The 112,045-nt window shown below is 47.3% G+C and overlaps 3 protein-coding genes, 1 long non-coding RNA gene and 2 pseudogenes across 19 annotated transcripts; 4 read left to right on the forward strand and 2 right to left on the reverse strand.

Moving 5' to 3' along the window:
• The first annotated feature begins 1,825 nt into the window (after positions 1-1,825).
• Positions 1,826-2,985, forward strand: Id1 (inhibitor of DNA binding 1, HLH protein). 3 transcript variants are annotated; one of them, NM_001355113.1, is made up of 2 exons: positions 1,826-2,325; positions 2,547-2,985. In NM_001355113.1, exons 1-2 carry the CDS (start codon positions 1,916-1,918, stop codon positions 2,599-2,601), a joined length of 465 nt encoding a protein of 154 aa, NP_001342042.1. In that variant the 5' UTR covers positions 1,826-1,915; the 3' UTR covers positions 2,602-2,985. The 3 variants fall into 3 exon arrangements, with proteins under 3 accessions (NP_001342042.1, NP_034625.1, NP_001355947.1); NM_010495.3 differs by having other exon boundaries at positions 1,826-2,320; NM_001369018.1 differs by having other exon boundaries at positions 1,826-2,985.
• Positions 11,132-12,079, forward strand: Gm14162 (predicted gene 14162; annotated as a pseudogene).
• A 3,470-nt stretch (positions 12,080-15,549) lies between these two features.
• Positions 15,550-23,381, reverse strand: Gm32057. 2 transcript variants are annotated; one of them, XR_866864.2, is made up of 4 exons: positions 22,818-23,381; positions 22,462-22,509; positions 16,484-17,864; positions 15,550-15,572 (listed from the first exon to the last, which is right to left on the reverse strand). It is a non-coding gene; the product is annotated as a predicted gene, 32057 (long non-coding RNA). The 2 variants fall into 2 exon arrangements; XR_375135.3 differs by lacking the exon at positions 15,550-15,572 and having other exon boundaries at positions 16,104-16,685; positions 17,634-17,864.
• Cox4i2 (cytochrome c oxidase subunit 4I2) lies at positions 19,491-30,614 on the forward strand. Of its 2 annotated transcripts, none has more exons than XM_017319347.2 (5): positions 19,491-19,584; positions 20,730-20,814; positions 22,585-22,749; positions 26,213-26,344; positions 30,320-30,614. In XM_017319347.2, the coding sequence occupies exons 2-5, from the start codon at positions 20,730-20,732 to the stop codon at positions 30,454-30,456; spliced, it is 519 nt and encodes a 172-aa protein (XP_017174836.1). In that variant the 5' UTR covers positions 19,491-19,584; the 3' UTR covers positions 30,457-30,614. The 2 variants fall into 2 exon arrangements, with proteins under 2 accessions (XP_017174836.1, NP_444321.1); NM_053091.2 differs by lacking the exon at positions 19,491-19,584 and adding an exon at positions 19,748-19,799 and having other exon boundaries at positions 30,320-30,612.
• On the reverse strand, positions 24,307-99,378 carry Bcl2l1 (BCL2-like 1). 11 transcript variants are annotated; one of them, NM_001289739.1, is made up of 5 exons: positions 95,961-96,292; positions 95,002-95,677; positions 32,892-33,034; positions 31,230-31,338; positions 24,307-24,496 (listed from the first exon to the last, which is right to left on the reverse strand). In NM_001289739.1, coding segments are annotated over exons 2-4 (708 nt in total). In that variant the 5' UTR covers positions 95,566-95,677; positions 95,961-96,292; the 3' UTR covers positions 24,307-24,496; positions 31,230-31,337. The 11 variants fall into 11 exon arrangements, 9 of the variants coding, with proteins under 9 accessions (NP_001276668.1, NP_033873.3, NP_001276646.1 ...); NM_009743.5 differs by lacking the exons at positions 24,307-24,496; positions 31,230-31,338; positions 32,892-33,034; positions 95,961-96,292 and adding exons at positions 46,239-47,857; positions 97,178-97,303; NM_001289717.1 differs by lacking the exons at positions 24,307-24,496; positions 31,230-31,338; positions 32,892-33,034 and adding an exon at positions 46,239-47,857 and having other exon boundaries at positions 96,116-96,292.
• Positions 68,036-68,400, forward strand: Gm32211 (predicted gene, 32211; annotated as a pseudogene). The gene has a single exon (NR_166047.1). The product of NR_166047.1 is annotated as a predicted gene, 32211 (transcript).
• Positions 99,379-112,045: the final 12,667 nt, after the last annotated feature.

Raw genomic sequence — 112,045 nt, forward strand, 5'->3', positions numbered from 1 at the left:
TTCCAGGGCAACAGCTAAGGATCCTGGGAGGTCTTAAGGCACTTTTGTAAGTAAACTAAATAAGTCTGTCTTTAGTGCTGTAAAGAGAACTACAATAGAGAAGGCAAACCACACAGCTCTAACCCTAAGAGAGCAGCGAATGGTCGAATGGTCGTGGCTATTATAGAAACCAGGCAGAGAGCAAGGTAGAGCTCAGAGAAAGCATGAGAAACATCTACACGGAGACCCTTCTGTCTAGTTCAGATCTCAGACTCGGTTCTCTGAGACCTGAACTGTTCGCCCCCAGTTCAACAGACCTAGGTCCTGGTCCCGGGGACTTTACAGTTCATTTTCTAGAAACTGAGTCAGTTTCGGAGTCCAGAATAAAAGAGAACCAGCCTTACAATCTGTCTCAGTTCATGAACATGATGTGGCAGAGCACACCTGTAATCTCAGCGAAGGAATCCAACTCAGCTGGGGAGGGGCCTCGGCCCTGACGGGTTTGGGGTGGCAGGGTGTGAGAAAACCTCCCAAACCGCCCGAGCTGTGGGGCTGGGTGGGGGAGACTCGGCAGGTGTGGGGCGGGGAGGTAAGTTGACCCTTGGTCAGCAACCGCACCCACGAGGAAAGCATTCCCAGGCTTCGCGCCCTAAGTCTGCAGGTGACGGGCTCAGGGGCGGGGGCTGGGTGGGGGGGAGCGGAGAATGCTCCAGCCCAGTTTGCCGTCTCCATGGCGACCGCCCGCGCGGCGCCAGCCTGACAGCCCGTCCGGGTTTTATGAATGGGTGACGTCACGGGCCTGGCGTCTAACGGTCTGAGCCGCTTGTTCAGACGCTGACACAGACCAGCCCGGGAAAGGAAAGGGAGGGGGTGATCTCCGCAGCTGCTGCGCCGTGGGAGGGAGAGCTTGCTCGGAGGCCTTCAAGAAGGAAAAAAATCTTGCAAAAGAGGAGAAAAAAATTAAAAAAAAAAATCACCAGCTGCTGCAGATTTGGAACCTTTCTGCAAGAGGCTGCAAATCCAGGGTAGAATTGGGTGCTGTAGTTCTACTCCACCGCGACCCTCTATCTAGTTCAGGTCTCAGATTCTGTCCTCCGCTTTAAAGAGGTTCCTAGTATCTCTCCCAGTGTAGTCGACCTAGTTCCTGGTCCTAGGGACTTTACAGTTCATTTCTCTAGAAATTTGAGTCAGGCACGGAATTCAGAGTAAAAGAGAGCCTGCTTTGAAATCTGTCTCAGAACATGATGTGGTAGAGCACGCCTGTATAATCGCAGCACCTGGGGTCAGAACATCTTAATTTTAAGGTCATTCTTCGCTACATAGCAAGTTCCGAGTCTAGCATGGGTTACATGAGACACTCTAAAAAAAAAAATCAGCAAACCCTCCGAAGTAAATAAATATAAAAATAAAATTCGGCTTTTAATAAGTAGAGATCACAGCCCAATCTTCCAACAGCATCTGGGAATCCTTGACTTGTCCTGAGTCACTGGCCAACCCAAAGCTAGCCACTTCCCCGTTCCTGTTTAATCTGCAAAATGGACCTGGAGAAGTGAGAAAGAGACCGTGAGAAGCTGATTCCTGGGGTCTTTTTGTTAACCGCAAAATTAGCTTAGTCTCTTTGCTTCCTTGAGGAAGAGCCCACTAGCTGCTCTACCTATGCCCTCCCACCCTTTCAGTTCTTGAGCCCCCATCACCTCTCCATCAGCCTAAGGGTGTACTAGTAGATCCAGAGGTGGGACCCAGAGGCGCTCAAAGCCACGCCTCTAGCAGCCTATTGGTTGCTTTTGAACGTTCTGAACCCGCCCTTGGTCTGCCCTTATAAAAGACTGGCTCCAGCGCTCTGCCCTCTCATTGTACAACCTTTCTTCAACTTCTTGTTCTCTTCCCACACTCTGTTCTCAGCCTCCTCCGCTCCCCTCCGCCTGTTCTCAGGATCATGAAGGTCGCCAGTGGCAGTGCCGCAGCCGCTGCAGGCCCTAGCTGTTCGCTGAAGGCGGGCAGGACAGCGGGCGAGGTGGTACTTGGTCTGTCGGAGCAAAGCGTGGCCATCTCGCGCTGCGCTGGGACGCGCCTGCCCGCCTTGCTGGACGAGCAGCAGGTGAACGTCCTGCTCTACGACATGAACGGCTGCTACTCACGCCTCAAGGAGCTGGTGCCCACCCTGCCCCAGAACCGCAAAGTGAGCAAGGTGGAGATCCTGCAGCATGTAATCGACTACATCAGGGACCTGCAGCTGGAGCTGAACTCGGAGTCTGAAGTCGGGACCACCGGAGGCCGGGGACTGCCTGTCCGCGCCCCGCTCAGCACCCTGAACGGCGAGATCAGTGCCTTGGCGGCCGAGGTGAGGTCCGAGGCAGAGTATTACATTATTCTTCAGTGGGAAACCGAGGCCACGGGAGGCGGGTGTCCCCCTTCCTTACTTTTCAGGCGCATAGCTATTTAGGGGCGACTAATAGGAAAAAGCTCGCATTTTCATCGTGCCTCCTGGAGTAGAGAAATGGGAACGCCTCTCCCCTCCTTGTCCTTTCCAGTGGGTCTCATCCCTTATCTCGCTCTGGTGTTCACAGGCGGCATGTGTTCCAGCCGACGATCGCATCTTGTGTCGCTGAGGCGGCGCACTGAGGGACCAGATGGACTCCAGCCCTTCAGGAGGCAAGAGGAAAAAAGTGCTCTCGGTTCCCCAGGGGATCTCTGGGAAAGACACTACCGCAGCCACCGGACTCTTGGCGGATCGGTCCAGTGGGTAGAGGGTTTGATCAACAGAGCCTCACCCTCTCCACCTTTCAGCCTCCAGAGACTTTGGGGAGGGGGTTAATCAACCCCGCGTGTTTCTGTTTTATTGAAAAAGCAGACATTTTTTTTTAAATGGTCACATTTCGTGCTTCTCGGATTTCTGAGGAAATATTTTGTATTGTATATTACAATGATCACTGGCTGAAAATATTGTTTTACAATAGTTCTATGGGGGTGAGTTTTTTGTTGTTATTAAACAAACACTTTAGATAACGTTGCTGTGACTTCTTGGATGGGGGAGGGGCGGGACAGGCATGACCTCTGGCCATTTTCACAGCTGGTGTTGAGAATCTGGGGGATTGGATGGCCACATCTGGGTTGTCATTCTTACCGACCTGAATGAGTGTTTCCGGTGTCTTTAATGTCTATTCTTTCCCTCATCTCTGGCCATTTCCCTGTTCCCTGGTGTCATAAAATCAAATCCTCTAGACCTCTAGTAGGGCTTTCTCTCAACGTGGTCCCTAGGCCATCTGGATCACCCAGGGAGGTTGTTAAAATGCAGATGGACCTGCTAAGTGTCCTGCTCTGGGCTGGGAAGTATTCAAGCCATTCAAGTTGGGAAAGCGGGTCACTGGACCATTCATTTCCTTACCAAGGACAGGGGTTTGTGTGTGAGACCTAGTGAAAAGGGCTTGCCTAAGGTCAGAGCTGGCCTGAAGCAGGACTTCTGTTGCCCCCTCTTCCCGGCTGAGCCACCTTTCTCTGGAGGCCAGCAGGCTGCCCTAGGTCTCCTGCCTTGTCCAAGTGGGTGATGAAATTGGCAGGGTTAGGCTGTACACAGCTGCAGGGCCACCTGCTCTGGGTCTGGACTCAGCCCCCTCACCCTGGCCTGGCTTTGCTGGCAGATCAACACAACACCCCCCTCCGCCCCAGGCTACTGTGTGGGCGAGTCATGTCCCCAACTCCTGAGAAGGAAAAAGGTTTTCCTTAGGTTTTGTCTACCTGGACAAGTGGCTTTGGGCTCTTACGGGAGTGCACAAATATCAGGGCTTGCCTGTGTGTGCCTTGAGTGACTTGTGATAGGAACCGGGGCATCTGTCCTGTGCAGGAACTTGGGTGGTGGATGTATGTAGCAAGGCACAGATGGGTTCTAAAGACTAGTGTGTGCCCTCCAGCCCTTGGGACTTTGCTTGGGTGCATTGTGCTCATACCTGCCCGGCTCTAGGTTGATGTTACGGGCTACTGAAGCACACTGGGCTCCTTTGTAGCTGTAGATTGCTTGGCATTCCTAGCCCACTGTGGGTCTAGGGCAGCAAACCATTTCTCAAAAAGTACAATTTCCACCTCCCTGGCCAATTGTGAGTTAGACCTTGAGGACACCATCCTTCAAGGATCCCTGCCAAGCTAATTCCCTTGGAGAAATGGAGTCCTGGAAAGGGCAAAGACCTTGTCCCCAAATAGTAAGAACTATTGATATAGTTTGACACTAAACAAAATAAACCAGTTGTACTAAAGGCATGTTCCAGCCAGCCTGGTCTGTGTAGCAAAATCCAGGCAATTTAGAGCTACATAGGGAGACCCTGTCTCACAATAGGAAATAACAAGACCCAAATAAACAACGTCTAGAACCAGGAGCCAGACTGCTCCTCTGCCTGGAGGACTTAAGGATTCCCACTGGGGCTAAAGGTAGGATCCTGAGCCCAGTTTTACCATGGAAGAAACAAACTGAACAAAAATAAAATCTGGAATTATTTATGGAGCACTTACGTTAGGTTTGACTAAGTTACGTTAACTTTAACACTAAGCCAGGTACATAAAGTGATCTCAAGCATTTGATGGACTTTACTTTAGTAGTAGTTTTATTTGTAGGTGATTAAACCCTTTGCTGTGTGTGCCCTCTCCACCTGGGCGGTTTTATAGTACTAACCTCACAGGATCGTCCAGAATAAATGAAACCCAGATCAGACTTTAGCACACAGCCTGGTACATAAGACAGTTAGGAATTATTAATCGGAGGCACACTGTGTGCCCACTTCCTCTCCGCATGTGTGAGTCTCCCTTTGCAAGCCCACCCACCGGGAGGTGGGCGTGTCCCCGCGTGCATCTCTACCCTCCAGAGCCTTCTAGCTCAGAAAGGGGCCGCTGAGCCCCTGGCCACTCCCCCCCCCCCCCCCCCATCCAGGCACACTCTGGCTTCCACGTTTCCCTCTCTTCCTCTTTGGCCCGGACCCAGCCCATCTGGAGGCCGGCTCCGCAGCGGCCTGGGAGCGTTTCCATCAGCTGGGCCCGAGGAATGCGGAGCTATTTAACCTGAGCATCCCCAGGTGTACGGAGGCGCCTGGCTGTCTGGGCCCGCCGACTTTGGCACGGCCGCGCTAGACAAACAGCGGCCGCCCCCGCCCTGCCCCTCCGCCCGCAGCTGCAGCCCGGCCTGGGAACGGGGCGGGCGTCGGCAGCTTGCATAAGAGGCACCAAGGAGGGAGGGGGCCAGAGGCCACCAATGTGTGCGCATATCCCCAATTGTGTGTGTGTGTGTGTGTGTGTGTACCCCAGACCAAGGGCCAGAGACCACCAATGTGTGTGTGTGTGTGTGTGTGTGTGTGTGTGTGTGTGTGTGTGTGTGTGTGTGTGTGTGTGTGTGTATGTGTTGTAGTATGAGAGAGAACCCTAAACCAAGGGACAGAGGCCACCAACGTGTGTGTATGCCTATGTGTGTGTGTGCAAAAGCCAAACCCTCCTCTTTTGGAAATCATTAACATCTCAGCCCCTCCCAGACAGACTTGGTGCTGCTAGGAGCAGGGCAAAGACTGAAGAGGAACCACAGGACAAGTTCCTTGGGCGCTGGACTCAGGGTCCTCCTTATCTTACTTAACAAACACACAGAGCTTAGTATTCGATCGGCCTTATCCTATCCTGGGTCTTAGACAAAAGGCCAAAAAGTGATTAGGCACTAACTACACTAAACTTTTAAAAGTATCAACTTATTTAACCCCTTAGTGGCCCAATGCAATCTTATGCTCATGTTGATTAAGCCTAGCATTTAGTACTGAGCCATTTCTCCAACCCCTTAAGCTCATTTTAATAGCAATAAGAGTGATTGGCTACCTTTTTTTTTTTTTTTAAAATAATAGGGAACCAAACCCTGAGCCTTGAACATGGAACACGCTCAACAAGTGCCTCACAGTCAGCCACATCCCGGGCTCTTGCCTTTTTTGAGACCACATCTCTCTGTGTAGCCTGCCCGTATGTAAACTGGCCTGAAACTACATCCTCTTCACAGAATTACAAACTGAGCAGAAGGGTCAGGAATTCAAGGTAATCCTGACCTACAAAGCAAATCTGAAGCCAGCCTGGACTACCTAACACCCTGTCTCAAACAAGAACAAGAACAAAATCTAACGAACCCAGAAAGGTAGCACAGCCCAGGCTTCCTCAGATCCAAGATGTCCCGGGTTAGGTTCTGTGTGACCTGATGTGAAGAGAACACATGTCTGATGTGGGGTCACCAAGCTCTGACATCTACATACATCATTATCCCTAATCCCCAGGGGCCACTGGTACTTCTCAGACCCATCCACGGCCGCTCCTGCCTGGGCCCTGAGTGGATGGGTCATCCAGGCAGGGCGCTGCAGTGCTGGCTGGAGGCAGGTGCTGCTGCATCTGCTCCCCACAAACATTGCATTTTACATTTTTATAGTCCTGGGGATTGAACCTAGGGCCTCACATATGCTAGTTAAATGGTCTGCTATTGAGTATTATTCTGACTCTGGCTATCCTCTCAAATGCATCCTCTCACTGACTTTTTCTTTCTTTCTTTTTTTTTTTTTTTTGCTTTTTTGAGACAGTGTTTCTCTGTGTAGCCCTGGCTGTCCTGGAACTCACTCTGTTGACCAGGCTGGCCTCGAACTCAGGAATCTGGCTGCTTCTGCCTCCCAAGTGCTGGGATTAAAGGTGTGCGCCACCACTGCCCAGCACTTGTTTGCTTTCATTCATTCATTCACTCATTCTTTTTTTTTCCTTTGGACAAAGTGCTCACTATGTAGCCCTGGCTGGTCCTGGAACTCACTATGCAGATCAAGCTAGCTTCAAACTTCCAGAGTACTAGGATCAAAGGCATGTGCTGTCACAGCTGGGTTTTTGTTTTGCTTTGTTTGTTTGTTTGTTTGTTTGTTTTTCCTTTTTCGAGACAGGTTTTACTCTGTAGCCCAGACTGGCCTTGGACTCCGGGTAATCCTTCTGCTACAATTGCTAGAATTATAAGTATGATCCAGCCATGGCACCCAGCGATAGCATTTACTCTTACTGAACACCACAACTGCCAACCAGGGAGGGTTGCCCAATGCCCAGGGTCACATAGCTGGGTTACCGAGTGGTAGGCAGATCTCAGATTCTGCCTGGCTGCCGTAGTGAAAGGAGGTGAGTCACAGGGCCAGGCAGGAGTTGGGTGAGGCTGGGGTGAGGACCAGGCGCTACTTTCCTGGAAAAGGAAGGGAAGAGGAAACCAGGACTAGGAGGAACCACAGGTGGGGGTTGGGGGGAGCAGGCCCGGCTCCCTTATCTCTCTGACCCCACCCTGGCTGGCTCTGCTTCCTGCCCCTAACTCTTGCAAAACCTTCTTCGTAGAGCTGCCCCCAAGAGAGGTGCCCCAGGCCCTTACAGGGTTGCATCAGGGCATTGTGCAAGGAGCGGTTAGGAGAGGATGAGAGATGGCTGTGGGCCAAGAGGGAAGCAGGAGAGCCGGCCCCAGTGCCACTTCTGATCGGAAGTCTGCTGCTTCTGTCTGGCTCTCAGGCATCCTGAGCTTTCTATCAACTGCTCTGAGGTTCCTGCAAAGTCAAATCGATATGCTCTGAGCTTCAGCCTAAGCTGCAGTTACTTCTCCCTGGAAATGGATAGGCGTTCCGACTGTCATTTATCCTGTAGTTAGAATCCCCGTTCCATGCACTAGGGACAGACTGCAGTAACACACATACATAACCACAGGTTCATTTACTTTGAAATTACCCAAGAAGCTTAAACTTCAAGGCCTACCCCCACCCCCACCCCTAGGGTTTCCTTGTTTAGCCCTGGCCATCCTGGAACTAACTCTGTTGACGACGCTGGTCTGGAACTAAGAGATTCATTGTCGCTGCCTCCCAAGTGCTGGGATTAAAGACATGTCCACCACCTGCAAGACTCCTCACTCTTGAGAGTTTGAAATTCACAGGTTTCTTTGTGCAGTTTGTAAAAATTTGTGTATTGTGTTCTTGTTAGAAGCTCCACAAAACCTAGGTTGTGCCTGTATATATGCAAGACAGAAGTATCATGCTTTTGTGTCTGTCGTGTTTGCGTTCCATTCTTGGGTTTGAGACCTGGGATCTCTAAGCCAAGAGGAGAATGGGGAAATTTTCTGAGAGGGGAACCAGTGGACCCTCCCTCCCCGATGGGGCCCTCACAGAACAACCCTGGGTTGTGTGGGATCTGGTTTTTCCTCTGTCCACTCGCGCCCCCTCTTGGAAGAACTGGAACTGCGCCCGCATGGGCGCGAAACCCTGCCTAGGTCCTGCAGTTAGAGACAGCCTGAACCCTGGTGGCTTCTAATGGGATGTGAGAGTATTAAACGCAAGTGTGTGTGTGTGTGTGTGTGTGTGTGTGTGTGTGTGTGTGTGTGTGTGTGTGTGTGTGTGTGTGTGTGTGTTCCTGTTTGGTTTATGAGTTATGTGTCCAGGTACTTAGTCAGATAACTGTATACCAGACTCCAGAAACTTCCACCCACAGCTTAGCTCTGATTAAGACCTTCCGTATCTGGGCTGAAGAGATGTCTTGGGTCAAGAACAGAGCAGGATCTGTTCTTGGCTGAGTTCAGTTTCCAGCACTTACAGTGAATGGTCTCCCTTAATCCAGTCCCAGGAACATCTGATGCTACTGGGTTCTGCAGACACCTGCATCCAGGAGTATACCCCCATAGACATAATTTGAAAACTAATAATAAAATGCATTTTAAAAAAACCTTAGAGCTGGGACAATATTTCCACAGGGATCTGTTTCCGTCTTTTTTACAGTTATGTCCTACTAGGATAACGCAGAGAAAATGTACCTTGGTGGGTTCGGGGCCAAGGTGTGCAACTAATAGTTGGCACAACAGATCTAATCCAAGAGGTTTATTGTTTATTGGGGGAGGGGGAGAGTGAAAGGCCTTCTGGGAGTGGGGACATGAGAGCAAGATAAAGAGAGACACACACATACACAGAGAGAGAGAGAGACAGAGACAGAGAGGGAGACAGAACATACAGAGCAACTTCAGATGGCCCTGGACCTTTTAAAGGGAGTGCACATGGCTCTGCAACTGTGGTGACATAAGCTGTGCTAGCAGCTGTGGAAATGCACCGCACCTGGCGACAATGGCGGTGGCTGATGATGTAAGCTGAGTCACTGAAAGGCAGTCTCTTGGAGCACGCCTGATTTACAATGGGTCCCATCTCCTAAAGTTTCCAGAACCTTCCAAAATAATACCACACCTGTGTGGGACACTTTCTATTCAAATCATAACACAGACCTTGTCTCATAACCAACCATGAAGGGCTATGGTCTATCTTGGGGGTGGAGCACGTGTTATACTTGTTCCAAGCCCTGGGTTTGAGTGAGGTCCAGCACAGGAACAAACCAAACAAAAAGCAAAGATAGAACCCACTGAGGGACCCCAGTTTTTGTCATTTGTTTTTTTTTTTTTTTTTTTTTTTTTGAGACTAGACCTCACCAAGTAGCCCTGGATAGCCTGGAACTTGCTGTGTAGACCTCCAGAGAAACACTTGCCTCTGCTTCCAGGGATTAAAGGTATGTGCCATCAGGCCTCACTCCAAAGTTTTGTTTCTGTTAGTTGGTATTAAGGCAGGGTCTCAATCTGCCTCAGGGAGACCAGGAATTCATACTATAGCCCAGGTGGTCTTGAACTCAAGATAATTCTCCTGCCTCAGCATCCTGAGGGCTGAGATTACAGCCATCATGTCTGGCTGTTCCCAGTTGGTTTGGAACCCTAAGTTTGGGGTTGTTCACATAGCTGGGGTGATCTCTCTTATTCACTTGTTCAGTGTGATTCTGTATCTAGACTGAAGATTCCTCCCTGAGCATCCTGTCTGCTGACTGGCACAAAGTCGCTTCTCAGTAAACATTTGTAACATAAAAGAAGGTAGATAAGCCGGGCATGGTGGCGCACACCTTTAATCCCAGCACTTGGGAGGCAGAGGCAGGCGGATTTCTGAGTTTGAGGCCAGCCTGGTCTACAAAGTGAGTTCCAGGACAGCCAGAGCTACACAGAGAAATCCTGTCTCGAAAAACCGAAAAAAAAAAAAAAAAAAAAAAGAAGGTAGATAAATAGATGCAAACCTACCATACTAGTGTCCGGCTCCTTATCCAACTAGTCCTGAAGAGACCCTGTCATTGAGGAGAGGGGAATGTAAGCTATGAACATCTAGAGTCCACAAGCCTAGACAAGGACACTGAGAATAGCTCTGGTTACAAAAGCCCAGAGCTGATAAGTCGGCCCTTACGAGCTCACCTGCATCTTCTACTTGTTCTGACCTGTAGACTTTGCACAAAAAAAACTTCAAACAATGTTTGCCAAATCCCCTTTATCTGAACTCACCTCCTCCGGGAAGCAGGTCGGGCTTGGGAACTCTCAAAGGATTCCCTGAGGCTATGGTTTGGATTTGAAGTGACCGTCCAAAAGCTACATGTATTCAGGGCTTGGTCTCTAGCTAATGACACTGCTGAAAGGTGACTGGACCATAGTGGCATCTCCCCAGCCTTTTATCTTTTGAGATAGGGTCTTACACATCCCAGCCTGGCTTCAGAATCCTGTCTTAAAATAGAAAGTTTAAAAAAAAAAAAAAAAAAAGGCCTGGGGGTGTGGCTCAGTGGAAGATCACTCACCTAGCACGTGCAAAGGAGACGTGTGTGTGTGTGTGTGTGTGTGTGTGTGTGTGTGTGTGTGTGTGTGTGTGATGGAACCGTGTACCTATAACTCCCATGCCAGGGAGGCAGAGACAGAGGACCCCTGCACTTTCTGGTCAGCCAAGCCCAGTAGGTTCAGTGACAGATCCTGTTTTGTAAAATAAGATGGCGAACAATAAGAGTAGTCAAAGACACATGCTGCGGACCTCTGGCACACACACACACACAAATACATATACATACACCTCACAACTTAAAGTAATAATATTTGGGGCTGGAGAGATGGCTCAGTGGTTAAGAACGTTTCCAGAGGCCCGCTGTTCAGTTACCAGCAAGGACTCGGGGCAGCTCACCAACTACTTATAACTCTGGCTCCAGGAGATCCCACACCCTCTATTGGCCTCTGCAGGCATCCACACACAAGTGGCAAACACTCAGATTGGCATCTACACACAAATAAAGATACATCTTTAAAAAATAATGATGGGGTGTCTGGCTCCCGCTCTCACAGACACTGCGGTACATTGAGCTCCATAGAGACAGTGCTGGGGCAATCGAGAGTCAGATAGACACTGGATGGGGCAAGCGAGAACCAGGGCACTGGGCAACTCTGTGCTTTGTAGAGGAAAATCAACTAAACATGGGCAAAGAAGATCCTACGAAGCTGAGAGGCAAAATGCCCTCATATGCATTCTTTGTGCAAACCTGCCGGGAGGAGCACAAGAAGCAGCACCCAGATGCTTCTGCTAACTTCTCAGAGCTCTCCAAGAAGTGCTCAGAGAGGTGGGAGACCATGTCTGCTAAAGAAAAGGGGAAATGTGAAGATATGGCAAAGGCTGACAAGGCTCATTATGAAAGAGAAATGAAAACCTACATTCCCCCCAAAGGGGAGACCAAAAAGAAGTTCAAGGACCCCAATGCACCCAAGAGGCCTCCTTTGGCCTTCTTGTTCTGTTCTGAGTACCACCCCAAAATCAAAGGCGAGCATCCTGGATTATCCATCGGTGATGTTCTAAAGAAGATAGGAGAGATGTGGAACCGCACTGCAGCCGATGACAAACAGCCCTACGAGAAGAAGGCTGCCGAGCGAAGAAGTATGAGAAGGATATTGCTGCCTACAAAGCTAAAGGAAAACCTGATGTGGAGGAAGGGGCCGAGGGGTCAAGGCTGAGAAGAGCAAGAAAAAGAAGGAAGATGAGAATGAAGAGGAGGAAAAGGAGAAAGAGGAAGATGATGAATAAGTTGGTTCTATCGCAGTTTTTATCTTGTCTATAAAGCACTTAACCCCCGCCCCCATATACAGCTCACTCCTTTTAAAGAAAAGTCAGGCTGTGTAAGATTTGTTTTTAAACTGTACAGTGTCTTTTTTTGTATTGTTAACACACTACCAATGTGTCTTTACATAGCCCTGTCTTGGTGGTATTTTCGATAGCCACTAACCTTGCCTGGTACAGTCTGGGGGTTGTAAATTGGCATGGAAATTTAAAGCAAATTCTTGTTGGTGCACAACACAAACTTGTTATATATGAGGATAGTAGTTTGGTTTTTGTTTTCTTTTTCTTTTTTTTTGTTTTGTTTTCATTTTCAATTGTCTCTGATGCAGCTTATATGAAGATAATTGTCGTTCTGTTCATGAATACCACTCTGCAACTGCAAACAACAAAATATGCGGCCGTTTTGTTGACATTCTGAATGCTTCTAAGTAAATACATTTTTTTTTTTATTAAAGAAAATAATGGTCCCTGTATTAGTAGTATATGCCTTTAACCATAGCAGAAACAGATGGACCTTTGTGAGTTCAAAGCCAGCCTAGTCTACATAGTGAGTTCTAGATCAACCAGAGCTCCATAGTGTGAGACCATGGTTTTTTTGTTTTGTTGTTTTGGTTTCGTTTTTTTGGTTTTTTTTTTTTTTTTTTTTTTTTTGGTTTTTCGAGACAGGGTTTCTCTGTATAGCCCTGGCTGTCCTGGAACTCACTCTGTAGACCAGGCTGGCCTCAAACTCAGAAATCTGCCTGCCTCTGCCTCCTGAGTGCTGGGATTAAAGGCATATGCCACCACTGCCCGGCGAGACCATGTCTTAAAAATTAACAATACTTTTATAGTAGGGCTGGATCAGTGACTCAGTGGTTAAGAGGAGCTGCTGCTCTTGCAGGGGACCTGGGATCAATTCCCAGAACCCATACAGCAGCAGTTCACAACAATCTGTTACTTCTGTTCCAGGAGATCCAATTCTGTCAGGCTTCCGAGGACACCAGAGATTCACGTCCCCAAAGAAACATATCCACAGATGCAGGGGAAAAAGAAACACTCATAGCCATAAAACTAAAAATAAGTAGTAGAGACAGGCAGATCTCTGTGAGTTCAAGGCCAGCCTGGTCTACCAAGTGAGTTCCAGGACAGCCAGGGCTACACAGAAAGACCCTGTCTTGAGCAACAAGAACAACAACAACAGCAGTAAGTCTCCCATGTTCTAAGAAACCCAGTAGAGAGCACCTTAGCCTTGGTCAGGGTAGGATGCATAGAGAAAGGTAAGACACCACTTCCTGCCTCTGACGTTTTTCCCCAGCAATGTGTGACTTTATTTGGATCATGGCAAAAACATTAGGGAATCTGTGAAATTAATTATTTTTAATATAAGTGTCACCAGTGAATTAATCTGGTGGCCGTATTTCTTTACCCTTGCTAGTCCCCAATAACCACACAGAGAAACCAAGATGTATTTCAAGCTGCCCATCAATATGCGGGCAGTAAAATTATTTTTATTAATCCCTAATCTGGTCTGGCGACCTCCCAGCCCCATCTCCATGATACTTGCTGTTTAATATTGTTTGGGCTTTCCTTAGGTGTTTTTTCTCATGGTGTCTTCTCAGACCCTTTCCTCCTGGCTCAGTCTGAAACTTCTTCCTTCTCTCTCTCCACACCACAGAAGTTTCTGCCCTATTCTCTCTTCTGCCCAACCATTGGGTGATCGGCATTTATTGACAACAAATGGAAAGAATAATAAATGGAAAGGACTGTTTACACAAACCTGAGACAGGACATTCTTGGTGTAAGCATTGCAATGCCGGGTCCAGATTGAAACAAGATATGAAGACCAAGAAGTCAGCATTTGAATAACATAAGGGTAAACGTTACACAGTGCATGAAAACATTATGCCTACAGGAATCCAAACAGGCAGCCACTTCCTATAGCACAACAGACTCTCTTCAAAGTAAAATGAAGGTGGCCTGGGTCATGACCAAGAGGCCTGAAGAACTGTCACAGATCAGAGAGGTGGAGGAGATGTGACATTAAACATAATGCTGGACCTTGAATTGAATCACATGAACAGGAAAATGACATGAATCAGAAAGCAGGTGAAATGCAAAGAACTTCTGTCCCTGAGTTAGTATAGAGTCACCGAAACTGACTTCTTAGCCAGGCTGGAGAGACGGCTCAGTAAGGACCCAAGTTCAAATCCCCAGCACTTATGTAAAAAGCCTAACTCAAGGGAGTAAGGCAGACAATGATAGAGCCGGACACCTAAGTCTTCTCTTCTGGCTTCCTGGTAGCCATGCACAGGCACGTGCGCACACCAGTGACTGTGTAAGGAAGAGCCCTTCGGGGTAGAGAGGTCAAAGTGGAAAGTAGGTTGATAGACAATCACCAATTTTGTGTGTTTGGTTTTTGAAGCAGGGTTTCTCCCTGAAACCCTGGTTGTCCTAGAACTAACCCTAGACCAGGCTGACCTTGAATTCACAGATCTGCCTGTCTGTTTCCCAACAGCTGGGATTAAAGGTGAGCCCCACCATGCCAGGCTACAATTACGACTCATAGGCCAGAAGGTCTCTAAAGAATGAAATTATAAAATAATTTGAAACTGAACTAATTACATAAAACAACATAAGCCGGGCAGTGGTGGCACATGCCTTTAATCCCAGCACTTGGGAGGCAGAGGTAGGCAGATTTCTGAGTTTGAGGCCAGTCTGGTCTACAGAGTGAGTTCCAGGACAGCCAGGGCTACACAGAGAAAAACTGTCTCGAAAAACAAAACAAAAATAAATAAATAGGGGCTGGAGAGATGGCTCAGTGGTTAAGAGCACTAACTGCTTTTCCAGAGGTTCTGAGTTCAAATCCCAGCAACCACATGGTGGCTCACAACCATCCGTAATGAGATCTGACGCCCTCTTCTGGTGTGTCTGAAGACAGCTACAGTGTATATGGATGCTCACAGTCATCTATTGGATGGAACACAGGGCCCCCAATGGAGGAGCTAGAGAAAGTACCCAAGTAACTAAAGGGGTCTGCAACCCTATAGGAGAAACAACAATATGAACTAACCAGTACCCCGCAGAGCTGTGTCTTCTAGTTGCATATGTAGCAGAGGATGGCCTAGTCGGCCATCAATGGGAGGAGAGGCCCTTGGTATTGCGAAGATCGTATGCCCCAGTACAGGGGAATGCCAGGGCCAGGAAGCAGGAGTGGGTGGGTTGGGGAGCAGGGTGGGGGGAGGGTATAGGGGGCTTTGGGGATAGCATTTGAAATGTAAATGAAGAAAACATCTAATAAAAAATGCCTTAAAAATAATAATAAATAAATCTTTGGGCCAGAGTGAGCGGGGCTGGAGTGACCAGAGGTTGTGAGTTCAACTCTCATCAATCACATGATGCCTCACAACCAAATAAAATAAATAAATAAATAAATCTTTACACACACATATGTCCCAAGTCAATAATACAGACGTCTATTCATGAAACTAACAAAGAGAAACAAAAGCAAAGTAAGTGAACACAAAGACATAAGGAAGTCTGAAGCTGTGCCAGGAGCCGGCTGCGGGCAAGTTTAGAGTTTACTGCTCTCTGTAAGGACTCTCAGCACCCACACCATCAGCTCTCAGCCACTTGTAACTCCAGAGGATCTGATGGCTTCCTTCTGGCTTCCTTGGGTACCTGCACTCATACATAAAATTACATACATGATTAAAAATAAACACAACTTTTATTTTTAAAAAGAGAAAGAGTAGGGGGCTGGAGAGGTGGGTCAGCGGTTAAGAGCACTGACTGCTCTTCCAGAGGTCCTGAATTCAATTCCCAGCAACCACATGGTGGCTCACAACCATCTGTAATGAGATCTGATGCCCTCTTCTGATGTCTCTGAAGACAGTGACAGTGTACTCATATAAATAAAATAAATCTAAAAAAATAAAAAGAAATTAAATGAAACCAAAAGATTAAAAAAACAAAACAAGAGCCGGGCGTGGTGGCGCACGCCTTTAATCCCAGCACTTGGGAGGCAGAGGCAGGTAGATTTCTGAGTTCGAGGCCAGCCTGGTCTACAAAGTGAGTTCCAGGACAGCCAGGGTTATACAGAGAAACCCTGTCTCGAAAAACCAAAAAGAAAAAACAAAACAAAACAAAACAAAACAAGAGCCTCTCTATGCAACTCTGTGTGGTCTGGAACTCACAGAAATCCACCTGCTTCTGCCTCCCCAGTGCTGAGATTAAAGGCGTGCTTCACCATGTCAGCCTTAGCTGCCTTTCTATACACGTCCCCAATACTGAGCTTTAGTGCCCACAGAAAAATGACAAACCCGCCCCTTCTTCACAGGTGCTGGCAAAAGCGCAGGGCCGGTAAGGAGTACTCCCTACTCTGGTGCCCAACGGGGATTCTATTTTGTTTTTGAAGTCTCAGGTAGCCCAAGATGGCCTCAAACTTGCTACGTGGCTGAGCATGGCCTTTAACTCCTCATCTTCCTGTCTGCACTCCCAAGTCCCCACATCACAGGAGGGCATCATGAGGGCCAGTCTCACACAGGATCTCAGGGGCAGACTCACTCCCTGGCCCGGGACCCCAGAGTGACCTGAGGTGCAGAGAGTCTGTCACAGGTCCAGGACCCACAGAGGATGTACTTCAGTGACCCTTCATGCAGTGAGCCACCATATGTGCCATGCCCGTTGAAGGGGTCCTGTGTTGACTTTCTTCCTCAGCCCTGGGCAGAGCTTCCAAACAGATGTTCCTCATCATAGCCTCACTACATCACAAGCCTGGAGTTCCCACGGAGGCTGGTGGGAAAGGACAGGGAAGAGCAGAGGGTCACGGTCCACAGAAGCCTTCCCCAGGGAGACCCTGTGAGAGATGAGAAACTGAGGCCCAGAAAGTGGCATTGCTTGCCCAAGAGCCCACACAGAAGGTACTCTTCCCAACACAGATACCTGCCCTCCCTCCCCCCACCTCCATGTTGAAGGCATGCTGGGTGCGGTGGCAAGACCCTAGGTTAAATCACTGGTGGGGGAGGGGCAGGGGCACAGAGCACTGTGGGGAGTGATGCTGGGCCGTAAGGTGTGCTTCTTCAGGCTGTATGATTGAGGGTCTTCCTCTGTCCTCTGCTCCTGAGGGCTACTCCACAGCGCACCTTGTCAGTCTCCAAGGGGGAAACTGTTCGTTGCTATCTCTCAAATACAGAATTACTTTGGTTGGAAGGAAAGGACAGCTCCTGGGGTGACCACTAGAAACAGGCAGGGCCTGTCACTTGGCAGAGGGCTGCTGGAATCCCACAATGACATGTTTGCCTTCTCCAGGTCCTGCTACCCAGGGCCAGAACAGAGGTGATTTGCATCTTGCCTGTAAGTTCTTTCTAGTATCTTTCCTTATGCGTTTGCCCTTGGATCTTTCCCCTTCCTTTTAGTAAGCTGGGCTGGACGGGCTAACTGGAACCCTGATGGGTGGGTTGGGAGTGGGCATATACCATGGACACAAAACCAGGAAACAGTGATGCCAGTTCACAGTGGAACCACAGCCCCCACATACCAGTCTATTGACCATCCTGGCCTCCTTCCTCCACTTCCACAGCCTCAGGTCTTTGGCTGCCTCTTGCTCCTTGCTTTTTTTTTTTTTTTTTTTTTTTTTTTTGGTACTGGAGATTGAACCCAGGTCTTGGATATGCCGACCAAGCACTTGCCACTAGCCACTTGCCCCAGTCCTCTCTCTAGAATACGATTCAGGGTCCTTACCTGTGCTCATCCCTCCCTCTCCCTCATGTAGCCTGCCTCTTGTATCCTGCCCTGTCCACTGCAGCCTCTCCTTTGCTCTGGAAAACGCTCAGGTCTTCCTGTCTCTGGGCTCCAGCAGGTCTTTCCCTCTGCCTGGAGCTGGATGTGGACCTGTATGAGCAGGACGTATGTCTGGCTTGTCACTGTAGCCTGGGGACGAATGCAGCTGCTCTGGGTCGGTCTCAATACATTCTGAAGAAGAGAGAGAGCAAGAGAGAGGGGAAGAGGAGGAGGAGGAGGAAGAGGAGGAAGAGAAGAAAAGAGAAAAAGAAAAAGTTTTGTTTTGTTTTGAGTGCTGGGATCAAACCTGCTAGGCATCTGAGCTATACCGACCAGCTGCCATTTTTTTTTTTTTTTTTTTTTTGTTATTTTTGGAGACAGGGTTTCTCTGTATAGCCTTGGCTGTCCTGAAACTCACTCTGTAGACCAGGCTGGCCTCGAACTCAGAAATCTGCCTGCCTCTGCCCCGCAAGTGCTGGGATTAAAGGAGTATGCCACCACCGCCCCAGCCCAGCTGCCATCTCTTAACTGGTTTTGTTTTTATTTGTTTTTTAAGCAAGATCTTTTTATGTAGCCCTTGCTGGCCTGGTAATCAATATGTAGTCCAGGCTGGCCTTGAACTCAATGTGATCCTTCTGCCTCAGCCTCCTGAGTGCTGGAATTATAAGCACGTGTCTCCACACCTAACTCCACTGCCCAACTTTTAAGAGAGGTCTGACTTTGTAGCCTAAGTTGGTTTTGAACTCATCATGAGATTAGGGCACTTGCTGAACAACTTGGGCAAGTTTGATGCTGGACCCATGATTCCTGAAATCCTTCCTTTGAACTCCACCGGCTTACTACTGCACATACATGCCCACACTCACACACATGTGGGGATGCACACTCACACATTATAGAGATGCACACTCACACACATGTGGGGATGTCACTCACATACACACACACACACACACTGTGGGGAGGCACACACACACTGTGGGGAGGCACACTCATACATGTACATAATAATTGATTTTATTTATTTATCTTTTTTTGAGGCACGGTCCCCCTACATAGCCCTGGCTGTCCTGGATCTCACTATGTAGACCAGGCCGGCCTTGAACTCATAGAGACCCACTTGCCTCTGCTTCCCAAGGGCGCTTCACTGGCCCAGTATCAATACATAATTCCTTCTTTCTCCGTTTTTATTTTTGAGGTGATGTCTCACTATGTAGCCTTGGTTGGCCTGAAACTAGCTATGTAGACCAGGCTGGCCTCCAACTCATAGAGGCCTGTCTCTGCCTCCAGAGTGCTAGGTCAGTAGGTGACTATTTATTGTACCTGAGGTTTCTCTGGTAACGAAGTATCACCGCCTATGAAGTGAGATACATGAGGTAGGAACCAACCTTTGGTCTCTCACAGGGGAGTGAAAACTGGAGCTCAGAGACATTAGGCCACTTGTTGAGAGTCACAGCTCAGATGAGAAATCCCGGGGGTGGCTTTATCTCTCCTTAGAGACAGCGTCCTACAGCAAAGCCAACTTTGTGATCCTCCTGCCTCTACCTCTGGAATCCTGGGACCGCTGGTGGCCTGAGGCAGAAGGAGGCTTTCCCCTCTCCCCTTACTGCACCCCTCTTAGGGTGGAGGGCCCAGGAGAGCCCACAGTGGTACACAAAGGCTGCCTGGGGCGGAAGGCTGGATGACTGATGGGCTCTGGCGTCACACCTGTAATCTCAGCGCCCTGAAAGTGGCGGCAAGAGGTAGCTCAGGGCCAGTCTCTGCTATATAGTAAGTTGCAGGCCATCCTGGACTCCAGAAAACCCTGACTAACCAAACCAGACAGCATTCCTGGTGGGATGGCAAGGAGAAAGGTGTGGCAGGGTTCTCCTGTTCTTCTGTCGGCTGGGGGTCTGCTGAGGTCCCTACTCTGGTGAGGACCCAGCGGGAAACCGCAGTCCTTTCTCTTTTCCTGTGCCTCTGGGGACATGGCTCTGCAAAAGCGACCGAGGCGAGGCGGGATGTTCCCACGTGGGGGTGGCGGTCGGAGGCGGGGCGTGTTCTGGTCCCCCTCTCCGGGTCTGCGGTTCCCTGCCAGTCACTCAGCAGGGCAGCTCTGGATAGTTCCGCCGCCTCCAGCTTGCAATTGTGAGTCCCACCTGAGGGGAAGGGTCGCGGGGATGGGATGTTCGTGGCGGCCACCACACAGCCCTCTTTTGCTGAGGTTTCCCCCACTGACTATCCTTGTCCCGGGCATCACACCGGGCCCCAAAAGTGAGGTCTCTTTTCAGAGGATGGGCTGGTCCTTTTCCTAGAAGTGCTGCCTCTCCTACCCGCTGACCCAGTTTGGTCCTTAGCCTCTAAAGCCCCTGGGATACCAGACTCTGCATGTCCCGCGTCCCGAGTCCGGAGTGATGGTAGGGCACAGCCTGCCCCCTCCTCCTGCAGCGGAGCAGGCAGAGCGCACGTAGGCAGTCAATTAAGGAGACCTTGGAGCCAGAGCTTCTGCTTAGAGGTCTGGGCTAACAGCCCTGTGGGAAGGAGGCTCAGGACTTTTCTCTGGGGAAGACAATTAGTGGAGCTTCCCAACTCTGATGGGAGCACATCACATCAGAGCACAGGGCTCCCTGTCCTAAACTGTTCACATCTTACCCAGTAGCTTGACCTCTTCCCACTTTCCAAATGATGAATGGAGAACCCAAGAGGGCCCCAAAGATCTAGGTCAGCGGTTCCCAACCTGGGAGGGGAGTTGGGGGGCGTTGAACTACTTTTACAGGGGTCTCCTAAGACCGTTGGCATATCAGGTATTTACATTAGGATTCATAACAGTAGCAAAACTTATAGTTATGAAGTAGCAACAAAAATAATATTACAGTTGGGGAGGGTCACCACAACATGAGAAACTGTATTAAGGAGTCGCCGCAGCATTGAGAACTACTGGTCTAGAGCCTCCATCAATTCCCATGGTGGTATTAGACAAAGCTGGAATGGTCACCTGATCAGCAAATCAGAATCTGACTCTGAGGAGCAGCCAGAGAGCAACGTGGTGCTGAACAAGATGTGTCTCTCATCCTGCAGATGTTTTCCAGAGCTGCCCGGAGTCTGGTAATGAGGACAGGACTCAGAACTAGAGGGACAGGGACACACAGCCCAGGAGATGCTGGTAAGTCTCAGATTCTGGTGCCCAGCATAGATCCAGAGCTCTGACAGGGAGGCCTGTTAACGAGCTTATATAACTTCCTTTGATCCTGTCCCTGGGTCCTGGACCAAGTTTCTCGGGCAAATGGAGTCACTGAGGAAGGAGGGGGCAGACTCTTCATTCCAGGTCTTGTTAGAGTGTGGCTTACCTTACCTCTAAGGCCTTTGCATCCCAAGCGGGAGGGTGCTGCAGAATGGGGACCCTGAATTCTCCTTTCCAGACCTTGGTGTCAGGACTGGTCAGAAGAAAGAGGTCTAAAGCAGGAGAGATTTCAGCCAGATAGCAGGAGGAATGTCCTGAGGCTCAGGAGAATAATGTCAAAGATTCCATTTGTTGATCCATTACAACCCCGGTACATGGAAGACTGAAGCAGGAGGATTACTGTGAGTTAGAGACCAGCCTGGACTACAAAGGGAGACTGTCTCAAAAAAAAAAAAAATAGGAGAGAGAGAGAGAGAGAGAGAGAGAGAGAGAGAGAGAGGAGACGCAGAACTAAGACTGCTCTGATAGAGTTCTCCTGCTTCTAGTGTCAACAAACAGGGGAGTCTCAAGCAAGACCCTCCACTTCCTAACCCTGCTCAGGGAAACCCAGTGGTCTGCAAGAAGCTGAGGCCCAGTTACCAAGGAAAGACTCTAGAAGAGGCTGGGAAGAAAACTGTCCTCTCTGGAGGGATGATCACCAAATACTGCAATGTGCCAAGCCTTTGGTGCTTAAAAAATTATTATTGCTTCTGTGCACCACCATGTATGGGGGTCATTAAAATGTATCATTGTATGCATGCAGGATATATGGGGTCCTGCTACACCATGCTTGGAGAGGAGGTCAGAGGACAACCTTGTGGAATCTCTTCTTCCACGTTTGCATAGACTCTAGGGATTGAACTCAGGTGTCAAGCCACTGCAGCTGTCTTTACCCTGCGTCACTTAAAGGTCCCTTCCTTTTTTTTTTTTGTTCTATTTCATTTGGGGGATGGGTGGCAAGGAGAAACGCTATCATGTACCAGGCTGATCTAGAAATTGCTATGTAGCTAAGGACAACCTTGAACTTCTAATCCTCCTGCCTCTGCCTCTCAAGTCCTCCCAAGTGATGAGATGACAGTCATGGTCTACCATGCTCAGGGGTACTGGAGATCAAACCCAGACCTTCTCACTCCCCCAGGCTTCCTGTACACTAGGCAAACACTCTACTGACCGAGCTATACTCTTGGCCCTTCTTCCCCCAGAGGAACTTTGGATGGATTATCTGGGAGCCTCCACTGAGGTGTGGGACAATCTATCACCCGTTCCTTCTAGATGAGGCTGCTCAGATACAACTGTGCACAGTGACTTGCATGTTAAGTGGCAGTGCGAACCCAGCTGTCTCTAATGAAGCACCATTAGGCACGTGTAAAGACACACACAGGATACTTTATAGTTTGCATGGCAGTTTCGAATGGATCTCAGTTCCCTCTTTCAGCCCTTCCTCACCCCTAGCCTCTGCCTTACTAGACTTCCCCTCAGGCTTACATTGTCTTCCCAAAGAACACAGGGTTTGCAGCGTGCATCCATGAAATGGAGATGACCACATCACCTGGCTCAGAGTGACGTGTGGCCAATGAGCCAACAACTCACCTGAAAGCCGTCAGCTGGCACACGGTGAACACGGAATGTACTGCCTGCCTGTAATTAAAATCATGATTAAAGGAGGGTGACTCTGGGGCAGCCTGGACACAGCTCCCTCCCTTGTAATTGCAGCTGGCAGCCAGAGGAGGATGACCCCCTACGTTGACTGCTACGCCCAGCGCTCCTATCCCATGCCGGATGAGCCCTTCTGCACAGAGCTCAGCGAGGAGCAGCGGGCCCTGAAGGAGAAAGAGAAGGGCAGCTGGACCCAGCTGAGCCAAGCAGAGAAGGTGGCCTGTAAGTGTTGGGCTAGGTGGGCTGGCTAGAGAAAGGGGAAGGAAGGGAGGGGGTGAAGTTTGACTCACCCTTTCATTCACTGAACTTCCACGTCTGAAGGGAGTGACATGGGGGACACGAGGAGAGTCACCTGGACTGACCTCATGGTATGAGACAGAATGTGTGGCTAAGGTTGGATGTATCCCTGGGAATGCAGATCCAAAAGACAGATGGGGTCTCCAGGAGGTCTTCCTGAGGAATCCAAGTGACATGGAGAAAGGTGTCACAGCAGGTGACAGGTGTGGAGGGTCCTTATGACACTAAGTGGGGCACAGAGAGGCAGCTGAGGTAGACAGGGAGCAAGGAGGTAGGAAGACTATGTGGCCCTGGGCTATCTGGAGCCTATTTGCCTCATTCCACAGTTGGGGTGGCAGACATCTTTTATTTCAGGAGGTATCAATGGACAGAAGCTGGCTTGCTCGCTCACTCACTCACTGGGTGTCTTACTGGGCATCTACCACAAATGCAGATCCTGGCAATATGGTTGGGGACAAGCCAGGCTGAATCCTTGCCATGTAAACACATGCCCAGAGCTCTGTCTGGCTCCTTTTCCTTCCTTCCACGTTCCCCACCACTCACCCACCTCCCTCCCCTTCTTTTTGCTCCCCCTCTCCCCAACCTCCCTCTTCCTTCCTCTCCACCCTCCTTCCCTCTCTGCCCCTCACTCCTCTTCCTCCTTCCTTCTCCCTCATTCCCTTCCTTCTCTCAATTCTACCCTTCTCCCCTCTATATCAGAAAGGGAGTGCCCTCTTTTCTTCTAGTTATTTATTTGTTTTTATTTTATATATATGAGTACACTGTCACTGTCTTCAGACACACCAGAAGGGGGCATCAGATCCCATTACAGATGGTTGTGAGCTACCATGGGGTTGTTGGGAATTAAACTGAGGACCTCTGGAAGAATAGTCAGTGCTCTTAACCATCTCTCCAGCTTCCCCCCTCTTTCCTTCTTTACCCAAATGTCACCACACTAAGTATGTCCCTGTACCCACCATTAATTAAGTGGTCAGCAGCTGGTCGGACAACCCTAGAAAACCGAGGCTCAGGAAGATAAAGTCACTGGCTTGGCCACACAGCTTAGACTAGACATTGGTCAGGACTTGTTTCCACACAGAAGGTTCTGGGCCTATACCACAGCCATACCACACACTCTGGGAAGGTTGGTGAACTATGGGATGGCACCAATGCCCTCAACAAACAGCAACTGAGACTGGACCTCTTGCCCCGCCCCTGCCTTCCCCCACCCCCGCTCTCACCTTCACCCCACCTCCTCCCTTCTTTCTGCTGCTCTGGGTTGAGAGTCACTGTGGCAGCCAAACTGCCCAGCCCATGACAGTTCAGCCCAGGAAAGTGTGCCAGCTCACATTTTTCCTTCACACAGTCGTTTCAGAGCTATTTAAAGTACAGAGGAACATTGTTCACTTGGGGCCGACACCCTTAAAGAACTGTAAGGAGGAAAGGAAAGAGGGGTGACCAGGGATGAAGAGAGGCAGGGAAGGAAGGAAGGAAGGGGGGAAAGAAGGAATGAGGGAAGGAAGGGTCAGCGTCCTTCCTGAAGTCCTCCTGAGATAAGGTCCTTGGCACACAGACACTTTTTGTCCCCTCTGTTGATTTTCTGCTCTGTCTCTTGGTCTGAGTTGAAGCACCACGCTGCGTCAAGGGCCACCATAGGCCTGGTCCACGCATCTCCCGATAGCCATGTTAGAGCCTAAGGAGTGATCTGAATGTGACTACATTTTGATAATTACCCAAAAGGTATACAACTTAAGCAAAAATAAAGTTTTTAAGTTGGCATGATGATATATATATATATATATATATATGTATGTATGTATATATATATATATATATACACTTGTAATCCCAGCCCTGGGGGTGGCTGAGGCAGGAGGATTATAGATTCAAGGACAGCCTGGGCTGTGTAGTGAGATTCTTTCTCAAAATAAACCAATGCTTTATAGTTTTAAAGTCATAACGATATAAAACAGGGCCTCTTGTGTGCAGCCAGCAGTCTGGGTGCCGGGAACATTAGTGAGCAGAGCCCTTTTTCTTCCAAAGGTCTGGGAGGGCGAGCTCTACAAAGCAGATAAAACCCTCAGCAAGGGGAGTCAAGGCAGGAAAGTCCTGATAAAAATGTGTCACATCGAAACTTGGTTTTGTACTCCTGTGTTAGAAATCCACCTTCACTCTTCAGTTAAAATGAACTCAGCCAGGCAGTTGTGGTGCATGCCTCTGGTCCCAGCACTTTGGAGGCAGAGACAGGTAGATAGATAGATCTCTGAGTTCGAGGCCAGCCTGGTCTATGGACTGAGTTTCAGGACAGCCTGAACTACACAGAGAAACTCTGTCTCACAAAACCAAAACCAAAACCAAACCAAAAGAATGGACCCAAATCTGTCTTCCCTGTGGCTGGCCAGATCCTGTGGGATCTGCCTTCTCCTGAGGCTCACTACCCCTCAGCCACACCGCCCGCCCTTGGCCCTTCCCTAACTGTAGAAGTCCTGAGACGTTTAGGTTGGTTTTTTGTAACAAAGGCTTTCATAATATATCTTGGCTGGTCTGGAATCTAATATGTAGCCCCAGCTGACATTGAACTCACTGAGATCCGCCTGCCTCCGCCTGGCCAGTACCAGAACTAAAGGCATGTGCCACCATCCATGCTGACTTTGTTTAATTTCAACTTGACTTTCTCTGTACCTAAACTTGGGTTCCAAGATCTCTTAGAGACTTTCTCAGTCTCCCTAATGGAGGCTGCTTTTCCACCCCACCCCTAACACATTTGCTGAGACATTTGGTGTCTCCCCTCTTAAGTTCCACGAGGGTGGGAATTTTTGTTCACCTTGGTCACTGCTGTGCACAGGGTTGCCAGGTTTTGGGTACAGAATGTGTTTAATAAGGAACTGATGGATGAGCTGCCTACAGGGTGCGACATCCAAGAAGCAGAGAGGCAGGGATGAGACTCTAGCTCAAAACAAGCAAAATATACAAGCAAACAAGAATGGGCTGGGGTACTGGGGAGACGGCTCGGTCAATAAAGTGCTGCCATGCAAGCGTGAGCACATGGACAAATAAACAAATAGGGATGGCAAGCACTGGCTACAATCTCCTAGCTGTGGAGAGGCCAAGACAGGAGAATCTCTCTGGTCAGCTAATCTAGGCCAATCAGCGAGCTTCAGGTTTAGTAAGAGACTGTCTCAAAATACACAGTAGAGAAGGATTAAGGAAGACGAAGACGAGGGATGATCTCCACCCTTCATGTTCCTGCACATACACACCCATGAGCACACACTTGCACACACAGAGGCTGAGTGACCAGCTTATGGTGCAGGAAGGGACAGCCAAGGGTCTCAGGGGCCAATAGCTGGCTCTAGGGTGCTTGGTATGGTTATCCATGAGTCCCCTTCCACACACTGCCTGCCTCCAGTGTACCGGCTCCAGTTCCATGAAACCTTCGCAGAGATGAACCATCGCTCCAACGAATGGAAGACAGTGATGGGCTGCGTCTTCTTCTTCATTGGATTCACGGCTCTGGTGATTTGGTGGCAGCGAGTCTATGGTGAGTGGGCGGGTCATATGGCTGTAGGCCATCTGTGCCCTTTGTGTTTATAGCCACAGGCTGAGCTCTCCTGGGGACCATATTTAGGACTCATCTGAAGGGTTCTGAAAAGTCTCCACAGAGGGAGGGTGAAGAACAGAACATGGCCATCTAGTGGGGGATGTAGGGAGATTAGCTCTTCTAGGCATTAGTTTTCTCATCTGCAAAATGGGACTAGTAACAGCCAGCTTTCTGTGCTCTCCTGAGGATTTAACAAGAGGGCTATCGGTCCAAGTGGGTGCATGAACATGAATGTGGTGGGTTGTTTGTTTGTTTTTTGTTTTTTTTTTTTTGTTTTTTGTTTTGTTTTGTTTTTACGAGACAGGGTTTCTCTGTGTAGTCCTGGCTGTCCTGGAACTCACTCTGTAGACCAGGCTGACCTCGAACTCAGGAATCTGCCTGCCTCTGCCTCCCGAGTGCTGGGATTAAAGGCGTGCACCACCATGCCCGGCTTCCTTCTTTTTTTTTTTTTTTGAAAGCAGGTTTACTCTGCAGCCCAGGCTGACCTCAGACTTGGGAGTCTGCTTTCTGGGAGCCAGGGGTTAGGGAGGCAGGAGCACTACCACTGGGTTTATTCCTCTCTCACAGGAAAAGGCCAATGAGACAATCCAGGCAGGAGGGCAGCTCTGCAGACCCTCTGCCCCATCACACTTAACCAGAAGGGAAGCTTGCCTTTGATGTATAAGATGGTGTTTCCATGACCAGCCTCTTTTGTTCATGTCCTATTGGCTACAGATGATCACATGTCCTTGCTTACCTACAAGGAAAGCTGGAAATATGGGAAATGTCCCTTTTCTGGGAATCCACCCCCCTCAATGCAAGGTCTTGCTGGGTGGTGGTGGTGGTGGTGGTGGTGCACACCTTTAATGCCTGCACTCAGGAGGCAGATCTCTGAATTGGAGGCCAGCCTGGTTTACAGAGTGAGTTCTAGGACAGCCAGGGCTACACAGAGAAACCCTGTCTCAAAAAGCCAGCCAACCAACCAACCAACCAACCAACCAAATAAGGTCTTATTTTTTTACCCCAATGTCTTAGTGTTCTGTTGCGGTGAAGAGACACCATGACCATGGCAACTCTAATAAAGGAAAGCATTTAAAGTGAGGCTTGTCTACAGTTTCAGAGGTTCAGTCCATTGTCATGGTGGCATGCAGGCAGACACGGTGCTGGAGAAGTAGCTGAGGGTTCTATATCCAGATCAGCATGCAGCAGGAAGGGAGGGTGACATTGGGCCTATTTTGGGCTTCTGAAAGCCCACCCTCAGTGGCACACCTCCTCCAACAAGGCCACAGCACTTAATGCTTTTCAAATAGTGGCACTCCCTAATAACTAAATACTCATATGCATGAGCCTATGGGGCCACTCTTGTTCAAAGCCCCACACCCTGGCTGGTGTGAAGCCCAGTGAGTAGCCTTGGTTGGCCACAGAGCCTCAGCAATCGCCATTCTGCTGTAAAATTTCAAGTGCTGAGAACACCAAGAGTCATCACGGATTGATTTTGTTTGTTTGTTTTCAGAGGTGGGTCATTTCTTTCTTTCTTCTAAAATTTTATTTAGTATGGAGGTCAGGGGACAGCTTTTGAGTGTCAGAGTCAGGCCTGGTGGCAAGCACATTCACCCGTTAAGCCATTTTGCCAGTCCTTTGGGTATTTACTTGTTTTAAGCAGGGTCTCATTTTGTACTCCTGGCTGCCTTGGAACTCTTTCTGTAGACCAGGATGACCTTGCATTGACAGAGACCTGCCTGCCTCTGCCTCTGCCTCTGCCTCCCAAATGCTGGGGGGTAGCCTGCTGTGACTTCTGTCAAGGCTTGATGGGAGTTCCTGTCTTGCAAAGACATGAGATGGAGAAGTCTTTGGGAATGGTCTAGCTCAGGGTTTGCTGTTGCTGGGACCCTTCTTCTCCATTGCTGGATAGAGAGGATCAGTGACAAGGCTGGGAGGTGGTCCAGGCAGTAAAGAACTTGCCGTGTAAGCATGAGGACCCGAGTTCGTATCCCATCCCAGCGTCGACAGGAAAAGCTGAGATGCCAGCCAGAGGGAGGGCTCAGCAGTTAAGAACGCTGGCTACTCTTCTAGAGGACCTGAGTTCATTCTTGGAACCAACATGAAAGTTCACAACAGTCTGTAAGTCCAGTTCCAGGGGATATAACATCTTCTTCTAGTCTCTGCTGTCACCATACACACATGGTGAACAGATATACATTCAAGCAGAACACCAATACAATAATAATAATAATAATAATAATAATATTGTGGGGCTGGCGAGATGGCTCAGTGGTTAAGAGCGCTGACTGCTCTTCCGAGGGTCCCGAGTTCAAATCCCAGCAACCACATGGTGGCTCACAACCATCTGTAACGAAATCTGATGCCCTCTTTCTTCTGGAGTATTTGAGGACAGCTACAGTATACTTACATATAATGAATAAATAAATTAAAAAATAATATTGCGCATAATATAAATTCAAAATATAAATTATATAAATGTATAAGTATTATAGTTATTGTTATTATTATTTTTGAAGCTGGGCTGTGGTGGAGCACGTCTGTAATTCCAGCACTGGGAAGGTAGAGGCAGTAGGATCCCTGCAGCCAGCCTAGTGGAGCAGTGAGCCCCAGGGGCAGTGAGGAACTCTGTCTGGTGGGACTAGAGAGGGAGCTCAGTGGGTAAAGGAAGGTGTGTGCCACCACGCCTACAACTTGAGCTCAGTTTCCAAGAGCCACGTGCTGGAAGGAGAGAACTACCTCTTTTTTTTTTTTTTTTTTTTTTTTTCTTCTTCAAGACAGGGTTTCTCTGTATAGCCCTGGCTGTCCTGGAACTCACTTGGTAGACCAGGCTGGCCCAGCCTCCCGAGTGCTGGGATTAAAGGCGTGCGCCACCACACAGGCTGAGAACTACCTCTTCTGACCCCCACATATGCAGCACAGCTCACACGGGCTCTTAAGTATCAGGGATAGCGTCTAGGCTAGAAGGGTCACCCTGGGGAGCAGTGTATAGAGATTGGGATCTCTAGCCCCTGGGCCTTCTCTAGTCCATAGATAAGGGTCTCTCAAGTCCCTCTCTGAGGGTCTAGCCTTTGGGTTAAATGCTATTCTCCCCTGGTGTTTATCATTGCTATGTCATCCAGGCTGTCAGCTGGCTGCCAGCTCTCTGTCCTGCCTCAGCTTTCTAAGCCCTTGGATGACAGGCCTGCACCTCTGCCTGGCTCCCCAGTTTGTAAAGGGAACAGTGTTAACATACCTACTACTCCCATGATCTCCCGAAGCTGCAGGACACAGAAGGAGAGGGAACGCCATTGTCCTTCCCATCTAGTGGGAAGCCACAGCCAGGGCTTCCTCTCTGTGCAGCCAGAGACATGCTAAGTCCCTCACAAGTTCTCACACTCTGTCCCCATAGCCCTCCAGACAGAGCCTACTCCTGCTGCTGAGGAAGGTGAGGCTCAGAGAGGTGAAGTCATTTGTTCAAGGCTACACGGTGCAGAAGTGGTGGGGTTGGGAGTGACCCAGGTAGTTCTCAAATCAGCCACTGGTCACAGAGACAAGTGAGGAAATAGACTCCCTGTGGGGAAGGAGCTGCAGGAGGACTACAGCAAAGCTGGGAGCAAAACCCGGACCTGGACCGTTCTTCTCAAGAGACTCTGGAGAGCCTGTTGATACACACCATTAATCCCAGCACTGGGGCCACAGCCGCAAGTGGATCTCTGAGTTCAAAGCCACCCAAGTCTACAGAGTGAGTTTCAGGACAGCCAGAGCCACATAGGAAAACCATGTTTCAAAAAGAGAGACAGAGACAGACAGAGGCAGAGGGGTGGGGGAGAGCCTAGAGGTACAAGAGCACGCTTGGTACAGGGGACCCTGACAGTGTGCCTGGAGACCAGGCTCAGAGTCCCAGCGGCCACGGAGACCCGGGCTGTCACTGTCTCACCCTTGCCCTCCCTGCAGTGTTCCCTAAGAAGGTTGTCACCCTGACGGAAGAACGGAAAGCCCAACAGCTCCAGCGCCTCCTGGACATGAAGAGCAACCCCATACAGGGCCTGGCTGCCCACTGGGATTATGAAAAGAAGGAGTGGAAAAAGTGACCAACGTCCCACGTCTGCCGCCAGCCCCTGCAAACTGCTTCTGCAGCCCAGGAGACAATCATCCCCTCCCCTCCCCTCCCCTCCCTCCTCCTCCTGAGTCCTGTCTCCACTCCCTTCTCCAATAAAAGCAGCCTGCTTTGTTCTGCTTGCAAACTCCCCTTTGGACTATCTGTTATCTAAATTTAACCATTGAGATGGGGGGGGGGGGCGCGGAGGCAGGAACAAATCATGAAGGGTCTCCTGGAGAAGTGGGTTGGGGCTGGGCATTAGGCAGGATGGGGGGAAAGACAGGACGGAGAAGAGAAGGCATTCAAGGGAGGCAGTTCAAAGGCAAAAGCACTCTTATTCAGTCAATTAACAAATCTTTCTTGAGCACCCATGCATACCTAATAGTAAGATCCCAGGCTCGGGGGATGCTGCAGTATATATGACCAAGTCCTTGGCTTCACAGAGGAGACCTTTCTTCTGTGGAGGCCAATAGAGTGAATAATAAATAATGGAGAGAAATATTGTGTTGTGGGAGACAAGTGCCACAAAGCAGGCTAAGAGGAGTCTGGGAAGCAGGTGAAGAGTCTCTTAAGGGAAGTGGCTCTTCTGAAGAGGGCAGAGTGGAATCAGGGAGGAAGCCTTGAATGGAGGGTGGAGGGTGGGTAGCTTGTGGAACCTCTCTTAAGTGTGTGTGAGATCCGGAGTTTCATCTCTGGCATTACACACACACACACACACACACACACACACACACACACACACACGAAAAGGAAAAAGAAGCTTGCCTGTGATTCCAGCACTCACGATGAAGATCAGGCAGGCATGTCTCTGAGTTTGAGTCCAGTTTGCTCTACAGAGTGAGTTACAGGACAGCCAGGGCTACACAGAGAAACCCTGTCTCGAAAAACCAAAAAAAAAAAAAAAAAAAAAAAAAAAAAAAAAAAAAAAGAAGCCTTGAGGTGGGATCTGATTTGAAGGAGACCACAATGACTGAAAAAGGTTCTGATCAGAGGGAGAAGTGAGAGGTATGTTGTAAAATAGCTGAGGAGCTGGGTACACAGAGCCCCACTAGATTGTGTTCCAAGCAGGATGGGGTAGCGTCGGTGTTTGGGTCGTCCAAGGAAAGGATGCTAAGAAGGAATTAGTCATATGAGATTTGAGGGCAATGATTGTGCGGGATGGAGCTGGAGGGAATGATAGTCCCTTAGTCTGACACCTGGGGTGGGTGGAGACCCAGAGCACTGGAGGTGGGGCATCCTTAAACCCAGGGTCTCTACACAGTGGTTTAAATAGGCTGATTGGGCAGGGAATGCGGCTACTGAGCATGTACAAGACCCTGGGTTCAACTTCTAGTATTCCCCCCAAAAGAAACAAAACAAAACAAAGAAACAAAAAACAACCGGGGTCTGATTAATACAGAAAAGATCACGCTTACACAGGAAGGTAACAAGTAGACACAAAGGGAACTTTAAAAGTTCCCTAGAAGAAGCAGTGCTCTCTTCTGTGCTGGGGGATGGTTTCTTAGGAGAATGGATGTGGAGAAGTTGCGTGGGTGCTCGGCCACAGCTGTTCTTAGTTACTGGGCTGCAGGACAACCGCAGCTGCAGGGACTGAGGCCGGTGGCCGATGGAACGAGGGCATCTGTTGATGTGAGGTTCAACGTGGGGGAGCCTCTACCCCGGGAGAACTGCAGGGGGCCTCGAGGGCGCTGACAACTACTCAGCTCTGCGGCTGGGATGGTGATCTAGACTAGATGGACACACACAGGCAAGGAACTTTCTGCCCACCGTGCTCTCGCCGGCGCCCTCTACCGGCAAAACTCGGCATCATCTCCTGAGTGCAGGTCCGACGTTGAACTACAGGAGGCCCACCAGGATGAGGAAAATAGCCCGTTTCTCTCTCTCCCCTCCCCCTCTCCTCTCCCCCTTCGTCTCCCTTTCCCTCTCTCTCCCTCTCCCTCCCTCTCTCTCCTTCTCTGCCCCTCCCTCCCTATCAATCTATTTTATCTATTTTGGCAGGGTCTTTCTATTTATCTAAGCTGGCCTCAAACTCTTGAACCTCCTACCTCAGTCTTCTGAGCGTGGGTGTGCACTTGCATCTGAGAGGCAGCAGAGTGCTAGCTGGTCTCTGGCATTGATAGGCAATCCTGGAGAGATCAGTGGGAGCCCTGGAGAACACAGTGCCCAGCAGAAGAGCTCTGCTTTGGCCAAAATCGACCCACTCCCGGCAACCCGGGTGTTTGTTTGTTTTTCTTCTTCATTTTCTTCCTTGTCTTGCTTTGTCTTACCATGTAACCTTGGCTAGTCAGTAGCCTGTCAAGTAGACCAGGCTGGCCTTGAACACGTAGAAGCCTCCTGCCTTGGCTTCCTAAGTGCTAAAGGCATTTGCCACCTTGTCAATCCCAAACAGGATCATAGGAGCTCTAGCCTGGCTAGTCTTGAACTTACTATAATAGCTGAGGAGGGCCTTGAACTTCCGATCCTTCTGTTTCCACCTCCCAAAGGCTGGGATCACAAACGTGCTCCGCCACTCCTGGCACTTGAACAAGCCTTCTGAAGACAGATCTGAGGGGTGTACCTCCACTCACACCCTGAAATGTCAGAGGAAGGATTTAGGGAAACAGTAACAGCAACGATATTCATTCAACCAATAAATCTGCATACCAACCATGTCCCAGGCTCTGGGGCACAGCCAATGAGATAGCCGACTAGGATAGTTAACTCTGGTATTGTGAATCTGAAAGTCTGGCCTAGGAAAAGGAACGTTAACCAGATGGCCAGTCTAGTAAACCAGCGTACAGAGGGGTACCAATAAAGAAGCCAAGTGGTATTTGGATGGCCAATCAGGGGCTTAGTCCAGAGGGCTTCCCTGAGGAAGTGTTGTCCATTATGACGGATGACCAGATGTAAGCTCAGTCAAAGAGGCTAGGTAGAGAGAGGCAGGGTAAAGGCCCCCTGGTGGTGAGGTCTATTATATGTTTGGGACATAGAGGCAGCCAGTAGGAACAGAAGAGACAGAACAAGAAAGGCGGGAGCAGACAGTCCTCTGAGACCTACAGGTGCTGCTGCTTTTACTGAGGAGGCGTGTTTGTAGGAAAGCATTCGAGGAGCGATCCGAGGAGGTGTCAGGACTAGAGCACAGCGGCTCTCTGGTCCCACAGTCCCCTTTATCACTCGCTGCCTTTGGGCCCTCAGTGTGGGAGGAGAGAGGATGGGTAAACTGGTCCCACCCTCCAGAACTGCCAGCTTATCAAGTAGGACCCACAGGTGGGAGTAATGAGGTAGAAATTCTAAATGGGCCTGGCGGTGGTGGCACATGCCTTTAATCCCAGCACTTGGGAGGCAGAGGCAGGAGGATTTCTGAGTTCGAGGCCAGCCTGGTCTACAGAGTGAGTTCCAGGACAGCCAGGGCTATACAGAGAAACCCTGTCTTGAAAAACCAAAAAGAAATAAGAAAAGAAAGAAAGAAATTCTAAATGGGGTTGGAGAGATGGCTCAGTGCACTGACTACTCAGAGCACTGATTGCTCTTCCTGAGGTCCTGAGTTCAATTCCCAGGAACCACATGGTGACTCACAACGATCTGTAATGGGATCCATCTGGTGTGTCTGAAGAGAGCAATGTGTACTCATATACATAAAATACATAAATAAATCTTTTTTTTAAGAGAAAAGAAATTCTAGAAATAATTCTATCACAGCTGGCATGGTGGTGCCCAACTGTGATCTGAGCATTTGGGAGGCTGAGGCAGGAGGGTTGCAAGTTCCTAAGTCAACCTGGGCTTCATGGTGAGCCCCCATCTCAAGTAAACAAAGAAGGAAGAAAGAGAAAGAAAACAAGCTGGCTTGATGATTGGTATATTTCAGCCCAGATTTGACTCTGCTTCTCCGGCAGCTGTTTAGACATAGCTGAACAGGTTAAATGTGCAGGCAGGAAAACTTGTTTGTTCAGTGAATTACGAGGGAGTGATGTTACAGGACAGAAGAGAAAATTGTCAAATGTGGTTCAGGGGGAAACTGCGAGCTGTACTGCAGTCTCTTCGACAGCAGCACGGGCGTGGCTCTGTGGTGGATCCTGGATTAGAACTTCACCGCCACCATCCGAGAGAGAGAGAGAGAGAGAGAGAGAGAGAGAGAGAGAGAGAGAGAGAGAGAGAGAGAGAGAGACTATGCCACAGACAATTAACATCATCTAGCTCTTGTCTCCACTGTCTCCACTCTTGCTTGTGGATGCCGAGGCTCTCTGAGGCCATAGTTATGGGTCACTGTTTTGCTTTTCAGGGGCAGCCATGATAATCTACAGGCTAGGTTTAAACAATGGAAGTGTGTATTTTCACTGTTCTCGAGGCCAGAAGCTGGGGATCATGGAATCTGTAAGACTCATCTCTCCAGGCCCATCTCCAGGCTTGCACATGGTCGTGCTTGTTGTTCCGTGTGCTTAAGCTACTCTGGTGTCCCTGTGAATCCGGGTCTCCAGTTCTCACAGCAACAGCAGGCAGATGGGCTAGATGGGACAGGAGCGCTTGGGGCTTCCCTCTGTCATTCCATTTGAACTTAGGGTTCAGAGTAGCCTTGGAGTTACCATCCTCCTGCCTCAGCCATCAAGCATGTGCCAGCCGCCGCACTCAGTTATTTAGGTGCCTAGGAATCGTTCTTTCTTTTCTTATGATTTTACATATGTGCATGTTTACATGTCTGTTACATACGAGTAACATGCAGAGGCCTGAGGAGGGTATTAGGTCTACTGGAGCTGGAGTTACAGATGCTCAAAGCCTCTTGATGGAGGTGCTGGGAACCAAACTCTGGTCTCTGTCAGAGCAGCGGTGCCATCTCTCTCACCTAAGGAGCCGGTTTGTGGTTTTGCTGGTTTGTCTTTTGTCGTTGTTGTGACAGGACTCGTGGAGGCTAACCTGGAACCTGGATGACCTTGAACTTGTGACCCTCCAAGGGCTGGAGTTAACAGGTCAATCCTGTCTCATCAGCACGGGTGTGATGTGTGTGTGAGAGGCAAGCACTCCACCAGACAGCCACACCTACCTTTCCTTATCTACAAAAGCAGCCGCTTTCTGAGGCGCTGAGGGTGAGGAGTTGGAGATGTGGATTTGAGGACTATGATTGAACCCATAGCTGGGCTCAGGTTTATTCCATGTGGGCACCCTAGTCATAAAAGAGGAATGAGTAGGGACACTACTCAGAGCTTTGTGGAAACACTGTAAAACTTTGTTCCCTTTTTGTTTTTTGTTTTTAAGTAGTCACATATGACATGCCCCTTATGGCAGCCCTTGTTTGTCAGCAGGTAGAATATACATGTATAGGCTATCCACTGCAGATTCTTTTTTTCTTTTTTTTCAAAACATTTTTAAAAATGTTTTTAAATTTATTTTATGTATGAGTACTCTATCTGTATGTCACTTGCATGCCAGAAGATCCCATTACAGATGGTTGTGAGCTCCATGTGGTTGCTGGGAGTTGAACTCAGGACTTTTGGAAGAGCAGCCAGTGCTCTTAACCATGGAGTCATCTCTCTAGCCTGCTTGTTTTTTTTTTGTTTGTTTGTTTGTGTTTTTCGAGACAGGGTTTTTCTGAGTAGACCTGGCTGTCCTAGAACTCTCTCTGTACTCCAGGCTGGCCTCAAACTCAGAAATCCACCTGCCTCTGCCTCCCAAGTGCTGGGATTAAATTGTTTTTTTGGTTGTTTTTTTAAATTTATTTTTATGTACATTGGTGTTTTGACTGCATGAATTTCTATGTGAGGTTATTGGATCCTCTGGATCAGGAGTTACAGATGACTGCGAGCTGCCATGTGGGTACTGGGAATTGAACCTGGGTCCTCTGGAAGAGCAGCCAGTGCTCTTAACTGCTGAGCTATCTCTCCAGCCCTTCATCTCTCCGGCCCCCTTTTGGGTTTTCAAGACAGGGTTTCTCTGTGTGTAGATCTGGTTGTCCTGGAACTTGTTCTTTAGACTAGGCTGGCCTTGAACTCACAGAGACCCACCTGCCTCTTCCTCCCAAGTGCTGGGTTTAAAGGCAAATACACACACAGTAGGATCTGTGGCATGAAAACAGTAGACATAAGGCAAGGTTCACTCATGAGTACGGCAGGTAAAGCTACTCAATGCTTCTTTTTGTATTATTTATTTACTTATTTTTATGTACTGCTGAAGATGGATCAGGGCCTTGTATATGTCGTATATGTTACACACACACACACACACACACACACACACACACACACACACGAAGCTGGCAAACCTGTTTTACTGGGAGCAGAAGGGATTCTATTCACAGAGGTACCCTCCATGGAGGTAGCAGGACACTTTGGCTTGACTTCTGAGATTACACAAAAATGGGATAATTGTCCAACAAAGCCTGATGTAATTTCTAAAGATGTTGTTGTTCTTGTGATCAAGAATTCTGGCCTTGGGGATGGAGAGATGGCTCAGCAGTTAAGAGCATTGGCTGCTTTTCTAGAAAAGCTGGGTTCAATTCTAAGCACCTATGTTGCAGCTCACAACCATCTGTAACTCCGGTCCCAGGAGCTCTGATGCCCGCTTCAGGCCTCTGCAGGTACCAGGGACACACATAGTGTACAGAGACATTCAGGAAGTATACCCATATATACAAAATAGTAATAAAAATAAAAGAATTGTGGCCTTTTTCTTGTTGGACTAACAGGTGGTGACTTAACTCAGGAACTGTCCAGCCCCTCCGATGGATGGCTACAGTTAGGAATCTGAGGTTCTGCTCTGAGCCTTGTGATAAGGCGGAGGAACTAACTGTAGCCGCCTAGATGCCAAGAAAGCCCAAGGTTACCAAGAGCAGGCTAGAAGACCTGCCCTCGCTCCAGTGAGCACAGCAGCAGGTCAAGTTAACCTTGCATTACAGTCTTGGGGAAAACATTTTCTTAAATGACCAATTGTGTCCACATCAGAGCTGGGCAGAGTCCGACTCTCTGGGCAGACAGCAAAGGAGACCGACACAGTGGTTCAGCCTTTGTCTCCACCTCATGTGTCCTCAGCTCTCTACATCAAGTGCACGGTTAGCCACATGCGGTGGCACACGCTTTTAATTGCAACACTCAGGATGCAGAGTTTGAGGCCAGCCTGGACTACACAGCAAGTTCTATGCCAGACAGAGCTACACAGTGAGACCCTACGTCAAAACAAAACAGAGTAACCCGCTCACCTCCTCAGCCAAGAAGCACAAAAGAAGGAATAGGAGCCCAGATGCAACCCAGATGCAACTCAGGTGGTAGAGTTCCTTCCTGTCCAGCATGCATGAAGCTGTGGGTTAGGTCCAAAGGACTTTTTTTTTTTGGGGGGGTGTCTTTTGAGACAGGGTTATCCTTTGTAACAGAGGCTATCCTGGACTTACTTTATGTACCAGGCTGGCTTCAAACTCATAGAGATCCTCTTGACTCTGCCTCCCAAGTTCTGGGATTAAAGATGTGCATCACCACACCCAGTGATCTTAAATCTACACTCTTTCAATCACAGCACTTAGGGGGCTGAGGCAAGAGAAACCAGAAGTTCAAGGTCATCTTTAGAAGTACAAAGGAAGTTGGAGGCTACTTGAGACTCTCTCAGCAAGACAAAACAAATAAAATCAACAACAGAGGGGAGCTGAGGAATTCCATAATCCCCCTTGAGGCCACACCCCAAAGATCTAGGGACATCTGATAAATCCTGCCTCATTGTCTTAGTCAGGGTTTCTATTCCTGCACAAACGTCATGACCAAGAAGCAAGTTGGGGAGGAAAAGGTTTATTCAGCTTACACTTCCCACATTGCTGTTCATCACTGAAGGAAGTCAGGACTGGAACTCAAGCAGGTCAGGAAGCAGGAGCTGATGCAGAGGCCATGGAGGGATGTCCTTTACTGGCTTGCCTCCCCTGGCTTGCTCAGCTTGCTCTCTTATAGAACCAAGACTACCAGCCCAGAGATGGTCCCACCCACAAGGGGCCTTTCCCCCTTGATCACTAATTGAGAAAATGCCTTACAGTTGGATCTCATGGAGGCATTTCTTCAACTGAAGCTCCTTTCTCTTACCACTTAGCCTGCTTTGGGGAGATACACATTAAGGTAGAGATAGGTTACCCTGACAATTCTGATGTAGTGGTAACTTGCCAGGAGAATTCTTGAGCATTTTATAAGCATTACATGGGATACCACCACCATGGTGGGTGTGACCCTGGTGTAACCACTTTGGTTGTCACTGTCCTGGGGATGAACCCAGGGCCTTGCACATGCTAGAAAGAACTCTATCGAGTTCTATCTCCACCTCCACAAATTTGTAAACCTCTTGCTTCATTCTCCCAAGTGCTGGGGTTACAGAATATACTACCATGCCAGATGCCCCACCCCCTACTTATCAGGTAAAGAAAGCCTGGCACTTAGAGTGACTTACTTACCCCAGGCCGTCTGTTGCAGTCTTGCTCCCAAATACTATACTGTTCTCTGTCCTTGGGCTTAGCTGCTCTGCTCCACCTATGAGGTGAGCATAGCCGGAGGTGGGAAACCCATCTCTTATGGCCATGCCTTCAGTGGTTAGCTGTGCAGCGTGGCCATCAGTGAAGACCACTATCAGTGAGGACCACTCGTTCTTTATAGTTTGTCTTGAGGTGGCCTGGCACAAAGTCTAGGGTAAAAGTGACCTCTGCCTAGGCCACAGAGATGACTCAGTGGTTAAGAGCACTGACTGTTCTTACAGAGGACTCAGGTTCAAACCCCAATGCCCATATACTTCACAATCATCTCTAATTCCAGTCCCAGGGGATCTCACACCCTCTTCTGGTCCCTTCAGCCACTGCACACAGCCCAGCACTGGGGAGGCAGAGGCAGGTGGATTTCTGAGTTTGAGGCCAGCCTGGTCTACAGAGTTCCAGGCTAGCCAGAGGCTGCACAGAGAAACCCTGTAAAACTCTCATGTGTGTTTGTAAGGTGTATTTATTTCTGTGTGGACTTGTGCTGAGGCCAGAAGAGGACATTATGGTGGGTAATTATTCAATTAACCATGTTCATGTTAGTACTAGAGATTTAACCTCGGTTCCTCATGCATGCACAGCAAACGTCCCAACCCACCACCAGAGTCTTTTCCCCAGATCTCCACTACCTAGTTATTTCTTAATAATATTTTATTATATCTATGTATTTCTGTATGCATGCATGTGTGCGAGTGTGCAAATGCCATAGACCCACAGTGCAGAGGTCAGAGGACAGTGTTGCACAAGTGTGTTCTCTCCCTCCACTGAACTCAGATCCTTAGCATGGCAGCGCGCTTCCTCACTCCATGAGCCATCTTGTTACTCCTCCCCACTGTTATTTGCATCTGATGCTAGATATTATTGCAATGCAGCTGTAAGCGCTTTTGGGGATGGGGCTGTTTGCTTTTGTATTTGTTCAACGTGAGCCTGACCTGGGACTTCCTGAGGAGGGTCACTTCTTTCTGAGCTGCAAGTGCAAAAACCCTGCAATTGACAGGCTGCTGTTAAGTTTATATTACTATTTATTTCCAGCAAACACTATTCTTTCTTTATATCTACATTCTTTTTGTTTTGTTTTGTTTTTTCTTTTTTGTTTTTTTTTTGGTTTTTGTTTTTGTTTTTGTTTTGAGACAGGGTTTCTCTGTATAGCTCTGGTTGTCCTGGAACTCACTTTGTAGACCAGGCTGGCCTCGTTCTTATTTTCTGAGTATTTTAAGAATGGTGTTTTCAACTGGGTGGTTGGTGGCATCACACACCTTTCAGCTTTAATCCTGGCACTCAGGAGGCAGAGGCAGGTGGAGCTTTGAGTTAGAGGGTAGCCTCGTCTATAAAGCAAGTTCTAGGACATCCAGGGCTACACCCTGTCTCAAAAGAGGCATTTTCAATTTGTAAGATCATCTGGCTAAAATTTTATAATATGACTCTTTAAATTCCTTAAGAATTCACAAGGACCTTTATGTTGAAATTACTCATATGTAAGCTTACTGGAATGAGATGGCTTAGATGCTGAGAATAAATACTTTATGTGCTCAGCTCTCAAACATCAATGTGTGGATACTAAGTGAAAAAAATCAAAGAGCACATAATTTAGTTCACATACCTTCATTTCTTTCTTTTTGTGGAGGCATTGAGCATACATAGGGTGGTAATGGTGCACACCTTTAATTCCAGCACTTGGGAGGTAGAGGCAGGCAGGCCTCTGTGAGTTCAAGGCCAGCCTGGTCTACATAGTGAGTTCCAGGCTACCATAGTGGGCCCCTGTCTGGAAAACAATGCAGTGGAGTTATGCCTTACATCCCAGCCATTTTTCTGTTCCTTTTGTGGTGGACAAGAACGGCCCCCACGGGCTCATCTGTATGAAGGCTTGCTCCCCAGTTGATGAACTATTTGGGAAAGATTAGGAGGCGTGGCCTTGTCGGAGGTGGTGTGTCACTGGAGGTGAGCTCTGAGTTTCGAAAGCATATGCAAAGTCCAGTGTCTGTCCCTCTGCCTGCCACCTGGGAATCAGGATATCTGGAAAGTTCTCAGTTACTGCTCCAGCACCATGCCTGTCTGCTCCCCAATATGAGATAATGGACTAACCCTCTAAAACCGTAAGCAAGCTCCCAATAAAATGCTTTTGGGGGGGGGAGGGGACAGTAGAGTTGGCTTAGTGGTTAAGAGACCTTGTTCTCTCAAAGGACCCAGGTTTTGAGTCCCAGCACCCACGTGGAGGCTTACCACTTCCTCTGGCATCAGACATGCATGTGGTATGTGGTGCACATATGTGCATGCAAGCAAAACACTTATACGCACAAAATAAATTTTAAAGAAGTTGGGGTTTTTGTTGTTTGTTTGTTTAAATAAGAGTTGCCTTGGTCATGGTGTCTCTTCACAGCAATAGAACGTTACTGAAGATGCCTTTCCCTGCTCTCATGTAGCAAGCTGGCCTAGACCTCAATATGTAGGGGAGGATGACCCTCAACTTCTGGTCCTCCTGCCTTTAGCTCCTGAGTACCGGGATCATAGGCAGACACTCACCGCTAACAGTGTGGCACCAGGATTTGAAATCAGATGTTTGTACTTGCTAGGCAAGCATTACCCACTGGTTATACTTCCAGTCCCAGCCCTCATTTCTTTTTTCTTCATATGAAGGGAAAGTTCTTGTTTTTCACCTCATGACACAGCTGTGATGATAGAGACAGAAAAGTCCAAAGCAAAATGTTTTATAATTAGAAAAAAAATTATTCTTTTTCAAGGGTGTGTGTACCATAACATGTAACACTCAGAGGCCTACTGGCTTAGACCTCGGGTTCCCCTCCTTCCACCATATGTGGTCCTGGGGAGTGGCCTCAGGTTGCCAGCCATGGCAACAAGCATCTTCCAGCCTTGGCAACGAGCATCTTTATTCGCAGAACCATTTTGCTGGCCTGCATACTGAAGCTGATCACCAGCTGCTGGGTTTACATGGCTTGCTAATTTTGAAAATCTGTTTGAGTAGTTGGCCACAGCAGCTCACACTTTTAATCCCAGCACTCAGGACACTGAGACAAGAGGGTTGCCACAAGTTAGAGGCTAGCCTGAATGACACAGTGAATTCCAGAGCAACCTAGGTTTAGAGGGAAGGTATGGCTAAGCATCACCTAGCACAGTCCAGGTGCTGGGCTGGGTTATGAGGACAGCAGAAAATGAAGAATCTAGTTAAGTAGAGAAACAGTACATAGGCTTTTGGTCCCAGCTCTGTGTGGTGGTGCAGGAATGCTGTGGGCGTACTGTACTACTGATTCCATGGGAGCTGTGGGAACAGATGCTCGTGGAGGAGTACCATCCTTCATGGGTTCTCATCCAGTCAAAGCAGGGAGGAGGGAAAGAGGGAGGACTCTAGCACAGAGCTGCAGGCACAGCTACCAAGAGACATTCAGGTAGCTAGCCATTCTGATCAGAATAAGCCCCCAAATCAGGGACCTGGGGCTTGGGGAACCATGAGAGAGATGTGGGTTTGCTCTTTGTATGTGTGCTTCACTGTTTCTCAAATGCCATTGAAAAGTCAATTTGGAGCTGGGTGTGGCAGCTCGTAACTGTAATGCCAGCACTGGGGAGGTGCAGGTAGGAGGTGATTCTTGCTTCTACAGGACATGCTGGGATATAAGAGACACTGTCTTAGAGTGTGAGTGTTCTGCTTGTATATATTTATGTGCACCATGTATGTGCCTGGTGCCCTCAAAGGCCAGAAGGAGGTGTCAGATCCCCTGGAACTGTAGTTATAAGCAGTTATTCACATGTGAATAGGGCACAATTTAACAGAGAGCAACTTTGGGTTTATACTGCAATTACTTCATTGAGGACATCGGGTATTAAATATTACAGTTAATGGCTAGGAGGTAGCTCTCAGTTGATAGAATGTCAGCCTAGCACACGTAAGGCTCTGGACTTGATCTTTAGCATCACCCCCTCCCCCTCAACTCCCAAAAGCCTTTTATTTTGAAACAGGATCTTACTATGTAGCTCTAGCTGGCTTTACATACCTTTAATTAATCCTAGTACTCAAGAGGCAGAGGCAAAGCCAATCACTGTGATTTTCTGGTCAGCCTGGTCCAGGCGAGCCAGGGATACATGGTGAGACAGGCTCAAAACCAAAAACCATTATTGTGTTTTGTTTGGTTCTTGTTGATATTGTTTTTAAGACAGAATCTCACTGGTCTCACACTTGCTACATAGCCAAGTCCACCTTGAATTTCCAACCCCCTTGGTCTCTGCTTCCTGAGTGCTGGGATTATAGGTCTGTGCCACTACCCCCAGTTTGCGTAGTGCTGAGGACTGAATGTGAAGGGCTTTGTACATACCACATGCATATCTGATACCCATGAAGACCAGAAGAGGGTGTTGGATCCCCTGGGGATGAATTATAGATGGATGTGACCTGCCATGTAGGTAGTGGGAATCGAACCCATGTCCTGAGCCATCTCTCCAGCCCCTAAATCTTTTTAAGAAGTTCCAACTACAGAACCAACACAAGTTGTCTCTGCCTCCTTTTAAAGGGGAGCCCAGGGTCCTTCAGCCAGTTCCTCCAATAGTGTGATGGCATGTCTACCATTGGGATTTGATCTGGGTAAAAGTTTTGTGAAAGCCAAATGAGGTGGCTCACATGTATAAATCTCAGTACTTGCAAGACAGAGGCAACAGGGAATTCCAGGCCAGCTAAGGAGACAGAGCCAGACAATATCTCAACCTCCCAAATTGTGGACACCCCCCCAAAACTTTTGTGGAATATTATATAGCTTTAAAAAGGGGTGGTGGTGGTGGTGATGGAGAGATGGCTCAGCAGTTAAGAGCACTGACTGCTTTTCCAAAGGTCCTGAGTTCAAATCCCAGCAACCACATGGTGGCTCACAACCACCCGTAATGAGATCTGACGCCCTTTTCTGGAGAACTTACATATAATAAATAAATAAATCTTAAAAAAAAAAAAAAAAGATGAGTCGGGCACTGGTGGTGCACACCTTTATCCCAGCACTTGGGAGGCAGGGGCAGGTGGATTTCTGAGTTCGAGGCCAGCCTGGTCTACAGAGTGAGTTCCAGGACAGCCAGGGCTACACAGAGAAACCCTGTCTCAAAAAACCAAAAAAAAAAAAAAACCAAAAACCAAAAACCCAAAGAGGATGAAGTATGTTCTGATTTGCTTTGGAGTTGCCAGTGAGTGCATTGGCATTTACATGTGGCTATTGCGTCTTTGACTAGTTATACAGAAGAAGACAGAAGGCTACTTATGCTCACCATTTGTAGCATTTGCTTGTAATCCCGGCACTTGGGGAAGAGAATCTGTTCAAGGATAACCTGGGCTACATAGTGAGGTCCTAGCTCAGGAATAAGGTAGACAAAAAATGCCCCCCAAAAGGCTGTAGGATCAAAGCATGTTTTACGCATGTATACTTGTCTATCTGAAAGATGCTCTGGAAGCACATGGAGAGTCTGGAGAGGGTCCTTGAGTGGCTAAGGTAGGGAGCGGTGACTGGGGAGTCGGGGAGGGAGCAGCCACCACAGGTGCTGCTGTGAGAGGGAGAGGTGAGTGGGCGGCAGGAGGCTTCCCTGGGAGAATGCTGAGAGGCCCAGGAGAGTCGGGTAGCTTCATACCCCAGTGATGGGAGATGCAGAAGTCCTTTAGTGATCAGAGCGGGGTGGGAGGACACTGGGCAAAGCTGTCCTGCCTGAGTTACAAGTCTCTGGCACTGAGCAAAAGCCCTATGGGTTGGGGTGGCTTTCAGGTCCCATTATGAAGTCACTGGAGGCAGTTAAGCCTGCTCAGAAAACAAACCATCTAATGGGGGGGGGGAGGGGCAGCTTCTACCTCCAGCCATAGCAACATCAAACTTGAAAGTAGCACTTCCTTGAAAGTAGCCTTGGAGGATTGGCTGCCTGATGCTGAGGTCATCCCATTCAATTGTGACCAAATAGTGTGAGGGACCCTACCATATGCCCATTTCTCCAAGAGGAATGCTGTCATTCAGGAGCGGTAGGCAGTGTCATAAGGCCTATGGTGTCCCAGAGCACACACCCCTAAGTTCAGAGTAATAATAGCCAATGGCCTCTTACTGGTCTCTGGGGTTTTCCACAGCTCCCTTCTAGAAGGTTCTCATAGCATCTAGAGAGATTTAGGAGCTCATATGTTTCCTGACCAGGGCCAAGTTCATATCCCCCACCAAGAGCCAATCTGGCTTCTAAACACAAGGCTGCTCAGAGCCAGACATGGTAGTTTTCTCGTTCAGTCCAAAGAAAGACCTGACTCTTAGTTAACTCTTCCTCATTGCTCAAACCTCAGATTTCCTGGAAGCCTCTTGAGTTGTGGGGACTCTGAACAGTGCTTGTCTTCTAGACAGATTTCACTATGTAGTCCAAAACGGCCTGGAACTCTATGCAGACCAGACTGGCCTTAAACTCAGAGATCCAGCTGCCTCCACCCCCCCCCCCCCACAGTGCTGGGATCAAAGGTGTGCTTCCCACACAGAGCCCCCTGCTTGCTTTTTATTCATGATTCTTCACTAACTCCAAAAGGTCACTACCTCTTTTACTTATTTTGAGACAGGGTTTCTCTGTGTAACTCTGGCTGTCTTGGAACTCACTATGTAGATTAGGTTGTCCTCAAGTTCACAGCAATCCATCTACTTCTGCCTCCCAAGTGCTGGGGATTAAAGAAGTGTGCCTCTATGCCTGGCTTATGTCTGAATAGATATGTACATGTGTGAGGGCACATATGCTTGCATACAGGCAGAGTTCAGAGAGGGTATCACATCCCTTGGTACTGGAATTCCATGTATTTGGGGAATCCTCAGCTTATTAATCTAAATTCTGGTCCTCAGGTCTGTGCAGCAAACATTCAACCTCTGAGCCACTGCTCCAGCCCTAAGCGTCATCTTTTCTCTAGAACCATCTCTAATTCATGTGAAACTCTTGAGACCTATCTTAATAACGTTACCTCAGATTTGGTCAGTTTACCCTCAAGTCTGTCATCACGTCTTGCCAGAAGATACTGGATTTCTCATGAAAGCCCTAAGCCAACCAGCACCACAGACTACACCTATCTTCTCCGCTAGTCTTAAAATGGTAGACCTATGCTACAACAGGACTCAGGAAACTCTTGTCCAACAACTGTGACTGTTGGGCTCACCAGAATGTCAGCTCTTAGCATGTTCAATTAACACCACTTCTCCCAGTAGTGTACAGAAATGTGGAGACCAGAAAGAAGTCTGGGGCTGAAGGAACTTGGTGAGCCACCCCATCCCAGGCAGCAGAGCCAGAGCCCAGCAGTTTCCCCCTTACTCATGCGGCGCAGAGCCAAGGCTGTGGTTCACAGAGTCACAGACACCATTTATTACTGAACTGCACTTTCACCTTCACACAAACTATTTCAAAGAGCTGGAACAAGTGTAGGGTGAGGGGAGAGGAGGGACAGGTGCCCCTCAGAAGCCAGAACCCCTGGTGGGCTTCCCCAGGCAAGGGCAGGGAGGGAGCATCAGGCTGTCAGTCTCTGGGCACCAGCTCTCCACGGGCACGCGCACAGCAAGCCAGCAGCTCCTCACACATAAATACAGACACGCTTAACAAAAATAGTATATCATCTTCACAAGGAATAAAAACTAGTCTCGAATATGTACAGCAGAGAGCCCGGGGTGGCCAGAGCTGAGCTGGGACCCACAGGGATGAGACAGGCCAAGGGTGGACAGAGGAGAGAGAGGCCTGAAGGGCTCCTAGCCAGGCCATTCTGACCTTGGCAGCCCTGCTGCCCAGGCTAGGTGGGGCAGAGCACAAAGACAGGCCCTTGCCGTCCCCCTCGCCTGGGCTCCAGGCTCTTCTTCCTGCCCTTCCTGCCTGAGGTAGGGAAGCCCCTGGGGTTCCCACAGCTGCTCTGTATAGCTTCCCCTCACTTCTGGGCTGAGGCCAGAGTCCCTTGACCCTGTGGCCAACACCCAAGGCAAAGATGCCACAGGCCAATCTTGCAGGAAGTGAGGCAGCTGAAGTCATTAACAGCTCTGGGGCACCTATCTTGGGCCCATTGGTCCCTCAGTCATGGTCATGGGAGCCAGGGGAGGGGTGGACAAGGATCTTGGGGGGTGCTAAGCTGCAAGAGCCACCCTAGCTCTAGCAAGGTGGACTTTCAGCAGCTAAGCCCCTCCCCCTGGGTGGGGCTAGACTCTAGCCAGAGGCCTCAGGAGAACATTCAGACCACAAGTGGGGGTTTTGGCCAGGCCACAGGTGGGGAGGAGGTTCTGGTCCTTGTCTCATTATCCCAAGCAGCCTGAATTTCTAATTAGTCAAAAGGGCTAAAAGCACCTCACTCAATGGCTCTTGGGGGGTGGAGATGGGGAGGAGGGAGACCCAGAGACACAGCGGGATGGGAAATGATCACGTCTGAGGCCACACACATCAAAACCAAGGCAAGCTAGTCTCCTTCAGGGGAAGAGCTCCCTGCTGGAAAAGCATTCCCGAGAGGCTCAGGGGTAATTAGGGTCCCACCAACAAGACAGGCTCTCCTCCCTCACACACCCCTCTCTGCTCCTGCCAGCCTCCAAGGAGCTGGTTTAGGGGAAAACCTTGTGAGTTTTGAGGCCAAGAGAACTGAGATGTGGGGGGAAGGTGGCTTTCACAGAAGTGTGGTAGATCCTAGAAAGCTAATTGCAGGGGACTCCGTCTAGGCCCAACCCTGTGATAGGGCAAGGGGCGTGAGTTGCATGTAGTGGTTCTCCTGGTAGCAATGGTGGCTGAAGAGAGAGTTGTGGTGGGGGCAGGGTGGGAGGTGAGAGGTGAGTGGACGGTCAGTGTCTGGTCACTTCCGACTGAAGAGTGAGCCCAGCAGAACCACACCAGCCACAGTCATGCCCGTCAGGAACCAGCGGTTGAAGCGCTCCTGGCCTTTCCGGCTCTCGGCTGCTGCATTGTTCCCGTAGAGATCCACAAAAGTGTCCTATAGGGACAGAGAAGGAAAGATAGATACTGTGTGAATCTTTGAGCAAAATGGGCAGAATGGGGCATCTCTATGTCACAGCACTAGTGCCCACCATGGTTAGAGAAAAGGTTAAAGGCTGACCTTCTGAAGCCCAGCTGGGGAAGACCAACCCGGCTTACTGCTGAGAACACAGGTGCAGAGTGTGTTATGCCTTAAAAAGCAACAGACAGCTTGGAGCGAACACCAGCAGGGACTACTAGGAGACAGGGGCATGCAGGAGGTGGCACACAGGATGTCATCACATAGCACTAGAGGCTGAGTGGACACCAAGACGACTGTCAGGTGTCCATTACTAGACTACAGGGAGGTGAGGTTCTCAGAGCAGTTTCACTGGGGCACTCAGTTAGTGGTTTTGGGATGTTCAGACAGGAGATTCTTCCCCCCTGTAAAGAGGGCCTCAGCCAGAGCTGGCTAGTAGGTGGGGGAAACATAGCAGAACATTTAACGTGGACATAGAGAGGCCATTCCTGTCCCCACCCCAGGGCTGTCAGTCTTGAACCAAGGAGGAATGCTCTCTGCCACGAAGCTTAGTCATCAGAAGAGTACATGACTCAGTGGGACAGCCAGCACGTGGACACGATAGCCTTGAGGCCAGCAAGCCTCTTTCTCAGGCAGCTGGGACTTTTGAGAAGCAAGAAAACTTGGTACTTGGCCCCTAGAAATAAGTGTTCACCATATGTCTGTGGAATTAAATGTTGACGTTAGAGCCCATGCTATTGCTTCTATGGAGGTCTGTCAGTCTCCATCTGGTCTCAGTTGGCTAGGTGGAGGCTCCCTGATAAGATTTCCATCTCCAGGGGCTCTGGGACTCACCTCCCAGTGTGCTCATTCAGGATGCAGCCTGGTCCATTTCTTATCTTCTGATATCCCACCCCACCACCATGCACTGCAGAGAAAACTGCTTAAAAACACTGACCAGGTCACTGTCGACTAGCCAGGTTACTGCACACTGAACACAGTCCCCACTCTAGCGGCTTCCTCAGTACTGAGTGGGGCATCTTTGCATCCTGGTACCTAGCAGTAGGATGGCACAAGCTCTGAGCAGACTGACTCAAAAAGATCAGTATTTATGATGCTTTTGAAGAAGCAGCAGTGAGCCATGAGCCCTTATGGCAAGCTCCTCCTCATCCACTTAGAGAACCAGAAGCAGCAAGCAGATGGTAAGTCCTTTCTGCTCACAACGCATCCGACTCTCCAAACTCTTCGTCCTCCCAAGGTGTCCTCACACCAGAGCTGTCTGCCTCCCTCCCCATAGCTGTAGACCAGTGAGTCTCTCTTGTAAAAGTAACTTTTATTGGCCTGTTGTAATTGTTTTCTGGGAGGCTTACTGCCTCCGTCTGTTAACCTAAGCCTTGTCCTGGAAGATTCTAGTCTCCATACCATGAAATCTAGGCCTATAATGTTTTCAACCTCTGAGATTTGCTGCCGAATAAGCTCACCCTTTCTTGTTCTTCCTGAACTCTGGCTGGCTGGTTCAACTCAGCTGTTCTGGCTCAGATTCCTCTCCCAGCTGACTGATTCAATCTGGCTTCTCTCTTGGCCTCTGAATTGCTCTACCTGGCCTCAAACTAACTCTAGCAGCCTCGTCCCTCTCAACTCTACTGTCCTGCTCTGCAGGAACTCTCTTTTCCTGTACTGTCTCTCCCTTAGTAGCTTCCCTTCCCTTTCACCTTGTGAGAGTTAGGCATATCTTATTCTGTCAAATCTTTACCTGATTTGTCACTGTGTCTGCCACTCAACTAGACATCACTTTCAAACACGGGTGCTTCCTTCTACAAACTAATTTTCCTTTCGCTGTTTGGTATTAAAGGTGTGAAATAAGGGTGTGTCTGTACTCCAGTGAGAGGGATTAAAGGTGTGTGCCAAGGGCTGAGCCACACTAACTAGAAAAAGGTTCAAATATCCTAACACTCTCTGCCCCCTACGCTGGCTATATGGTGTGTTTGTGACCACACTGTCTAGAGCATCCACACTTGTGCCCACCCCAACCTTGCTATAGGTCTTTTTCTCAGCATACTATCTTCTTTTCTTTCTCCTCTCCTCTTCCACTCCTTTTCCAGAGACAGGACCCAGAATTCTCAATCCTCCTGCCTCAGCACTAAGGTTACAGGTAGCCACACCCAACTCCTCAGCACTTCTCATGACCACAGCATACATTATATTTTGCTACAATTTGCCTCCTGTACTAGATATGTCTAGTTGAGAGCTGAGATCCTGTCTTGTACTTAGAAAAGGGTCTGGCAGAGAAAGCTCACTACACACAAATGGTAAGTTAGGCTGGTGCTAACATTCAACCCCTCCTGGTTTTGCCATCTCTCTTTGCTGCATCATATTCTCTAGGTTTGTTAAGTACACTCTGATCTTCACAACAAAGTGGCCTGGTGACATATTTTTGAGTTCATCCCTGGGAAGTTGAGCAACACATGACTGCATACGAGGAAAACAAATACACTGCACGTCTGCTAAGCCCCAGGTATTGCTCCATCTTCCCGTAGGGCCCTCAGAGGTAGGTGAGAGTCTCATTTCCCAACCGAGGTAAGACGTCTGGTGCTTAAGGCTTGGAACACATTAACTAACAGGTAGTAGAACGGCGCCAGTCTGCAGGGATGGCCTGCCTTCACAGGACAGGGCTGCTGTGTCCTACACAATACGTGGCATGTGTGAGGCCCTGAGGTCCATCTTTAGTAAATCAGAGTGCCCACTGTTCCAGTTTCCATCTGTTGGAAATGAGAGACCTTTCACAGTACCATAGGGTTTTAAGGCAAAGGCAGCAGAGCCAAGCCCTGGGCAGAAAGCAGTGGCTGGCTGTGCCTTTCTGTTTCGTCCATCCTGGTCAGTCCCTATTCGCCTTGTCAAACAAGAAAACTTATAAAGACTGAGGATGTAGCACAGTTGGTAGAGTGTCTGGCTATCCCGCATGACGCCTTAGGTTCCTGATACCCTACATATAATTGGTATGGTGGTGCATGCCTATAACTCCAGCATGAGGGAGATGGAGGCAAGAAGTTCAGAAGTTCAGGGTCATCCTCAGGTCCATGCAGGAGTTTGAGGCCAGCCAGTTAAGTAGGCCCAGGTAAAGCAACAAAAAGAATGAATAGAGTCCTGGGCTGTGGGAAGAAAAGAGGCCACAGCTAAAGAAAGAAGACTTGGTTATCTCAAGGGGCCACAAGGAATCAGGGACACTGGGGTGGTTGCCAAAACACAGAGCCTGGCTCCCGCCCTGGAACTTTCCTGAAGTAGAGGGCTGACAGCCACAGGAAATTTTCGGCTCTGGGGCTGGGCTGGAGTAAACAGGCCTTGTCCCCACGAAGGCACAAAGCGTTCACTGTCCAGGAACAGTCATTCCAGGGAGGAGGGGACACAAAGAACAAGGCACCGACCATTCCTGTCTCTGTTCCTAAGCTGCATTCTTGGCCAGGGTGCTCTTGCTCAGAGTTCTTTCTCCTGACGGCAGTAGGGCTTTCAAGGGCGTGGATCCTGGTAGTGGCTTTTGCAGAGAACGGAGCAGAATGGGGCGTGCTGTTCCCGGGGCGGGGGCTGGAGAAGCTGTGGTGTGGGTATATTTAGCCCAGGTTCACACGACATACTTGGAAACAAACAGCCATTTTCTCAGCGGGCGGCTGCTCTGGGTAAATAAACAGGACTGTTGCGCTCTTAGGTCTGGAAAAGCAAAGATAAGCCTCCACTGCTCCTCAGGGCTCCCACTGATTTTACTACCAAGTGGACAGGGGACTGAAGTCATAAATACTCCCAGGAACCCCAGGCCCAAGGTCCGATGGACTCAGCATGGGCTAAAGTGAAGAGAGAGAAATCCCGTGGCGTTGCCTGCTGCCTGTGTATGGAGTACAGTGTGGCTGGGGACACAATGTTAATGACCTACCCAATAGTCATAGACTCCCACCAAGCACAACAAATTCACAAGGCCAACCCACAGCAGGTTTGGAGTAGAGCCCAGGCTCAGTCAGACTCCAGTTTTCCTAACCTTCACTCCAGAAGAAGTCCAGTCTAGGACCCATCTAAAGGTCTTTCCCTCCAACATTACAGGGTTTCCAGTTGTCATGGCCATATACACTGAGGGGCCTGACAGTCTAGTCTCCACTCCCTCTTCAAAACTAACTAACTTTCTCCTCCCTCTCTCCTTCCTTCCTCCCCCCTCTCTTTCTCTCTCTCTCCTCTCTGTCTTTCTCTTTCTCTCTCTCTCTCTCTCTCTCTCTCTCTCTCTCTCTCTCTCTCTCTCTCTCTGATTTTTTTCCAGTCAGGGTTTCTCTGTATAGTCCTGGCTATCCTGGAACTCACTTTGTAGACCAAGCTGTCCTCAAACTCAGAAATCCACCTGCCTCTGCCTCCCAAGTGCTGGGATTAAAGGCGTGCGCCATCACGCCCGGCTTCTTTTTTTCTTTTTTTTTTTTTTTTAATTTCCAAGATTTATTTACGTATTTATTTTATGTATGTGAGTACACTGTCACTGTCTTCAGATACACCAAGAGAGGGCATCAGATCCCATTACAGATGGTTGTGAGGCACCCTGTGGTTGCTGGGAATTGAACTCAGGACCCCTGGAAGAGTAGTCAGTACTTTTAACTGCTGAGTTATCTTTCCAGACCCAAGAGATTCTTGAGGGAAGGTTTGAAAGACAAGGGAAAGTGGTGGAGTGGAGGCTGGCGAGGGACTTGGTGGTTGAGAGCACCGACTGCCCTTCCAGAGGACCTGGCTTTAGCCTTTTTAGCAGCCATACAGTGCCGTATAGCCATATATAAGGTGACTCTAGTTCCAGAGGATCTGATGTGCTCTCTGGTCTCTGCTGGTACTACATACGTGTGGTACACAAACATAATTCAAGCAAAACACCCATACAAATGAAGTAATATAAAAAAGTAAGAAAAAGGAAAAGAGAGTATCACAAAAAACAGTAAGGTCATTTCATAGACCATGGGGCTTAGAAGCAAGAGTGAGTAGGAGTACCTGCTATGGGTAGAGTCATCAGGAAAGTTGAGGAGGCCCCGATGATGGACCAGTGCCAGCCAGGGGAGGGGTAAAATGCCTTAGGTGCAAAAGAGCATGCTCCCAGGGTCTTGGATGTTACTCAGTGACAGAGCACTTGCTTGGCATACTTAAATGTCTTCAATTTTATGGGTAGCACTAAGGAAAAAAAAAATCAGGTTCCACCAGAAATTCTAAAGGCACAAAGATCTTGGCAGGATAGAAAAGGGAAGCTCCTATCTTTGTGCTGGTCTCCCCTATCAGTCTTGGGACAGAATGCAAGCAGGACCAAGCCTAAGCCAGACCTTGAAACCTAGCTCACCTAATCAGGTGTAGACTGACTTTTAGACAGATTTCTGCCCAAAGGCAGCTAACTGAATGACTCAACTTCCCTCCTCAACTAACTACGACACCAAAGACGTCATGGTGACATGATGTCTGGGAGGGCAGGGGCTCACCAGAGGCTGCGTATAGTCCCAACCTGAATGCAGCTCTCTTCCCTTTTCTCTCTCACCTGTATTCACGCTTCCTTCTTCCCAAGTGTGATTATGAGCAAAGTTACTCATCTCTCTGGTTTCTAGTGTCGTCGTTTGTTAAGAAGTAAGAATAAAGCCCTATGTGACAGCTGGCTGCAGTACTCAGGACTGAACCCAGAGCCTGACGCACGCTACACAAGTGCTATCCACAGACCCGCACATCCTCAGTACTCTGTTTATTTTCTGTTTAAGAGACGGGGTCTGACTGTTGCCCAGGTTGGCCTTGAACTTTACCTGCAGCAAAGGCTACCCAGAAGCTTGAGATGCTTCTGCCTCAGCCTTCCAAATGGCTGGAATTACAGACCTGTGTCACCGGTTCTGGCCCTTTATCGTGTATGTGCCAGTCTGAGCACTTTACCTCTGGTAGCCCATATTCCCCAACCATCTATGCTCCCATTCACTTGAAAGATGATTCTTTGTCCTGTCTCCCCCATTGCTTCTTACCTGTTATCTCTAGAGCCTGGCACTGCATTTGGAATGCGGCAGGTCTTATAAAGGACCCTACTGTAGATAAATGAATGAAAGCTTCTTTTAATGTTCAGGGCATTTTTAATAACCCTTGCAAATGTGAATGTGGAAGCTCTAGGTCACTCAAGATCCTTATATAAGTGGTGATGGGTTTGGGGTTTTTATTCATTCTGATGTCCTCTTGTGAGGTGCTGATCCGCCCTTTCTATAGGTCAGCTCATCAGCTGTCCCCACATACTGCCACTGAGTACCACTGTTGCCCACTTGAGGCCTACATATCTGAAGCAACAATTAGGCTGGGCTCTTCTCAATTTCCAAACAATAGACCTTCTGCTGCCCTGATAATGAGCCATGCTCGTGTACCTCTTCGAAGGAAAGAGGTAAGTAAGCTGTGGCTCAGAGACCTTGCCAAAGTGGGTAGGGTAGTTTAAGCCCAAAGTGTCAGGCAACAAAACCCAAATTCTAGGCCATGGTCAGGGTCCGGGTCCTTCAAAGAGAGTATGGTGGTCTAAAGCTATCAGCCAAATGAAAGAGTCCCATCCAGTCAGTTGAGAGGAGCCCCAGGGAGAGGACATGACGAGAACCAGGGAAAGTGAAACCTCATCCTTCAGTGAGGAACAAGCAAGCCCCTGTGCCAGACAGTGCTTCCTTCCTCCTGGGTGACTCTGGAAAGCCACTAGGCCTGTGCCCACTGCTTCCTTCCTGATCAGTTATTTCAGGAAAGATGTGGGTGGAGAAGAGGAAGGGGCTCCTCAAAGTGACACCTCGCAAGAAACGGTGGCAGTGTGCCTGTCCCTGGCCTTGGCACGGTCTCGTGTGGATAGATTGTGAGTCACTTGCAGAGTCACCTGCTCCTAGCCTCAGTTTCTCCCAGCTGAGTAGACAAATGAGACCTAGTTAGAAGATCCCTGGGAGGCAGTGGGGGAAGGGGTGGCACACAGAGTCCTTATCTCTCTCCACAGGAGTGCAGGCAGCAGCTCAGAAGGAGTGAGGCTTGTGGCTGGAATCCACTTCCCCTGGCACTCCCAGGGGAGCTGTTGACTTGTGTGATGTGAGGGAAATAATCTCTCCTCTACCCCGAGGAACAGAGACCTGGATGCGGGTGCTCTAGACAGGCACATCAGTGGGGTGGGAGCAGAGGCAGCCAGGGGCAATGTTGCCATTAGGGGTTGCAAATGCTCAGTGAAACAAGGTGATCTTTTGATGGCTTCCTGGCTGAGGGTCTATGTGGCTGAGGCTATGTGAGCTTCAGGGAATCTTTGGGGACATTTTCACATCTTCCTCTAACTCTATTGGTCATCTGTCAACCTCTTTTCTCCTTCCCCTTCCCCCACCATTAGTTCTAAGAAGAGGAGCCTGACAGATGTGCTCATTTCTCAGAACAGGAAGCGGCTGTGCAGGGAGGAGATAACACCTCGCTGGGGAATGGAGAAGCATCCGGCAGAGCAAGGGAGGCCTTCCATCTGGCCAGCTTTGAAACAGGCTACTCAGCTGGGCACCAGGAGAGCATCACAAGCATTCTCTGGGGCAGACCTGCTCAATAGAGTTTGCAACCACCTACTCCCAGAGGGCAGGTGACATGACAACCAGTATGCACTAGACCAGTGTCTTGAGTTTAAGAAATCACCTAGGCCTCACAACAGCCACGAGGAGTGCAAGGCATGCTGTAATCCCAGCATCAACCCTGAGTCAGGGCTGCCATGAGTCTGAGGACAGCATGGTTTATATAGTGAGCTCCAGGCCAGCCAGTACTACATATGACATTCTCAACAACGAAACCAAACAAAATCCTGAAGAGTAAATGCTGTTCTTACTCTTCATGTCACAGACAACACAGGACTAAAGAAGCATGATGTCCCCAAGGTCATGTTACACATCTCAGGTGATGGTGAATCCTCGTAGCCTGGTTTTAGAGCTCAGCAAATCATTGCTCTGGGCAGTGCAGCATGCTTTGTGAGGCCTCTTTTCTCAACTCAGTCCTCTCATCTCAAACATGGTGACTTTCTAACCAATCTCAAGTAGATGATAACAGTGTTCTAGTCTCCTCGTGTTCCAGGCCAGAAGGACACTCAGACTCGAGAGTGACCTGTGTGTGACTATGTGTGCACACATGCAGTTGTCTGCTAAGGAAGGAAAAGGGCACTGGCTCTCTGGATCTTGAGTTACAGGCGGCTGTGAGCAGCCTGATCTAGGTGCTAAGAACAGAACACTGGTCCTCTGAGCCATCCATCACTCCACCCTTAGAATTAATTAACATTTCTATCCACCTTTGCATGAGGTCCTCCAACATTACCATCTCTCTGATGGAGTAAGAGATAGACTGCCATGATCACACAGAGTTTGTCCCATGTATATGATCTACATCAGCAGGAGGTTACAGTCATTCCATGGCAGTCTCTTCTTTCTGTGTAGAACACTGTACATTTGGCTGGAAAACCATTCTTTTAGGGAGCGAGCACTTCTACTTATCCAAAGATCTGGATCTGTTCTCATCTTTGCTGTTCCAGCTGCCAAGGAAGGTAGCTATGGACAGAAGCAGCTCTGCCAGGCTTCCTTAGCCTAGGCTAGTTTCCTGTCTGAGTGTTTCTTCACATGTGAACTGGAGGTCCTTCCTGGATAAGAATAAGGCTGACTTACTTTCCACCAAGCTAGGCTGTCAGAGCAGAGTACCCACGTAGCCAGCAGGTTTGGCAAGAAGACTAAGATGTTTAATTCTGAACATCTTATCTATGAATGGGATAAAAAAAAATGACCTCAATTCAGATTACTACAAGGATTCACCACCACATATGCAAATCATGACACACAGTCAACTCTGAGGAAATGTTAGGAACAACTAGTGTTAGATTCATTATTAGCCAAGGCACAGTTTGAGTCTCCCATGACGAATGTGTGTGTGTGTGTGTGTCCTTATTCTCAACCAGGGCCAGGCTGCTTCTCTCCTCACCTGTCATATTTTCTTCCTCAGGTTCTTTGGCATTACTGGTCTTTCAGCCCAGCTTTCTCCTACTCTTAGGCTCATAGGGACCATCTTCAAGGAAGCCATCTGCTTACTTTTTCCATTTAACCATAACTTCTGGTCTCTGGGCCTAGGCTGGTGCCCAAAAGAATAGAGGCCAGGAGAATTGGTTCCCTCTTCATTCTCATCTATCTTGGCAATACCACAAGAAGGCCTTGCAATATCAAGCAACTAGGCAGGAACCTGGTACTCTCCAGACACCAGGTCCTCAGAGGCTCACGCAGAAGGCTGGGAAGCATATGGGAAAGTACTAGAAAAGGCATCTTCTCTGAGTACACACCATCAGCCCTAGAACTTGGGAGGCAGAAGCAGGAGATCCTTGAGCTAGAGGCCAGCCCAGTCTATATACTGAGTTCCAGGCCAGCCAATATGTATAGTAAGACCCCTGTCTCAAAACAAGCAAGAAAGCACACAAGCACACAGATCCACAACGACACTTTGGGGGCCAGTGAGATGGCTTTGCAGGTAAAGGTGTTGTTGCCCATATCTGATAACTTGAGTTTGAACCCCAGAACCTACACAATGGGAGAGAGCCAACTTCCATAAATATGCTGTAGCACCTGTGCCCCACCAGATAAACACATGCAATAATAATATTAATAAATGGCATCTTCTGCACTGTGTTGGAACAAATGGGGTCCACAGCAGCCTCTCCTGCCTCCTTCCCCTCAGTCATACTCAGCCTCTCTCAATGCTGGGCAGGATGGGTTTTTCTTCTCAGCTCCATTGCTAGTTAGTTAGCTTGAGATAAGTCCACTCCCCTGTCTGGTGTTTCCCTACCTATAAAGTGAAGGAGGGGCTAGAGAGATGGCTCAGCTCCCAGCACCCACATGTTGGTTCACAGCAATCCATAACTCCAAATCCAGTGTCCTCCTCTGACCGCCAAGGGTACCATACACATACATAGAGAATGCACAGACCTATATGCATGGAAGACACTCGTACATTTAAAACAAACAAACAAACAAACAAACCTCAAACAAACAAGTGAAAGAGACCCCATCACAGGGATTCTGAAAGGAAGGGCTACTGGGAAGAGGAAGAAAGGAACTCATGTGGATCCTTTTAGGGGCACTCAAAAGGTTAAGTACCCCATGTGAGAAGGTAGAGACCCAACATTCCAGGAGGATGTGTTGCTGCAAAAGGGCCTGTCCCTCCTCTAGCTAAAAGCCCAATGGCTCTGGCTCCCCATCCTGGGGAATTAAGGAGAAGAGGACAGTGGTTCATCTATGAGCCAGGGCAAGCTTCCAAGTGGTCAGACTTTCTCAAGCACTATAGCCTCAACCTCTTCACCCTAGCACTGCCTCCAACTAGTCCGGACAAGTCCTGGGTATTTTCAGCCACCTTTATCTGATTAGAAATGTTTGGAATTCCACTGGCTGAAGGCAAGCAATCTGGAGGATTATGCAATGGGTACAAATCTCCAGAATGCCCTTCCCTCTGCTCTTCCCCCTCTGCTACGCATGAATGCACCCCACCCTCCAAATATCTGAAACCTTAGAGGTCTTTGTGGGCCACATCCACAACCCAGGCTCCTCAGCCCTTCACCGTGCAGAGCTACAGGCTGCAGACACTCAGGGGAGTGCCACCCAAAGGTGTGCTATCCAAGCAACTGATAATACACATCATTACCACGAAGTCTAGAACAGCTAACTATCTGCTCAGGTATATGGACTCCTCAGAAATCTCAGTGTCATAATGTGTGGCTCAATAGATAGACACTGAAATCCAGGTACTTGCCCAACGACCACCAGCTATAAGTCAAAGCCTGGTCTTAGGCCTCCTGACTCCTGGGGCAAAGACTGCTAAGCCTGATGTTCTAGGGTACAGGAACAGCTGCACCCATTCCACAGGCATGGCAGCAGAATCAAATGGCCCACAGTATATGCCCAATAAATATTTTGATTCCAGCTAAAGATGCGTGGCACTTCCCACAGTCTGTTAGTTTTAGCTTTATTTATAACAGCTAGGACCCATCCCAGGAAAGTCTTGTGATATAAACCAGGTTGGAGTTGAACTCATTTTGTAAGCAGGCCTTGAACTCCAATGATTCTATTCCCTCTGCCTCAAGTGCTCAGTGAACAAGCACGCAGTAAGTTCTTCCTTTTGCTGCCCTTTTCCACACCCGATGCTCTTAGGCTTGGAAGTTGGAGATGATTTTGAGGAAGAGATACCATATGCCCTCTGGTTCCCTCCACGTCTCAAGAGACAGTAAAGGAAGGATATATTGAGTGTTGTGTTTCAACCTGCCTACTCACCACCCATCCGCCATCTGTACAGGCCCTCCCTCTTTGTAAGCTAGGCTGCCTGGAGTTAGGAGCAGGAAGGTTCAGACAAGTGGTCCTGTTTATCTCTGGGCTTTCTTTTATCCAATCTGTACTGTATCAGGTGGTGAGCACTGATGAGCTGGGGACAAAGCAGTGGGCTAGTCAACGTTCTCTGGGCCTGAGCCCTGAGCATCCTCTGCCTAGGTCTAACAGATCTCCACAGGGAAGATGTTGAACCAAGATTGTGCATGGGCTTTAAGATAACTAGAGGTGGGGCTGGAGAGATGGCTCAGTGGTTAAGAGCACTGACTGTTCTTCCAGAGGTCCTGAGTTCAAGTCCCAGCAACCACATGGTTGACTAACAACCATCTGTAATGGGGTCCAATGCTATCTTCTGGTGTGTATCTGAAGACAGCTACAGTATACTCATATAAATAAATAAATAAATAAATAATCACTAGCAGAGCCAGTTGTGGTGGCACATGAATTTAATCCTAGTACCTAGGCAGAGGTAAGTGGATTTCTGTGAGTTCAAGGCCAAGCATTGCCCCCAGAATGCAGCTAAAGAAAGAAGTGGTCTTGGGGAAGGTGTGGCTAGGCGAGTAACAGAGCCAGAAAAGCTATCCCAGTGCCAGGCACAGAGTTGGCAGTTCTATAGAGAACAAAGACCAGAGTGTGCCAGGCTTGAGGGGCCTAGTGAAGCAGCATCGTGGGGGACGGGCACGCACAAACGTGTAGGTGAGGTCCATGGAGATCAGACAGCTGAGAGCAGAAATGAAAACAGGCTGGGTCCCAAAGGGCAGCAGCTTCAGCTCTGTAAACACCAGCCAAGCGGAGGAAGGTTCAGGTGCAGGTCTGGGGACCCAGCTGAGCTCAGCAGGAGAATGGGACCTCCCCAGTCTCCTCCATCAATGATGATGACACTAAGCTGAACAGAAGCCACAGACACGCCTGGGCAGAGCCATCTTCTCAGGCCCCACATTCCAGATGGTCTTTTCTGAGGACCCTCTGCTTGATCCAGCCAGCTCCACCCACAAGCTCTTGAAGATCCTATCCCTTCCCTACCCGATGGGTCTCTGAGAACATGGCTGCAGGTGCAGGGCAAAGCCAGAATTGCTGTAACTGCCAGGCCAGCAGTGCCTGACCTACATCTCCATGCTTGGTTGCATGAAAGAAAATACAAGGGCTTTCCGTTAGTGCTCACTAGATGCAGCTGGTTCAGGGAAGCCCGAGTTTTTTGAAGGCCTGTCAAGAGTAGGGCAAGTATGATCTGGCTTTGGGGACCTCTATAGATTTCAGAGATTAGAATCTTCCTTTTACCAAGGTCCCCACTGAAGCTTTCTTCTTTTTCTAATATATTATCCTTATTAAGAAAACAACACACACAGAGGAGAGAGAGAATATGCACAATTGCTCAGTGATTCATTTGGGGAAAAAAAATCCCAAACTGCTTTTCTTTTTTTTCTTTTTTTGGTTTTTTGAGACAGGGTTTCTCTGTATAGCCCTGGCTGTCCTCAAACACAGAAATCCGTCTGCCTCTTCCTCCCAAGTGCTGGGATTAAAGGTGTGCGCCACTACTGCCCAGTGACAGTTGTTGTTTTTTTTTTTTTTTAACAAACCACTGGCACTTAAGGGCGACTTTTAGTCTTTTTGGAGGAGGGGCACAACAACAAAAACAACACCTCCACACACAGAGAAACAAATGAACAAACCCCAACAATTTAAAAGTTCTGGCCAGGAGTGACCCCAGCACCTGGAATCACAGAAGACCAGAAGCTGAAGGCCAATCTCAGGCCAGCCGGGGCTGGGTAGTACTCTGGCTTGTGTTAAGGACTTCTTGGTCAGGAGACATGGCTTTCCTGTGTTCTAGCATCATCATCTCGGTGAGGTGGCTTTACTTACATCCTTACATCAGAAGAGCTCTCACTCTCGTTCTGAAGCCCTAGGACCCTTCTGTGGGAATTTTGCTTCCCTCAAGGGAGTGGTGGGATGTAAGGAAAGAGACTGAGGTTTCATGTTAGAAGAAAAGATTCTACCTGGAGCCAATGAACTCATGAATCTTAGAGAAGAACCCACTGTCTCCACTTTACTAGATCAGTATAGTCCCTAACTTCACTCTAGTTATCCTTTACCCACCAGCATACCACAGGATAACACCCCTCATCACAGAAACTTCTCTTTGCAGCAGATGGAAACCATTACAGAAAGCCATAGCTGGTGAAAATGTGGAGAACTGACCACTAGGATACACAGCCTTAACAGATACATCTGAAAAACAACCCCCCCCACACACACACACATCTAAGACCTAGGATACACTGTGGAAGAGGATGTAGAAAGACTTTAAGAGGCAGTAGACCAAGAAGTCAACCTTGAAAGTGTGTCTCCTAGAAATGACAGGGAAGCTACACTCAGGATACCTCAACAGTATGGCTGCCTAATTAAGATCTGAACACTATCAACACCAATGGGCATGGTAACATGAAAGGGAGAGATCCAAGCCTAGAAAAAGGGACATGGGAAACCGCCGGTGAGGGAAGGAGAGCTGGTCTTCTCCAGGGAGGTGTCTCCTACTTGGTTATCCAGTATTAAATGGTCAGCTTTGAAATCATATTGTTATGTATACATTACATATATATGTATAACAATAATTTAAAAAAAAAAAGAGGCCATGAATTTGCAAAGGAGGGGTTGGAAGAAAAAGGAGAGAAATGATGTAATTGTATTTTAATTTAAAATTTGGGGTGGTGGTGGGGCTGGAAAGATGGCCCTGTGGTTAAAAAGACTTGCTTCTCTCTTGGAAGACCTGGGTGTGGTTCCCAGCATCCGAGTGGTGGCCTGTAACTCCAGCTCCAGGGAACCCAAGCCTCTTCTGACCTCCACAGGCTCCTCTATGCACATGGTACACATACACACACCCGAGTGCACATACATAAATAAAACAAGTTTTTTTAATTGCAAAAACTTTTCAACATTGAAAAAAAATCACCCTCCTCCTTTGTATGTGTGTGTGTCAGAGTACTATCTTGTGGAGTCGATTTTCTCCTTCACCTTGATGTGGGCTCCAAGGGTGGACCTCAGATTGCCACATCTGCATGGCAGGTACATGCACCTGATGAGCCATCCTGATGACTAGAAAGTAAGTTTGACTATTGGCAGTGTCTTCTCTTTTGTGGCGCTGAGTACGGAATGGCAGGCCTCACTTGGCCTAGGTAAGTTCTCTAGTGCTACGCTCTATCTCAGCCTCAGAACTGGCACTTATTTAGTTATATAAGGTGTGAGCCCTGAAGTCCCTTCACCTCTGGTGGCAGCTGTGAGGAATGGATGACATCCTTAGGGAATGTACTGCTGCCACTGAGCATGGCCATACCAAGGATCTCAATTCTTCTTTTAGTTCATGTGCACAAAGTACTGTCCATAGCTCTGTGCTCCTGGATGTTCAGTGTGAGACAGCACACAGTAGAGCCCTCCTACTAAGATTAACTAAACCTGACTCTTCCGCCAGCTATATACAATAAACCCATGCCTGATGGATAAAACGAACACTGGATTTCTGGGCTGCTGCTAGTATAGCTCTATCAGAGCCCCATTAGAGTGCATGGCCCACCCCATCCCAGCTGTTTTGTTTTGTTTTAAAATGTCTGTCTGTCTCTTACTCATTTCCTTATTACCCCAGTAAGGGTCTAGTTTAAAGTTGTGCAGATATGGCAGCCATCTGATTTTCATCATTTATAAACCAAAGTGATGAAGGAACACTGAGAAAGCCATTTAAGAAGCCTCTGGTGCCTGTTTTACACTGCTCACCCATGAGCACATCACTGGCTCCCCAGTGTTCTTGGCCTGTGCCGCCTCTACCTACTAGCTCACTCAACCTAGAGAATAGGCTGTGATACAGGAACTGGATGGAACTGCATCTGGTCACCAACTTCCTTCTGATGCCAATGAAGATGGCTACTATTTACAGCAGGTGCTGAGCTCTTATTTTAAAATTAACATCTACAGATAAGGAAGTAGAGGTCACTAAGGTGAATCTACTTGTTCAGGATTCTACAGACACAAAATGAGGAGGTAGTGTTGAAACCCAGATATGTTTGACTGTAGAGTCTGTCAAGAGCCAGGCCTAGGGATGTGTCTTTGCTATGGTGGTACAGCACAGACCATCCATAGCTGATGAGTCACAGCTATCACTTGGCAACCCAATCCTTTGCTGCCTGTCCAAAGCACTCGGGCTACAGTCTGGGGCCAAGAGCAGGTAGAGGCTATAGGTCTTCTTTAAAATGTTCAGTATGAGGCAGGGCAGCCAGACAAAAGCCAGATGCCCATACCAGAAAGGACATCAAACAATAACAAGTGCATGGGGTAGGAGGTGAGCTGAGGGAAGCCCAGAACCACAGTAATGGAGAAGGAGTGGATGAAGAGAGGCTCAGTGGGTTTTGTTCTTCCAGAGGACCTAGGTTCAATTCCCAGCGCTTAAACGTGGAGGCTCACAACCATCTGTAAGTCCAGCTCTAAGAGGTCTACACCCTCTTCTGGCCTCCCTGGGCACATCAGACATACATGGTGCATAGACATATATGCAGACAGAAAGCTCATTCACATAAAATAAATAAATAAATTTAATTTAAAAAAAAGAGCGAATGATGGGGTGTTTTGAGTCTAACATTAAGACTGGATTTGGATTGAGTTTTATTGGCATTTATTAGTAGTATTAAACCTTGTAACTATTATTTAACTTGGAACACTCCCCAAGTTCTAGTACAGACAAAGAGAACAAAGAATATAACTTTAGTGTAGACAGCTTACCTGCCATGGACAAGGATCCACTCCCAGCACAAAAAACAACAAAACACATACCTCAAAAGAACTTCACATTTCCCATGAAGGACTATTGTGGAGATAAACTGACAGTGCACCTTCAATATCCTGCATACTGTTGGACTCAATTTAACAGTAGTATTTATTATATTAAATTAATTATAGATATGTCATTCCTAGAGACCCTCTGATGGCCAAGAGATGACTTGAAGCTCTCCAGAGCAACAAAGTTAGGGATGTAGAAACTGACAGAATCCTAACTAGATTTGGAGACTTTCCATGGGGAAGGCTGGCAACTCAGCATGACCACTGCAGGCCATAGAGGACATAGATGGCCTTCTCTTGGGAACTCCATAGATCCTAGCTGTGAGCTCATGTGTGTTCTCAAAGCCTGATTCTTCATCAATATGAGACTCCATGGCCACGTTTTATTATTCCTGATAATATAGAAAGTACACTTTAAAAAGTGCTATGGGTATTGGCCAGGCATAGTGGCACACACTTTTAATCCCAGCACTCAAGAGACAGAGGCTGAGACAGACATATCTCTGTGAGTTTGAAGCTAGCCTTGTCTACATAGTGAGTTACAGGTTAGTCAAGGCTTATAGTGAGACCATCTCAAATAAACAAGGGAACAAATTAACTAATTAATTAAGTTTAAAAAATAATAAAGACTGTAGGTGCTATCCTGGTGGCATATGTCTTTAATCCCAGCATTTAGGAAGCCGAGACAGAAGGATGGCAATTGAGTCCAAGCCACCCTGGTCTACAAAGTAAATTCCAGGCCAGCCAAAGTTACATAGTGAAAATTTGTCAAACAACACTTCACCCCACAAGAAAAAAATTTAAAAAGTGGGGATATTATATGAGAATTAAGCCGGCTCTGTATCACTTACCTAGGTGGGCCAGAGACCCTGGTACACATATTTAACCCTTCTGCCTTTAAGTTTTCTGTTGGATGGTTGAGAACCAACACATAAAATATTATGCTGGACATGCAGCAAGTTTCACTTGATACGTTAAAATGTTATTCTGTATCCCTGTCATAAATGTACAGTACCAAACCAATCTCCCAAGGAGGATGTGTGTGCAGAAGAAAAGATGCTTGCTGTTCCTCAAGAGGACCAGAGCTTTGTTCCCAGCAGCTGCATCCAGTAGCTTACAATCATCTTAGATCTGGCTGTCCCAGAACTCACTGTGTAGACGCAGAGGTCCGCCTGCTCTGCCTCTCAAGTGCTGGACTTAAAGGTATATGCCAACAAATCTACTTGTGGTGATTTACTCCCAAATGTGTACTATATTCACAGATGGTCTAAGAAACATATAGGGTTGTTAACTGTGTATCATAATAGCTGAGGGTGATGGGGAATGTCAAGCAGGAACTATATACATTTTAATCCTAATGCTGAGCAAGTGGGGACAGAGGCATCACGGGAGCTTCAAGTTTGAGTTCAGCCTAGACAATACAGCAAGAATCCCATCTCCAAAACCAAAACAATACAGAAATTAATAGCAATAGTGGCCTATAAATGTCAACCATTCTTTCCATTTATACAGGGTATAAACAGAGTATTAAATAAGACCTTAGCTAGAGGGATTTGGTTACAGAAATTAAAAGAATTCTCTAAGTAACAAAACCAAAACAAAGTGACAAAATGAGCCTACCATTGAGGTTCCACAAATATTAATTCAGTGCCAACCTGATGCCATCTGTTCCTCAACCGTTCTCTACCCTGTGATATTGTGAGGCAAATTCTAGATGCACTCAGTATGTGTTTCTGAGAAGCAAGGTACATTCAGGAAAAAGGTTATGTTTAGAAGTTGAATCTTGGAAAGGTTTTCAATGTGGTCAAACTTCCCCAGAGAGGAGAGCTTTGCTCAGCACGAGGGGTGCAGTGTATGTCTAAGGTCTAGCATGACTCAAGCCATAAATGGTTTAGATTTGCAGCTAGTTAAAAGCCACTAGAATAAAGGTATCCCACCTAAAAAAAAAAAAGCACTAAAGTGATGGGGGGAGGGGCAACACAGTCGGACGGACAGACAGAATGTTCCAGATTTATTAAGGACTTAACTGTGGAGAACAAAGCTTTGAAACTTTAGGAGAGAGCTATCGAGGAGGCTGTGGGGTGAAGCCACTTTAGGCCAAGCCTGATGACCTCACGAGGACCCAGGTGGTGAGAAGAAAGAACAGATTACTGAACTTTGTCCTCTGACCCGAACATGTGCACACAACACATAGACACATCCATAAAACAAACCAATTTAATTAAAAAGCTAAGAAATATTTTAGAAGAATATATTGACAATGTCTTTTTAGGGATCAAAAGCAAAGAAAGGGAAAGTCTATTAAAATATAAATGTTATAAATCACAAAAGATTCAACTCCATTAAATACTGAATGGCTAGGAACACTTACTACTCTCAGAGAGGACCTAAATTGCCAACCCCTGTATTAGGTTGCTCAGAGCTACTGTAACTCCAGCTCTAAGAGACCTGAAACCTCTGGCCTCTGGGGGCACCAGTGCTTACATATAGATACCCACACACAGACACATAAACACATAATTACTAAAAATAAATCTAAAAAAAAAAACTCTAGGCATAAAAATTTATCATATAGAGGGCTGGAGAGATGGCTCAGTGGTTAAGAGCACTGACTGTTTTTCCTAAGGTCCTGAGTTCAATTCCCAGCAACCACATGGTGGCTCACAACCATCTGTAATAGGATCTGATGCTCTCTTCTGGTGTGTCTGAAATCAGTGATAGTGTACTCATATACATAAAATACATCTTTAAAAAAATCATTTACAGAAAAAAGAAATCAGAAACTGAAAGATGTTATTATAACATGAGTAGACAAAATATTCACACTCAGGATAATACAAAGAACCCTACAAATCCTTAGGAAGATGCTGACTCAGTGGAAGTGGGATAAGGACTTCACATGTATTTTAAGAGAAAATATAAATGGCTGGCACACAGAAGAAACCTTTTAGCCCCATTTGCAATCTAAAAAATGAAAATAACCAAAAAACAAAACAACAACAAAAAAAACCAAAACCAACACAGGACACCATCTCATACCCAACAGATCCATAAACATTTAAAAGCCTGACCAGATCAAGATTAGCAAAGACACACATGCTAGCAGTAGTGTAAACTCTAAAAAACCCATGACAACAATCCAGAATTACCTTCCTATCAATGATTCCACAGCATTCCCGAGAATACACTTAATGACAACCATCTTGAAAATGAGGTCCAAGGACTTGCAGCAGCAGCTGCTGAGAGCCTGACAACTACTCAGGGTGCCAATCAGACAGGCAGGAGCCCAGCACCCTATGACTTATGCAAACCCTACAGGTGATCCTGATGGGCTAAACTTTGGGAACGGCTGCTTTTGAAGGTGTATGTACATAAGTACAGGACACACACAGTACACGTTTGAAACAGTGACAGCAAGGAACCCAATAGCCCGAACAACCACTAAACAGATCACTGGGAAGATACCTTAAGACTTAATCATGCAAAATGAGGATGCTGAACTGGGAAAGTGGCTCATGCCTGTACAATTCCTGCACGGAGGGGCTGAGGAAGGACAACTATGAGTTTGGGGCCAGTCTGGATGGACTACAGAATAAGAATAAGTTCTAGGAGCCTGGACTGAAGAGTAAGACCTTGTCCCTTAAAAAATTCTTCTAAAGAAGCTAGAAATGTGGCTCAGTGGTTAAAGCACTGACTGCAGCTGGGCGTGGTGGCGCACGCCTTTACTCCCAGCACTTAGGACGCAGAGGCAGGCGGATTTCTGAATTCAAGGCCAGCCTGATCTACAGAGTAAGTTCCAGGTCAGCCAGGGCTACACAGAGAAACCCTGTCTCAAAAAACCAAAAAAAAAAAAAAAAAAGCACTGACTGCGCTTCCAGGAACCACATGGTGGCTCATGACCATCTGTAATGGGGTCTGATGTCGTCTCCTAGTGTGTCTGAAGAGAGCAACAGTGTATTCACATATATAAGTAAGAAAATCTTTAAAAAAAAAAAAAAAAAAGCTTTGCTTTCTCTTCTCCTTTTCTCCGCCATCGTGTGCGCTACGCCTGATTCGGCTTCTCGCCATGTTTTCTCACAAGACTTTCCAAATCCAGAGATTTCTGGCCAAGAAACAAAAGCAAAATCGTCCCATTCCTCAGTGGATCCAGATGAAAACTGGTAATAAAGTCAGGTTCAACTCTAAGAGAAGATACTGGAGGAGAACGAAGCTGGCTCTGTAAGGATTCACACAATGGCAAGACTGAGGATTTATACTGAATTGTCATCAATCAGTCCTACCAGATGGATTTCAACATTTTAAACCTGGAGACTTGCTCATGTCTTAAATTAGGATGTTTGTCCAGTAATAAATTATAGACCCTTTCAAAAAAAAAAAGGTTCTAAAAATAAAACAAATAAAACAACCTCCCTAAAGAAAAAAAATGGATAAACTACAACTATACATGTAACATAGATGGATCTCAATGCTGAATGAAAAAAACAAACTACATAGGAACATACATCTTTAGCCTTGTTTAAAGCTTCAAGGCATGGAGGAGGAGAGTCTATTGTCTGGGGATAGGAACTGAAGTTCAGGGACTTCCATCCCCAAGGCTGCTGGCAAATGCTGATTGCCTCACACTGAGGGAGGGCATGGTGGGGCACAGCATGGAAGGACTCTTTACCTTCCCTCATAACCTAAAGGCAGACCTGTGCAAAAGTTAAAGAACTGTCATGAACCTACTCCCTGCAGTCTCACAACCAGGAGAAACTGAACTAAGAAGTCACAACATGGCCCAGAAACCTTCTATCACAGGCTCCTCCCTTTTCTGCCAAGGGAGCCTCAGGGCCTCCACCACACACCTTTTTCCTGTGAAATGGGTTGGGTGTTAGCTTTCTTTCATGCCATGCGTGCCCCGTACATGCAATCAACTTGTAAAGGCTACACGCCACCTCACCTGTTAAGTTCTTCCGCTGTGACTGATCTCACAGACTCAAGTATAGAACCCTCAGAGGACAAAGGAAGAAGTTTTTTTCGTTCTCTATAGATCCATGCAAAACAAAGCCCAATAAACCTCAGGAGAACAAGTGAGCAGTGGGTGACTGACAGGGGAAGAGTGCAAAGGACTTTATGGTACTCCTGATGGTAGAATTGGCTTTTTATTTCTATTTATTTAGTGTGAAGGGGGCGAGAGAAGAAGGGCAGGAGCTCACGCCCCTGCGGAGGTCATTGAATTTCAGGAGCCAGTGCTCTTCTCCCACCATGTGGTTTCCAGAGAGGGGAACTCCAGTTGTCAGGCTTGGTGGTAAGTGCCATCTGAGATGTCTCACCAGCCCATATTCTAATTTTTTTAAAATTTTTATGTCTAGTACTACACTGTAGCTGTCTTCAGACACACCAGAAGAGAGCATCAGACCCCATTACAGATGGTTGTGAGCCACCATGTGGTTGCTGGGAATTGAACTCAGGACCTCTGGAAGAGCAGTCAATGATCTTAAATACCGAGCCATCTCTCCAGTCCCCCTCCCCCATATTCTGATTTTTTAAAATTTTCATTTATTTATTCATTTAAATTTTTTTTCCCCCGAGAGGGTCTCACTGTATAACGGTCCATATTCTGATTTTTAAAAGCTGGGTAAAGAGTTTGTTTACTCATATCTTCTATTCTTGAAACTATACATATGCATTAGTTATTTTATGTTGCCAGGCAAGTGGCACATATCATACAAATACAGCACTTGGAAGCTTGAAGCAGGAAGACTGTCTCCAGTTCAAGGCCAGTCTGAGCCATATAGTAAATTCCATGCCAAACTAGGCTACCAATGAGACCCTGTCTAAAAAGACTAAAACCAAGCAATTCTCTGTTGTATTTGCAATAAATTAATTTTACAAAACAATTCAGAGTGTACAGGGCCACTACAGCAAACACTGCAAGGAAGAACTGAGACCATGAACAACTACATGTGTGGTACCTGAAGGGTTAAGCTAGTTTCTCCGCCAAAAGGACAGGAGGGCGGCAGCTGGGCCACAGTGGGAGTTCCTGGCTCCAGCTGGCTTGGCAGGGATCAAGCTCCACGCCCAGGAACAGGCACCTGGGGGAGGGGTCTGGACAGGTGGTACCTACAGTCCCTGGTGACCTGATCTATGTGAAAGGCTGGATCCAATCAGATGTGGGCCTCCTGTTAGAGCTCTTCCAGCTGCTAAGTCTTCCGGGTGGCAGCCTGAAGATGGTGAGAAGGGGAAGAGAGTCTAGGTGGCAGGGTGGGGGAGGAGAAGGAAGTGGGTGGGCTGGGCTCAGATACCAGGGGAGGCTACTGGGATTATCACCTGCTGAGAGTGAGATTAGGTTTCTTGGGAAGGGCTCTTCTATCTAATGCTCCCTTGAAAGCTGTCTCCCAGTGGCTTTTCTCTGCTGGACAGATGGTGTCTGAGCTGTCTCCTGGAGGGTGGGCTTCTTGAGGGAACGGTGGAAATGGAGTGGAGCCTGCTCCCTGCTCCTCAGAAGCCTGCTTAGCCTTGGGATTCCCTCCTTCCAACAACTGCAGCCTGTGTTACTCTTAGTCAGAGCTTATTCAGAGTAGGCAGGGCCTGTAGTCTGTCATACAGGTTACTCCCATCTAGCTTTTACAGCACCCAACTGCTTAACACTTACACACGAGTCTTACAATTGAGGAAACTGAAGCTTGGTAAAGTTAAACACTTGTCCAGAGTCAAAGAGCAAGTAACTAACACTTGAATACAAAAGGCCACAGCCCCAGCAGAAAACAATTATTTGCTATAGTGTACTCTCCTTATGAGAGCAAGTACCTCCTCACTGTTCAGTCCAGATGGCCGGACCCCCTCTCTCTCCTCCTTCCTCCCACCAAGCAGCAGCAAAACCAGTGTATCAAGCTATGACCACTGCTCCCCACGGCTGCCAGAAATCTGCATGGTATAAGCAGCTCCCACCATCTCGTTCCTGCTCATGCCTGAGGGCTTCATCCTCCAGAGCAGTGGTTCTCACCCTTCCTAACGAGCGACCCTTTAATGCAGTTCCTCATGGTGTGGTGAGCCCCAAACAAAATTATTTTCATTGCTACTTCATAACTGTAATTTTGTTGCCATGAACCATAGTGTAAATATCTGATATGCATACACTGTGAGAGGGCTGCTCGACCCCCACAGGGGTGGCAACTCACAGGCTGAGATCCCTGCTCCAGAGTGAGCAGAGCTTCTCTTGAAGCTTAAGTTGGATCTGATCATCTTTTGGCTCAAAACCCCTCGATGCCTGTCAGAATAAAAACAGTGTTCTATGTGGCCTGCAGGAAGACCTGGCTTCAGGTTACGTCAGGCTCAATTTCTACACACTCTTTGCCTCTCTCATATGAACATGTCTGAAGTCTTTTTTGGACTTGCTGTTCTCTCTATTTCAATATTCTTTCCCCTAATACTTGCATGGATCACACTACTATACTCAGGCCCGAGGAAGCCCTTATCAAAGGCCTTCCTGACGAGTCTAGCTAGCAACAGAAAGTGTTCTTCTCTTGTATTTTTCCTGTGGTCCTAAATACTACCTGCTATGTTAGGTACTTAGCCTCTCTCTCTCTTACTAGAATGTCAGCTGAATGACAAGACAGTGCTCACACTGTTTGCTCAAGCTCTAGCTCAATGCCTGACATACAGCAGGAACTCTGTATTTGTTAATGAACAAATGAATGAATGACCAACATCCCTCAGGAAATGACTCACTTTAGAGAGGAAGGCTGCCCAAATACCCTTGGCTTTTTCTTAGTCTTGTGACCTTTGGTAGCCCCAGAGCAATGGTCAATGTCCTTCCCTGTTACAAAATGTCCTGGGTACATACCATCAGCACATGTCATCCTCTTATGCTTCCGGGCATGTGTACACACACGGGGATGGACATGAGAGCTGGAACACAAGACTGGTTCTAGGAGAGGGAGTGAGCATGGGCACTGAGAGATCAGGGACAGTGAACTCTAGGGCACTTATCTTGTTAGCTGCCCTGCCAAGGCCCCTATACCCCATACACTCCAGCTTTCATCTTCATGAATAAAAAAAAAAAAATCACTGGATAGTTGAGGGGGCTGATACACACTTGTAATCACAGCATTCAGGAGGCTGAGGCAGGATGACTGAGTTCAAGGCCAGCCTGGGGTGTATATCAAGGGTGTGTGTGGGGGAGGTGTAGAGAGAAAGTTAGTGGAAGATTTTGAGTCAAGGAATCACAGTTTTTGACCTGTAATTTTAAAAGGCTCATGTCTGCTGTGTGAAGGGAGCCAGGGCAAAGCAGGGAGACCATGGAGGAAGTTCCCTTGACTTGGTGAAAGAGAGAATGAGCAATAGCTGTTTAATTCCTAGCCTGGGCCTGGCTATTTCCATTGCAGAAAATGCATCCTGGGCTTCTATTCATCTGTCCTCACGTGTCTATTCTACCAGCACCTGGTGAGGTGAGGTCAGCAGAATCCACACTTTACAGAGAAGAAACCTGAGGCTCTGAGACACAAAGTCACCTATTAAAGGTTATACAGAAAATCATCAAGAAATCTGACAACAAATGCTGGCAAGGGTGTGGTGAGAAAGGAGCCCTTACTGACTGTTGCTAAGGATGCATGCTAATACAGCCATTATGGAAATCATAGGAGGGTTCTCAACAACTTTAAAATAGAGGTACAGTATGACCCAGCTATAGTACTGCTAGGCATCTGCCCAAAGAACTTCATATCCTACCACTGAAGTCCTTGTATATCCACAGTCACTACTGCTCTACTAACAAGGAAATGGGGCTAGCCTATATGTCCATCAACTAAAGAATGGATAATGGAAGTGTGGTGTGTATATGTGTACACACAAATACATTATGTGTGTGTATGTGTGCAAGCGCGCGCGCACACACACACAAATCAGGTCCTAAAGAAACCCAGGACAAGGCTCACTTAGGCCCTGAGGCTCCTTCCAGCACTTCTTACCCTGTCCCCCACCCTAAACCTCTCCAGCCTTCTCTTCACATCTCTTCCCCTAGCTTCTCATTCCATTTATAACCATGCCATTTTGGCCACGTGCTCTATTGATCTTTGGCTTTTGGCTCTTTTTCCCTTCTTTTTTCTTCTTCTTGCTTCCATGCCCCTCTCATTGTCCAGTTTAGTCTGAAATCTTCCAGATGCCATACTCCCCCTCATACATCTGTATGTATGTGTGTGCAGAATGGAATTTTATTCAGTCATAAAAAAAACTGAAATTATGAGCTTTGCAAAAAATGGATGAATCTAGAAATTATGTTAAATAAAATATTGAAAATATGAATAAAAACAAAATATGACACAATCTCAGGAAGATAAAAGAATTACACTCTGATAAATGGATCCTAGGCTGTAATGTGCAAGTGTGTATGTGTGTGTAAGTGAGTGTAAATGTGGGTAAAGCCAAAATAACTAGGATGGAGATCAAGCGGAGATAATATAGGTGGTAAGGAAGAACAGTGGTGGGCAAAAGAACACATGAGACGTGAAAAAAGAAGCAACTGGGGAGGAAGGTTAGACAAGGGAAGGAGAATCTACTATAACCCATTGTTTGAGATGCCGTAACGATACCTAGTGTTGTGTGCTAACTAAAAAAAAAAAGTTGGGGCTGGTGAGATGGCTCAGTGGGTAAGAGCACCCGACTGCTCTTCCGAAGGTCCGAAGTTCAAATCCCAGCAACCACATGGTGGCTCACAACCATCCGTAATGAGATCTGACTCCCTCTTCTGGAGTGTCTGAAGACAGCTACAGTGTAATTACATATAATAAAAATAAATAAATCTTAAAAAAAAAAAAAAAGTTATACAGCAAATAGCCAGCCTCCAGCGGTGCTCTATATCTATCTGACAGGCTACACCTATCAACATCCTAACCGGGCTTCAAAGTCCAGTTCCAAGCCAACCTATCCCTAAAAGCCTCACCCAGGCTTATCCAATGGCCTGTTCCCTGTCAAGAAAGTATCAAAGGGGCTACCACCCACTGAGTGCTCCGTAGGTGCTGGGTGCATTACTCCAAACTCATGGGTCATGTAATCTTCCTGCCTGGGCCTCTCTAGTGCCAGGACTATCTGTCTGTTTACTGAGCCTACCTCTAAATGTGATAGCTCATGTGATATGCCACTGACTGAGAGAGGCAAAGTCACAGGCAAGTTTGTATGATGTCTTACTGTCACAACTAACTCGTTCCTCACTTGTTTTGCTTTTGATAGTCTTAATATGCAGCTAAGGCTACCCTGGAATTCAATTCACCAGGTAGCCCAGCCTAATCTCAAACTTGTGGCAATCTGTAATGGAGGGCTTTTCCACTGTGTACAAGTTCCTCAAAATAATGATTCTGAGACTTGCTATTTCATGAAGAAACGCTTAGGCCAATAGCTTAGGCTTGTTCCCTGGCTGAGTTGTAACTTACTTATCCATTCATTCTAATCTACGTCCCACCATGTGGCTGGTTACCTCTCCTCAGCTTCATATGACCGTCTATCTCCATCAGTATTTGGGGAGAATCTCCCCACTTATTCTATTCTGAGGGCCAAATGACTGGTTACCTTCTTCTCAGTTTACTCATCCCTGACTCTTTCCCAGAATTCTTCTTTCTCTCTGCTGGTACTCCCACCTCCTATTTCCTGCCTCAGCTCATTGGTCACAGGCGATTTTTTACTGACAGGTAATGCTTCCATACAGTTCCCAATAGATTCTCTCTACAACAATCTTCCTTCCCCAGACTTCTAGGTGCTGAAATTACAGGTAGGAGCCACCAAAATAATCATGATGGTGATAGTAGTAATAATAATAACAACAATAATTTTTAAAACTTTAAGTTATATGTATGTGTCTGTGGTGGTCAGAAGAGGGTGTAGAACCTTCTGGAACTGGAGTTACAGGAGGTGCTGGGGAGTGAACTGGGGTCCTCTGCAAGAACAAGAAGCACTCTTCAACTTCTGAAGCATCTCTCTAGCTTCCCACTTCTTTCCTTTTGAAAAAATATACATAACTTTTTTTTTTTCTGGTCATAGGCAGAGCTCCACCAGATTACATTGTGGCACTGCTCTACTCTGAAGTATACAAGTTTGTTTGTTTGAATTCTCCTAATCAGACTCTAAGAGGCTTAAATTTAAAATCAAAATCCACAAATACATTTTGTTGGCCCATCTACAGCGCTGGCCTTAGCTTAGAACTTAGGCAAAAAGACACAAAAGGATCAAGAGTTACAGGGTTAAATGAAGGCAGAAAAGAAAACGTTCTTGAGATGCCAGTCCCTCAAAAACAAAACAAAACAACCCCAAATTAACCTTTTAAGCCTCACATGGTGGCACAGACCTAGAATCCCGCCAAGAAGGCTATGAGTTTGACCCACCCAGGGCTACAGAATGAGACTGTGGAGAACGGGAGGAGGGAGGAAGAAGTGCATCCTTTGGCTTTCTGCTCTATTTGATTTTATAAACAGGGTCTCACCAGGCACTTGGAAAGCAGAGACAAGTGGATCTCTGTGAGTTTGAGGCCAGCCTGGTCTACATATACATAGAGAGTTCTAGGACAACCAGGGTAATATATAGAACCCTGTCTGAAAAATACATAAAATAAAATAAGTATGCACGGCTTCACTATGCCACTCTGGCTGTTTTGAAACTTGTTATGTAGTCAAGGCTGGCCTGGAACTCAGGGAGATCTACCTACCTCTGCGTGTCATGCATTGAGATATAGGTGAGTGCACCTGGTCTACCTTTTTAGCTCTTAAAACAGTGAACATTGTGAGTTTTAGCCATGACCCTGTAGACAGGTGGAAGACTCCCATGCTCTAACTTCATTCTGGAGAGACTTGCAAAGCAGGAAGGGGCAATGATTTTCAGTTCCCGTAAGTCTACAGCAACAGCTGATTCAGCTGGATGATGTCACCTTCACAAACCTCCTGACTAGCAGCTGAGAGGGTAAAAGCAGGAAATTAGAGGATGCTGAATGGCTAAGTTCAAACATGCCTGTGGCAAATCCTACAATAACCCTAAGCCCTGGAGCATCCCCTTGCAGACAAACTTTCTCAGCTGGCAGGTCAGTGGGTATCCCTCAGATTCCAAGATGCTTCCCCAACCCTCCTTCTGCACATTCTCAAATACACTGGGAAGAGCAACAGAGAGAACCGGGCTTTGGAGCAGACCTCTCTAGGTTCAAATCTAGGTTTTATCTTATACAAGCTGAGGACCTTAAGCATCTCTCTGGGTCTCTATTTCCTGTAAAGAAGGTAGGGCCACTTACTACTCAAGTCTATGCTTCAGACACAGTGCCAGGGAAGCAGAGGCAAGTGGATGCTTACTTGGAGCTTGCTGGCCAGCCAGCCACGCCCGAGATGGGGAGAGCTGCAGGCAAATGACAAAACCCGTCTCCAAAGGAGGGAAATAACATCCTGAGGATGACCCCTGAGGTTTTTGTCTTTTGCCCTTCATAGGCATCCAAGTGAATACACACAAAAATGTACACACACATTAAGAAACTATTTAGAGATACCTGGCAAAAAGAATGCATATAAATTACTGAGTACAGCACTTGGTACTTAGTGATCACTCAAAAGGTGTACACAGAAAGTTCCAGGACACCCAGGTCTACACAGAAAAACTCTGTAAAAAACCAAAACCAAACCAACCAAACCAGATAAACAAAGGTAGGTCGAAAGAACGCTATTAACAGTGTTCTTAGTAGATGCAGTTTAGTTGTTTTGAGACAGACAGGGTTTTTCCAGGTTGGCTTTCGACTCTCTGTGTAGCTGAGGAGGCTGCTGAACTCCTCTTTCCAGACACTGAGCTACGTGTCCTCTGTACCCCACTTTAACTTAGGTTCTAAAAAGCTGACCTGGCTGCAGTGTTGAGGCAGGTGTAATTTTTCTACAGTCTTGTTCTCCTGCCTTTTAGCCTCTCCTTCTAGATGCTCATAAACTGGTCAGGAAAGATAAGAAAACCTCCAGAAGCCCTGAGGAGATAGGGGTGATTTCTGCCCTGGTCAAAGGGAAGGCAATCTGTGGTGCTTTGCTCTGTAGAAAGAGGGAGTGGCCCACTCAGGGAGGGGTGAGAATCCAGGCTTGAAAAACATCCCTAAGCCACCTGGCCACCTGTACTATTTTTGCCTCCCATGTGGTAATTTCTGCCAATGACACAAAGCTCTGGAATGTAACCCCCCTCAATACATGGACACACACACACACACACACACACACACACACACACTTACTTTCTCTCACAGAAGCATAGCTGTACTTTGCAGTCCTCCCAGGATGTGTTCAGAGCTAGCCTACAGGAAATGGTCGATAAAGAGCCTCTGATTGATTAATGAAGAAAGGGAGTATTCTCTGCCATTAAGCAAATATTAATGAGTACTGTGAGTACTATGTTGGTCTCTGGGGATCTGAAGTGACTAGAGTGGGTTTCTAGTTTTGGTGTCGTCCCCCCCCCCCTCCCAGTTTAGAATCAGCAGAGAGAACAAAATCAAAGACCTATAGTGCTGGATACAACAGCTACAGCAGCAACATTTCTAGTGCCCCACCCCCACCCCCAAATGGGACAAAGGGCTTCTGAGGCAGACTGCTTGGGTTCAAAGCACTACTTTACCACCACGTACTAGCTACATTTCTGTGATGTTTTCTTCTCTGTCCCTTCATTCTCCTCCACAATGAAATTAAAAGAGTAATTCTTCCTGGTTTGAGTTTGTCTTTTGATTTGTTTGTGTTTTTTGAGATAGTGTCTCAAGACCTGAGTTTGATTCCTAACATTCACGTGAAAAGCCAGGTGTGGTGTATGCACCTGTAACAATATTACTTGAGCGATGGAGACAGGCTGGTCCCTGGGCCAGCTGTTTAGACGGAGCAGCAAGAGACCATGTTTCAAAATAAAGGAGAATGACAGAGGAGGATAGTTGAAACCAATCTCTGGCTTCCTCAACACACACAGACAAGTATACACATACACACCTATACAACACATACAGATACAACATACACAGAGGGGAAAAAAAGAAACGTGGCTACTGCCCAACAGCAGTATGTGATGATGCCCAGACTCAAACCCATAACTACAATTCTACAGTCCAGGCTCCCAACTACATAACCTCCTCTTAAAGCTCAGACACAAGGGATCAGAGAGATGGCTTCTCAGGTAAAATTGCTTGCCACAAGCCTTTAATCCCAGCACTCAAGAGGCAGAAGCTAGTGGATCTCTGTGAGTTTGAGGTCAACATGGTCTAAAAGCAAGTTCTAGGCCAGCCAGAGATATTGTGAGACCCTGTGTCCAAAACCAAAAAGTGCTTGTCAATCAAATCTCATCAGACCTGTGTTCGATCCTCCAAACACACAAAAAGATAGATGAGAACAGCCAGGCATAGTAGCATATGCCTTTAGTCCCATCACTCAAGAGGCAGAGGCAGGCGGATCTCTGAGTTTAAGACCAGCCTAGTCTATACAGCAAGTTCCAGGACAACCAGGGCTGTTGCATAGAAAAACCCTATCTTAGAAAAAAAAAAAAAGATAGGAATGAACTGATTCCATAAAAGTGTCTTCTGCCCTCCACACACTTGCTATTATGGCACACAATAATGATGATGATACTCATAATCATAACAATGAAGTAAAACAGAAAGAAAATGAAAAGACCTAGCACAGTGCCACAAACAGAGACCCTGCAAAGGAAGATCTGGTGGTCACCAGGTCATTATCCCTGACCCTTCCAAGGTAGGTACTGAGAAGCCCAAAGGAGAGAGAACTCTTTTTTACCCTGAAGGGCTCTGAAAAGGGCCCAAAGGGTTAGATGTCAACTGCAGGCTTTGCTCCAAACTTCCACATACTTCTCTTATTGAAGTTTTGGGTACCAATATTGACCTCTATTCTCCTATAACCAGATCAGACCAAGAAAGGGCTGCAGGTGCAGACCACCTGCATAGACAGGCAGGCAAGACGGATGGACTTTTGTCTGGGCCTATACACCTTTCAGTTTCACCACTCAGCCACTACCCTGGCATCTTATAGCTGCACCTGCTGCTTGACCCAGTCCCAGGAGACCTAGAACACTAGACCTGGGCTTCCTCTCTGAGCCTTGCCTCCAAGGGTCATTTCTGAGTGACTCCCTAAAGATTTCTCTAGCATGGTTCCCTCATGGTTCCATCTGCATGTGAGTGCTATGAGAAAGGAAGGCAGATGGAGCATGGGTAGAACAAGGGATGGCTATTCTTGTTCTGAACCAGAGGTGAGTGTGGGGTGAGGAGGTCTGTGCCCTGGATTTTATATGTGAATGATATTGCTCTGGGCAGGGTCCAAGCTCCCACTAGTACCATAGCTGGGCAGGCAAGGACATAATGGGGTAGCCAATATCCATTTGAATCACATTCAACAGTCTGAGCTTGCCTAGTAATTTTATGGCAGAGGGCAACCAATAGCCAAATCAGTGAGTAACCAAGCCACACAGAGAATGAACTGAAAAGACCTAGAATTTGGTGAGCTTATTCTGCACAAGGCAGTATATGGGGCACTCTACATACACCAGCCATGATTAAGAATGCTTGCTAACCAGCTGCTAGATACTTAGCCACTAAGTGGTAGGATGGACCAGTGGTAGCTGTTAAGAGTGAATAAGATGATCCTGTGCTCAGTAAACACAGCACTTCCACCTTAGCTCCCCCCTAGCCCCCACCAAATAACTCCCCTGTGAAACAACCTGTCTAGAAAGAACAATTTCCGCTTAATGATGTCTAGGTTTGGAGAAATAAGCTTGTCCTAACTCATGGAAATGGGAAAATGTTAAGTCAAGGTTTGTTTTTTTCTTTTTCCTGGTTGCTGTCTCGGTGAATGAATGAATGAATGAATGATACAGATATCTATGGCTGTGGCCTTAGTCAAGGAGGAGCAGCAAGACCAAACATTTATAGTTTTCAAAGTGCTTTTTCACTTATCTCCTCCTTGTGCCTCTCTGCTAGTTCAGGAGGGAGGCAAAACGGGTGTTATCTTTCTTCAGCATATGAGGCGGGCAACAGGCAGAGCTTAGGCAAGAGGCTTACGACCATTGAACAAACAAGAAATGAGGGCATCCCAGAGAAACTCCACAGAGCCCACACAGTTTACATGTAAGATATGGAGGCACTCACTGTGTGCTAGGCTTGTGTGCTCCCGTACACTTTAAATGTTCAACTCATAAATCTTCCAGTCATCAAATATGAAGGCACCTGCCATTTTAGAGTGGCAAAGATTAGAGAAAATCCACCCTGTTGCCAAATACTGAGTCAACAACATGGGTCCAGCTGTGTACCAGTTCTGACCGGAGGCCCTCCCTGGTGAGGGAGGCAGGCACAAGGCTGTGAGCCAAAGGTCTCTGTTTTCCTAACTCTTGGGCCAAAGGATAGTCACATCTTCTGTAGCCCAAACATTTGCTTTCAGAAAGTAGCTCCTTTAATCCCAGCACTCTGGAGGTAGAGGCAGGCAGGTTTCTGAGTTCAAGGCCCGCCTGGTCTATATAACAAGTTCCAGGACAGCCATGGCTACCTAGGGCAACTTTGTCTAAAAAAAAAAAAAAAAAAGAAAGAAAAAGAAAAAGAAAGAAAAAAGAAAAGATAAGAAAAGAAAGAAAGAAAGGAAGGAAGGAAGGAAGAAAGAAGGAAAGAAAATTCCAACAATAATTAAAGCAACTTGACCACCTGTGACAGCAATGGGATAACAGCAATAGCAGTAGCTGTCACACTGAGTAGTTAAGTTACTGTATGCCAGGCTCCAGGCATCTTAATAGTTGTTTTTAAGCTCAGCAGAGTGTTTCCAGAAAAGCACTGTAAGTTATTATCTCCTTGCTGTTTTTTTTAACCATTTATTTATTTGTTCCTTTCTTTATGTGCAGTGAAATGGGGGAGGCTTGCCTATGGAAGTCAGGTGAAGTAGCGTCTTTCTCTCTACATGTGAGTTCTGGGGTCTGAACTCATGTCATTAGGATGTATAACAAATGCCTCTATCCACTGAGCCATCTCACCCACCCTTGCCCCTCCTCCCCACTCCCATCAAACAGGTTTTACTCTTTAGTACAGGCTAGCCTTGATGGCATTCTTCTTGCCTTAGCCTCCCAAGTACTGGGACTTCAGGCAGGAGTTACTGTGCCCAGCTACTATATCCAACTCATTATTACTTACTTTTTGTTAGTCTGAGGTAGGGCTAGGCTAGTTTATAACTCCTTATATAGTCAAAGACAACCTTGAACTTCTGATCCTCCTGAAAACTGAGTTTTAGGCCTGGGTTACACAAAGCCAGGATAAGTGCAGTGCTGGACTCGATCCCTAGGCTTTCTCCCTAGGCAAACACTCTACCAAATGAGTTGCACTTCTAACCCTACTGTACCTAACACTTCAACGGTGATCACCAATTTTCTCCCTAGGAGGCACTGGCAAGGCAAGTACCACAAACACCAGGAGCAGCTGCTACTAAGAGGGTGGAGGCCTCCAGAGACCCCAGAACCTTTCTCACTCATCCAGCTGTAGTCTCAACCATTTTCTACATGGTCTCTGGAGTCCAGCTGGTCCTGACCTCAGTCTTGCCACATCCTCCCAGGTAGTTGCTTTTACCACCCTACTGAGAGGAGAAAAGTAGAGAGGACTTGTGTTCATGGCAACAGGAGTTCCTCGCCCTATGTACCTCAGGGAGTTTGTGGCTTCTTCTGGCCATCCACCACCCCCTGGAGAGAAGTGGACGGGGTGGACTTCTCCTTGGGCTTGGCAGGAGGCACAGCAAAGAAGAAACCTTATTAACTGTGTCCATCCTTGGGCAACAACCCCATGCACGTGACAAGGTGCATGTTCTTCACATGGAACTACTCTGGGGAAATTCCAGGGTACCTTTTGGACCCAAGAAGTCTCAAGGATGATAGACTGGCACAGTCCTGAACTATAAGCTAAGCTAACTATTTCTAAGCATGGTAACTAGGTCATCAGGTTCCTGGAGAAGCCAGCTGTGCCTGGGGGAGGAGGAGGGACGTTTTGTAGCCTACCAAGATCCCTACTTCCCCTCAGGCCACACCCTCCTCGAAATCTGCACCTGCTCTTGCTTTTGCTCTGAGCCCTCCCCCTAGTTGGCTCAGCTGTCTGGGCTCCCAGGGCCCCTCTCTGCCTTCCTCAGTGGGAAGGCCCTTTAGTAGGAGACACCTTATTGTCATCTGAGACTTTCGAAGCTCCCCGCCTCTCTGGAGAGTAGTTTTGCTCTACCAGGGCAGCAAGAAAGCTAGGCCTCTTTGGGACTGCCAGGGTACCTTGCTGGCACAGTCATAGCAGGTGGCAGGAGACAGGTGATGTTTACCCTACAAAGGCTAGAGTTGCCAAAAGGCTTCAATCAGTCTTTTGAATCTGCACCTGGCTATGCGCCCCAACTAACAACCAGGGCGGCCTACCTGGTCTGCAGGTCCCAGGTGCCTCTCTCCCCCTGCAGCTCTGCCTGCTGAGTCCCACCTGGCAAGGATTCCTTTCTCCCAAGGGATACTGGAGACATGACTGCATCCCATGGGTACTTTGGGTCTCTCCCCTCCGAATCCAACATTACTCCCATCCCTGTTCCCCCAGGCCTCTATCAGTCTCTGCTTCCTTCTGCCTGACCAGTTTTACCCAGCACAGTAAAAGCCATGATAGCTCACCATCTCTCAGTGTTTCACATGCACCCTTCAGATCTGGCTGGCTGGTTCTTACCCATCTAGCCTGTCCCAGCCACATTCCTTTCACCTATTTAATCTTTCACTGAGTTGGGTGTGGTGGTGCAAGCCCATAACCCCAGAAAAGTGTCACAGGAGGACTGAGGTCAGGATCAGATGGGCTCTACAGAGACCCTGTTTCAAAACAAGGTGAAATGGCTGAGACTACAGACTGAGGAAGAAGACTTGCACAGCAGGCTTAATGCCCTGGGTTCAACCTCCAGCATACAGGGTAGGAAAAGAACAAAGACGCCTTCATGTTCCATATCTTCCGAACAGGTAATAGCACTGAAAACTGTCTACTATAGGTCAGGCAGAAAGCTGAATGGTCTACACTCGACACAGTCATTCTCTCAAAAAATAGTGGCCAAATGTTACCAAATTCCAAACATTCTGCTAGATGCTGATAATAAAGGAAAACTTTCAAGACAAAAGCAAATACTCTGTGAGCTTAAGTTTCCCTGAATTAGACAGTAAACATGTAAACATGGGTAGCCTCTGGGGAAGTGAGACCTGAATGATAAAGAGAGTCCTAATCAGACATGAGGCAGGCAGAGTGACTCTCAGCAGAGGAAAAAACACGGAGCCTCTAAGGAAGAGACCCATTACCATTATCTTCACTTTACAGATGAGGAAATGGGAGACCTCAGCACACAAAGCCACATTGCTGAAAGAGCTATGGGTACTTAAGCCCCCAGTGACATTTCCACTCTGACCCTTTCCACTGGAGTGCAGAAGAGTCCAGACTGGCAATCTAGCTGGCCAGGGGCCAGGTGGAAGGTGACGATGCAGACCGAGGGTGGAGGTCTCTCATGGGTAATCTAATGGGTGGTGGTGGTAGAAGCGGGACCATCTGGCAGAGGTCCAGGCCACCTGTAGGATGTAATCAGTGGTCTGGCCTCCTCCACGTTTTGAGTCTACACCACAGATTTGGCACAAGCCATTCACCAAGTGTTTGGGGCTTACTCCTGATTCAGAAGTGTTTGCTTCCTCAGGGACTGACAGTGCACTACTACAGCTAGTAGTAACAACCCTCCTGTTCACTGTACAGACCCTAGCCAATCCCCTGCTGAAGCCTGGGCTCTGTGCCAGGCCTTGGGATAAAATAAGCCAGTCCAGGTCTGCAGGAAAAGCGACAACATAGTGGCATAAGGATAGATTTTGGCACATGGCATATCGTCAGACTGTGCTCTGCCTCTTAGAAGATGTATTACTACGGAGGTCTCTGAGTCCTGGATGTGCCCTCTTCACACTAGAGCAGTTGTGGAGACCAAATAAGATAATTATGTCAAGGGCATAAACATAGCACCTGGCACAGAGCAAGCAAGCACTCCACACACAACACCTGCTATTATTCTAACAACACTCAGGCTTTCTCTAACTTATGCCTTGCTTACTCCAGTAAGGTTAGCATTATTCTCTCAGGTTTATGGATTTGAAAATTGGAAGTTGCTTCACATATGAGTTGTCCACGAGTTTGTTAAAAGTGATTAATAAATACTGTTTTGGTCTGGCTCTGAAATATACCTCAAAAACGTATGTGTTAGCCAGGCACATTTTGTGATCCCAGGACTTTCCAGGCAGGAGGATTGCAGTAAGTTTCAAGTTAGTTTGGACTACAGAGTGAGACTGTCTCAAAACAAAACCAAAACCCCCAGACCTTTTGTGTTGAAGACATGGTCCCTAATGCAACAGTGTTCTGACGCAGGATCTTCAGGAAGGTAATTGGATGCACTCCGAGTGCAGGGCAGTCAAGCGTTTACTGACTGACTGGGCTCAAACCATTTTATTCAGAGGCTTGAAAGGTCTGCTCAACCTGCTAGCCCCGGCATGGCAAATATTCCAGACCTCTTCTCATCATTAAAGAGCAAATTCGTAACTTAATGGGCTTTGGGCAATAGGAAGCAAATCACTAGGGGCACACAGTGGTGGGCACATTCTTTTCCTAGTTCCCTCTCTTGTCACTGGCTTCCTTGATGCCATAAGATAAGCAACTCTGCTTCACCATTTATGGGCCATAAAGTTCTGCCTCACCACTCATAAGTCAGGACAATGGAGCCAAGGGCAATGAATTGAAAGCTTCGAAACAGTGAGCTAAAATGTCTGGGAGCTGAGTGGACAGACAGATAGATGATCACATAGACTGATTCAAAGCGCAAGGCAACTAGCCAGTTCCATGGTGTGAAGCATTGAGACAGACTGCCAACAGAAAGCCTGTAGTCTCACTCACCACTTGGTGTCCCCATCCAAGGCATTCATTAGCATTTACTTATTTAAACTAAATGAATCCATCTTGAGGAGAGGCAGGCAGCAGCACAAGTAAGTTAGGGGTAACTAGCCAGACACAGGAGCAGGGCATGTTGGGGTAGGAAGTATAGGAAGGAGGATCCGGAGTACAAGGAGATCCTCAGCAACATAATGAAACTGAGGGCAGCAGCCTGGGATACAGGAGACTCTCTCAAAAGCTACCTGCCCCCAAACAAAGCAAAACAAAATAAACTCCAGGCAAACAGACTTGAAGTCTGACAGTCACTTCACTCTTTGTTTTAATTTCCTCCCTGGAAATGAGGCTGAAAGTAACCCATCTTCCCTGGAGATGTGAACAAAAGGTTTGGTCCATTAGAAAACACTGTCATGTACAGGAAAGGAACTGTCACTATCTGCAGGCTGCTATGGTGGTGCAGTTCTGGAAGCTAAGCGCTCTGGACTGGAACACTGGCCCCTCCAGGTACTGGCTGGGAGGCCTCAGCAGCATTCTTTTCTCTCAGCCTTGGTTTTCTTGACCATAAAATGAAGATGCTACCTATTTTATAGGCTGTTTCAAGTTCAAGAAATCAACTGCCTAAGCTCTAGTGTAAGGCAGGCCTGAAGTCAGGTTCTGGCTCTGCCTCCTGTTACAGCCTTTCAAGGCTCAGCTAGCAGCCTCCCTCCCTAGCTTGGCCTGGTACTAACTGTGCTACTCAGGCTGCTGCCTTCCTCCTGTGCCTCAGTTGTGAAAAGGGCTAATAATAGTACCTACTGCATTGAGCGAGCGCGGCTGTGAGAATGGAATCAATTAGTACTTGTAGTGCATACTGAACAATGCCTGGCACAGAGTAAGCATTCAATAAATGTTAGGTGCTATTAATAGCAATGTTAACAATAATATTAATCACCAGGCGGAATTAAGAGGAGGGGTTGCTTAGTCCTGGGACATGGGCATCCCATGGAATAATTCCAAAGAAGTGCCTGGACATGTGTCTGGAAGCAAGCCTTCAGCCTGTAAAAAGGGCATGAGGCTGGGCTCCTAAGTCCCAGTCCCACTGACCCTCTGGGGAGGGGAGTCAGGTTCCTCTGAAGGGACACTGTGTTCCCAGTGGTTGTGTTCCAGGCGCTGCCTGACTCTGACTTGGGGAACAAAGGCACATGTGTGTGGCCAGGGTGGAGGGAGGGGAATGTTTCCCTTTCAAGAGTTGGAACAAAGGATCTGAAGCATAGTTGAGTGCATTCCAATCTCCTCCCAGGCCAGCTCCCATTCTTCAGATGACTGTCCAACAAGGTTCGCAACCTTCCAGCTTCCTCCTGAAAGGTGACTAGGGAAGGGATGGCCAGCTCTGTCACTCCAACCAGTCATCAATCTCCAAGAAGCAGGGTTTTAAGTGCAGAACCTTGGATACTTCCCTTAGGATCCTCTGTCCTATGCCCGAATGGATGGGTCAGAACCCAAGGGAGAAATCAGTTCATGGATGACACAGGGCACTCCCAAGTGACAGGTCTAATGCCCCTCTAGGGGAGAGTTTATAACTGATGGAGCCAGGGACAATGGCCGGGAGTTTTTTCCAACTGACCACACAGTCTAGCATCAGAGGCAGACCTACTAGAAAGGCATTCCCAGTTCTAAAGGGAAGAGTACAGACTAGGACTGGAGGGAGAGACTAGGTGAAGGGGAAGGGAATGAGAGCAGAGAAAGTGACTGAAAGAGGAAAGGGAAGGGCATAAAAAAAAAGTAGGGGGCATGCCTCTCGGGACACTACTTTCCAGTTTCCACACTCTGCAGCAGGAATCCGGCTGCTGGGCCGGGACAGGAAACAGTCTATGGAAGTCATTGCAATGGCATTTCCTGAAGAGCACGAGAAAAAGCTCTAGTTCCGAGGGGAGCTCTGCTCTCTACCCAGAGAACTCCATAGCTTGGAGCCAATGCAGGCCTGGCCTAAGACTCACTGGGGATGAAACCAAGCAGCAGCACAAGGACCCAAAGGTGGTTTCTCTCTACAAAACAGTGATGGAGGGGCCCATGGAGCAGGACAGGACTGCCTGGATGATGGTCATGGTTCTCAACACTGCAGACCAAGAACTGACTTTCTGAGCCTTCCCAACATGGCGAGGTCACACACTAGGTGACCAGTGAACTCACTAATCTCTGAGCTTGCCTGCTCCTGTGACAGGGAGATGGCACTGTCCTGATCACCAATCTGCATGGCTAAAGGTAGCACTAAGACAAGATAGATGTGCAAGTGCTTTGTAACCTGGAATGTGCTGGTCACTGTGCATGGAGACTTACTCTTGTGTAGCCAGTGACAAATGACCCTGTGATGACACTGTGTCTTGGAAAGTAGAAAGCTACTCTAAAAACTGCTGTGGACTAGCCTCCTTGGTGAAATCTGCCAAGGACTGAGGCCTGTGAGAACCAGGACTCCTAGGATGTCAATTCCAAGATCTCATCATGAGGAAGAAGCTGAGGTCTGGGGCTGAACTGATCTGCAGACAGACTGAATATAGAGAGCTAACTAAGGGAGTAGATTTTTGGATATTTACCCTAAGACAAGGGAGAGCTTGGTCCACCAAGGCAGGTATACACTATAATTCATACCGTGACAGAAGGCTGCCATGAGAACGTGCTAGTGGGTGACTATAAACAAAAGGAGAATGGATGCTTTGTGAATGAGCCAAGAGTTCCATGGGACAGGTAATAAAAAGTATGACAGCAACATGCTGTCTGGCTCTCCAGATCCCAGCATACTTTAGTGTTTTATCATTGTGCCCAAGATTCAGGAAGGTCAAGAGTTTGGATGTGGGAGTGGTAGGATTTTTACTTAGACAAGGTGCAGTTTTTCAGGCAGAAACAGAAGAATGAAGGAGAGTCAACTGTAAAATATATTTGGAGAGAAATATTTCTGAAGAAGAATTAGAGTTAGGTTATTTATTGGCATGAGATAGGGACTCACTGTATAGCCCATGTTGGCCTTGAATTCACAATGTAGTCTGGGCTACCCTCAAACTCAAAGCAATCTTTCTGCCTCAACCTCCTAAATGCTAGGATTATAGCCATGCACCACCACGCCCAGCTAACAGCTTATTCAGTCCGTATTCCACCTAGAATCTCCAAACAGCTCCCCCCACCAAAAAAAAGGCTTCCAATGTGGTGAGACAGATCAGTCAATAATATACCATGTGCAAAGTTGGTCTCCTCTCTCTACCTGCATACCCACTTACAGCCAAGATGCCTTTTCATCTGCCAGGCACCAGCTTCCTCAAAAGGGGAGGACCTGCTTCCACCTTTACAGAATTCTAAGCGTACCTACCTGCTTCAAACCTGTCTTGCAACACTCTGTCCCCAGCCTTCTCTCCATCCTTCCCCAAGCTTTCTGTGCCCTCATCTCCTACCACTCTGTTCCTTGCTGCTTCTTTAGGCAAACTGATTTCTTGCCATCCCTGAAAACGCCAAACCGAGTATCTTTTCTCCTTAGTCCACTCCTCTGCTTGAAAAGCTCTATATGGACCCACACAGTGAACCACCTCCTTCAGTTCTTGGCTCAAATACCACCTTCAGGTTTGCTGGGGTTCTGGATACAATATTCTAAGAACAGGCTTGGAAGACCAGAATATGATATGTGGCATTCTGGAAGCTGGTTATTCTGAGAAATATATACTCAGAGACACATAGGAGTAACCCTGAAAGGCAGGCTGGCTTTCTTTTCTTTTCTTTTCTTTTCTTTTCTTTTCTTTTCTTTTCTTTTCCTTCCCTTTCCCTTCCCCTTCCCCTTCTTCCCCTTCCCTCCCCTCCCCTCCCCTCCCCTCCCCTTCCCTTCCCTTCCCTTCCCTTCCCTTCCCTTCCCTTCCCTTCCTTCCCTCCCTCCCTCCCTCCCTCCCTCCCTCCCTCCCTCCCTCCCTCCCTTCTTTCTTTCTTTCTTTCTTTCTTTCTTTCTTTTGGTTTTTGGTTTTTCAAGATAGGCATTCCCTGTGCAGCCTTAGCTGATCTGAGAAAAGCTGTTTTCATAAAAGAAACATCTGTCACAAAAGTATTTATTTCTGTCAGTTGTGTCTGGTTGCTCTACAACTTTTATTACCTGAGACACTTTACAATATTTACCCACTATAATTTGTAGCTAAGCTTCCTGTAACTTGAAGTCACTGTATGAATTCCAAAACCCTATTCCTTCCTTCCATCTATTTATTTACTTATTTCTTGTTTTGAGACAGGGTCTCACCATGAAGACCTGGTGAGAACTGGCCTCTCACTCCAAGGTCTGCCTGTCTGCTGGGTTAGAGGCATGTGCCATACACTCAGCCTCCTACTTCTTTATGTAGTTCAGGATGCTACAGAGCCTCAATCATGAATTTAGCCATTCTTTGAGTTTGGCTCTTGTGCACAAATGACTTATCAAAATGTTTGGGGTTTTTGTTAATTTGTCTTATGTCAAGTTAATTCATATTCTAGCCACCCAACAGGTGACAGGTGAGCTATTTTACATTTCCCTGTATCTTGGTTGTTCACTTTTTTGATCACTCCTTAAATTTCATCCATCCATCCACCCATCTATCTACTCACTGAGTATGGCCATGCCATGGGCACATATGGAGGTCAGAAGACAACTCGCAATTAGTTCTTCCCTTCCACCAAGTGGAAACCAGGGATGTAACTCAAGATATCAGGCTTGATAGCTTATACCTTTATAAGCTGAATTATCCTGCCAGGTCCTTTGATCACCATTATTAAAGTGCTGTCCTACCCTGCTGTGCTAGGCATTATCTATAAACCAATCTGCTTTTCCCCCCTTATTTCCTTCAGAGTTCATAGTATCAGCTGAAAGCTCCCTCTCCCCCCACACACACAGAGAAGGGGGGGACACACAAACTTGGGTCCTCTAGAAGAGTAGCAAGAGCTCTTAAACATTAAGCCATCTCTCTAGCTCCCAGGCTGTATCATCAATGGACTGCTGTGTATACACAGAGTGTGAGTGTGTGTGTGTGCACACGCGTGCATGCATGCACACTCGGCTTAGCTTGCATTTCTATGCATATGCACACTGAGGCTGGAGGTCAATCCTAGGTATTGCTCTTCAGAAGCTATCTACTTCACTGGCCTAGAACTCACACATTAGTCTAGAGTGGCTGGCCAGCAAGCCCCAGAAAGCCCTAGTCTCTGCCTTCCAGCTTTGGGATTGTAAGTGTACATCACTGTGTCTGGCATTTTTTTTTTTAAACACAGATTCTGAATTCTAGTGATCAAACTCAGGTTCTCTTTTTTTTTTTTTTGGAAGTGGGGGTTGGGGGGATTAGAGGGTTGAGACGGTTTTTCTGTGTAGTCTTGGCTTTCCTAGAGCTCACTCTGTAGACCAGCCTGCCTCTACTTCTCAAGTGTTGGGATTAAAACCATGGGCTTGCCCAAACTCAGATTCTTATGCTAGCACAGCAAGCATTTTACAGACTGAGCCTCAGCCTCTATTATGTATTTTTTTTCTTTCTATCAGAATGAGCTACATGAGGCAAAAACTTAGTTTTGTTTAGTATTAGTATTTGTTGTTTGTGTAGTATTGAGCCTAGCAGAGTAGAGGCTCAATAACTGGGTCAAAGGAGGCGCCCACCATTATTATTCTTGTTTGATAAGGTCCTTCCTTCAGAAACTTAGTATCTTTTCATCAGTGACTACTACGCCCAAGACCTGTGCACTGGGCTAAGATAACCAGTGAGCAAGATGTGGACTCTGCCTCAACTCCTGACAGAGTACAGCCTTGGAAATGCCTCTGGGCACCAACTTGACACTAACAGCTTCTTTCTTTATACAAAGTGCGAGGGATCATATGTAAAAAAAGGTGAGTATCAAGCTGGTGGCAATTTGTCTCACTAGGTGAAACAAAGATCCCGTGGGACTCTTTTTATCACTAGATGCCCAGTGGGGGTGGGGAAGACAGACTGAGCTGCAGGGACAACAGGATTCGGAGTGAATCCTTCAAGGGAAGATCCTGCAGACTCTGGTTGGAGGGCAGGGATGGGGGCAGAAATCCTGATAGGCTTAGGTTGTTGAGGCTGTTTCTGTTGGAAGGCAGCTCACTGGGGACTACCTTTAAAGCAAAGCACACTAACCCAGACAAGGCAGCAATTGCAAAAAGCAAGTCCTGTGGTGGGAGGCTGGGGAAAAACCAGGAGGCGAGGCATGAGAGAAGGATGCCCAAGACCACTGGCCTTAGGACAGGAGTCTGCTGGGAGAGGGGTTCAGCTTCACACAGCCCAAACAAAATTGGTGGTTGCCCACACAAAGTCAAGAAACTCTCCAGGTTCCACTGGGGCCCCCTAAAAATTACCTAGGTAATTTTTAAGCAGAAGATGAAGAGTTCCATGTGGTTGCTGGGGATGCTGCTTCAGGAGTCTGGAAAACCCTATGATGGCAAAGGAGTTTTAAGAGCCACCTAAAAAAAGACACTGAAAAGAAGTAGGTGTTCCAAGGGGGAGCCCCTGAGACACTTTACTTCATTTGGAGACCTGAATGAGATTACTAAGAATTTCTGTGTTGGGGTTTCTGATGGGGCTTCCCCAAGAAAACCACAGAACTGCCGAATTTGCAAATGGAGCTGAGGTGCTTCAACTAAGCACATGTCCATCTCTCTGTTGCACTGAAGAAGCCACAACAGGTAAGAGTAGAGCTGCAGCTTGGGGAAGGCCAAGCTAGGTGCTCTCCCCAGTATCACTCGTTCTCTGCTCCTAACAATGGTGTTTCCACTGGGCAAAGGGTATCTCCAGGGCTGGTAATACCAAAGTGACTGGCCCACTTGGAGTCTCACCCACATTCAAAGTAAAAAAAAAAAAACAAAAAAACAAAAAAACCCAAAAGGGTTTCATCTAATGGGGGCTAGGTCTCAGTGAACAGGCTTAGTTTCTTAAGTAGTAACTCCAGGGGGTAAAGTTCAGAGCCTTAGAGAGAGGAAGCTCATTTTGGAGAAGATGGGCATCCACCCTACAATTAAGGTCAGCGAAGGGCTTTTATTCTGGCAGTTGGGTATCATTATTAGATTTTACAGGTAGGAGAGACAAAAGACAAGAGACACAAACAGGTACAACATTTTTCCAGGTGACTCAGGCAGGCGGGCAGTAGTATGGCCAGAGGCTGGAGTTCCAATCCTTACAGCATCACCCTACAATTAACAGAGATTCTGGGGCAGGCCATCTGTCTCCTTGCACACATGCCACTCTCAATGATTGACAAGACTGAGATTTTAACAGGGAAAACACTAACAAGAAGCCATCATGACTGGGCAAACTCCTGATGCCACGCAACACTTGCTATGCCTGAGTTTTCTTAGTACCCCAATCGGAGGTTTCCACACATTTGGGAACCTGCTACTGATGATAAAGGCACTGTTCTCAGATACCAGAACACTGCTACGATTGCAACATGGAATGAGTACTTTCTATAGGCATGCTGTTCTCAGCCCAACAGTAGCCATGAGTTTCTATGCTACTCTGTCTGGATTATTACTTCCTGATTAAGGCATGGATGGAAAGAGTCTGGACTCTAAAATTAGGCCAATATCAATTTAGGACACTAAGTTGGCTGAGAAACATTTAAGCTCGGTTATTTAGCCACTGGGAGCTTTGTGTACAAACTGGGAATAAATTCACGTACCTTGGAAAGTTACTGTATGGAACATGTGAATGGCCACATATTTCCATGATAGAGAGATAATGTCTAGCTTAAGCTAGCACCTAGCACTCTGCTTGCCTTATAGTAGCTGTTCAGTAAATTTGCCCCATTAAGTAAAGGATAAAACACCTGAGGTACTCAGGTACAAGAAAGGCAAAGTTCTGTCCCCTTTCCTAAAGGATGCTAATTTGGAGCATACCCTAAGTGACTATCTGAACTCATAGCTGCAGCCTCCAGGGACGTTAGGGGATGCCACTGCAGCAGCATCTGTACAGCTCAGGAGACTGTACCTAAAAGGACATGGGTAGGTATCTTCCACCAAGGCTCAAATAACACGGAGGGGAATGTTTCTTGCCCGCTGGTCCCGGAAAGAATGCATATCCAGAAATGGTCCTGCCCTAACCGGCTCTTCTGCACACATTCCCTCTCTGTTTACCACACAGAAGTGGCAAGTTACCAGGTATGTTGCCCAACAGGCTGGAGATTCTTGAGTGAAGAGACACTGGAAAGTGGGATTTTAGTCAGTGAAGATCTAATGAATCTGTCCCCCAAGCTGCTGCCTTAGGTCAGTTTAGCATTTTTCCAGGTGATACTATAAGAAGACTTATAGTATGGGGCAGCTGGCAATTCTTAGGTCTGCAGACAAGAGGGTGGCTGGCCCAGCAGGTACCTCGTCAATCACCTACTGTTTGTAGCTGGCAAGACCCTACCTGTTATTAGGACCACTCAGTCAACTAAAGACAGTCAGTAGGCGATGGAGGGAAAGGGCGCACATCTACTTGGAGATGCTTCAGAGGGTGTGTCTGAAGCGATGGAATCCTGTCCCTCCTGTAATCAGCTGAACAAATATTTGCCCCAAAAGAGAATCAAAGCAAGAGAATGAATAGAAGAGGTCACAGCACAAACCAACAGGAACTATTTAATCATTTATCTCCCCAGGGAGTTCATTTACAGATTAGCTTTCAAGTCTGGCAACCCTTAGCTCAAGGGAACCCACCTTTACCTCAGTCAACTCTACTCTGGTCATCTGGCCTCTACTGACAAGTGACCTCCTTGCCTTTACAAGAGCTACTGGAGGGAAGAAAGGTGAAGTTTCAAAGAAATGGGAAACTAGAGGCAGGATGGGGTCCCAGGGAAAACCTGGAGGTCTCTTACCCTGTAGTAAAGCAAAGTGCTTGCCCCGCCCTAGGCCCAGCCTATGGACAACTAAATTCTTGACATTCCGGAGTCCATGGTGCATGGCCCCTTCCACCTCACTTCCTTCAATGGATGACTTATTTTCCAGTCTGTCCATTTTCTACATATTCTAAGGAGACAGAATACGTCTCAGAAGCCGCAATATCCCCTATTCCAGAATGCAGTTCACTCTGAAGGGTAACAAACGCCTACCACGACAGCTACTAGTAATGGAACTCTCACCTCTATCTCACCCTGACTGATGAGGTGGCGAGCAGGATTCTGAAGAAAAAGCACTCATTGTGTCAGCCTCTGCTCTCTTTATCTTTGGGTCACAATAGTCTGTTAGAAACTAAGGCTCTAGAAGGTAAACCAGCCTGTCCAAGGTCACATGGCCAGTTAAGTGACAGGGCCAGGACTCACACCCACATACAGTCTGTCACCAAATCTTAATTTCCTATGGAGCCTCACAAACCAGGTTCTTGCTCTGCCAGCAAACAGTGCTTCAGTAAAGAGGCCCCAGGGCCCTGACCAGAAAAACACTGGGCAGAGCAGCTGGAGATCCCCAACCAATCCAGGGCAGCGAGGTGCAAAGTCCTGGGGCTTGATATGGCACAGGAAGGGCTCTACAAACAAGCCAACCATGCAGAAAGTTGCACACTTTGGGGAAAAAGAACTTAGGAGCACAGCACAAACACCATTGGCCCAGACCACCCTCCTCTAAAATCAGACAATACTCAGCCACTCTAGCCAGTGGGGGCTCCTGACTGGCCAAATGGTCTGAGTACCATGCATGCAAGTACACAGCAGCCTGAGGTTCCAGTTCTGCAGTTTCCTGGGTATTATGTTCATCACCCCAGCCAAGGTGACCCATTTCATGAGAGTGAGCAGAACGCGGGGAGAACTTGCTGCTCTCATAGGTTTTAAGCCAAGTAAACACATAGGCTGTTTTTCTTTGCTGAGAAATTGGAACAAAACTATGAAACTGTGGGGCCACAAGGGTAGCCAGGATGAAAGATACAGGTCCCTTAAAAATTGGGTCATCTATATTTCCAAAGTTAACCTCTTGTATTAAAATGAAGCCAGGAAGGTCTCCTGAACAATCGGTATCTTTAACAACCATGCCATATAACAGAAAGAGACCAAAAAGGGCAGTTTTAGGGATGTTCACAGAGAAGAGAGACACAAGCAAGGGGCGGACACACAAGGGGCGTGGTTCTTACCCAGCCGCCGTTCTCCTGGATCCAAGGCTCTAGGTGGTCATTCAGATAGGTGGCCATCCAACTTGCAATCCGACTCACCAATACCTGCATCTCCTTGTCTACGCTTTCCACGCACAGTGCCCCGCCAAAGGAGAAAAAGGCCACGATGCGACCCCAGTTTACTCCATCCCGAAAGAGTTCATTCACTACCTGCTCAAAGCTCTGATACGCGGTCCCTGGGGTTATGTGAAGCTGGGATGTTAGATCACTGAACGCTCTCCGGTACCGCAGTTCAAACTCATCGCCTGCCTCTCTCAGCGCTTGCTTCACTGCTGCCATGGGAATCACCTCCCGCGCATCCAAACTGCTGCTGTGGCCAGTGGCTCCATTCACGGCCGGGCTATCCGCCAGGTGCCAGGATGGGTTGCCATTGATGGCACTGGGGGTCTCCCTCTCTGCTTCAGTTTCTTCTGGGGCCTCAGTCCTATTCTCTTCGACATCACTAAACTGACTCCAGCTGTATCCTTTCTGGGAAAGCTTGTAGGAGAGAAAGTCGACCACCAGCTCCCGGTTGCTCTGAGACATTTTTATAATAGAGATGGGCTCAACCAGTCCATTGTCCAAAACACCTGCTCACTTACTGGGTCTGCTCTGTGTTTAGCGATTCTCTTCCAGGATCCAAAGCCAAGATAAGGTTCTGAAGAGAGAGAGAGAGCTTCAGGAGAAAAATTTAATATGCATGTCATTTACCTTACAATATTCCCATTCCTCCTCCAGGTACCAGAATTGCTTTCTTTGTGGCTCTTATGAAGGTCTGAGTCCGGGTTCTAAGGGACTTCAATGAAGTCAAATTGAAAGGACCAGCCAGCTTTGAATTGTTTCATCCGCCTCTTTTTACTACAACCACCCACCCCCTTTTCTCCGAAATGCCTTTCTCCAAAAGTCACCCCCATTGGCATATCCCCACCACCACCACCTACATTCAAATCTATCTCCGGCGACAGCAAGCAGGTACAACCCCCGGAAGGTCTTTTGTATCATAGGTCGGGGAGGAGGTGGTGGCTGGGTCGCCGGTAACTCAGCAAAAAAAAAAAAAAAAAAAAAAAACCAGCCCCGGCCGGAGGGATCATGCGACCTGGTAGGCAGCTCAGAAGGCGACAGAGGAATTGCGAAGCTTAGGAACCTGCCCCCTCACAACCTGGTTCCTCCATCGACCAGATCGAGGGCGGCCTCTCTCTGCTCCGCAGGCTCCAGCCACCCGGGAGCCCAACCCCCTCGCTCTAGCACGCCCCTTGGCTCTCCGCCTCCTACTGGGAGTCAGGAGAACTCTCCCGGAGGTATGGGTTTAGTGTAATTTCCCCCCACCCCTCCTTTCTTTCTTTCTATTTAAGTACCAGCCCTAGATGAGGCTTCCGAAACCCTAAAGGGACTTCCAAGTGAATCTCAAGGTTTCGCGCAGGGACGCGGACAGGGGGAAGACAGCCTCGGATCTGTGATCTGATTTCGGAAAGACCACTCCCGGGTTTTTCCGAGAGGCGTATGCTGGAGACCCCCCACAAACACCGCTAGTTGTCTTTGAATTCCCCAAAGGCCCTGGACACAGCACTGGGGGACGGCCAGGTCCTCCATTCCGCGCCCGGACACAATGGCCGCCGGCACCCCACGCACAAAGACGGGGTGAGAGAGAGGCACTGAGCCCCGCCACCGGCCAGGAAGAAGGGTCGGGGCTCCCACAGTGGAGACCTCGTTTTTCCTGAGGCCGAGCCCAAGGCGGCCTTCTGGAGCCCCCTGCAGGGCTCGAGGGCCGGAGGCCGCTCCGCGCCGGAGCCCCGGGTGGGTGGGCTGAGGCCTCGCTTACTGCTCGCGCTCCCCTAGGCCGGGTACCCGCCGAGCCACCGCCCCGTTGCTAGGCAACCGCCCTCCCTCAGGGGCGCCCCCTAGACCTCTCTGGAAGGAGGGGTCTCGCCCCCGCGGCCCGCCCCAGCTTAGCCAATCCGCGGGTCGAGTCGGCACGGAAGCGGGACGGCAAAGGCTCCCATTGGGCCCAGCGCCTGTCAGGCACAGGGGAGGCGGCGCTCTCACCTGCGAGCCCCAGAGAGCCGTGGGGGGCCACATCCCCCCTTCATAGGCCCAGTGGCTTCCAGACACTAGGGCGTTTTGCGGCTGGGAAGTATGCCGCGGACTTAAGCCTGCCTACCTGGCTGACTGCTCGTGCTGAATCTCCCGGAGAAGCCGGCCTCAGTTTCCCCTGAAGAGACCGGGGGAACTTGCAAGCGCAGCCACTTCCGGTGCCGCGGCAGCGCGCGCGAGCCCGAGACGCAAAAGGAGTGCGCGCCAGAAAGGGACTGGCATCGAGACATGGGAGAGCAGCGACCCCTGGCGAGCGATTTGAGGAGTCTCAGGCGCGTGGAACGTTTATGGTTCACATTCCTTCAATCTAGTTCCTTCATCCATCTGTCCCTTTGTATACTACAGAAAAAGTGCTTTTTCCTTTCGATGTCGGTGTCCAACATCGAACAGGTTTCTCAACTTGTGTATTTCCCCCCTCACTTTAAAAATAGACAGCAATATTGACCTTTCATTGACTGTGTATCAGGTACTACTTGAAAAGCCTGAAGAATAGAAAGCCCTTAGTTTGGTTTGTTGAAGACACAAGGCAAGGCAATGTCTCTGTTTTTATGAAGACTTATACCTTACGGGTGGAGACACCCAACTAGGAAAATACACAAACAATGTAATCTCTAGTGCTTTGGAAAAAAAAATCCTGACATTGTGATAATGACGGTGAAAACGAGAGTTGCCTTAGAGTGAGTGAGTGAGTGAGTGATCTCTTTAAAAATGCAAACCCTGACTGACTGACCAGTGCAGTAGAAAGACATTTATTTAACAGTTTTTCAGCCCAGTCTGTCCTCAATCTATGTAGCATAGGATGACCTACTTTTTTTCTCTTTCTTCCTTTCTTCCTTCCTTTCTTTCTTTCTTTCTTTCTTTCTTTCTTTCTTTTTTCTTTTGGTTGTGAGCCCAGGCTTTAACGACTGAGCCATCTCTTCTCCTGTTTCACTATTATACAGTTTATGTGTTGCTGGCGACCGAACCCAGAACTTTGTGCATAGTAAGTAGTCAGGCATTCTACCAAATGAGCTATAACTCAGTTTTTCAAAAATTTATTTGGGGCACGTACACATGAGTGTGGGTATGTACGTGCCACCGTGTTTATATGGAGGTCTGAGGACAATATTTAGGCGTTAATTCTGTTCAAGAGTGGAACTCAGATCCTGGGCTTGCAAGGCAAGTTCTTTCTTTTTATACAGGGTCTGGTTATGTAGCTGTGGGCTGCCCTTGATCTTGAATTCACTATACAGTCTAGGTTGGTCTTGAACTCCTAGCAGTGTCCACGACATGATACAGGAGATCTTTCTCTGCTGATTCCTGGCTGTGGGACAACATGGCCTCAGGAAAAAGCTGCTCTTCTGCACAGCATCTGACAGTCTGGAGACAGCAACTCGCCGTCTTTCACAGAATGTACTGTTGGCCACAGAGTTCATTCTATCCTTTTGGGAAACCCCTTGACTGAAATTTGGTGTGTGCTGGAGAGCTGAGCCCATGTGGGAACAGACACACCAGAATTGTTTCAAACTCGTTATCTTCTCTGAGCCTCATACGCTCCCAGGTGGGTGTTATTAAACCAGCCAAAGGAGGCAGAGACTAAAAGAAATTAATAAATTACCTGAAGTAAGAAAGATTGTGTGTGAAGAGGGGTGGGGTGGCTATAAGACGAGAGAGAGAGAGAGAGAGAGAGAGGTGCTAGATCGGAATGGACCCTGGCTGGTCTAAAACCAAAGTCATGGCTTAAGCAACTCTAATGGGATCCGAATGGTGTGTGTGTCCTCCACAGCTTTCTCATGTGTGGGCCTCACAGTTTCCTAACAGCTTTGCTGCAGTGGGCTGAAGGTTAAATGAGGGACGGGGGCTGGTGAGATGATTCATCCTATATAGGAGCTCTCTCCTTAGCCTGACAACTGGACTTCCATCTTGGAATCCACATAGTGAAAGGAAAGAACTAACTCAAAATTGTTTCCCCACCCTCCAGCTCCTGGTAAGGTACCCGCTTTTGCACTTAAGCACGAGCACACGTGTTAGATCATGGGACCTGACCTGCCACTCCCTTCCCTTCTTGCTGCTCTATTGTAAGGCTGGAACAGGAATTTGTAAATAAATATGCTGTTGCATTTCTTCCTTGAGCTATAGTCCGGTCCCTTAGCTCCTAGAGAAGCCTTGTGAAGATTAAGAGATATCTGCCTCTTTCTCTCTGTTTCTCCGGCTGTTTTGCTCTCTATTTTTCTCATTCTCTATTTCTCTTCCCCCTCCCTTCTCCATAGCGGCTCTTTTACCCGTTTACATTAAGCTAACTCCTTGGTATTTCTCTGATGCCCTCTCATCAGCACTATCATGCTGCCTCCAGTGTGATCCTCAATGCTCTCAATGCTTTCCCACGGTAAGGCCTGACCATGGCCTGGTGGTGTGTGCTCACCCTCTGTAATGCTCATTGTCAGAAGGGTAATTCTGAATCAGCTACTTCCCCAGACCAGACCACGAGTAAGCGTGTCTTCTGAACAAATAAATGGGTTTTATTGTTTTGGTTTTTGGTTTTCCAGACAGGGTCTGTCTGGTGCTGGCCTTGAATGCATAGAGATCTGACTGCCTCTGCCTCCCAAGTGCTGGGATTAAAGACACATGCCACACCACCTGGCAAGTAAGTATATTTTTTTTTTAAAAAAAGGAACTTGTACAAATGTTTAACACATTATAACCAGTGATTCTCTAGTGACTGATTTTATTTGATCATTGGATATTATGTGGAGCAGGAGAGATGGCTCAGTGGTTTAGAGCACTATTTTGCTCTTTCAGAGGACCCACGTTCAGTTCCCAGCATCCACATGGTGGCTCACAACCATCTGTAACTCCAGTTCCATGTGACATTCTCTTCTGAGGTCCAATGCATAGGCATGCTTGTGGTATACTACAGGCATGCAGACAAAATGCTCATACATATGAAACTAAAGAAAAAGAGAATGGTAATGATCTGGAGATCAGAGAACAACATTTAGAGAGTAGGGGTTTTCCTCACTGTCATGGTTTGTATATTCTTGACCAGGGAGTGGCACTATTTGGAGGTGTGGCCTTGTTGGAATAGGTGTGACCTGGTTGGAGTAGGTGTGTCACTGTGGGTGTGGGCATAAGATCCTTACCCTAGTTGCCTGGAAGTCAATCTTCTACTAGCAGCCTTTGGATGAAGATGTAGAACTCTCAGCTCTGCCTGCACCATGCCTGCCTGGATGCTGCCATGTTCCCACCTTGATGATACTGGACTGAACCTCTGAACCTGTAAGCCAGCCCCAATTAAATGTTGTTTTTAAAAGACTTGCCTTGGTCATGGTGTCTGTTCACAGCAGTAAAACCCTAACTAATACACTCACCTTGCTTGTTTTCTTTGTTTTGGGGACAAGATCACACTGTCCTGGCTTCTGCTTCCCACTTTGCTGTCTGAGTGTTCTTGCTGGGATTACACATGTAAATGGGCCACATCTGGCTTGAACATGGGTCCTGAGGATCAAATTTAGGGTGTCAGGGTTGAGTGCTAGTATCTGCTGAGCCATCTCACTGGCCTGGTTTTCTAAATTCTTAAAAACAAACAAAAACAAAACCCAAAGAGCACGGTGAGCTTTAGTGGCACACACCTTTAGTCTGAGCACTTGGGAGGAAGGTGTGGGTAGATCTCTTCTATGTGTTGGAGGCCAGCCTGGTCAACAGAGTGAGACCATGCCTTAAAAAACAAAGCAAAACAAAACAAAAAGCTAGAAACATAAAAACATTATAAGGATTTAATTGCCCACTTCCCGCCTTTGGGAACATTTAGGTAGTTTCCAATCTTTTCCCATTACAAATAATACTATAATTTGTCTAATCTGTGTTCTGCATATGTTGGCATTTATAAAGTAAAAATTCCTAGAAGTCCAATTATCAGTGTACGAGCAGATTAATCTGTCTTGACCTTAGTAAATATTAGCTAAGTGTTCTCTATAGCAATTGTACTAGCTTAGCTTCATTGGCAAAATATAAAGTGTCTAGCTCTTCACCTGGTAGGATCACAGTGTGTTATGATGTGCATACACACATGGGAACCCAAGATCTCACACATCAGATTAGCTTTTTATTTCTGTGCTCCAGCTCCAGCCTTGTCCAGTGTTGTTTGTTGTTTCGTTTTGATTTAATCCTTGCCAGTCAGGTAGGTTAAAACTGAAAGGCATCTGGGCCTATCATCTCAGGAGTTCAAGGTCATCCTCTGGGCATATGAAGTTCCAGTCCAGCCTGCACTACGAGAAACCCTGCAAGTGTTAATTAGTAACCCACAAAATATTAGCAACACAAAACAACAATAAGAAAACACCACAGAAAAGCAACCTTTCATTGACTGTTCCTGTGAGTGAGATTGAACAGTTTATTATGCTTTTAGTTGTGGTATATGCTCTTATATTGCTTGGCTTTTAGTTGTTTTCTTTTTTAAAGATTTACTTATTTATTTTATGTCTATGAGTTCACTGTAGCTGTACAGATTGTTGTGAGCCTTCATGTGGTTGCTGGGAATTGAATTTAGGACCTCTGCTCCCTCTGGCCCTGCTTGCTCCGGTCCAAAGATTTATTTATTACTATTATAAATAAGTACACTGTAGCTGTCTTTAGATACACCAGAAGAAGGCATCAGATCTCATTAGGGATGGTTGTGAGCCACCATGTGGTTGCTGGGATTTGAACTCAGGACCTCTGGAAGAGCAGTCAGTGCTCTTAACTGCTGAGCCTTCTCTCCATCCCTTAGTTGGTCTTTCTATTCAATTTATTTTTCTCGTTTTTAAAAAAGATTTATTTGCTCCTGGGTGGTGATGGCACACGTCTTTAATCCCAGTTCTTGGGAGGCTGAGGCAGGCAGGCAGATCTCTGTAAATTCTAGGCCAGTCTGGTCTACAGAGTGAGTCCTAGGACAACCAGGGTTGCACAGAGAAACCCTACCTTGAAAAACAAAAAACAAAAAACAACACGTGTATTTGTGTGCTGGGGAGAGGGTCACATATGGAGGTCAGAGGACAGTTTGTAGGAGCAGATTCTGTCCTTCCACTATGTGGGTCCGGGGTATGGAACCCAGGTTGTCCAGGCTAGCAGGAAGTGCCTATAACTTCTATTAACTTTTTAACTTGAAAAAGGTGGGGGGGTTGTTTGTTTTTATTTTATTTTTTATTTTCACTTTATTTATTTGTTTGTTTGCTTGCTTGTTTGTTTTTTCCAGACAAGGTTTCTCCATGTAGCCCTTATTGTCCTAGAACTTACTCCATAGCCCTGGCTGGCCTCAATCTCACAGAGATCTGCCGGGCACCAGAGTCCTGTACCACCACCACCCGGCTTCTTAGAGAAGACTTGAGTGCTACTTATTCTTGTGTTCTAGGCAGTTTCATGAAATATTCCCTTACTTAGGAAGATTTAGGTAGTTTCCAATTTTGAAACTATTATGTAGCTCATCAGACTGTTCACTGACTTCCTTATCTCTGTTCTTGGCCCCTGCCTTTAGTGATGCTAAAATTGTGGATGGAGGAGGCCAGATGTGCCCCGTGTTTCTTGCCAGCACTAAACATCTACTTCAGTGATTTCAGACCTCCTTGCCTCCTGTTCATCCAGGAAGGGCATTCGAGCTGAGTTCTAGAACTCAGTGGATATGGAAGAAATGACAGGCACGGAGACCCTTGGGCCAGGCTCACTTTTTTGTTTTTGTTTTTGTTTGTTTGTTTGTTTGTTTGTTTTCGAGACAGGGTTTCTCTGTGTATCCCTGGCTGTCCTGGAACTCCCTCTGTAGACCAGGCTGGCCTCGAACTCAGAAATCTGCCTGCCTCTGCCAGTGCACCACCATGCCAGGCTTCAGGCTCACTTCTTAATTTGGAAGGACTTGGGCCTGCTGGTATGAACAAATGAGTAGTTTCACTCATTCCTTCCTTCCTTCATTCTTTTCATCAGTCACCTTTTGCCTAGTATTGAATACACAGGTCCTGAACACACAGCTGTGTTGCACCTTCCTTGTTAACAGAGGTACCCTTTGTTCCCAGCTGAGCTTGACTGCTCCCCAGCCCTGCATGTACCTGCTGGTTCAGTGCTGCATGTCCACGGGGCAGCCATGGCCTAGTAAGACCCTGCACCTTTCCTTGCCTACTGCCTGTATCCAACCCGGCCAGTCTCTTCATCTTGATAAATATCCTTCAGGCCAAAACAGCATGTGCTACAGAGTTCACCTCCTAAGTTACTACATCCCTTGCAATTACTTATTTCTCATGTTTGAGATGTCTTCTCACTAGAATGTCAGCACCATAAGGACAGAGATTGGGGGTCTCCCTCCCCCTTTTCTTTCCTCCCCTTCTTCTTCTTCCCACCCCTACCACCACCCCTTGTTTAAAAAAAACCAAAAAAACCTTCATTCTTGGCTAAAAATATGAGAAATAGGAAATAAAGCTGGGCTTGGTAGCATGCTTCTAATCCCAGCAAGTCAGAAGCAGAAGCGGAGGCAGAGGCAGGAGGATCTCTAAGAATTTGAGGCCAGCCTGGACTATACATTGAGTTATAGGACAGCCAGGACTAAATAGACTCTCTCACTATGTAGACCAGAATGGCTGGTAACTCACAGAGATCAATTTTCCTGTCTCCCTGGCCTGGAATTAAAGGCATGTACTACTGTATTAGGCTTCATGGCTGGCCTTTTAGTACATGCCAATTTCCCTGTAAAATAAGTAAACCTGTCTCTACCATTACTTTATCTGTCTGTCTGTCTATATCTGTATCTATCTACTTGCCTATCTATCTATTGTCTACTTATTACAATGAACTTGAAGGCTTTATTGTGCAGCAGGGAGGACTACACTTTTCCTGCCCACCCTCAAATTCTACCACTGCTTACTTTTTGTTTTGTTGAGACAGGGCTTCTCTGTTTAGCCTTAGCTGTTCCCTATAGACCAGACTGGCATAAAATTCACAGAGATTCATCTGCCCTAGTCTGAGTGCTAGGGTTAAAGGTGTGTACCACTGCAACTTGGCTAAAAGTGATTTTTTTTTAAATTATTTTTATTATGTGTATGGGTGTTTTACCCACATGCTTATCTGTGTACCATGAGAGAGCTTGGTGCCTGCAGAAGCCAGATGAGAGCATCAGACCTCTTGGAAGTGGAGTTACAGTTAGTAATTCCATTTGCTTCCATGTGGATGCTAGGTATCAAACCCAGGTCCTCTAGAAGAACAGTAAGTACTTCTGATCACTGAGCTATCTCTCCAGCCTCTGCCACTACTTTAGCGAACGCCTTTAATCCCAGCACTCGGGAGGCAGAGGCAGGTGGATTTCTGAGTTCGAGGCCAGCCTGGTCTACAAAATGAGTTCCAGGACAGCCAGGGCTATACAGAGAAACCCTGTCTCGAAAAACCAAAATAAATAAATAAATAAGGGCTGGAGATATGGCTCAGTGGTTAAGAGCACAGACTGCTCTTCCGAAGGTCCTGAATTCAAATCCCAGCAACCACACGGTGGCTCACAACCATCCGTAATGAGATCTGACGCCCTCTTCTGGCGCATCTGAAGACAGCTACAGTGTACTTAGATATAATAATAAATAAATAAATCTTTAAAAAAAAAACAACAAAACCAATAGATAAATAAATAAAATAAAACTTGTTGACTATAGATGTATTTTTAATGTTTAATGTACATGTATGTGTCTCTGTGAGTCTGTGTCTGAGGAGGTCAGAAGATAGCATCAAATCTCCTGGAACTGGAGTTACAGGCAACTGTGCACCTCTGAATATGGGTACAAGGAAGCAGACTCCAGGACTCTGGAAGAGCCATACGTGCTTTAACCACTGAGCCATCCCTCTGGCCCCTCTACTACTATTAGTGACCAGCAGACTGAACGGAGCCATGTGAGAAGAGTGGCAGCAGAGAGCCAGAAGCCAAAAGGCCAGAGGAGAGAGGGAACCAAGAGTGGCTGCCAAGAGCAAAGAGGCCAAGAGGCCAGCTCAGCCAAAGTTGTACAGGAATCAGAGGAGCTGGGGGAAGGAAAGCCTAGCTCAGTTACTGGGCTGGAGAGTTTAGGGTAACAGGTAGGGTTTGACAGCTAGGAAGACCCTGTAACAGGTAGGCTGGTGGCCAGTGTCCACCTTGATCTGTTAATAGGCATCTCAGCCTTTTGTCATGGGGTTGAGACCTAACAATTAGCACTGGACAAAAATCTCTTTTTTTAAAAAAATATTTATTTATTTTATGTATATGAGCACACTGTCACTGACATACCAGAAGAGGGCATCAGATCACAATTACAGATGGTTGAGAACCACTGTGTGGTCCCTGGGAATTGAACTCAGGACATCTGGAAGAGCAGTCAGTGCTCTTAACCCCTGAGCCATCTCTCCAGCCCCAAAAATCTCTCTCTCTCTCTCTCTTTTTGTTTTTTTGTTTTTTTTTTTTGTTTTTGTTTTTGTTTTTCAAGACAGGGTTTCTCTGTGTAGTCCTGGCTGTCCTGGAACTCACTCTGTAGATGAGGCTGGCCTTGAACTCAGAAATCCACCTTCCCCTGCCTCCCAAGTGTTGCGATTAAAGTCATGCACCACCACTGCCCAGCTCCAAAATCTCATTCTTACACTGGGCATGCCTGTACTCTCAGTACTCAATAGACAGAGGCATGGTCTTGCTGTGTTGCCTGAGCTGGTCTGGGATACACAGGCCTACCTTAAGCTCCTGAGAGCTGGGGCTACAGGAGACTGCCACCATGTCAGGCTTCTTTTTATGTCTTTGATGTCATGAAGATATTCTCCTGAGAACTGCCTGTTTTCACTTTTATTTTTTTCCTGTTGAGTTTTGTCCTGTGTCCCGCAAATTATTTTTATTTTATTTTATTTTTTTAAATCCCCATGGCTGGGCATGGTGATGCATGGCTTTAATTCTGAGTACTTGGGAGGCAGAGGTAGGCTGATCTCTAATGTGTTTAAGGCCAACTTTGTCTACAGAGTGAGTTCTAGGAATGTCGTCAGAGCTACACAGAAAAACCCTGTCTCAAAAACAAACAACAACACAACCATGTGTCTGTAGGTCTGTCTGCCAAAGTCTCCGATTCCTTGGAGTTACAGGTGGTCATAAGCCACCAACATAGGTAATCAAATTCAGGCCCTAGCAGGAAGGAAGCCATCTTTCTACCTTCCACAGGTTCTCTTTCTTTTATCTAAAACTCATACATTCTGATTTCTGTTTGTTACATTTAATTATTTTGCCCACATAGTATATTTGTATAACAGGGGCAGACAGGAGCAGAGGCAGGTGGTGCCCTCCAGTGGTACTGTTCTCATTCTGGCCTTCTGCAAGGCCTCATTTGTACAAACATTACAGGCCTGTGACAGCCTTGGAAGAAATGATACTTTAGCTATTTGTTATGGCTGGCATTACAGCTTCCAGGCAAGCCTTAACTGCATAGATTGCTCAGTCCTTGACAGTATAGGGTGTTATAGCTCTATAGGTCTAGCAAATCCAGACTCCTTATTAGCCCTTGACCCTGGCCAGAGCTCTTGGCTCTGGACATTTGTCTCCAAAGACTTCACTACTCTCTGGAACTCTTCTAGCAAGAAGTGCCTGCAGTCTCTCCTCTGGCACTGTACAGCCTTTTCTTTTCCTTTGCTCTTGGACCCTCCACTGCTGTCTCTCTGTGGTTACTACCTGTCTTAGTTAGGGTTTTACTGCTGTGAACAGACACCATGGCCAAGGAGAGTCTTATAAAAAAATAACATTTAATTGGGACTGGATTACAGGTTCAGAGGTTCAGTCCATTATCATCAAGGTGGGAGCATGGCAGCAGCCAGGCAGGCATGGCCCAGACATGCATGGCACAGTCAGAGCTGAAAGTTCTACGTCTTCATCCATCCTTCTACTAGTGGAAGACTGACTTCCAGGCAACTAAGGTGAGGCTCTTAAACCCATACCCACAGTGACACACCTATTCCAACAAGGCCACACCTCCAAATGGTGCCACTCCCTGGTCCAAGAATATACAAACCATCACATTCCACTCCCTGGCCCCCATAGACTTGTTCAAACACATGAGTCTGGTGGAGGGGGGCTATACTTAAACATAGCATAATGCAAAATGCATTTACTCCAACTTTCAAAGTCCTCATAGTCTATAACAGTCTCAACAATGTTAAAAGTCCAAAGTTCAAGGTCTTTCTGAGATTAATTCCCAAAGAAAGACAGGAAACCAGCTGGGCAAACTCCAAACTCTGCATCTCCATGACTGATGTCAAAGCAGTCTTCAGATCTCCACTCCTTTTTCATCTTTCTTGACTGCAACAAACTGCTTTCTCCCAGGCTGGTTCCACTCCCTGTTAGCAGCTTTCCTCAGCATGTATCCCATGGCTCTGGCATCTTTAACATCTTTGAGTCTCCAAGACAATATCAATGTTACAGCTTCTTGTTTCAGTGTCTGGGATCCATACTTGATCTTTTGGGCTCCTCCTAAGGGCTGGCATCACTTCTCCAGCTCTGCCCTCTGTAGCACTCTAAGCTCAGGTTGATCCACTCCACTATGGCTGCTGTTCTTGGTGATCATCCTATGGTACTGACATCTCCAATACACTGGGGTGTTCCACTCCAACTAGGCTTTACCAATAGCCTCTCATAGGCTCTCTTCGTGGTGCCAAGCCTCAAATCCTTTGCATGACCCCTTCAGTCCTGGGCCATCAACTACAGCTGAGGTTACACTTTCTCCAATGGCCTTCCATGACCTCTCACAACTGGGGTGTTGCTGTGATAGGCCTGACCATGCTTTTATTTGAAAGAATGTGTATTTTGGGACTTTGGATTTGGAAAGCAGTGGAATGCTTTAAATGGGGCTTAATGGATCACCCTAGTAGGAATATGGAAGACTTTGTTGCTGGGAGTAATTTGAACTGTGTTGACCTGGCCCAAGAGATTTCAAAGGAGAAGAATTTCAGAATGTGGCATAAAGACTGTTTCTGTGGTATTTTGGTGAAGAATGTGGCTGCTTTTTGCCCTTGTCCGAAAAGTCTGCCTGAGGCTAAGGTGAAGAGACTCAGATTAATTGCATTGACAAAGGAAGTTTCAAAACAGTCCAGCAGAGCTGGGCATGGTGGCGCATGCCTTTAATTCCAGCACTCAGGAGGCAGAGGCAGGTAAATTTCTGAGTTCGAGGCCAGCCTGGTCTACAAAGTGAGTTCCAGGACAGCCAGGGTTATACAGAGAAACCCTGTCTCGAAAAAAAAAAAAAACAAAAAAAAAAAAAGAAAGAAAAAAGAAAAAAAGGCCAGCATTTCAGTTTCATGCATTTAGTCCACTACTGTCACGGCAAGAAGCCTGGTGGGATGTGGACAGAGATAGTGCTGAACAGGTAGCTGAGATCTGCAGGCTGAGGAAGAGATACACTGGACCTGGCTGGAGCATTTGAAACCCCAAAGCCCACGCCCAGTGATACACTTCCTCCAATGAGGTCACACCTACTTGAATAAGGCCACACCTCCTAATCCTTGTCAAGTAGCACATATGAATGACCAAACATTCAAATCTATGAACCCATAGGGGCCATTTTTTTTTTTTTTTCCCGAGACAGGGTTTCTCTGTATAGCCCTGGCTGTCCTGGAACTCACTTTGTAGACCAGGCTGGCCTTGAACTCAGAAATCTACCTGCCTCTGCCTCCCGAGTGCTGGGATTAAAGATGTGTGCCACCACACCTGGTTTATAGGGGCCATTCTTATTGAAACCACTTCAGGGGTTTAGAGCTGTACTGCTCCTGCAGAAAGGACCCAAGTATAGTTTTTAAACAAAATCTCAATTGTTCAGTTTTACCAATGAAGACTTGGGAGTCCAATGCTGGAGTGAAAGCCTGCAAGCTCAGAGAGGCCGAGAAAATGCCCAGTTATCTGACCTTCCTCCTCAGCCAACTCCCAGAAGGAATATCCTTCTCTCCTGATGTCTCAAGAAACCTTCCCCAGTTGGATGTCCCTCCCTTCTACTTTCTATCCTTTATTTAAAAATTATTATTTATTTATTTTATGTATGTGAGTACAGTGCACTGTCTCCAGACACCCAAGAAGAGGGCATCAGATCTCATTACAGATGGTTGTGAACCATCATGTGGGTGCTGGGAATTGAACTCAGAACCTCTGGAAGAGCAGTCGGTGCTCTTAACCTCTGAGCCATCTCTACAGCTCCATATCCTTCTTGACTCCCTCTTATTCTCTATAGTTTTTTCTTAATAATCCTATGTTCACTTCCTGTCAACTGGTTGCTTGTTCCAACTCTCATCCTATGGTTGACTTCATTTAATCCTGTTTACAATATTCAAGCAGAAAGCTCTTGGATTGGGCTGGTGAGATGGCTCAGCGGGTAAGAGCACTGTCTGCTCTTCCAAAGGTCCTGAGTTCAAATCCCAGCAACCACATGGTGGCTCACAACCATCCGTAATGAGATCTGATGCCCTCTTCTGGTGTGTCTGAAGACAGCTACAGTGTACTTACATATAATAAATAAATAAATCTTTAAAAAAAAAAAGAAAGCTCTTGGATTAAAGGTGTGTGCTAAGGCTGAGCCAAACCTCAACTAAAAACAGTTTTTCCAGTAAATAACACAATCTCTGGGTTCACACCGTGATCAAAAATTCTGCAACACCCAAGTTTGATTTTTAGCACCTCTGTTGTGTGCTCACGATCACCTGTAGCTCCAGCTCCAGAGACTCTGCAGGCCCCTGCACTCACAGGTACACATCTACCCAATGTACCTAACTAAAAATTAATCTTAAAGCCAGCTGCTGGTGGTGCATACCTTTAATCTCAGCTCTTGGAAGGCAGAAGCAGGTGGGTCTTTGTGAGTTCAAGGCCTGTCAGAGTGAGTTCCGCGACAGCCAGCTTTACACAGAGAAACACTGTTTTGAAAAAAAAAACCAAACAAACAGCCTTAAGAAAGGAAAGAAATTGACCGATTTGCTGTCTTGGGACCTATTGCCATGCCCCACCCTGCTTAGAAGGGCCAGGAGACCTCTTTAGCAATGATGGGATGCAACCCATTCCTGGCATTGGAGGGTTTATTGGTGGCCTAAGGGGTCTAGGTTAGTTGGAACACCCTCTCTCTGTCTTAGTCAGTCTTCTATTGCTGTGAAGAAAGACAATGACAAAGGCAACACTTAGAGAAGAAAGCATTGATTGGGGGATTTCTTACAGTTTCAGAGGTTTAATCCATTATCAGCATGGCAGGTAGCATTGGCACTCAGCACTGGAGGGGTAACTGAGAGCTACATCCTGATGTGCAGGCCAAGATAGAGATAGATGGATGGAGGGAGTGAGATGGACAGGGAGAGGAGAGGGGAGAAAAAACAGAAAGTCTCCAAAAAGCCCAGTCCCACACTCCTGACATCTGTCCCAAACCCTGTCACTTGAAGTCATCAGCCCCCACCCCAGCATAAGCCAAGCATGTGACAGACAGATCATTTTCTTTCCTTTCTTTTTCTTTCTTTCTTTTTCTTTTTTCTTTTCTTCGAAACAGGGTTTCTCTGTATAGCCCTGGCTGTCCTGGAACTCACTCTGTAGACCAGGCTGGCCTCGAACTCAGAAATCTGCCTGTCTCTGCCTCCCAAGTGCTGGGATTAAAGGCGTGCGCCACCACTGCCCGGCGCAACAGCTCATTTTCTTTCTTTCTTTCTTTCGTTCGTTCGTTCTTTCTTTCTTTCTTTCTTTCTTTTTTTTTTTTTTTAAAGATTTATTTATTTATTATATGTAAGTACATTGTAGCTGTCTTCAGACACTCCAGAAGAGGGAGTCAGATCTTGTTACGGATGGTTGTGAGCCACCATGTGGTTGTTGGGATTTGAACTCTGGACCTTCGGAAGAGCAGTTGGGTGCTCTAACCCACTGAGCCATCTCACCAGCCCAACAGCTCATTTTCTTTTGCTTACAATTTACTAAAAAAAACTTCACTATCATAGTCTGCCCTCAGTATTTTCAGCTCTTGTCCCCTGAGGTCGGTGAACTTGCCTGGGAGCCCATCCAGATAAACTTGCCTTTTTTTTTTTTCCTTTAACTCGACTGGAATTGGCTTATTTTTTCAACATAGAAAACATATTAACTATCTCATGAAGTGGAAACTTTTTTTTAAAAGAATTATTTATTTAGTATACAGTGTAGTACACTGTACTGTCTTTAGACACACCAGAAGAGGGCATCAGATCTCATTACAGATGGTTGTGAGCCACCATGTGGTTGCTGGGAATTGAACTCAGGACCATCTGGAAGGGGAGTCAGTGCTCTTAACCACTGAGCCATCTCTCCAGCCCATGAAGTGGAAACTTAAGGGTCGGTTGGATGGTGTTTTGCTGGGACAAACACGTGAAGGAACGTTTTATTAAAGTGGACACAGGTGTGAAAGGCTAAGACAGACTCTCGAAAAAAACATTTTGCTGAAGCAGACGCTGGAGAGAGGATGTTCTGCTAAAGCAAGCATGTGAAAGAACATATGATGAAGGATTCTTTGCTAACAACATGCATTTACTGGTCTGACTTACACTGCATAGTTGAGGTGCATTTGTGGGGCTCCACAGAGAGAGAAAAAAACTTCAGGTAGCATGCTGCAGTTACTTGCTAATTCCTTGGACTCGGGCTGTTTGGCAGAGTCAGCTAAGACAGGTGCACTTGCTGAGGCCAGACCCATGGAGGACACATGATGTTTGGAGGGTATACATAGGACTCGATGGACAGTGACGGAGGCTGAGCTAGGCTTACGTATAGAGCTAGCTATGCAATGCTTGTGAGTCTCCCTCCTGCTGACTGAGTCGAGGCTGAGGCCTGGCTGTCTCTGTTAGACCATGTCACTGATGTTGCTGACCTGACTCTATGGAACTGGACTGCTGCTGTATCCCTGTATCCGTGAAGTGTTTGTGAGTGGATCGAGCTGCACCTGCTGACCTGTGAACTGAGCTGCCGATTTCCAGACAACAT

Source organism: Mus musculus, chromosome 2 (genome assembly GCF_000001635.26).
Source record: "Mus musculus strain C57BL/6J chromosome 2, GRCm38.p6 C57BL/6J".
Taxonomy (NCBI): domain Eukaryota; kingdom Metazoa; phylum Chordata; class Mammalia; order Rodentia; family Muridae; genus Mus; species Mus musculus.

Bases quoted from the DNA above. Each gene is read 5' to 3' on its own strand.
- Id1 (NM_001369018.1), top strand. From the start codon at position 1,916: ATGAAGGTCGCCAGTGGCAGTGCCGCAGCCGCTGCAGGCCCTAGCTGT.
- Cox4i2 (XM_017319347.2), top strand. From the start codon at position 20,730: ATGTTTTCCAGAGCTGCCCGGAGTCTGGTAATGAGGACAGGACTCAGA. The intron at 20,815-22,584 runs GTAAGTCTCAGA...TTGTAATTGCAG, and splicing joins ACACAGCCCAGGAGATGCTG to CTGGCAGCCAGAGGAGGATG. The intron at 26,345-30,319 runs GTGAGTGGGCGG...CCCTCCCTGCAG, and splicing joins TTGGTGGCAGCGAGTCTATG to TGTTCCCTAAGAAGGTTGTC.
- Bcl2l1 (NM_001289739.1), bottom strand. From the start codon at position 95,565: ATGTCTCAGAGCAACCGGGAGCTGGTGGTCGACTTTCTCTCCTACAAG. The intron at 33,035-95,001 runs GTAAGAACCACG...CTGACATTTCAG, and splicing joins TCCAGGAGAACGGCGGCTGG to GGTGTGAGTGGAGGTACACC.